The following is a 113,902-nucleotide window of genomic DNA, read 5'->3' on the forward strand; positions in this document are numbered from 1 at the left end:
CGAAACTTCTTCGGACTTCAATAACTAAGTATTCTTTATAGTAAAACCTCTTCATGCTTCAAACGATAATACAAAGGCAAAGCTGAGAAATCACTTGTTATTTCGTCTTACTTTCAAAATGTAATACACTCAATTTAAGTACAAATATTTATAGAAAGAATGAAATGAATTTTTATAATTGTTGTTCTCTTGTTTCTTTTTGAGTCTACTAGGTTCTTTATATTGGTGTTTAATAAATACGACTATTGCAAATCCTTAAGTTTTTCTTACAAGATTGTTTCATCTTTTTGTCTTCCTTCATTATAGAAAGATGTGTCCATTGGTACATTAAATGTGAACATAAAATACATTCTACCAAATTATCATTTCTTATTTGATCAAAGATATTACTTATTACCTTTAAGGTATAAAACGAGAGAAATTATTACATGTGTTAGTCGAAAAAGACTTTATCAGAGACTTTGCATATACTTCGAGATATTTGTTTGTCCTATCTCTAATGAAAAATAAATCTTTATTCTTTTTTGAAGTTCAAGCATAAAAAAAACTTTTATTTCTTCAGTTTGTACATATTAAGAAATAACATAAATAAAGATGATTTGGTTATTATACATCATAAATTATATATATATATATATATATATATATATATATATATATGTATATATATATATATATATTGCATTCATTCTAGACAAACGAAATGATTTGTATGAGAGATTAAATGTCATTATAACCAAACATCTATTTAAATTTGTCTTAATTTCAATGTGATATGGAAAACCGTTTTTTTGATAAAAATGTTCAAGTTTATTAGCATTAAAATTTATATTTTGAAAAATCCAAAATCATTTTTTTATCTAACACATCGGATATAAGATTTATATTAATTGGTTTGACCTATCCAAAACCACGTCTAATTAATCATTGACTACTTGCCAAGAATTCTATTAATAGACATATGGTAAACATTATTCCATATTGTTACCAAGTATTCTTTTTTTATAAGCGTCTTCCGGTTCAAACAAATGTTTTTTTTTTTCACTTTTGACAATTATAAAAGTATTATTTCTTAGTAAAAACTCTTTAGGCTTTCAACAATTTTACGTAAAAATGCTTAAGGGTAAACTCACAAGGTTATGTACTAATTAATAGATGGATGGTAAACAATATCAGAGTATTTACTAAGGCACAAAGAATATATAATAAAAACATTTCGAATGTATTTAATTTGACTAAGGTTTATTGTTTCTTCTAAAGTTCTTCTATGCATTTGATTTTCTAGTATTTATATAGACAGTTATGAAAATGTCTACTAAGGAGTAATTCTTGTTGAATTTGAATGGTTCACCAACTAGTATTGTATGAGGTGATAAAACATACTCTTATTTCCTTTTATTAGTATTTATTATTCCCACTTTATTTGCTTTATGCATGTCTTTTGATACAAAGTAAGTGATCTTTTAGTGTTTGTCTTGTTCGCAAATGGGCGAAACACTTAATTCTTCCTTGATAGCTTCTAAGCTTATCTTTATACGCTTGTATTTCTTAGTAGGTCAACCATCTTGTAAGACAAAGCGAAAGAGTCATTTGGACATACTCATCTTTGACACAGTCCTAGTACTGAAGGTTGCCGAAAATTTGTTTAAGCCAATCAGTAACAAGGATCAGTCTTTTCAAATAAAATGTTCTTTTATAATATATATATATATAAGGAGAGTTCAAACGACACGGTGTAACTTTTACTAAGTGTTACACCGCTCAATAACTTTAAATTAAATGTGAATTTTGTAAATCCAACCGTTAGATTGAAAGTTATTACTCTTAGATCATATATACAAAATTTTATATTAATCCAAGATGATTTGATACTTCATTCTTATAAAATAAAATTGACGTAATATATTTATTTCAAAATATACTAAAATATGAACACTTTGATTACTCTCAAGTTGTTGTTTAATTTTAACAAAATTTGATATTTACATATAAAGTGATATGAATTTTCAATCTAACGGTTAAATTTACAAAATTCTTATTTAATTTAAAGTTATTGAGCGGTGTAACACTTAGTAAAAGTTACACCGGTGTCGTTTGAACCCTCCTCTATATATATATATATATTTATTTATTTATTTATTCTATCATTGAAATCTAAATTAATTGATAATCCTAACCCATAAGATAAGAATAAAGATAAAATACAACATCTATCACCTATGCAAGACAAAAATAAAGTGATTTTACGTAAAGCTATACTTAATGCTTCTTAATTCACCACTTATTCTAATGTATAAAGTTAACGCATTAAGTTTTAATAATTTTGTTCCACAAGCCTGTCATCAAACAAGTTTCAGAAGCCAAAAATCATTCTAATTTTGGATCTCACCTTGTACAGCATATTAAAGATGAAGGATTGAACAAACATATGGTGAAGAGTTATTGTCTGGCACAAATAAACACGATAGTTATAATGGAAGATTTTCACAATCATCAATGTTCAGTGTAAGAATGTTACACAAACCTGTTGTCAAGGATCCACTACAAATTCCAAATAAAGTGAAGGTAAAGTAACTAAGTATGTTTTGCTCTTTATACTGCACTATTCTTAAAATGCCACTAACTCTAACCAAGGTTGGTTAGACCACCCTGCAGGAAGAGAACATATCATATATAATTATGCAAAACACTATGACTAAATTCCAAGAGAAAGGATATCATAACATTGCTATATCTTAACTATCATTCGTTTAAATTGTTTCGGTATCTCTTCTGATATTGTAACATTGCTAATTACTAAATAAATATGAAGAGTGAACTGCAATAAAAAGCAAGTCTCAATCCTACCCCACATCATTATTTTGTACAATTATGTGTTTGTTATTAATGCTGGTCGGCATTGTATAAAAGACCGACAATTTCGTCCTGTATGAGAACGATGAATATAGTTTATGACACAAATAAAGACCAGAGGCCTGCATCGATATCATTTTTCAGTATATATACCAACAAAACTACAGATTTGAGGCATGCAATTGTTAAGTGATGTGCCTTAATTAACTACTGCAGAAGGGATACAACATATCAAGGGAAAATCCACTTCGATAAGAGGATATCATTTCTATTATATTCTTTACCTTATCCTCTCAGTATCCTCTGCTTAACTGGCACTAACCTGGCTTTTATCTTTTTAACACACTCAACATTATCGCAATTGACCTTCATATATTTTTATAAGGTGCACTTTCACATATTTTTTAGTAACCACAAAGTATTTTCCACTTAAAAACAGTATTGACAAGTTATTGTTTTTTGTTTCCTTCTGAGATGTCCAATGGTAAGGTTTTGAATCGATTAATATATTGGGCATTTCAGCTTTTTGCATATACCATTGATTCTCAGTCAGAATCTGTAATAAAGCTACTTTGAGCATCGAAGTGGAAACGATAATGTTTCTCTCACACCTTTACGAGTGAGACCAGTGAAAGTAAAAGAGAGAGATACGGTAGGAGCAGGAGTGCAGGACCGGTCCTGGGGGTAGTCCGAGGTGTGCCTCTAAGGCCCATTACTCAGAGGGGTCCAACTTTTTTTAAAAATTATATAATTTTGAGATAAAATTTTTATATTGCTTTTAAAAATAAAATTATCTCTTATATTTTTTTATATCTAAATATAAATTTGTGATATGATTTTGAACTCTTGTTATTTTTGTTATTACTTTTATTATATTTATTAAAGGATAAAATATGTTTTTGATTTTTATAAAATTTTTCAAGTTTGATTTTAATTCTTCAAATTTTTTCCTATTTTGATCCTTTTAATTTAAAGATGAATCATTTTTTATCTTCAAACTTATTTATGTAACTCTTTATAATAAACAATAATATAAAAATAAATTAAAAAAACATATAATGTATCTTTTTTATATTTGTTAATGTTGTATTGTGCATTTCATACAATAAAACATGTCATTTTAAATTAAATTATGCATCTATTTTTATGATATACATGTTTATATATATAAGAGTTCAAACCAACAAATCAGAGTGATATTGAACTCGATCTCCTTAAATAAGGTATTGGATAACTAATTAAGTTTTGCAATATATATTAGTCATTAATAAATTCGATAAATATCATATCACTAACATAGTTATAAAAAATATATATAAAGATTCATATTTATTATTTTGTCAATAGCTCATAAAATGTTAGGACAAACTCTGAATAGAAGAGAATAAAAAAAAGAGAGAAAAGTAAGAAAAATGTAATAAATAATGTTCTCTTATAGAAAAAGATAAATATGTTAAAAAAAAACCCGAGGAAAAAATAGATATGCAAAAGTAAAAAGCCATGTATATCCAATGAAAATGAACATCACACCTTTGAATTAGTTCGAAAATTATTATTCACCTAACTTAGATCCTCCTTCGGACCACCCAAATGGATAGTTTATCTCCTATAATTAATATGTTCATGTAATCTAAATTTTTCCTGGTATTGGAATCTCCTAAATAATATTTAAACACGAATGTTATCCTGAAGGAATCTACATTTTGCACATTACTTTTTTCAATATACATATCTCACATATCTCATAAATGAAAATGAAAAAAAATAGATATGCAAAAGTAAAAAGCCATGTATATCCAATGAAAATGAACATCACACCTTTGAATTAGTTCGAAAATTATTGTTCACCTAACTTAGATCCTCCTTCGGACCACCCAATAGGATAGTTTATCTCCTATAATTAATATGTTCATGTAATCTAAATTTTTCCTGGTATTGGAATCTCCTAAATAATATTTAAACACAAATGTTATCCTGAAGGAATCTACATTTTGCACATTACTTTTTTCAATATACATATCTCACATATCTCATAAATGAATCAGAGTAATAGTTTATTCACCCAAAAAAAAATGAGTAATAGTTTTGGCACAATTAATTGGTAAAAACCCAATAGATATGGACCAACTTGTGGTAGTGTCAGTGGCTATTACCCATTTGCTCTATCCTTCCCCAGTCCCCCTCCCTCGATCTTCCCCACAAGTCCTTAAATGTTGCTGGCATGGGAACCTTGTATCAATGATGAAATCTCTAAGTAAGAATTTTCTCCCTCCCTAATGATCCACTTTATATGTATCAAATTAAACCGCATTGAATTCACACAATTAAAATTATATTTCTTAATTTTTTTTTATAACGTATCATAAATAAATTTTGATGGTTTGAGCTTTTTTACACATAAAAAGACTTTTGGTGTATAAAAAAAGCTTTGTGTATATTTATTTTTGTTACGTTCATACTTCCACAAAGGCATTATGGTACACCACGGTAGAAGTGGTTCTACACGGCAAGAACTATGCGTGTGTTTGCTTCAGCTTTGAGACGTAAAAATTCACGTGAAAAACAATAAATTGAAGCTTTCACATAAATTATAAATTTGTTTGTAAACGTGAAGAGAGAAAGAAAAATTAATCAAAACTAAACATGCACTAAAAGACTCAAATATATGCCTCCGTCTTCCTCGTTATCAAATCATATGGCAAAGAAGAGAATAAATCTATTTTTTATTTTGTCCAAGTTATCTTCAGGCTGAGAGCGAGAGAATAATTCATCAAAGTACGGAGGCTAATCTTTGTAAACAAATACTTTTTCATAAATATAAATTGAATCAAACCTTTAATTACATATTTGAAAAACATAGTTTATCTATCCTTAAATATATATATATATAATTAACTTTAACACTGCATGACATTTTGACTGTTACTATTAATAATTTTTACGTAATAACTTTTTTTAACTATTAGAATTACAATAATAACGTTAAGATTTGAATTTAGAATCATGAACATATTGTCCCAACTTTATCACTGTGAGATAGCAAATCAAAATAAAAAAGGAAATACGTTATCTGTTGGGATCAAAGGGATTTGTTACAACGGACAAGGTCTAACAAAATATTCCTTCGACCTTTAACAGGAATCACATGCCACACTTCGGGTACCACACGAAGTCTTTTTATCAACTTTCTTTGTGCTTTTATTTTCATAAGTCATAACAGTAACATGATCCTATGTGAAAGGATCGTTTTTTTATTTCCATTATAAATGGTTATTTCATACTAGCAAAACTTAAACACACACAATGGATCTATCTTTTCTCCCTTGTCCTCCAATAATTGTCTTTCACCATAATACACCAAAATTAGTCTTGAAATTATGCATGATGGTGTGCATCTGGGCCTCCTGGACTCACTCGACTGAGTCGGTAGTCCTGACTTGTTGCGTTGCTATTTCTGAACCCAATGCGGTAAGAGACCTTAACACTTTTGCCCAATATTTTACTATCTGTCTTGGCGAGGCTTCTTCCTTCTGATCCTGGATAAAGGTAGTGCTTGATAGTACTAAGGAAGAGGGAGCTAGGGGGGAAATGAGAAGAAAATGGATCATGATTCCTCAGGGGGCGAGTCTCAGACAAGGAGAATGAAAGCAACAGGAGTAAAGTGCAGAAATAGAAGCTCAGTCTCGCCATTTTCCTTTCTAGATTTTGAAAAATGCTAGAGAGATTCGTTATATCCTAGTGAAGAGGTAACATGTATATATAGGCATCAGGTGCTAGCAGTCTCATTATTTTATACTATAGTAATCCAAGTGGAAGTCCAAGGACATAAAAATTAAAAACATTTGTCTGAGTCTGACTTGGAATTTGTTTGTACGTATGTGAGCACTTCCTAGCCGTGAAAAGTTTTTATTGTCCCTATTGTACGTTAAATATAAATACTCTGTTTGGACAAATGTGCTAAAAAGATACATTTTGGATCTATAACATGTGGAGCCAAATTGTTATGTTCAATCCTCACCACATTATTCAACTCTACAGTGACAATCTGTTGCCTAATGAGTGTGTTGCTATGTCGTATACGAAAAAGAAAAGGGCTGCTCTTATCGAGTATTCCCATCTCACCGTGTTGCCTTTTGACTTTTGAAAGAGTCCTAACGTGAATGGCTAATGTGGCAAACTTATTTTGGAACTAATTAACATGCATGCTTGCTTAGCTGTTTAAATTGTCTCTTTGTGATGTTTATCATCTAGACTAGAGATAATAACATGCATGCTTGCCGATTTACTTATTTTGGTTTTCATTTTTAAACGTAATTTTTTCTTCTCTTTCCACATTCACATGTAAATTTACGTGGAAGCTCTTATTCATTATTTCCGGTTAAACGTGATTTTTCACGTCTCAACTCTAATGCAAACACACGCTTTGTTGAGTGAATGATGGGATTAACCCCATGCTAAAAGAATTCATGGGTTAATTTCTGATTGTGAATCATAGCTATGACCTACTGCTCGATAACTTAAAAGCGATTTAGGTTATTAGATCATGTCTGGTAGATTCTTTCTCCCTTTTCAGCAGTTGGACTGACCATGTCTAAGGAATAAAATCACAGATGATTCTGGATTATCAAGTATAGCCTATGAATAATATAACAGAATTTAGGTTACAATTCGTTTTTCTTTTAATTTGGCCACTCATGGTGCAGTAGAGTCCAAATTTTAGCTTTTGAACATACAAACAGTTGATGAACCTCATCGTTGGTTCTCAAGACCAAAAGTCTGACTAGAATTTTCAAAGATATGCAAAGGCTTTGGTTGAAAAAGCTAGTTTCTTTCTTTTTTTTTTTTTTTTGTTCCTGTGAGTAGTTAATAACTAATAAGTTAGTTGAGTTAATCAACGGATAGGCAGGATGACAATTAAGGGTCAAAATGGACTTGAGTGCTTCACAATATACTTTATACAAACTTAAAAATTTAGTAGACCAAACAAATGAGAAATTTTTAATAATTTCTTCTTTTAAGGAAAGCAAAGGTTAGTCAAGTTCAGACAACACTGAAGGAATACATGTACTCGGTCCTTAAATTCGGATGATTACTAATACCCTGACAAATTTTATTGTGCAAAATAAGCTATACAGCAAAGATCTTTATGTATACATACCTTCGAATGCCACAATTTGCAGCCGATCAAGTTTGAATCTCCTTAAACATCAACTGGGAAGCAAGTTTCTGAACCTTCCGAATGTTCACAAATGTCAAGGAAATAACCAGCATAAAGGTCTATAATTAAATGACTTCGAGGAAATGAACAAAAAAGGAATGGGAGGATATTTCTTCTTCATAAATGGGATGATTAAGCATCAGCAAGTTATTGTCGTTCACAATGGCTCGAATTAATAATTCTTTTGCTTCCTCGTGCTTCTTTTTCAGCATGTTACAAATCTGCTAGAAATCGTATTTAAAAAGAAATTCACCATTAAAAATGATATAAATATATTCAATTAAAAAATAATTGCAACTAGGAAGTGTATAAAATTACCATTTAATTTATAGAAAGGAAATAATTTGGTTTTCTTGAATAAAAAATTAAACACAAGAACAGTGAGTTTAGGAACAAGAAATGGCTCTATAAATGAAGATATAAATATCTTTCCTCGTATGCAGCTTGATCAGCCTCAGGCCCTCAGCCCTCAGGTCAACACAGTCATTTGTCCTAATAACATGTATGCTCACAAATTCTAAAATGCAAGATATTACGTGCTGTTTTACTTGGGGGAAACAAAAACTATTTTTCTATTTTTACACACAGATCTGAATTTTATGGCCCAAAAAATTTGGTATCCAGATTCCAAAATGGGGGCTTGTTTAGTGAGAGTGAGAGAAGTTAATCTTAGTCATACAATCATAGATGAATGGTTAAGATTGTTATAGATTATAATCAGTTTTAATCATAACAGTCTATTTTAATTATGCAGTTGGATTCATTCCTCCCACTCTCATTTCTCCGGTGATACGCTTCCTTCAAAATGTCTTGCATAGTGCTAAAATATAAAATAAAATCAACAGTGTCACAGTAACTAATGTGAGGATAGGGTTATTTTGATGGAACTATAATTGAAAGCAAGGGAGATGTTCATACATACACACATATATATATATATATATATTAGAGGGATCCGTTTATTTCAAAGGGAAGTCTACCTAGACTTACTCTGTTCAATAATTCATGCTCTATATCAAATTTCAACGATCTAACTGTTAAATTTAAAGTTCTTAATGCACAGATCAAATCTGAAAATTTTAAAAAAAAATTGAAAATCATTTGATACTTCATTTCATTAAATTCAAATTGATTAATTATTCGTCAATTTGAATTAATGAAACGAAGTATCAAATAATTTTTAATTATTTTTAAAAATTTGCAGATTTGATCGATTTATTAAGAACTTTAAATTCAACGGTTGAATCATTGTAATTTAATATAGAGTATAAGTTATTAAACGGAATAAGTTTAGGTAGACTTAATCATATATATATATATATATATACTGCTTGGACAAATGTCTGCATAGTGTAAATTTCTCCCACCCTTTAATTATTCTTTTTTGTTGTATTGTGCATTTTTCTTACCGAAATTGGGTTGCTTTTTTGTTTGTAAGCAACCATGCATAGCACTGGTGGAATGTTCTAGTGGTACTTTAAACACGGTGAATAGAAAGTGTCTACCAAGTAGCATAGTAGCATTTGACTTTTTTAGTTACCTAATAAAATCCTAATAAATCTGATAGCAGATGAGACATTTTAGGAATTTCAAATTGGATGTAACCCTATCTATATACATAAGCATTCTCTTTTATGAATTTTAATGACAATTTTCCTTCTTCAATTTTAATCTCTCAGTTTCACATTTCCTCTGTAAGTTCCAATATTTTTGTTTTATTTTACAAAAGATTTCCAACAGTAGCATACTGTTTCTTCAGTAGCCAGACTACACAACTTGAATTCTATGAAACTGTTTTCATATGTCTCAAGTCTCAAATCATACCAGATGGCAGAAGGCAACAATTACCGGAAAGCTATCTTCTGTTTTTCAATATGACGTCTATTGCTTAAATATATGTTAAGATAATTCTATAAGATATAGTTTAGATATACTAGTTTATCTTCTCCTATTTTCTAGTTTAGTTTCCTTAGTCAGTTTTATCTAAATCCCTAAATTTTAGGGATTGATTATGTTTTATGCCTATTTATTTTATTGTACCTATTCAGATTCAATAATAAGAAATTATTCATATTCAAGTTAGTACCAGAGCTCTCTGGTCCAGGAACCCTAATCCAGCCACCAACATCTAGGGTTTCTAGGGTTTTCAAGTTTTGTTCGCGGTTGTCGGAGTTGACACTGCCTGCACACTCAGAGGTCACCGATCGGCCTCTCCGTCGAGAGCCACCGTCATCCGTCGTCTCACGCGCTCTCACCGCGATTCTTGTTGAGGAAGCTTGCCGGTACGTGGGCTTCACGCGCCGCCCTCCCAGCCTCCGTTTGCGACGCGGTTCACTCCGTTGGACTCGCCGGCCCTCCCTCTTCTCGTTTAGACCCTTTTCAGGTTGTGGGTCACACTCTAGGTGGTCTGTTGGTGGTCGTTTGGTTGCGACCTCGGAGTTCCGTGGTCGTTTGGTTGTTGTCTCGGAGTTTCGTGGTCGTTTGGTTGCTGACTCAGAGTTCCGTGGTTGATTGGTTGCTACCTCGGTGTTCCATGGTTGATTGGTTGCTATTTCTGTGGCTTTTTGATTGAGGTTTTCTTTTGTTGTTTTTTCTCCTTTTTTTTCTCTTCATGGCTCAATCTCCAACTTCGGCTCTAGAGCTCAAGATTGAATCTGAGGGCAATCATCTAATCTCATTATCTACCGATGATTAAAAAGAGTATCTTCAACTGAAGGCAGCGCAACAAGCCTCTTCCTCTGTCACTGTTGCTCACACTGGTAATTCTACCGTCTGTCTCTCTCACTCTACGTCTATTGGACCTTGGGTTTTGAACTCTGGTGCTTCTGATCACCTAACTGGTAATGTCTCCCTTTTCCATAGCCTATCATCACCTAAAACTCCACATCATATCACTCTTGCAGATGGGTCAAAAGTCCAAGCCACTGGTATTGGCCAAATATCACCTACCCCTTCACTACCATTAAAATCTGTTTTACTAGTTCCTGGATGTCCTTTTAATTTGATTTCTATAAGTAAGTTGACTCGGTCACTAAATTGTGCCATAACCTTCACTTCCGATTCTTTCTTGATACAGGACCGGAGTACGGGACAGACGATTGGAGTCAGATATGAATCACATGGTCTCTACTACCTTCAGTCTTCTACCTCTACCATATGTGCATCTGTTGAGTCTCCTAGTTTAATTCATCGTCGCCTGGGTCATCCAAGCTTGAATAAATTAAAGAAAATGGTACCTCATCTCTCACGCTTAGAATCCTTAGAGTGTGAGTCATGTCAATTAGGGAAGCATGTTAGAACTTCTTTTCCTAAGAGTATTAATAGTCGAGCTGTGTCTCCCTTTGACGTCATTCATTCTGATGTTTGGGGCCTTAGTCGAGTTCCTTCTCTTTTAGGGTATAGGTATTACGTCACCTTTATTGATGAGTTTTCTAGATGTACTTGGATATTTTTGATGAAAAATCGTTCTGAGTTATTCAATATTTTTCAAAGTTTCTATTCGGAGATCAAAACTCAATTTGGCAAAGTAATTCGGATTTTACGAAGTGACAATGCTAATGAATATTTTTCAGATTGCTTCAAATCATTTATGACTTCCCATGGCATTCTACATCAATTTAGTTGCCCTCATACACCTCAACAAAATGGTGTAGCTGAGCGAAAACATAGACATATTTTGGACACTGCTCGTACTCTTTTATTGAATGCCAATGCACCCCCAAAGTTGTGGGGAGATGCTGTACTTACTGCAGGGTATTTAATAAATCGAATGCCATCCTCTGTCTTGAATGATCAAGTACCTCATTCCTTATTATACCCATTGGATCCCATTTACTCTGTTCATCCTCGTGTCTTTGGTTGTACTTGTTTTGTCCATGATCTTTTCTCAGAACGTGCTAAGTTGTCTGCTAGGGCTATCAAATGTGTGTTCTTAGGATACTCCCGTGTTCAAAAGGGGTACCGCTGTTACTCTCCAGCTATACATCGGTTTTACACTAGTGCAGATGTCACTTTCTTTGAAAATACACCATATTTCGTTGTTACAGATGTCTCTTCGATTGACTCAGATCTCCTTTCTCAGGTATTGTCTATTCCTCATTTTGATCCCGGTGTGCCTTCTACACCTACTACTTTAGAGGCACCAGAGATTCCTAGCACACTACCAGGGTTTGATTGTCCTCTACACCGATTTGGGATAACCTATGAGCGTCGGTCACATACTATTGTTCCTCCCAGTACTTCTACAATTGAGTCATGTGATTCTGCCCCTGCTCCAGTCTCCTTACCTACTCCGGCCCCACCTACTTCAGTTGACTTGCCCATTGCTCTTCGTAAAGGTAGTCGTTCTACTTGTAATCCTCATCCTATTTATAACTTTCTTTCATATCATCGTTTGTCTCCTACCTATTATGCTTTTGTCTCTGCTATTTCCTCTATTACCATTCCCAAGATAGTACAGGAGGCCTTAACCCATCCAGGATGGCAACAAGTAATGATTGATGAGATGGCAGCTTTAGACTCCAACCACACTTGGGTACTTGTCCCACTGTTAAGTGTGTAGTCTAAGTTCTAAAATTGTAGTAGCATAAAAGTCCCACATTGTTTAGTTTGTAATGCTTACTTCTTAAGTCCCACATTGCTTAGTTTGTAATGCTTGCCTCTTCCTTATGCTATATATATAGAGGCACCTTGTAAGGTTTAAGACACACCAAAAACAAATACTCTTAGTATTGTTTATTTCTCTCTTCTATCCTTTTATTCTCTCTTTTAATGCCAGTTGCCTAACAACTGGTATCAGAGCTCTAGGTTCGGGAGAGTATTCTTAGTATGCTCTGTGGTTGCAGTTTTATCTGATCTTCCACAACAGAAAAGAATAATCTTCAGTTTAGAGAGTGAGAGGAGAGTATTCTTAGTATGCTCTGTGGTTGCAGTTTTATCTGATCTTCCACAACAGAAAAGAATAATCTTCAGTTTAGAGAGTGAGAGCTTTTCTCAGAATTCCTCAGTTTAAGAGGAGAGAGTCTCAGTTTAGAGAGCAAGAGCTTTTCTCAGCAGTAGAGCAATGACATTAGAAGAAGGGAAGGTGAAGATAGAGAAGTTTGATGGTAAAGACTTCGGCTTCTGGAAGATGCAGATAGAGGATTATCTGTATCAGAAGAAGTTATATCAACCCTTAATAGGGGAGAAGCCAGACGATATGAAACAGGAAGAGTGGAACTTGCTAGATCGACAGGCTCTTGGCGTGATCAGACTGACATTGGCCAAGAATGTTGCATTCAACATCGTCAACGAGAAGACAACTGCGAGTCTGATGAAGACACTATCAGACATGTATGAGAAACCATCTGCAGCAAACAAAGTACACATAATGCGTCGATTGTTCAATCTCAAGATGGGAGAAGGTAACCCTGTGATTAATCATATTAATGATTTTAACACTATTCTTGCCATGTTAGAATCAGTACAAATCAAATTTGAAGATGAGGTGAAGGCATTGATATTATTATCATCATTACCGGAAAGTTGGGCTGCAACTGTTACTGCAGTCAGTAGTTCTGCAAGGGATAGCAAGTTAAAGCTCAACGACATTCGCGACCTGATCTTAAGCGAAGATGTTCGCAGGAGAGACTCCGAGGAGCCTTCCAGTTCTACTTCCAGTTCAGCATTAAATACTGAAAGTAGAGGAAGGACCACTCAAAAAGGTTACAACAGCCGAGGAAGATCAAAGTCAAGAGCTAAAGGTCAACCAAAATTCCGGAATGACATTGTTTGTTGGAATTGTGACAAGAGAGGTCACTTTACCAATCAATGCAAAGCTCCGAAGAAAAACAAGAATCACAAGAAACGTGACGATGATGAATCAGCAAATGCAGCAACTGACGAGATAGACGATGCATTAATCTGCAGCCTAGATAGTCCTATTGAGTCATGGATTATGGACTCAGGTGCGTCATTCCACACCACTCCTTCTAATGAATTGTTGACTAACTATGTTTCTGGAAGGTTTGGAAAGGTTTACCTTGCAGATGGCAAACCTCTGAATATTGTTGGAAAAGGAGATATTGCCATCAGGACCTCAAGTGGGAGCCATTGGACACTGAAAAATGTCAGACATATCCCTGCCTTAAAAAGAAATTTAATATCTGTAGGGCAGCTGGATGATGAAGGGCACGAAACCACTTTTGGAGATGGAGCATGGAAAGTCAAGAAAGGCAATCTCATTGTCGCTCGTGGAAGGAAGCGAGGGTCACTTTACATGGTTGCAGATGAGAACATGATAGCAGTTACTGAGGCTGCCAATAATTCATTCTTGTGGCACCAAAGACTTGGGCACATGAGTGAGAAAGGAATGAAGCTAATGGCGACAAAGGGTAAGCTATCAAAGTTAAAGCATGTAGATGTCGGCACTTGTGAACACTGTATCTTGGGAAAACAGAAAAAAATTAGTTTCTCAAGGCAAGGGAAGACACTGAAAACAGAAAAGCTTGAATTGGTGCATACAGATGTTTGGGGACCAGCTCCAGTGAAATCTCTTGGAGGCTCATGCTATTATGTCACCTTTATCGATGATGCTACGAGAAAGGTATGGGTTTATTTTCTCAAAAATAAATCTGATGTGTTTTCTGTGTTTAAAAGATGGAAAACAGAAGTTGAAAATCAGACAGGTTTAAAGTTGAAAAGTCTGAAATCTGACAATGGTGGAGAGTATAATAGCCATGAATTCAAGAACTTCTGTTCAGAACATGGGATCAGAATGATCAAGACAATACCAGGAACACCAGAGCAAAACGGTGTTGCAGAAAGAATGAATAGAACATTGAACGAGAGGGCTAGGTGCATGCGGATCCAATCGGGCTTGCCTAAGGTGTTTTGGGCAGATGCAATCAACACAGCGGCATATCTCATAAATAGAGGACCATCAGTTCCTTTGGGTTATCAATTGCCTGAAGAGGTATGGTCTGGGAAGGAGGTAAATCTTTCACATTTAAGAGTATTTGGCTGCGTGTCATATGTTTTGATAGACTCTGATAGTAGAGACAAATTGGATCCCAAGGCCAAAAAGTGTTATTTTATTGGTTATGGTTCTGACATGTATGGCTACAGATTTTGGGATGACCAAAACAAGAAAATCATCAGAAGCAGGAATGTCACTTTTAATGAGAATCTATTTTATAAGGATAGATTTTCTGCAGAATCTATTGATACAGACAAGTTGCCAGAGCCTTCTGAGAAAGTAGAACTTGAAGAAATTTCAGAAAGCGACATAACCAACAGAAGCCAGAGTACAGATATAGAGGTTGAATCAGAACCAGCATCTCCTCCTTTGAGAAGATCCTGCAGAGTTTCAGTTGCACCAGAAAGGTATTCTCCTTCATTGCACTATTTATTGTTGACTGACGCTGGTGAGCCAGAATACTTCGATGAGGCTGTACAGGGGAATGATTCCGTCAAGTGGGAGTTAGCAATGAAGGATGAGATGACATCTCTTCAGAAGAATGGTACATGGTCATTAACTGAATTGCCAGAAGGAAAGGTGGCTCTACAAAACAAGTGGGTTTACAGGCTGAAGGAAGAATCTGATGGCAGAAAAAGATACAAGGCGAGACTTGTGGTCAAAGGATTTCAGCAGAAACCAGGAATTGACTTCACAGAGATTTTCTCTCCAGTTGTAAAAATGACTACCATCAGAGTCATTCTGAGTATTGTTGCTGCAGAGAATCTTCATTTGGAGCAGTTAGATGTTAAAACTGCATTCTTGCATGGAGATTTAGATGAAGATATTTATATGACTCAGCCAGAAGGTTTTAAAGTTTCAGGCAAGGAAAATCTTGTATGCAAGCTTCATAAAAGCTTGTATGGCTTGAAACAAGCACCAAGGCAGTGGTACAAAAAATTTAATGAGTTTATGCAAAACTCAGGATTTAGCAGATGTGACATGGATCATTGCTGTTATGTTAAGAAATATGTTAACAGTTATATTATCCTTGCTCTATATGTTGATGACATGCTAATTGCAGGGCCAAATATGACAGAAATTAACAGGCTAAAGCAGCAATTGACAGACCACTTCGAGATGAAGGATCTTGGTCCAGCTAAACAAATTCTTGGCATGAGAATTTCTAGAAACAGACCAGAAGGAGTCTTGAAGTTGTCCCAAGAGAAATACATAGAGAAGCTTCTTGACAGATTTAATGTTGGAGATGCCAAAATCAGGAACACCCCTTTGGGAACTCACATGAAGCTCTCAAAGAAGCAATCTCCAGAGACAGTTGAAGAAAAGGACCACATGTCAAGAGTACCATATGCATCAGCAGTTGGGAGCTTAATGTATGCCATGGTGTGTACCAGACCTGACATAGCACATGCTGTTGGAGTTGTCAGTCGATTCCTATCGAATCCCGGGAAGAAGCATTGGGAAGGTGTAAAGTGGATATTAAGATATCTGAAGGGTACTTCAGGAATAAATTTGCTCTTCAAAAGAGGTAATTTCACTTTACAAGGGTTCTCTGATGCAGATTTGGGAGGAGATTTGGACACTAGAAAAAGCACCACTGGTTACATTTTCACCTTGGGGAGAACTGCAGTGAGTTGGAAGTCTAAGCTTCAGAATAGAGTTGCTCTCTCAACTACCGAAGCTGAGTACATAGCTATCTCAGAAGCAGCCAAGGAGATGATCTGGCTAAAGAACTTTCTCAGTGAATTAGGGAAAGAACAAAAGAACGCTCCATTGTTCAGTGACAGTCAGAGTGCTATATGTCTTGCGAAGAATCCTGTCTTCCATTCTAGATGCAAGCACATTCAATTAAGATATCATTTCATTAGAGAATTGATAAATGATGAAGAATTATCTCTGCTGAAGATTTCAGGATCAGAAAATCCAGCAGATATGCTAACTAAGACTGTTACAACTGACAAGCTGAGGCTCTGCATTACCTCAGCTGGTCTTCAAGAATAATTGAAGATAAAGAACGCTGCACTAGGCGAAGGAGCCGATGAACTCGATGCTTACAAGGAAACTAACTAGAACTCAGACTCCAAGTGGGAGAATTGTTAAGTGTGTAGTCTAAGTTCTAAAATTGTAGTAGCATAAAAGTCCCACATTGTTTAGTTTGTAATGCTTACTTCTTAAGTCCCACATTGCTTAGTTTGTAATGCTTGCCTCTTCCTTATGCTATATATATAGAGGCACCTTGTAAGGTTTAAGACACACCAAAAACAAATACTCTTAGTATTGTTTATTTCTCTCTTCTATCCTTTTATTCTCTCTTTTAATGCCAGTTGCCTAACACCCACCTCCACCTGGAAAATCTGTTGTTGGTTGTCGGTGGGTATTTAATGTGAAAGTGGGCCCTGATGGACAGGTGGATAGATTGAAAGCTCGTCTTGTGGCTAAGGGATACACGCAAGTATATGGTTTGAATTACAGCGACACCTTCTCTCCAATTGCGAAGATGGCCTCAGTTCGTCTCTTCTTAGCTATGGCTGCTATAAGGCATTGACCTTTGTTTCAATTAGACATCAAAAATACCATCTTACATGGTGATTTGGAGGAGGAGATTTATATGGATCAACCTCTTGGGTTTGTTGCTCAAGGGGGGTCTGGTCTTGTATGTAAATTACAAAAGTCCTTGTATGGCCTCAAACAATCACCTCGTGCTTGGTTTGGTCGGTTTAGCAAAGTTATACAGGAATTTGGAATGATCTGCTGCGAGACAGACCACTCTGTCTTCTTTAGACGCTCATCGACACATAGATTTATCTATCTTGTTGTTTATGTAGATGATATTGTGATTACAGGTGATGATCAGGAGGGCATCAAGGCTCTGAAGCAACACTTATTTAAACACTTTCAAACTAAGGATTTAGGTCCCCTACGTTATTTCCTTGGGATTGAGGTCGCTCAGTCAAAGTCCGGAATTGCTATTTCTTAGAGAAAATATGCCCTTGATATTCTAGAAGAGACCGGACTTACAGATTGTAAGCCAGTTGACACTCCCATGGATCCTAATGTAAAGCTTATGCCTAATCAGGGGGAGCCTTATCCTGACCCAGGGAGATATCGGAGATTAGTGGGAAAATTGAATTATCTCACCATGACCAGACCTGATATATCCTTTCCTGTCAGTGTTGTAAGTCAATTTCTTAACTCTCCCTGTGAGAGTCATTGGCTTGCAGTTGTTCGAATCCTTAGATACATCAAAAGATCACTAGGAAAAGGACTTGTTTACAATGATAAAGGACATACAGACATTGTTGGATATTCAGATGCAGATTGGGCAGGTGATGCAAGTGATAGGCGGTCAACATCAGGCTATTGTGTCTTCATGGGTGGTAATCTTGTCTCATGGAAGAGTAAAAAGCAAAGTGTTGTTGCACGATCAAGTACAGAAGCAGAATATCGTGTTATGGCTCACACCACATGTGAGCTCTTGTGGCTAAAATTCTTAATTCAAGAGTTGCAGTTTTGCAAGGTTGGTCATATGGAACTAGTTTGTGATAACCAGTCAGCTTTATACCTCTCCTCTAATCCAGTTTTTCATGAGAGAACAAAGCATATAGAGGTTGACTGCCATTTCATCAGAGAAAAGATCCTCTCCGGTATCATCAAGACCACCTCAGTTTGCTCCAAGGATCAACTTGCAGATATCTTTACTAAATCTTTACGAGGTCCTAGGATAACATATATATGTAACAAGCTAGATGCATATGATATATATGCTCCAGCTTGAGGGGGAGTGTTAAAATAATTCTATAAGATATAGTTTAAATATACTAGTTTATCTTCTTCTATTTTCTAGTTTAGTTTCCTTAGTCAGTTTTATCTAAATCCCTAAACTTTAGGGATTGATTATGTTTTATGCCTATTTATTTTATTGTACCTATTCAGATTCAATAATAAGAAATTATTCATATTCAAGTATATACTTAGATTTATCACCTCGTAATTTGAATAATTTAAACATCACACTTATAAACAATTCTATAGATGATAAAAATGTTCTGATCACTCACATCTTCAAGTTCTTTCATATATGCTTCAGCCTTTTCAACATTGCTGTTATCTTCCATGAGAACAGAATCAGATATTTCCAGCTCCATCACTTTGATCTCTGATGGACTTTTAAGTCCAGGGGTTGAATGATTGTGGAGTAAGTTGTTGGCCATACTCTCTACCTGACTTTCATGGAAGTAAATTTGCGTAATATATAAAGAGAAAAGAAAAAAAATCTAGTATGTCAATTATCACAGTTAAATATCCCCAAGTCTATCTCGCATTTATCAGTAGCAATAAATCATCAAAATATATGACAGCACGTCAGATAAGAAAATCCCCAAGCTTTGATTATGTACCTCTCCAAAAACTTCTTCTGAAGAATCTTTAGAATTTCTGCAGTTGTTAAGAACTGTTACTTGTCCACAAGAACCGATATAAGAAATTACAGAATCTATCAAATAAAAGATAAAGTAAAACGATCAATTTGTTTTGCAGGACCTGCTTTTACTAGGAGACTGAGATATGCGCTTTACGGACCTCAATGATGTAAAATCTGCTTCAGAACCCTGTGGAATTGAGTCTTATAGATGTTCAAATAATTTCTTTAAGATGATTCTTTTCAACACACGTACCATATCTTCATATTAGAGTAATATAGTTATGTTCTTCATATTCTTGTTTTTCCTTTCTTTTTCAATGAAGAAACAAAAAATCATTCCAGTTATGTGAATGGGTGTGGGACCAAGGGTCCAAGGGGAAGAAATATTCACCAAAAGTACATAGCAGGAGATAGTAATGAAGACATTTGTGCTATGACTTTAAGCAGGTTGTGGCTTGTGGGTGTCAAATCATTTGAGTGATGATTTTTTCCTTCAATCGTTCAAAAGGTAAAAGTCTTTAAAGTCAAAGATGTCAAACCTCAATAGTTTTTCTCTTCAAGAATGGGGTTGAAAGCTTCTGATTGTCACCACTGTCAATCAGATGACCATTCTTTGATAATGTAATACCCCGTATTTCCATACTTTGGCCGGAGCTCACTAAGGAGGATGTTTCTTTTTGGTGTAAAGAAGTTGTTAAAACCCTGTTAGCTCCAAAGTTCCTGAGATAACAAAATTCATTTAGACAGTCTTTGCATGAAATTAAAGAGATCAACAAACAGAAGAAGGAAGTACTTGACACAAGACCTTGAAGATTTTAAGCTTGAAAGAGGAGGAGTGATCTTGCAAGATTTAAAAGAAGAAAGTTTATTTCCTTCTAAGGAAGTGATCCTTGATTTCTGAGAGGACTCCTTGGCTGAAGCTTCAGGTTGAGAATTTACTGATACCTGGGTAGTAATTCTAGCTGTCTTCTCTGTTAAGTGGGAATGATTAACTTCAGAACTACAAAATCCACAAGGAATGGCAAATTATGCTCCAAATTATGATAATCCCAAAGGACTTCTCCAAAGCTTAAAATCTAACAGAAAAAATCTCTGTGCACCCAGGTATTAATTTCCAGAAAACAACTAAAACAATGTAAATATTAGAGTCCATATATATTGAATCAAATATTAGCAATATTAAATTTTTTTCAAAAAAAACCACAGTAAGTGATCTCCAAAAATTCTATTGTAAACTAAACATCTCAGCAATGAAGGAAAGAAAATAAGTTTGATGAACAATTAGACACTATCAAATTTAAATGAGAAAATTGGTCTACAATCATGGTGAGGACCAAAGCTCATATATAAAACATCTTTAGATTGTTTTATCACGGTGGTAAAGGACCATGAAAAGAAATAACAAAATTAAGAACCTCATAAGCAAGAGACTATAGGGAATGATATGCAAATAATTGTGATGTGTCTTCTTCAAATTTTTCTATCAACTAACTCTGCAATATTTATTGCTCCCATTCTTCAATTAAGTTCTTTCACTCAATCCAGGAAATCTAATATAGCTGAATTGTCATAACTGTTCAAGTGAGACTCTTATTTCTTTTGGTCGTAGCATAGGCAAATAACACCAATTAATTCATAGTACTGCAGGTTAGCAAAGATAACCACACAGTCTTGTAAACAAATATTATCTGGATTCCAGGTGTATTAATTCTAGTTCCACCATTTAACACTCAACAGAAGCTGCCTTACCTCAACATACTAACATCTTTAGTTGACATGCCACTTTCTAGAAATGTGGTCTTGCTTTTATTTACTACTTCACAAAATGATTGCTTATTTCCAGCCAACTTTCCTGAACATGGTGTAACATCAGAAACAATGCCCTCCCTGATCATGATCATAAGTAACAGTCACATTCATTACAAGGAAGTAACAATCTAACTTGTGGCAAAATATCATTTATGCAGCTTGTAGAAAAGAGTGGCTATAAAGTAAGAAACTTCCAATTTTACAGAAGTCCAGGAACATATATATTACCTGGTATTGCTACTACGCTTAATATCATCTTTACTACCAAGCAATGCAGCCGCATCCCTCATTAGTTTGCTGGAATCTGTGAGGGAATCACCTACCAATTTGCTTCCAAGTCTTATGTCATTTGACCTGAAGTTCAAGTTGAGTGATAAATGAAACATTCTAGCATTCAAAAGCCACTAACTATAATTGTTATCAGAAGCATAACACACCGTGCTTGAGGGATGGTTCCCAGGGGCATGTCAGCATTTTTTTTATTGCCAAATGAAATACATTTTGTCCCCACTGTTGATGAAGTTTGTTTTAAAGACCTTTTGTCCTCTAGCTTGCTGAGTGTATTTGACTGCATATCTTGGAGTTTTTTATCTTTCATCGGCATCATTTTTTCAATTAAAGGTTTACTGCATCAAATGAGTGAAAATTGTGAAAAACAGTATACATCTATAGAAAATAAATTCATGTCTTAGCTACCTTACAGAATAGATTTCTCAGAAACTCTAATAATAGAAATAAACTAACATTAACATTCAAAAAGACATGATAATAAAAGGATAATAATAATTTGACCTGCTTGCTGGAGCCAGACAACAGTCTGAAGTTATTTTTTTGTTTTCTCTGCTGTCATTGTCACATGAAATCTTCTTCTGGGCTTCAGCTTTATTAATATTTTCACAACTTGTATACCTCTTTTCTGGCTGAGAGTCGTTAGTAATTCCTTCTTGGGTATTGCTACCTAGATTAATTGCTTCTCCAACACTGTTTTCTGACATAGTGATATGATGTGGGGAGGAATGCTCTAATTGTAAGTCTAGACTATCAGAATTCACATTTGTTGCGTTATCATTAACCTCTTGTCTATCACCCGAAACATTAATTACTCTTACTCCAGAAGAAAACATTTTTGTACACTCAGATGTTGCCTTATCGTTAACCTTTTGTTTATCTCCTGGAACATTAATTACTCTTGATCCGGATGAAAAAACCTCTGTGTGCTGGTCTGAGATAGTGTGCTGTTCTGAATCACTCTGACCTACTGACTGGGAACATGCCATATTGATAACCTGCTCAGATTTTGATTCTGTTAACTTTATATTCTGAGGTAAGTCTTTTTCTTGATCAACTTCTTCTGTACTTTCACATCTATTCATATCTAAAGTTTGATTCTCAATTGGCATGTCAAGATTCCCAGAGGATGAAATTTTTGAAACAGAACCATCCTGTTTGGCAACCATAGTCTCAACCTTCAAAGTTTCCAGCCTCTCTGACGCCTGAGATTTCATGACCATGCTATCATTAGAAGCATGAACATCTTCATCATCATTGGTTTTAAGCATTTTAGCACCTTCTTCATCACTTCCTTCCGTAGTTACTCCCTTTTTCCTTGGGTTACTGTTGGAAGTAGTATCCACGTTCATGAAGCTTGAATCAAGATTGAAGCTATCCAACCTGTGCCAACAAAAGGCACAAAGATGTAAAAATAGATTTATACCTTCAAATCACTCACATTGATGCTGGAGAAACCAAAAATAACATATCTGTGCATTAAATGATTATTTCTTTGAATATTTTTACCCACTTACTCATTAAAATCAAAGCAGAAATTAAACCCATCTTGTTTCCCTGCTTTTGCACCAGAAACATCTCCTTTTTTATCCTTAGACTGGGAATTCTTCTTTGGTGGGCATGTAAAATCAAGATCTGACATGTCCATCTTAAAAGATGATATCTTGTCGAACTCGCCATCCAGATTAAAATTAATGTCCCTACCAAAGATTATTTGTTAACACATCAAATTAGGAATCGAACTACAAACTCAAGTCAAAACTGCATTACACAAGCACATATGTATATCCTGATAATCTGTTCCTTAAATAAAATGCTCTTTCATATAAAACATCATAATCACTATAGATATGAAGAAAGATCAAAATAATGAACACTTCATTAATTATATCACCCTTCTCCAGTATAAGTTCCCAATATTTGAACCTGTCAAACTACAAACACTTTAAAACACAGAAGGATTGAGAATGAAGCCAATAACAGCACCCTTGCCATTCATATTATTAAACTTTGCATAACCTAAACTCTTTAACTTTAGGAAGACTTACAGTTTTTCAAAGTCAAATGTCTTCTTCTTGTTTTTAGAAATAGTGTCAAAGCTAAAGTCCATTGCATCGTCATCTGCCATTGACATGGATTTCCAGGGGCTGAGAAATTCCTTTCCAATTTCATCATCTGTTTGAATTGAAAAATGAAAAGAAATTGGTAATACTTACGTAATATCATTATTGTCACTTTTACCCAAGCACAAGAGAAGAAAAATAGAAAAAAATAAAAGAAAATGAAATATTTGGTTCTCCAATGGAGTAGGTGAGAATGCAATCTCACAAGTTTACAAAATTTGCAAGACATCTAAGAATCTTGCATCAATATTTAAAATTAAGGAATGCATGAATTAAGAAATAATTAGTACTGATTAATTATGGCGTGAAGGTCATGTTTCACAGTTTCAGAAATTATTTGATTATGCTGAATTCTCTGTTACTTTTTTATCTTATAATTTTGTGTTGGCTTGATTTCCCAAGGAAGTTGAAGATCTATAGTGAGATTTTCTGTAAGAGTATGTCATTTGGAGAAACCAATGTCTCCATTTCAATCCGAAATGACATCAAATTCAGGGCAGAATAAGGACTTCACCTAAAAGACTATAAATGAACTGAAATAAATCGCTATGTTTCCCTAACTTTTGTGAACCTTCAACACACTAATGCTAAAATAGTGCTGACCAGTAAATTCAATAACTAAATGTACTGTTATATGCAATCAATTCCAAGATTGCCCATTCCTTCCTCACATACTGTTACTAGTCTCCATAAAAAGAACTAGAAAGAATCTACTTGTACTGCTCACTACAATATTGAAGTAAAACACAATGTAGAGAAAAACCTAGCGATGATTTTTTCTCCTTTGCAGGCGAGGATTCCTTGTGCTGTTCTGCCATTCCTTAAGGTTGGCAATGTTTCTGATTCACACCTCAGCTAGGACAAATTTGCCATATTCAAATTAAAAAGTAGGGAACAAAAACACAAACAATAGTAGTCATTATCTATAATAGATGCTTTAATTTAAGAGTGAAAAAGAGAAGAAGAAAAAAATGTCAGATCAGTAAGACAAGTTCCTTGGCCACTCTGGTGACAAAATACAATAATAAGAAAAAGAATGGTATCACTATCAAGCATTTGCCGAAATATGCCATGAAAATACAATTAACGAAAATAAAAAAAAAATAAAAAAAAAAATAGAAAATTACAATAACAGATATCCTAGTGAACATATTTCAAACTTAGGAATGAGCTAAAACAAAAGGATTTTCAAGGAACCTGCATTTGAACCAATTTTGAACGTTTTAGATCACTCTTTTGGCTAATCCTCCTAAATCAGACACCGTTCGCCAATAGATTATAGTTTGTAATTATTTCCTAAAAGATATATAGCAACTGCATTTTGATATATCTACGATTGTTCCAATAACCGGCATTAGAATAAACGGAGGTATATCTACGACGGTTGCAGTATAGTTCGATAAAAGTAAAATGAAACCGGTCACGAATCAAGTATACTCGAATATATGAGTGTTCCAATAACCGAAATTAAATTAGTTGAACTTCATAGATAACAAATTTAACAAAAGTTGATGGCAATTGCAGCTGAGACACGCACAAAATTTTGAGATTCGCCTTCAAAACAGGAAAGAAATGCGCGACTTACAGATCCGAGAGAGCTTGTGAACTCGGCGGAAACGGAAACGGAAGCGTAAGATGAAGAAGTTGAGAGATAGCAGGGATTTACAATTTCTGCAACCGAATGGGAGTGAGTGATAGGATTTTTGTTTTATTACGATGAGAAAAGAGAGAAAATGAACATGGAAGCTTATTCGAATCAGCTTTAAGCACTAACGGTATCTAACTCCGAATTTCAAAAAGGCGGGTAACAAAGGAAATCGCTGTTGTAATTTTTATATGAGATTTTTTTTTCTTTTTGAAGGATTTGTATATGAGATTCCACCAACAAAAAATAATTGTAAATGAGTTAAAAATAACTATTCGCACTTGAAATAAAAATAATTTAAAAAATTTATCAATACTTTTGTGCTATTAATAAAAATGATACACATTTTTTTGTGTATATTTTTTTTAAGGGAAAAGACTTAATTCATTGCATTCATAATAATTGAAATAATACAGAGAAGAATAAAATCATAAAAGTGGGGACTAGCAAAAGATCTTGACATCCTGACTAAGGAGTGGGCGACACAATTGGCTTGTCTCTTGATAAACTTAACCTTAATAGTGTGTTTGGATGATGAATTTTACAAATTCAAGGAATTTTAAATTCTTGGTATTTGAATTACTTTGATTTCAATTTCTCATTCTTAAAATATTTTGTTTGGATGAGTCAATTCAAATTTCTTAAATTTTAAATTGTTAGGTTGAATATGATAATTTTATTCCACCATAGTAAAATTGATTTTAAAAATATATTTATATGTTGAGATTTTTAAATTAAATTTTATAAAAATAAATATTAATCCATTTTTAAATATTTAATAATTTAAAAATTAATATTTGATAATATTTAATAATTTTAAAAATTAATATAAGATAATATTTAATGGGAGTGATAAGGTGGTTTGGTGGCGAAGGGGGTGGTCCTGGGCTGGAGGAATAAGGATGGTCGGAGGTTCGAACACCCCTGTGACCCAACTAACATAACTTACTAATTACTAACATTTGCCGATCCAAAAAAAAAAAATTAATAATTTTAAAAATATTTTTGAATATCTAATAATTAAAAGAATGAAGAGATAATATATAAGTAAAATAAGAAAAATAAATATGAGAAATTTCAAATTCTCTCATTTTTGGGAGAATTTGAAATTCTACTATTTTAAGAAATTTCAAAAATGCTTAAATTTCAAATTCTTTATAAATTCTTCATCCAAACAAAGCATTTCACCTAAAAGAATTTGAAATTCCTCAAATAAATGAAGTACCTTATATAAATTCCTCATCCAAACACACCATGAGATTGTTGCGTGAGGTGAGTAGAAATCTACATTGTGCCAGAATGATACCATACTCCAAATGGTGAATAGAGGGGTCATTGAGGTTGTCAACAACTTGCTTGTAATTTGTTTCAACGTAGGCCGATTCATATGAGAGAGTTAGCAACCATTGAAGTGCTTCCAGGAGAGCAACAACTTCCGCTTAGTGTGGTGGGGATAGTCCTGATTGCCAACCTGTCTTTGTTGCCATAAAAGACCCATTGGAGTCTCGTATACACAATCTAAAACCAAAGGTGCCCGAATCCGTGAAAATTGCAGCATCCAAATTGCATGTATAGGATCCTGTTGGAGGTTTCACCCAACTGAACGAGATAGGAGGTGCTGAAACGGAATTGCATTTCCTTTGTGCGTACTGCCATGCATGATAGTGCTAGGTAGCCATTTGAATAGAGACACCCGGGGGGGTTAACTCATCATGCCAAACTTTATCATTCATGTGTTTCCATATGCACCATAACATAAGGACAAAAGAGATGATGTCCTGTTCTAGTAAGCAGCCCAAGAGTTCAAAAGTGGTTAATATAACCCCCCCTTGCTCCACTATTTGGCAATTTTTTTGCCACAAACCTGAATATATCCAAACATCCATTGCAGCTTGGCATCCATAGAAGATATGCCATTCATTTTCCTTATTGGTTTCGCAGTGGGCACATAGTGACATGCATGGGACTCCTTTTCTTTGCAACTGCATCCGCGTAGGGAGACAACCTCTTAGAATTCTCCATAGGAAGATTTGTATCGTATGAGGTACTTGTAGATGCCACAGCTTTAACCAATCTCCTGTTGCTCTTAAAGCAGACATAGAGGAAGAATTATCCATAATGTAGTGGTAAGCAAATTTGACTGAATAGCTACCTTTACGATTTAGATGCCAGGTTAGAGAATCAGGACGTGTCACATGAAGAAGAGGCATGGGTATGATAGATTGATAGTCTTGCATATTGAAAAGAGCATGGAGTTTATGTGTGTCCCATTGCTTTAGGTCTTGATTTATAAGATCAGCTACTTTAATATGTTCATTTCCCAAGATGACTGGAGATGAGATATAAGGATTGGAGGAACAACGTAGTCATGGGTCTCTCCAAATGTTAATGGAAGAACCATTACCAATACACCACCGCGCTCCTTGTTTGACTAATGCCTGTGAATATTCATGGATGCTTCTCAAAATGAAACTTGGGTTGTGACCCAATTGGGCCACCAAGAAATCCTCACTTGGAAAATTTCTAGCTTTGAAAACACGAGAAACTAAAGCATTAGGGTTGGTTTGGAGGTTCCAACCCTACTTACCAAGCATGGCCAAATTGGAGCTATGGAGGTGTAAAAAGCCCATACCACCATGTTCTTTCTGCATAATGAGTTTATCCCAACTGAGCCAGCAAATTCCACGGCCAGAGTGGTGATTGGAGCCCCACCAAAAAGAGTTTAGCATTCTCTAAATCTCTTCCTCTAAGCTGGTTGGAATGAGGAAAGTACTCATACAATAACTAGGGATAGCTTGGGCTACAAACTTAATCAAGGTCTCCCTACCTGCTTTTGAGAGGTGCTTACTCGTCCAATGGTGCACTCTTTTCCATATATGATCTTTCAGATAAGAGAAAATAGTGCATTTGTTGCGACCCACTATGGAAGGTAGTCCCAACTCCCAAGTACTTCCCCGTGCCCAAACATTTATGCATGCCTTTATGGATGCCTAGGATGGAGTTGATGGTAGTATGCATTACAATTGGAGTATTCATGTGTGTGTATTCTAATAATTGTTTTATCCTTTAATTTTAAAATATTTTTTATCTTGTATTTTTTATTTATTTTTTTTTTAATTTTTTATAAATTTATTTTTCAAACTTTTTTCACATTGTAAATAATTACTCAAAATCAATAAATTTACAACAATTAGAGATCAATCGGTACAAAATCAATTAATCAGTGATTTAGATATTGGATATCTAATTGTATTTTTTTACAATAAAATAATAAAATACTAAATTAAATCTTCATACATCTACTTTAATTCTCAATTATTTGATCGACTTTAATAGTTTATACATGTTAAACTCAAAAAAACGAAGTTTATCCCTCATAATACTTTTTTGGTTACAAAAACTAAAAGAAAAGAGAAGAGACACATAGTAAAAGGAACATATTAAATCCAAATAGATAAATTCTGAAAAAAAAATTTATCTTTATTCAAATAGAGTCTAGATAAATTATATAAGAGTTTAATAGAGTCTTACACCTTTTTTTATATATTTTTTTCAATAAAAAAATTAAATAAATCATCTCCTATATATTAAATGAACTATTATAAAAGAATTTTTTTTATTTTTTTATGAACTATTCTTCGGGATTTATGGAGATTCTTTTAAATTCTTAATTTGATTTTCATTTATCATAATTATTTATAAATTAAATTTTAATATTTTAAAATAAATTATCAATAAATAAAAATAATTTTTTATAATATAAATATAATATAAATTTAAAATATAATTTTTTTATAAGTTATAATTATATATAATAAAAAAATTAATGAAAAGTTAAAATACTAGCTATAATTATAATTTTATAATTTAATCTTTTTTACAATATTTTATAATTTAAATTTAAATACAAATAAAAAGTGTTTTAGTAGTTGACAATACTTCGTCCCCTTGATTTCTGAGGAATATAGTTCGCCGTCGCCCGAAGCTGTTGCCCCTCGTAAAGTGTCTGTTGTCTGTCATCTCGCCTCGTTAGGTTAGTTCATCTCTGTCAATTTCGCTTTGTTTTTCTTCAATCACAATTATCCTCCGAAGGAATCTTTTCTGTTAGAGTCCGCCATCGAGAACTGTAGGTTTTTTTTTTCTTCAATTGAGTTCTTGGATCTTCTTCAAATACAATAGCCTTTACCAATTTTCGTTATCTATCGCCATTTCTGTTCCTGTACTCATGCGTTGAGATTTTATTTTATGTTTTACTATTATTGTGACCGTCTTTTCTTTCATTTTTTCCTTTTCCATTATGTCATCAATAGTGTTACTAATTTCCATTGCTTCCCAGTTCCCACTCGATAATTATTGATTTTATTTTAGTGACATGCCAATTTGATGCTTCTAAGAGGGATAGTTCTCGTGCAAAAATTATGTAAACATGATTAGCATATGCATATTGAAAAGGATCATCTTTTTCTTCTCGTAAATATGTTGATTGTGCTGCATTACGTTAATGGAAGCTCAAATTGTGTGTGTGTGTGTGTGTGTGTGTTAGTTCATCGAACTCACTGCATTGAGTGGATTTGGTCCAAATGGACGGGCAACATCAGAAGCAAAAAAACAAGTACAGTATAATTGTTCCTACATATAATGAGCGTCTCAACATTGGTCTCATTGTTTACCTCATCTTCAAGCACCTTGGGTAATTTCTCCATCTTATCATTATATCTACTCCCTTGTAATTGTTTTTTTTTTCTTCTTCTGTATCTGAATGGATATAATTTATAAGCTGAGATCTTAATTGCTTATTTAATGATTTTGGGCCATATATGTAAGCCTGTGCTTATGTGTATAATGTAACAGATAGTTACCTACTTGTAATTATGGCTTCTATTTCAATTTTTCAAGTTTCAACCAAAAGTACCAAAAGAATTTTAGTAGAAAAATGCCGTTTTATTCTGGCAAAAATTTTACATAGCTCTCTCATATTCTATCTCTATATGGAATCACTCATCTCTATGAATATTTCTTTTTGTTGCTCAATTTAGGGATGTTGATTTTGAAATTATTGTTGTTGACGATGGGAGTCCCGATGGTACTCAGGATGTTGTAAAACAGCTGCAGCAAGTTTATGGAGAAGATCGAATTGTAAGCAGTGACATTTACAAATTGAATTTTCATTTAGACACAACTAGTCATCCTTGATCCATTCTATTTTTTTTTGGGGTCTATCTCACCCCCTTCATATCATTTATAGAATAACCATGCTTATTCCTGTGGTTGCAGCTGTTAAGAGCACGACCTAGGAAGCTGGGTTTAGGTATGTTCCTGATACTTGTACTAAATGATTTTGATAAATTAGCCTTTGATACAATTAATCTGCAGGAACTGCTTATATTCATGGCATGAAGCATGCATCTGGAAATTTTGTTGTCATCATGGATGCTGATCTATCACACCATGTAAGTTATACCGTCACATGTAGAGGATAGTTTAATTTATGAGGAATGATTAAGAGCCTGTTTGTTTTACAATAAAATTGTGATTCACTGTTTATCACACTTTCCAATGCAAAATTACACAGCCAGAGGCAATTTTTTTCAGAGGAAAATTTTCGGGCCTATTTGTTTTACACCAGGAATTAACTCCTCACTCTGAACATGATTTTCATGTAAAATTAGTGGCTGAGATCGACTTCGATACATATCCCAATTATGTTCAACTGTTCAAAGCCTAGTATACCAAACATTAAAACAAACAAACAGGCATTCCATCTGCCACAGAATTCTGTTTCCATCCATATACAAACAGGATGTAAATTTGAATGGGATTAAAACAACTAAGAAGAGTTGGATGAACTTCTTTTCAGTTTTTCAGCTTAAAAAGTTTATTATCTGCAGAATGATATTTTCTTTCTTAATTGTTTTTGACTAATCTATTTAGTTTTTCTGCAGCCTAAATATTTGCCAAGCTTCATTAGGTAAGAAAAGTTTTGAATAATTTCTTTCTTGATTTATTGTTACCTGCATGCCAGGATTTAACCATTCCATTTTGCGTTTCAGAAAGCAGTTGGAAACTGGTGCTGACATAGTTACAGGGACTCGTTATGTTAAAGGTGGTGGTGTGCATGGATGGAATCTTATGCGCAAACTTACTAGCAGGGGAGCAAATGTTCTTGCACAAACACTTTTATGGCCTGGTGTCTCAGATTTGACAGGATCTTTTAGGTATCAAACTTGATAATTGGTGTTGGTAATTTCATGAGTGTTGGTTGCTCTTCCCCATTCCCTGGTTTGAGAGTGATTTATTGTGGTTCTATGTAGACTTTATAGAAAATCAGTCCTTGAAGATATCATTAGTTGCTGTGTTAGTAAGGGATATGTCTTTCAAATGGAGATGATAGTACGGGCATCCAGAAAAGGATACCATATTGAAGAGGTACTGTGGCTTAATTCATAATGCTTATAATTAATATTAACCTGATTATGTTGACTTTATAGATCTTGAGTTAGATATGTAATAGCATTGATCATTTCACTATGTGCTTTACATTTGTACATGTTTTGACTCTTGATATAACTAGCATAATTACTTTTCATATTCAACTTCTTATTCTTAAAACATGTCAATTGAACAATGAAACATGTCTTTTTTTAACTGTACGAGTTATAATTGGTTACAGCTTACAGATGTTTGTTTGTGAATCCTATAGCTAAATGTTTTCAAATGCATTTACACCCTAGTCATGTGGCTTTTGTTGGCCTTGTAAGTGAATTCAATAATGGATGATGATATATACATGGGCTTTGTATATGAATTTAAGCTGTTTTAGTGCTTTGTTATATGACTATTTTGTCAAAATCAAAATACCTAATTATGTAGGCTGTGGTCTTCCGTAGATCTATGAATAATTCAATAGATTGAGCTTATTGTGTGACATATAAACTAATTATAAAAGATGCGTTTGATACTAGCATTGCAAATTTGAGTGTCAAGCATACTCGTACAGTCCTTTGCTTTGTATACTGCTTGAAATGGTAACTGGCTAAACAGTGGAATTGTGATTGCCCCTATTTCTTTCTATTGTTGAATCTTATTTTTCTTGAATTGTAATATTTGCTTGTCATTGGCCACATGCATGACTGCTAGTTGATTACAGGAAATTTCTATGCATTTAAGATAAAAATACCATGTACTGAACTTTAATATTTGAATCTATATACTCATTTTTTCCATGAGGGAAATTCGAATGCTCGTTAGTTACGTTATGTGTTTTTATAATGTGCTTCAGCAATTTAGCCTTTTCCCCTCTCCTATTTGTTTGCTATACCTTCATCACCTTCCCAAATACTTGAGGAGTAGATGGCTTAGAATTCTTAATATAATTATGTTGTTCAACGCTTTTCATTCTGCTCGTTATCCACTTCATAGCTGACTTAAAGTTCAAATGTGTACAGGTTCCAATCACATTTGTCGATAGAGTATTTGGAAGTTCAAAGCTTGGTGGATCAGAGATTGTTGAATACCTGAAAGGCCTAGCATATCTTTTGGTGACTACATAAAAAAGATAAAACATAACAACACAGATATATGTCTTACATTTTGGGGAAAAGAAACTAGAGATAAATTTTGTTGTTCAATTACCTATTTATTTAGGACACTATAACTTGCATTTTGAATTTAACAGGAAGCATCGGTATGGTTCTGTGTTTATAACTGTAAACCGAGAAAATTAATTGTTTTGATTTTGCTGAACTTTTGAGTTATGTTGAGGTCTTCTTTCTAGTTTTGTGTTTTGTCCCTTCTAGTCGCCAAGACGCCAACCAATACTTTGACCCTTCTTAGATGGAAATACAACTATCCTATATTGGATCTATCTCTCTCTCTCTCACACTCAGAGGCAATGGTTTGGTACCTTTTGCTGCAATCCGCTCTAAATGCCTACTCTCCATGAATATTACTGGTGCAAATAATGATTTATTTATTAATTAGTTATTCAATATATTCTGTTATAAACTACTGGAAATACTTAATGGTGGCATGTTCCAGTAAAGGTAAGAGTAAACTTGATAGTAGATTAACTTTACCTATAAGAACTTCTTAGAAGACCATGATTCATAAAATTCCAATTTAACTTGCATTAATCTACTCAATTATTTAATTTTGTAATTAATTTATTAAATTATTTATAATAAAATTAAGGTATTAATGTGGTTTAGCTTAGTTGGTTGCAAGGTTGTCAAATTCTCAAATTAACTATTAAACTTTTTCGAGTTTACCATTTTAAGTAGAGAAAATGAGTTAATTTTATAGTAAACTCATTTTTGAATACTTGTTTAAATTTGTGTAAACTCTTATAAATTCTCAAGTCAAAAAGCGAGTTTAACGAGTTTGAAAACAAATGTAATTTTTCTCTTATTAATGTCATAATGTTAGTATTTTATTATGACTCAAATGATTTGGAGGAATCAAATTCTTTTTGAAATAATATAAATCTAGAAATTATGTTTTTATGAAATTATATGTAATTTGATCATTCATTTAACTTAATTCTATTCAATACTAATGTACTATAACAATTTATTATTGTAATTTAATACTTTTGTCTTTTTTATGGAATTGAAATGTTAAATTATTGTTATATTAAGTGTATTTCCTTATGCATGTATGTTATTAATATTATTTTTATAATAAGTAATTTTTAACGAATTTACAGTTAAATTTATGAGTGAAATTCACATAAGTTTTACAAGTTTATATAATATATCAAGTTTGACAATCTTTATTGTTTGAGTAGAGTGTGTGGACTATAAAAAAGTAATCATATAATTAGTTAATAAGTTTATGTTTATAAGAATCTAATAGGACTCTTTATAAAGTAATTGTCAAATATAATTTTTTGAATAATTAGTATACAAGTTTGGCCTTAATTGTCTTAAAAGATGATTATTTACATAAGGTTGAAGATAAACAAAGAATAAAAGTAAGATAGACAAATGTAGTTTTATTCATTCTTTCGAAATGCATGATTCGTTAAATCCTAATTTAATTGTTGTCAATCAACTTATTCTTTAATTTAAATATTAATTTATTAAAATATTTGAATAAAGGTTTCTAAACCCAATTCCTAAACAAATGAAAAGACTGTTTTTCTAAACCCAACTTGTATTTTTTTTTAATTTGAATCTGTGATTTCTAATTTAGCAAGTGGCAGTATTTCCATCATGTCAAGATTTGCTATCGATTAAAATATTGAAGTTAGTCATGCGAAGCAACCTTTCCATTACATCAATTTAATTTTTACTAATACGAATTTTTATGTATATAGTTTTTATCACATGAAATATCATCTATTTTTGTTGAGGAAATCGTCGATTGAATTTCAAAATCAAGATTTTGTTACGTTTGACAAATTTTGAAGACTGAGATGATGAATTCTATTATAGAACACCTTTACAGTGGATAAAGGTGGTGTACAGGGCACCATTTTTATTAAACGTTACATCTATCTTATTTTTATAATAATATGATGCATTCTTAAATCACTACAGTTGACTTAGGAATAGATGGCAGGAGTAGTATACATGGAGTCTTATATTCAAATTCTAAAATTATTATTATTATCATTATTTTGATGAACAAAAATATAATTAATTTAGTTAATAATAATAATAAACTGATCTTATTTAACCATATTTTTTTTCTTCTAAAATTAATCTTGTATTTTTTTTTCTAAAACTAATCTTATACTAATCGTATTCCTAATTAATACTCTCATGTGTATGTCTTGTATTATTTATTTCTCTTAATTAATATTTATCTTTTTTTAAACAATTAAAATACATATTTTTAAAAATTTTATTATTAATATATTTTATCAAATTAAAATAACATATTTTAATAAAAAAATATTTTAATTTAAAATAATTAATATAAAATAATAAAAATTAAGTTTTATATAAAACAACAAACAATTGTTATAAGTCAATTCTTATAAATATACAAGGATATTATTATATTTTCTTTCTTTCTTTGTTCCGATAGATTTGTACTCACGTATTTTTTAAGTATCAAACTTGCAAATCAAAATAGACCTAAAGAAGCGTATAAGAAGAAGAGGGAAGAGAGACAACAAAAGAGAAGAAAAAAAGAATAACAATAATTCGTCATCATACTTATTGTCGTACACATTAACATAACTCAAAAAGAACAATAAAAAAGACACTATAGAAACAATCACTAATTATTCACTATCATCTCTTGTAATACTAATTTGTGTGATGGAATCATTGTAAATAATCATGATAGATTCGATAAAAATTTATTGAACTTTATAACTATTTCTTCAAGTATTTCAATTCATTGAGTTGACATTAAAAAAATATTCTATTTATAAAAAAGTAAATTAAAATAATTATCTTATATAAAAGCTTTTTAACCGGAGTTTTTATGAACTTTTCTTTAATAAATATTATTTTTTAATCTTTTATTTTTTCAATTTAATTTTAAAAAAAAATCAATCATTAAAAGTTACTTTATATATCCATAGTAGAAAAAGAGAGATTATATACAATTTATATAAATTTAAATATAATTTATATATTCAAATATAATATTTATATATAATTTATTACAAAAAAAATTAATTATATAATAAACATATTTATACATTCTAAATACTAAAGCGCTAATTATTAAGAATTTCTCTTTATATATTGATACAAATAATATAATTTATTTATTATAAATCTAAAATAATAACTTATTCTAGACACATCCACATCATCCATGTTAAAATATTAGTTTTAATAAAATCAAAAAATAAATAGAAATATCTTTTGACAAATAAAAAAAACAAAAGTAACATATTTAATAATTTAAAATTAGTTTTATTCGAATAGAGAAATGTTATGATTTTTAACGAGCAAACGGTTCCACACCATCTTTCCGAAACACGACAAAAGCAAGATATGAGCAGAGGAGAGAGGAGAAAGAGATTCTGACGACCGAAATAGTGACTGAGATCCTTCTTCTTGTTGTGGAAGAAGACGCACACGAATGAAAATAATGGCCTCCACGTTGGGAACTTCCTCATTTGCTCTTCTCCCTTCACGACATCACTCTTCCCTTCCCACTAACTCTCTCTCTCAAACCGCAGGTACATCGCAACCTTTGATTTGGGGTATAATGGTTCTGAAATGAATGATTCCTTGTGTTGTGTGTTGTGTCTTTGCAGTGCAGCTATTTGGGCCCAAGTTTTGCGGAGGAATTGGATTTCACGCCGTCAAGGGAAGTTCTCTCTTCCCTGTTGCCAGTGTTGCCACCCATGTTAATTCTGCACAACAGGTATCTATGGATGTTCATATTCCGTTCTAAAGTCAGAATTTTTCCCACCTTTTTGGCCTTTGCCAACATTTTGCAAAGCATGGATTTTTATTTTTATTTTTAACCATGATATTGATAAGAAATATCAACCTATAAAAACAGTGACTATCGAGATCATGGGCATACACATGTCCCAAAATAGTATATTTCACACTCAGTCAGGATTTAAACCCTGAAAATGATTGTTAAGCAACATAAACTGTTACTACTTACACTAACTAATGTTGGTTGCAAAGCATAAATTGAGGACATGATTTTTGGACCATATATAGAGATGTTTTGTTTCTTAGTTTCTATTGGATTTGCACGTACAGGGTGTGATTGGATGGGGATGAAATGTCAAGGAAAGGTTAGGGCTTATATTGTGTTCAAATACCTTGAAAAACCCTCGTAGGTTTAGGTTTTACTCGCCAATTTTGTTCTCGTCATTCTTAACCTTAGTAATACCGAACAAAATGAATTTAGTTAAGATGCAGTGTTAATATAAAAGTTTTTTTATACTCATTCAATCGGGGATTTTTATGTATGGCAAGATTGTCGACTTTTGTAATATTTTAAAATTCATATCTAATTAATTGACGATGTAAACATCTTTAACACTAACATTGTATCAAAATTGAACTCATGACAAGAGGTTGGGTCCGACAGAAGAAGCTAGTTTTGACAATGTAGCGAACCAAAGTTTGAATCTTTGTTAAGAGTGGTATGGACATTTAATGTTTGATGTGCCTCAAATATAATTGCTTTTGAAGGAGGATAGAGAAAATAAAAAATTGATTTCATAAAATTTTGACCTCTTAACCTCTTTTTTGTTTCCTATTTTGATGACATCATTGACATCTCCACTCTGTAAACTTAATACAGGCTCAGAAGATTGCTTTTAACGAGAGCCAGAGGCCGGTGTATCCATTTTCTGCTATTGTTGGACAGGATGAGATGAAGCTTTGCCTTCTCCTAAATGTGATTGATCCTAAGATTGGAGGTGTGATGATCATGGGGGATAGGGGAACAGGGAAATCTACAACTGTTAGGTCATTGGTTGATTTGCTTCCCGAAATCAAGGTTGTTGCTGGTGACCCATATAACTCAGATCCAGAAGATCCAGAATTCATGGGTGTTGAAGTGAGAGAGCGCGTGTTGAAAGGAGAGCAGCTTCAGGTTGTCTTCACCAAAATTAACATGGTGGATTTGCCATTGGGAGCTACAGAAGATAGAGTGTGTGGGACAATTGACATTGAAAAGGCCCTCACTGAGGGTGTAAAGGCATTTGAGCCAGGTCTACTGGCTAAAGCTAATAGGGGAATTCTATATGTTGATGAGGTTAATCTTTTGGATGATCACTTAGTTGATGTCTTATTGGATTCTGCTGCATCAGGTTGGAACACGGTTGAGAGAGAGGGTATTTCAATATCACATCCTGCTAGATTTATCCTAATTGGATCAGGCAACCCTGAAGAAGGGGAACTCAGGCCACAGCTGCTGGATAGGTTTGGAATGCATGCTCAAGTAGGCACTGTGAGGGATGCTGAGCTAAGAGTGAGGATTGTGGAGGAGAGAGCTCGTTTTGATAAGGACCCGAAGAAATTCCGATATTCTTACAAGGCAGAACAGGAAAAGCTTCAGCAACAGATTGCCTCAGCGAGGAGTTTTCTTCCTTCTGTTCAAATTGATCATGACCTCAAGGTAAAAATCTCCAAAGTTTGCGCAGAGTTGAATGTGGATGGATTAAGAGGAGACATAGTAACAAACAGAGCTGCAAAAGGTCTTGCTGCCCTCAAGGGAAGAGACAAAGTAAGTGCAGATGATATTGCCACTGTCATCCCTAACTGCTTGAGGCACCGTCTTCGAAAGGATCCCTTGGAGTCCATAGACTCGGGTTTACTTGTCATTGAGAAATTTTATGAAGTTTTCACCTGAACATGGTCTATACTGTTTTTTCTAGTATTCATTCAACATTTTACCACTGCATCTTTTACATTTTTGCCTTTTTCTGTGGAGATTTTATTGTCCTTGAAATTTTAACATGAGGAAGATTCAGAAATCCCGTGTACAAATGAAATTCCAGGCCTTTTGTGTAATAAGTTTCAGGATGACAGGATCTATGGCTTTTTCTGAATCTGTAATCTAGTAGAGTAAGAGAGGTGCTTCCCATGAATTTCTAAATCAACTTGGTGATTAGCTAGGGAAATCATGTCAGCTTGAGAGCCCTCGGAGAGATATGGACATTCAAAAATAAAATTTTGTTCCTTTATTAGCTCTGAAAAAAAAAGTATTTCTTTGCTAAAATATTACCAGTTTTGAATGGAATGATTTGCCCATTCATATAAATTATCTGACAAGATAATTTTTGCATCTTAATTCTGCCAACTGTGCCGTATAAGATTACCGGAATTGTAGACACAATTCTTTTCTACTAAAATCACAATGAACTTGTATTTGATCCTGCGTCTTCCCAGGCACATTTCAACAAAATTTACGTCCAATTTCACAAATAATGCAGAAACAACTAATAGTTGTTTCAAAGGTGACCCGCGTCTAGGGTTACCGACGTCCATCTAAACATGGAATAGATGAAAAGACTGAAAATTATTTATGTTAGAGCCCTGCAACACGAAATAATTTTGAGGACAATCAAACTGACCCAACGAGCTGAGATAAAACAAGCTACTAGTCAGCAAATGCTTCTAAGACTAGTTGACACTGATTCAGTGTTTACAACTCTCAACTTTATGATGGCATTCAGTAAGCAGGAATGTGAATTCCAAGTGATGGACCGGATAGTACCCTTTTCCTTTCTATAAGTAAATATAAACCATTCGTTAGGAACCCAAATTTTAAAAATTAGAATAAAAAAAAAAAAGAAGATTGTATTTGTTGACTGCAAAGGAACAAAGAATAGGAGGGGTAACTCCCCTCCAAGAGTTTTCTCTTCACAAAGAGAAAATGCTCGATCTACAAATGAACGGATATATATATGAATTCCCTCCCCTTCAGTCTTCTTATTCTTATTTATTTATTTATGTCTCTGACTCACTAATATTCTAACTATCTTCCCCTTCCCAAAGTCCCAAGACAATTGCTATGGATTCTATAATTCTAGACGTAGTGAATATTTTGCACGATGAAGAACAAATATCAAGGATAAAATACAATAAATAATGAGCTCAACGCATTACAGTATCTTTGGATACTTCTTGTGGAATCTTGAATTCAGGATTCTGCTCAACGAAAGCTGGTGGCCTTTTGTACACAACAGACGCAGCCCTAATTAAGATGCTAGCAGTTAAACCCCATATGAGGTATTTTTTATTCCCGATGCCATAGTCAAAGAAATGCACCAAAAACTTCTCTCCCATCCACTCCCTCTCCTCCTCTCTTCGATTTTCATCCTGGTTAAAGTATTGATATCAGACAAGAGATATTAAGAATGAAGAACACACAAAAATCAAAATAAAAGTAAGCATGGACCTTGAGAAACATTTCCAAAGGTGCATCAAATACTGCTTCCACTTCACCTGGTTCTAGAACAGGTTTGAATGCTTTCTTGTCATGAAGTATGCCAATGACTGGAACTACTCTTAGGAAGTGCTGCAAATCAAACAGTGATAGATTTCAAGTACTGGAGTGAAATTTCCCATTCAACCCTTTATTATATGAAGCTGATGTGAAATAGACTAACAAAAAGGTGTCCAAATTATATAACATCTGGGAGTCTAAACATCAACATCAGCATAATGAGATGGCAGACTTGGCTAGAGTTTATTTTTTCATTTCTAGAAATGTTTACAGTTTTCAATCTGTGGTGATTATCCATCAAATAAATTTCCAATCATTTCCTCTATTGACCAATCATATACCAATTATTGCTAATAACTTAATAAGATCTTATTTCCATGCAATGTTTGCCAAGGAAAATATTATTACATTATTCAAACTTTTCAACATTTAGTAATGCTGTTATTATCATGTTTACAGTGGCACTCTAATAGGTAACATATACACTTATATTCCTGCTTACCCTGAACATAAATAATCTGTACTGTTAGTTTATGTGTATAAAATCCTTTTTCTTATCAAACTATCATCAAAGATAATAAAGAATAAGAAGTTTGGAACTAAGATAATAAAGAGCCCTAAGCCATTTTGTTTTAGCATTTGCTTAGATGCTGTGGACTCATTGGAAATTTTTCCCAGTTCAATGATCTGCAATGATAAATGACTTTCTCATAATTAGTGGCACTCTTCATTTTAGTGATTCTCTTCAATGGGGAACAAAGGACAAAACGAATCATTCAATGCAACATTTCTTAGTTCTTACATTCATAAATATATACAGTGAAGAAAGCTAATCAGTTTGCCCTTATTAGATGCAAATCCCTAAACACAACTCTGGGTTATAGCCCTTAAATTGTTAACAGATGATTTTTATATGATGAGTTGGGTCAAACCCATTCCCCACCACATTATGTTATACAGATATGTATAGTTAATGGAACAATTAGCACCCAGGATAACAACCACAAATTATTAACAGTATCCTTAGTACCTCAACTGCGTTTCATTTTTGTGGATAGTGAATTTCAGTTTATTCAAAATGTAGAAGAAATACACCGGTAGTTCCTCTGTACCTATATATAAGTAAAAATAACTAATTTCTCACAGATTAAGAAAGTTCATTAAATGTATATAATTTTCACAATTTCACATAAAATACATATTATATTTTCTAAAATATCTTTAACCACATTTATCATAGATAGTGTTCTCATTTATTATCATAGAAGTATTTTTGAATTGAGAACATTAAATAAGGTTGACATAATTGAAATTTGCTTATATTTCAGTCCAAAAAATTTAAACATTTTTTGCTTATATATAGGCCCTGAGAGTATATGGTAATACTAAAATTCATTTAATCCTCCATGTCTGATCTTCTCACAGCGTACATCATCTAATGGCCACTTCCTTATTCCTCCATTATATTACAGGAAGAATGCTTCAAAAATAAATTATACAATTTGAGTTTCACAGGCCACCCAAAATCAACATCTTCCAGCACAGAAGCACTTCATGAAGCAACCATCATGGAAATAATCTTTTGCAAATTGAACATCAAAATTCCTAATCACAAATAACTGCTGCACACTCAATTTTGCTTTCACCCCCACAAGCAGGTCAGTTCAGATATCCATCTAAAAGTTAGTGAAAGGTATCAAATAGAACACGTACCTTAGACAAGAATGGCTCAAGAACAGTAACAACATTGACAAGTTCCGGGTCCAACCCAATTTCCTCCTGTGCCTCTCTTTTTGCAGTGTCCCCATCATCCTTATCCCCCTCCTCCGCTTTCCCACCAGGCAATGCCACCTCACCTGCAAAAACACACACAATTCTCTCTTAACCCCCACACCGAAATTTCAATTTTTTTTTTTTTTTTAAAAAAAAGCAACTTTTTTCAACATCATGAAAAGTAAAAAGACAGAAACTCAGTCGATAACACAAATTACAAAATTTGCAACATTTGAAGCCAGTTAGAGAGTGGACTGACCCGGGTGAGTAGAGAGCTTGGAGGAGCGCTTAGTGAGAATGACCCTTAGATCCCCATCATCCCCTTCGAAGAGGCAGATCAAAACACCAGCTCTGTTAGGTCTGAATTTTTCAGAGCTTTGGCCAATTGGGGTGGCTGATTCTGGAAAACCCACCTGGGAAACAACCTTGCCATCACTTTCCTCAATGCTCTGCTCCACAGTATCTTCAGGGAAAGACGGTGCCTTGTACTGGCGAAGGTGCTGCACCAACGCCAAGAGCCTCTGAGATCCTCCGATGCTAGAAGAATTGGAATCCATGAATTGGGATATAGATGATTTGGGCATTAAGGATCTTATAGTTGACACTGTTCTCAGAATTGGAACCATGTGCGTGTGTCAGTAAAAAAACCACCACCAACCCAACCTGCGGTAATTCTACCGTCTCTTAAACTATATATGTATTATTCTTCTTTTTAACAAATTAGTTAATTTGTTAAGTTACACAGGAATTTTTTATTATATATAATACTGCAATAAATTAAGGTTTAAATATTTACTAGTCAAATAATTTTATGAAATCTATCTATGTTATTTTATATATTTAAAAATAAAAAAAATTGTTTTAGTTTCTTTAATTTCATAAATAATATGTGTAAGAATTAAAAATTGTTTTAATTATGTAAATTAAAAAGTAAAATTATGAAACTACATGAATAAATAATATTTAAACCATAAATCAATTACAGTAAAAAAAAACCATAAATTAATAACATGTTTGTTGTACATATCGACGTCATCTTATTTATTGTAGTATTTACGAAGCACAACAACCGTTTAAGTGGTTGTTAAGTTTATTTTTGAGGGAGGAAATTATTTTTTTAATTAAAATCGACATTGACTTGAAAATGTCGTTTGCGGGTAGTATTAAAGATATTAGTTTAAATGAATTGTACGTTAACTTTTTTTTAATATATATATAGAGAGACAGAGAGAAGGATTATAATAATATTAGTGTAACTTTATTAAATATTATACTATTCAATAATTTTATATTAAATGTGAATTTTGTAAATCTAATCGTTAGATTGAAAGTTCATATCTCTTAAATCATATATACGAAATTTTATATTAATCCAAGATGATTTGATACTTCATTCTTATAAAACAAAATTGACGTAATATATACATTTCAAAATATACTAAAATATTGAACGGTGTAATACTTAGTAAAAATTATATCGTTATTATTATAACTCTCCTTATATATATATATATATATATATATATATATATATATATACATATATATATTATATATATATATATGAGGAGGGATCCGTTTACTTCAAGAGTAAGTCTACCTAGACTTACTCCGTTCAATAACTCATATTTTACATCAAATTTCAATGATCCAATTGTTCAATTTAAAGTTCTTAATGCATAGATTAAATCTGCAAAATTTTAGAAAATTTGAAAATTATTTGATACTTTGTTTCATTAATTCAAATTGACAGATAATCATAAAATCATTTTATACATTGATTTTATGATTATCCGTCAATTTGAATTAATTAAACGAAGTATCAAATGATTTTCAAATTTTCTAAAACTTTGCAGATTTGATCTATGTATTAAGAATGTGAGACCCTTTTTCTCTTTTCCTTTTTCTCTCCCCGACACTCCCCTCTCACCCATTCTCTTCCCACTCTTTCTTTCTTACTCACTTGGCTGATTCTTCTCTTCCCTGGACTGAAGGTGGTGATTCAAGTTAGGTAGAGCTAGCTGATCTGTGTGGAGATTTCTTCCCTCAAGTTTCTTCTTCATCTTCTATTCTCGTTCTTTTCCCGAAGCTCGGAATCTTCTACCAAGGTAAGGGAAGCTAGTTTCTTCGCTGTTTTTGGATGTCATTTAGTTCAAGTAACTCAATAGTTGTTGAAGAAATTGATTATTGGCTGTGATTGAAGGAAGTTTTCGTTTTCGGGTTTCCGGGGTTTGGGTGAAAATCTTGGGGATTTCACTTGTTGACGGTTGCATGTTGGAAATGAAGTGTTTTTCTTAATACTTGATGAAAATGCTGGGTTTTGGAAGGTTTGCATGTTGGTTTCCTGGTGTTTTTCGCAGGTTTTGATGAAATTTTCGAAGTAGGTGAGGGTTCCTGTTTGAATTTGCGCCAGGCTCAGTTCTTCGCGTCAGGCGCGATTTGAAAATGGGGAATCACTGGGTGAATCCCGCCGGGCTTGGGGAGAATCGAGCCGGGCGCAATAGACCTCTGTAGGTCTCTGGTTGAGAATTGCGCCGGGCTCTATTTTATTGAGCCGGGCGTGCGTTTTATTTTCAGAATTTGACTTTATAGTCTGCATAAAAGTTGTAGCCTTGGATGTTAGCTTTCCAATGGCGCTGGAATCACTCAAAAAGGAGTTTTAGAACTCTAGATATGGCTGTTTTAGTGAAGAGGGGTCGAGCTGCTAACTTTGTTTATAGCTGTTGCGGTTTTTATCATTTTTAACATGGTAGATGAAGGAATTAGGACTTGGTGTCTTCATGAGAGTTGTAGGAAATCTTCTTATCTTTCATATGAGATAAGGATGAGTATGGTAGGAGTAGTATAACTCCTGATGCGTTGTTTTATGTGAAGGTTGCCTTTTCACATTTAGTGATTGGGTTAAGTTGAAAGTTGTTTTAGGTGCTTAGGTTGATTGGTGTTGTTTGTGTGGGTAATTTGACAAGATAGATGAGTTGTAAACAAGGTGGATGAGCCGTACTATGTGTAGAATATGTTGTATGTTGTATATGCTGCTAATGATGTAATGCCACGCTGTAATAGATATATATATTGTCGTGCTGAGCTGGGCTGTCATGAATGATTTTCATGTTGAATTAAAATATTGTTGTATTATAGATTGTTGAGCTGAGTTGTGAGTAGTAAGCTGCGTTGTATACTACCTAGCTGTGCTGGATGGTGATATTGATGTGCTACGCTGAGCGCGACCCTTGTCGCGCTGGGTGTGAGACTCCTTGGGAGTCTCTGCCTTGTGGGCGCTGGGCGCAATTGGTATTGCGCCAGGCGCGAGTGAGCCTTGGGCTCTCTGGCTGGGTCCCGCCGGGCTCGGGCATGCTTGCGCCGGGCGCGGTGGCCCCTGGTGCCCTTTGGTTGAACTGCGCTGGGCGCAACCGTGAGTGCGTCGGGCGCATAGATGATAATTCATTATATGCTGAGTTGAATTGAAATGGACGAATATGATGTGATGATTAGTAGATGATCCTGCTGCATATGTTGAGTGTAACGACCCGGCTGGTCACTACACTTACAATCACAGCACACCGGAAACCCTAGACAGAATAGAACGAGTATATAAATATAGGATCTAGAATATAAATATATACAATGTTCCGATCCGACTAGCATTAGAGTGCACAAACGAAATACAACCAAAGTAGCCAGATAGTGGCCCAACAAACAAACATCCGCCAAACAAGACTCCTCCCTCTGCCAGCTGTAGACTTGCCACTATCACCAGTCTAACCCTGCTCTGCTCCCATACATAGTATGATCATCGCAGTCCAAATCACATGGAAACAACAAAGGATAAGCTAGTGAAAAGAAATAACATACATATATATATATATATATATATATATATATATATATATATATATATATATATATATAAATATATGAATAGTAAATAGCTACCCCTATCAGCACATCAAATCAACACGTCAATTAGTTTAACAAAATCAGTTTAAAATACCACAACATTCAGCCATAACAGCACACATCTCACATCATCAGCATACAACTCATCGATTTTACAGCATAATCAGCAATAAGCACACAATGCGTCGTCTCACATATAAGTTAGTATTGGTCGCTTGTAATCGGTATAGGTCGACCTGGCCCCTATACCGTGGTCGCTTTGTACACGTGTGCCTCGACCTTGCCCACACACGGGACCACTAAGACTTAGAGGAGAACAACAAGTTACCACTCCAAGGGTCAGCTTCCCAGGGAGGGTTTTCAACAAATTGGACTCCAAGAGCACCACAGCCACTCAATCCACACAATGGGATGAGGAAATTTCGAAAACAACTCCTCTAGTCTTAGCGATCAACAACTCAGCCTTGCGGCCTACAACACCTCAGCCTTTCGGCCTACAACACCTCAGCCTTTCGGCCTACAACACCTCAAGGCTACAACTTTGATGAAGACTTTAAGACCAAATTCGGTCATCAAGACCCACCGCTGCAGCGCTCAATCCAGCGCTTTAGCTGCAACTCTCTGCCAGTTCAATTTGCCTTCCACAGCCATGGCTGCAGATCCACGGCCATAGCTGCAAGTTTCTGCCACTTCAATTTTTCTCCACAGCTATGGTTGCAAAACCACAGCCATGGCTACAAGTCTCTGCCATCACGTTTTTCCTTCCCACGGCTATGGCTGTGAATCCACGGCTATAGCTGTGGGTTCCTGCAAGTACATTTTTCTTCCACGGCTATAGCTGTGGGTTTCTGAACTTCCAAAAATCTCCATGGATTTCACCTTCGTTTTCACTCAAAACATCTCATGAGTTTCTAAACTCATTTCCAACCAATCCAAGCGAAAACTAGCTTCCCTTACCTTAGTGAGACGATTCCGAGTTCTGGGAAGAGAAAGGAGAAGAATAAGCTTGAATGAAGAAGGAGGAGAAAAGAGAACTCCAATTCTCAGCTATCAACCCATATTCACTCCGCACCACCACCTGGCGTCGGCCAACAAGAAAGATCCAAAGCAAAAAGGAGTGAATAAAGAGAGATGAGAGTGAGACTTGAGAGAGTAAGAGTGGGGGAGAAATAACGGAAAGGGAAAAAGAAGGGGCCTCACAATCTCCCCAACAACAAAAGTTTTCGTCCCCGAAAACAGACTTACTTGGGAATAGAAATAGATACCGCTCCCTGCACTGCTGCTCCACTTCCCATGTAGCCTCACCAGTAGCTGCATCCCACAATACTTTCACCAGAGCAATGGACTTGCCCCTCAACTCCTTCAGCTTATGATCAACCACAGCTATTGGCAACTTCTCATACGTCAGATTCTCCTTCACCCATACATCATCCAACTTCACCACATGACCAGGGTCATGAACATACTTCCTCAGCTGAGACACATGAAATACATTGTGTAGGTTTGAGAGGGACGGTGGCAAAGCCAACCAATAAGCAACCGGACCCACACTCTGTATGATCTGATAGGGACCAACATACCTCGGTGTCAACTTCCTTGCTTTCAGTGCTCTACCCACACTAGAGGTTGGGGTCACCTTCAGAAACACATGTTCCCCTTCAGCAAACTCCAAAGGCTTTCCCCTTTTGTCAGCATATGACTTCTGCCTACTCTGAGCAGTCTTCATCCTCTCTTGAATCAGCTTCACCTCCTCAGTAGTCTGTAGGATTTGCTCTGGTCCCACAACCACTGACTCACCATCTTGATACCAACATAGAGGAGTCCTACATCTCCTGCCATATAAGGCTTCAAACAGCCCCAACCCAGTACTAGCATGAAAGCTATTATTATACATGAACTCAACCAGCGGTAGGACCTCCTCCCAGCTTCCCAAGCGATCTAACATACAAGCCCTCAACAAATTCTCCAACACATCTTTCTTCAGCTCAGCATCATGAGGTAGGCAAATTCTGTCCTTGAATCTCAAGATTCTATCTTCACCTAGCTCAAACCCAACAGCCTTCTCAGTTTCCAGCAAACCAAGAAGCTTCACCAGCTCGACATCTTGCAACTGCTTCTGTCCAACATGCCTCAAGAACTCACTAGTTATGGTAATCATCCCACAACTAATGTGATCCTGAGCTAACTCCACACAGAGGTTCAGATCTCTGAACTCCTCAACCAGCTCCAGCTCTTTCACCATCATACCAGACATGTGGATGGATTTCCTACTCAGCGCATCCGTCACAACATTGACTTTTCCAAGATGATACATCAACTGGAAGTCATAATCCTTCAGAAACTCCATCCACCGCCTCTGCCTCATGTTCAGCTCCTTCTGATCAAACAAGTACTTCAGGCTCTTGTGATCACTGAAGACGCTGAACCGAGCACCATAAAGATAATGTTCCCATATCTTCAAGGCAAACACCACAGCTGCTAACTCAAAGTCATGAGTGGGATATATCCCCTCATGATTCTTCAGTTGCCTTGAAACATATGCCACCACTTTCCTATTTTGCATCAACACACACCCTAGACCCTGGTGAGAAGCATCACAGTACACATCTAGGGGCTCACCAGAATCCGGCAACACCAGCACAGGAGAAGTAGTCAACCTCCTCTTCAGCTCATCAAAACTCCGCTCACAAGCATCTGTCCAAGTGAACGGCTTCTCCTTCCTCGTCAACTAGGTTAAAGGCGCCACTATCTTGGAAAATCCCTCAATGAATCTTCGATAGTAACCCGCTAAACCCACAAAACTCCGAATATTAGTGACAGTTCTTGGACGCTCCCATCACAACACTGACTCTACCTTAGCCGGATCAACAGCAATCCCCTCAGCTGAGATCACATGTCCCAAGAACTTCACTTCATCCAACCAAAACTCACATTTTGAAAGATTAGCGTACAGCTGCTTCGCCTTCAAAATCTCCAGCACCAACCTCAAGTGCTCTCCATGCTCCTCCGGGGTCCTTGAATAAATCAAGATATCATCAATGAATACCACCACGAATTTATCCAAGAACGGCCGGAAGATCCTGTTCATGTAATCCATGAACACTGCAGGGGCGTTAGTCACACCAAACGCATCACAACATACTCGTAGTAACCATACCTAGTCCTGAAAGCAGTCTTCGGTATGTCACCCTCCTTCACCTTGATTTGGTGATAGTCTGACCTCAAGTCAAATTTGGAAAATACAGATGCTCCCCTCAGTTGATCCATTAAGTCATCTATCCGGGAGAAGTGAATATTTGTTCTTAATGGTCAACTTATTCAACTGCCGGTAATCAACACACAGTCGTCAACACACAGTCGACTATCTCCATCTTTCTTCTTCACCAACAACACCGGAGCACCCCCCAGCGATACACTCGGTCGCACCAACTACTTTTCCAACAAGTCCTCCAACTGACCTTTCAGCTCAACCAGCTTAGCAGGGGCATCCTATAGGGAGCCACCGACACTGGTCCCGTACATGGAACCAAGTCAATGCTAAACTCCATCTCCCTAACAGGAGGCAACTCAGACACCTCATCAGGGAACACCTCAACAAAATCCCTCACCACATCAATCTCAGCAATGACCTTCTCGGTCTCCACACTCATAGCAGCAAGCAAAAGACAACACTCTGCCTCATCCCTCAACAATGATTCAGCTTGACCAGCTGAATCAACAACTCCTCCTCTAGCAGTAAGCATATGGTGAGTACCTCTCCACCAATGCTCAGCCTCCCCAACCAGCATGTAGACAACATATGCCAGCCTCCTCTCCTGAGAACATCCCAACACAGTGAAGATCTTCTCCAGCTCACAGGTCCAGTGGTCAGCTACCTCTGGGTCTGCATCTCCATTGAACTGAGGAGGACAACACTTCCGGAACTCAACTAGATCCCGGCTCTCCTGCGACCCCACGGGCCTTGCTGCACCAGCTGCAGCTCTATCAGCGTCCATCCGAGCAAAATAGGCATTTCGCTGCTACATAGCCATAGCCATCATCTCTATGGCACGGCTATCAGCTCATTGGTTATAGTCATTGTCTACAGAAGTAACAACATCTTCAGTATACAATAACTAAACCAAACAACCATCAACAGCACAACAAAACACCACAGCAATCAACACAACAAGACAGCACAACACAGAGTTCAGCACAACAAAAGCCTAAAGGAACCACCCCCAAAGAGTGTCCACTAGACTCGAACTGCTCTGATACCACTAAAGTGTAACGACCCGGCTGGTCACTACACTTACAATCACAGCACACCGGAAACCCTAGACAGAATAGAACGAGTATATAAATATAGGATCTAGAATATAAATATATACAATGTTCCGATCCGACTAGCGTTAGAGTGCACAAACGAAATACAACCAAAGTAGCCAGATAGTGGCCCAACAAACAAACATCCACCAAACAAGACTCCTCCCTCTGCCAGCTGTAGACTTGCCACTATCACCAGTCTAACCCTGCTCTGCTCCCATACATAGTATGATCATCGCAGTCCAAATCACATGGAAACAACAAAGGATAAGCTAGTGAAAAGAAATAACATACATATATATATATATATATATATATATATATATATGAATAGTAAATAGCTACCCCTATCAGCACATCAAATCAACACGTCAATCAGTTTAACAAAATCAGTTTAAAATACCACAACATTCAGCCATAACAGCACACATCTCACATCATCAGCATACAACTCATCGATTTTACAGCATAATCAGCAATAAGCACACAATGCGTCGTCTCACATATAAGTTAGTATTGGTCGCTTGTAATCGGTATAGGTCGACCTGGCCCCTATACCGTGGTCGCTTTGTACACGTGTGCCTCGACCTTGCCCACACACGGGACCACTAAGACTTAGAGGAGAACAACAAGTTACCACTCCAAGGGTCAGCTTCCCAGGGAGGGTTTTCAACAAATTGGGCTCCAAGAGCACCACAGCCACTCAATCCACACAATGGGATGAGGAAATTTCGAAAACAACTCCTCTAGTCTTAGCGATCAACAACTCAGCCTTGCGGCCTACAACACCTCAGCCTTTCGGCCTACAACACCTCAGCCTTTCAGCCTACAACATCCAAAATCAACACACAGTACAACACAACATATCAACTTACAACAATATACAACTGATACAGCTCAACATAATCAACTTACAACAATACACAACTGATACAGCTCAACATCAACAAGCAGCGTTAACCACAAGTCATCACATTATATTCATCAACTCAGCTCAACAGCATTCATCATTAACAACTTATACAACATACAACATATTCAACACATAATACGGCTCATCCACCTTATTTACAACTCATCTATCTTGTCAAATTACCCATCCAAACAACACCAATCAACCTAAGCACCTAAAACAACTTTCAACTTAATCAAATCACTAAATGTGAAATGGAAACCTTCACAGAAAATAGCGTATCAGGAGTTATACTACTCCTACCATACTCATCCTTATCTCATATGAAAGATAAGAAGATTTCCTACAACTCTCAAGAAGACACCAAGTCCAAATTCCTTCATCTACCTTGTTAAAAATTCTAAAAACCGCAACAGCTATAAGCAATGCTGGCAGCTTGACCCCTCTTCACTATAACAACCATATCTGGAGTTCTAGAACTCATTTTTGGGTGATTCTAACGCCATTGGAAAGCTAAGATCCAAGGATACAACTTTGATGAAGACTTTAAGACCAAATTCGGTCATCAAGACCCACCGTTGCAGCGCTCAATCCAGCGCTTTAGCTGCAACTCTTTGCCAGTTCAGTTTGCCTTCCACAGCCATGGCTGCAGATCCACGGCCATAGCTGCAAGTTTCTGCCACTTCAATTTTTCTCCACAGTTATGGCTGCAAAACCACAGCCATGGCTGCAAGTCTCTACCATCACGTTTTTCCTTCCCACGGCTATGACTGCGAATCCACGACTATAGCTGTGGGTTCCTGCAAGTACATTTTTCTTCCACGGCTATAGCTGTGGGTTTCTGAACTTCCAAAAATCTCCATGGATTTCACCTTCGTTTTCACTCAAAACATCTCATGAGTTTCTAAACTCATTTCCAACCAATCCAAGCGAAAACTAGCTTCCCTTACCTTAGTGAGACGATTCCGAGTTCCGGGAAGAGAAAGGAGAAGAATAAGCTTGAATGAAGAAGGAGGAGAAAAGAGAACTCCAATTCTCAGCTATCAACCCATATTCACTCCGCACCACCACCTGGCGTCGGCCAACAAGAAAGATCCAAAGCAAAAAGGAGTGAGTGAATAAAGAGAGATGAGAGTGAGACTTGAGAGAGTAAGAGTGGGGGGAGAAATAACGGAAAGGGAAAAAGAAGGGGCCTCACATTGTGTTGTATCAGTTGTATATTGTTGTAAGTTGATATGTTGAGTTGTATCAGTTGTATATTGTTGTAAGTTGATATGTTGAGTTGTACCGTTGTGTTGTACTGTGTGTTGATATTGGATGATGTAGGCCGAAAGGCTGAGGTGTTGTAGGCTGAAAGGCTGAGGTGTTGTAGGCTGAAAGGCTGAGGTGTTGTAGGCCGAAAGGCTGAGATGATGTAGGACGAAAGGCTGAGTTATTGTAGGAGATCTCCGAGTTGATATGCGTGACGACGCATTGTGTGCTTATTGCTGATTATGCTGTAAAATCGATGAGTTGTATGCTGATGATGTGAGATGTGTGCTGTTATGGCTGAATGTTGTGGTATTTTAAACTGATTTTGTTAAACTGATTGACGTGTTGATTTGATGTGCTGATAGGGGTAGCTATTTACTATTCATATATTTATATATATGTATGTTATTTCTTTTCATTAGCTTACCCTTTGTTGTTTCCATGTGGTTTGGACTGCGATGATCATACTATGTATGGGAGCAGAGCAGGGTTAGACTGGTGATAGTGGCAAGTCTACAGCTGGCAAAGGGAGGAGTCTTGTTTGGCGGATGTTTGTTTGTCGGGCCACTATCTGGCTACTTTGGTTGTATTTCGTTTGTGCACTCTAACGCTAGTCGGATCGGAACATTGTATATATTTATATTCTAGATCCTATATTTATATACTCGTTCTATTCTGTCTAGGGTTTTCGGTGTGTTGTGATTGTAAGTGTAGTGACCAGCCGGGTCGTTACAAAGAACTTTAAATTGAACAGTTGAATCGTTGAAATTTGATGTAGAACACGAGTTATTGAACGAAATAAGTCTAAGTAGACTTACTCCTAAAATAAAAAATTAATCTTTTATATATATATATATATGAGGAGGGTTATAATCACACACATACATACATGCATATAAATTATTTCAATTTAAAGCCACTATTGATCAAAATCAAATTAACAAATTCAAATGTTCATAATTAAGTTTATAAAATTCACCCAAATACACAATATCGTCATTTTAAATAAGAAAGAAACCAAAGACATTTTTTTACTAGTTTATCCCTAAGTCATAAATCCTAATACCATATATATATATATATATATATATATATATATATATATATATATATATATATATATATATATATATATATATATATATATCACCTTTTTGTCAGTTTTATGTCAAAACTAGACATGGATCCACATATTGTGCGATTTATTGAAATTCATAATTTTTATCTTATATTTTAATATATTTATATCAAAATTTAGTAATATTATAATTATTTTTTTTTATATTTCAATTCTTTAGTCTATTCATTAATTAATTAATTTAAGTTACTTTTAAATAAAATAATATTAATTGATATTAAACTATTTTTATTAATTGGTGGATTTTTGTTGATTCTAAAAATATTTGTTGGATTTTTTTCTTTAACAACCTTATTTTTCTTTATCATAACCACAAATTGGAGAATACGTGCTAAAATATAAATTATTAACATTTGAGTCTTAATTTTGATTACAGGTTGTCATATTAAAAAAATTCTATAATCAACCTTTTAACAAAATTTTAAATTAGTCAAACTAATCTCAAAGTTTTGTAAAGAAAGATTAATAAATACGTCATTAATTTTATTAAAAGTAGTTATAATGAAAAATATTATTTAAATATTTGATTTTTTATTAGTATCATTTGTTAGAACTATTATAATTAAAATTTGCATTTTAATTAAAAGTTGTGTATATAAATTTACAAATTTACTTTTCCCATCACTCATATACATACATATACATATATATATATATATATATATATATATATATATATATATATATATATAATTTATTTTTTCCAATTAATTAAGGTAACTTAGATCATCAATTAAATTATGTCACTATTTCATATAAAGCACATATAAAATTATCGTCCTATTTCAATCAAATTTTTATAAAATATAATTATGATATTATAGTTTATAACAATTCATATTAAGAAATTAATAATTTGATTTTATATTTAGTTGATACTTACATATCTTAAACAACATATTAATTCATAATTAAGAGACATAATTTGATTAAAATGACAGTTGTAGAAAATAATAAATGATATGTAATTATTATTTATTAATTTATTATGAAATATAAAGGTGTATATATAAATAATTTAATTATCTTTTTCTTCCTTTTCCATGACCTTTGCCTAAAATGTGAGAGAGTGCATTTCCATTTACATCGGTCAAGCCAGCATCCAGGTCAAAAACACTTGCTCGGAGCTTTATTGTCTTGAGCATGACATTCAAGTTACAATTAAATAATATATAATTTAATTATAACTTATAATAATAGTATATCATAATATCTATTTAAGAAATGACTTTTTTTGCCTAAATTAAAAATCCCTCTACTAGCAAATGCTATTAGAATGACCCTTTTTCTCTATTTTAAAAAAAAGTACAACTAATTAGTATAAAAAAGATATTAAATAATTATTTTAGGTTAGATAGTATAGATTTTATATAAAAAAAAATTATAGAATTTTATCATAATTAATTAGCATTAATTATGAATTTAATAACAATTAAAACATATAACCATCAATTTTGTAATTAATTTCAATAAAGTGTGATTTTATATTTAAAGATGAAAAGAAAAATAGTTGGAATTCATAGAGAATGTAAAATGAAAAATTAAGGTAATAAAAAAAGTTATAATTTAGACATGCATTTATTATTTTTAATTCTAAATAAAAACTATCAAAAGTGAGTGTCAGGAATTATGAATCTAAACTTAGTGATCTACCATGAAGATTTGAACCACAAAATAATGTTGAATTAGAAATTTTGTGACTAAATAAAAAATCCAACACATAATAAATGAAACTAAAACAAAAATATCACATGTTTAAATTAATCCTACTCAAGAAGACTACAATTACAATTTCAATGTCATTCCATATTGGAGAGTCATCATCCAGTGTTGTTAACATTAGAATAGATATAAGAATTTAATATACTAAAGTAATAGTGAGAAATAATTCAAAAGACATAATATCTAAATTTATATGAGTATTTCGACAAAGAGATTCAGTTTACCAAATTGAGTAAAAAAATTGATTAAATTTCAGTTTGTTATATTAGTAAATTTTCTATCTTAACTAAAAGAGTATGTATTACAAGAAATCACACCTACCTCTTTCGGTGATAATCTAAAACGAAGGTGCGACTATATATTACATGTACGTGACAAAGAAGTGGTCATCACGATTTTATGAGAAAAAAAATCGTTGAATTGGGTGCAAACATTGGGCATATATGGAGGTGCGACCAATAGTTTTCGCTTCAACAGAAAATAATGACTATGAAACAGCAAAAGGGATGAGCCATCATAAATGGAGAAGAACAATGGCTATGAAGCTCCTTAATCCAAATATTTAGGATTTGTAGATATGGAAATATAAGATTTGTAATTATGGAGATATATATTAAAATAAGAAAGATATTATAGAATGACATGTAAATAAAAGAGATAATACAAAATGACATATAAACATTTTTTTTGACATGATAGCCTTTTAGAGATCTTTTAAGCTAATGTATCAACTTAATACAAAATAACTTGACTTTTATATTATAAATAAATAGGTAGATAGATAGATATAATACAAATATGTACAAAGCTTGTAAGTCAACTCCTCCAATAATAGGAACAGTGTTTAACTGATTCTAATGCTAATAGAATCACTAGAATCGTAGATATTTATCAATCAACGACACGCGCAAATTACCTTAATCAATCCTCAAATCACAGGGACTGGGAGAACATGTTTAACATAGTGCAACATATAACTTGAATAAGCGACCCCAATATGATGAACAAGAAGATCACAGCTTCAAAAACCTTTCTATTACAACAAACGAATTGCGAAAAAGAACAATTGATCTAACTATAATTCGTCTCCTCACTGCACTAAATATACAAGATTGAAGATAACAAAAATCAATCAACAAATCACACATATAAAGGTTTGTTGGTCCATTTTCTATTACTAAGGTCATTGAATTTCACTCACGTTCATATGCACAAATTGGAAAGAATCCAATGAATAATAAGATGAAAAAAAAAATTCCATTTATCTTTAGACACACTGTAACCACTTGAAAAACAATTTGACTCTGCTGATGTTATACGATGTAGGCTTGATAAATTATGCATGCTTTTGTGCTTTGCATCAGCCTGAGCACTCAAAGCTTTCCTTCATGCACTTCTGTTTTCTCTGTGGTTGGGTAAGACAACCTTCTTCTAGCTTTAGTAGTCCCTTTTGCATTACCTAAGGGTTTAGTCCCTTTAGCTTTAGCAGAAGGAGGTTTGATTGAAACTGCTTGTTTTTTTGATGACTTCTTATCCTTCTCAACTTTACTTGGCTTCCTGTTTTCATCTATCCTAGGGCTAGTGGTTACACTGGTGACACGGCTTTCCCAAGGGCGTGCAGCAATCCAACGGTCCTTCCAGCTCCAACTCCAACTAGCTTTGCCAAGTTCATAATTTCCTAGACCTTGGCTAGAGTTGGCCCTCCACTATTGTTCATAAGATATGCACGTGAATTTTAGTAGAACTAAGGGAAACAAGGTAATGTGAGTACTCATTGCTAAGATTAACCTACCTGATGAGAGAAGGCATATGCCATGGTTCTTTCCCTCTTGACTGCTGCTTCTTCTCTCAGATGTAACCTTGCAAGGATTTCCTCCATGGTTTCAGAACCACCACACCATTCCACCTGTTATTTGTTCAAACTGTTGGTCAGAAAAAGGGTGATGGAAGAAGGTCAAACAGACTCATGTATCTGGTGAAATAATTCCATCACTGTTATATGAAAAGGAAAAACAAATATCTGGAATCTGATTTCAATTAAGTACACATGTTTATGACATTTTGCTAAGCATTTTTTAATTTAGTACTATAGAAAATAGAAGTATCTAGAAGGCTAGATATGCATCACATAATTTCTAATACAAAATGATAGCAGCATCTTTACAAACAAAACCAACGTCCTAGTTAACTAAAACATAACAATTTGGTCTACATGAAATAATCAACTTCATGTTTTTTTTAATAATCATAATATTGGTAAGAAATATTCACCATTAAAAGTAGGGATTTAATCTCCATCGGAGACTATGAACACATACAAAGTAAGTATTCCCTTCTTAATATAATTTATTCCATATACAAGATAAGGATCCAAAATTTGGACAATTTGGTCAAGGAACACAAACTACTATCACTTGTACCAATCAATATTGGTATACACAACTTCATGCTTGGTAAGAGGAAATGAGGGAAAGGTGAAAACATTAGCATGGGCATCTTTGATATTTCCAAACATTTATACCAACGAGAGATATTTTGAACATGCCTCCAATGTCTAACCCCTAACTATAGGATTAGGGATGGCAACGGGGCGGGTCGGGTACGGGTTTTATGATACCCATCCCTGTCCCCGCAAGTCAAACCCATCCTTGTTCCAGTACCCGTATTCGTCGGGTATATAATTTTCATCTTCATTCTTGTCCCTGTCGAGTATCGGGTATATCTGTACCCGTCAAAAATTATTATTATTTTTTTGTAAAAAAAATACAATATTTTTAAATTATTTTCTTTTATATTATAATTATAATTAGGTTGTTTCTCTATCTCATATTATAATAAATAATCACACATAATAAAATATTAAAATTCTTTAACATAATTAAATCGGAAGTGAGCATTAAATTGAGAATGGGAACGGGGACGGGTACGGGGCAGGTAAATATATACCCGTACCCGTACCCGATTTAATATATCAGGTTTGTCAAACTAGATATTTCCTGTCAAAGTCGGGACGAGTTCGAGTATTACCCACGGATACAAGTATATTTTCCATCCCTATATAGGATAATGGACCTCAGAGTCAAGCTGATTCATGCAGAGATTCCCCACCCATGGTGCGGTTTCAGTAACTTAATGCATTTATAAGTCGCATAGAAAGGCATAAATAGATCTTCAAGATAATTACAAATAAATACATACTCAAAACAGGTAAACATATGAAACCACAAATATACCTTTGGATATTAATTAATATATAAACATAGTAATAGAAAGAGTGATCAACAAACTGACATCAGTTTGAAAAGAAAAATTGTAGAATACCATCAGTGGAAACTGGAAACCTTTTAGCATTACAAGCTAGCACACCATGAAGCAGGGAAGGTTACCTCCAGGTCATGAATCTTGGCCTCAAGTTTTAGTTGAGAATGTAGTTTCTTCCTCCTGATCCTGTCTTCTGTCACCATACATATGCGGCGAGCTCTAATCTCAGCTTGTATCTTGCTCCATGAATGAAGATAAGTTATAGTTGTAATGGCTTGTTTTTGAACAGAGCAACCTTGAGTCTGGATCTTCAGTTTTGTGAATCCTTTCAAGCGACGTAAATATTTTCTAGCCTAGTGGATTCAAAAGTGAGCACCATAAAACAAAGTCAGCAGAAGAGACTAACAGAAGGGTTGTATTATGATAAACAAGTAACACATGCATACATGTTTCAGCTTAAATAATATCATAAATGGTATGCATGTAAGACAATAGCATGTAGACATCCATAGTTGAATATAAAAAGAAACACACTTGTTACGGATGTGCTAGAATCATTAAAGTTGGGTTGGACTTGGTTTGTCTCTTCTCTGTGAAACTTAAATTCAAATTGACATACCTTATAAGCCCGGAATGCTGTTTGGATCCTTGTTGCAGCAATAGTTTCAACTGATACCCCATCAGACACTTGATTTTCACTTTTACTGCCATTTGCTAAACCATTTGACCTTTTTCCTCTATAATTCTTAGTCTGCAACACAATTAATTTTGATGAAGCTAAATATCCCAAATCCCAATCTCAAAATGTGAGCATATTTTTGGGGACAGAAATTTTCAGGTTACAACAGCCATCATACAAAACAAATTCCAATGTATTCTAACAAATGGCATCGCTGCAGCCTAAATAAAAAAATAAACAGCTAAACTAAGAGGTCATTATAAACAATAACATACGCTGCTTCTCATAAACATGATGTCAGACTCAAGATAAAACGTCAATTTGTAAAAGTCTTGTTTGAAAAGTGAAAACTAATTACATTAGCCCAATAGCATCAGATGATTCAAGTTAGTTGACCTCTATTAGTGAGGCTTGGTTCATGTTGTAATAACTTTTAGGCATATTGCAGTCCAGAACTTTGAATAATTTATGTAGAACAAATCTAAACTTTGCTTTTCAATTATGTCAACAAAGTATTGTGTTTTGACAAATGTCAGTCATTTCACTTCTGGATAAGGACTGACTCGTGTCTAAAGATAACTTACAGTTCAATCCATTATAGGAAAATGAGCACTCACTCTCCAAATCACAAAACCTTAACTACTAAAATAAGGCATGTGATACAGTATGATCTAGATAATCAAAGCATTCAAAAGATTTATTTGATTTTTCTGGAAAACAATGGCAATAAAGAGGTTTACAATAACTTGTTTCATACTCATCCAACTTAATCCATGCAAAAATCGATCAAAGAAATTAAAATTAACAGAAAGTCCAGTGTATTTGTACCTTTACTTTCTTCGATCTGCCTTCTTTTGATTTTCTTAAGCTAATTATCGTCTTAAACCAATCACCTGAACCCATTCTTGATGTCAAGTAGCTTCTTTCAAATTAACATAACCCTGGGATTGTTTTAATGAATATAAAAACATTAAAATAGCACTCTACAAATAAAGATTTTGCGTGTTATTCATAAACAGAAAAAGAAAACAGTGTTGGAGTTCTTGGGATCCTGTCCCCACAGTTTGTCGTTTCCCTTGTTGAAATAATTAACTGAAAAGTTTAGACCTGTTTCTTCAAACATTTGTAATCAAGCCTAATATATAAGTGTACAATTATTCATCCATGAAACATTATGTACTATTATCATATTGATTGGAATAGGATATCATAAGAATAACAGAATATTGGGATATAGGAAGTGAATATTAGGATTTTAAGCTGTATGGAGCAAGCCAAATGTTGAGAATTTATTGTAACTTTTAGAAATTTAGTATTTTAAGGTTGTAGGGTATTTTTAATATTAGGATTATTACATGTAGCAAATAAAGCAAGCTGGGTTTGCCTAGTCAAGGATATCTATTTACTAAGTTTAATTAGACGAATTGATGCTTGAATTTATTTTAAAATCTCTGTTTCTTCCCCCTTATTCTAGTTTTCCTCCATTTCTTTTTTCTCCCACTTCCTGTCTCACTTTCCCTCAGTCTCTTCTTCCCTTCCCTTATCACTAAACTATATCACATAACCACTCGTATAACGATTATATAACCAGAACTTCAGTCCTACAACCTGAACATAAACCAAATTTACAACCACAGGTCTTGCTAGTCATTGTACAACTAGATGCTATCGGCAATAACATGAAGGTCAGAGAGCATACATCTATCAGACTGCATCATAGTTTGCAGCCAGAAAAAATTAAGAAGCAATTATTTGTACATTTCAACAAAACTACAGCTATTATTATAGTCTATTATGTTCTAGTCAATATATAAAAACCGTTTGTTCCCAACAGTAATCACCCAGCCAACTGAAATTCACAATAAAACAACCCAATGATTAGCCTTCCACATCAGACTCATACTATGATCCACCAAAAAGATGGATCAACAACTAAACTGCTTTAAAAAAATGAATAAATCAATAACAAAAATAGATTACATGCTTGATTCCCTAGCAAGCTAACCAAAACATGCCAAAATCCATTCAGGTCTGGCAACATGCCACCCAGAATAACATTTATGAACCCAGAAAAGGGACCAAACAGTGCAAAAACAAGCAACATGCAACTAGGGGAGGATGACATACCAGAGAAGAAGGTGAGAAGTGTCCAAGGTAACCCTTTTTTACTCACTTGGGCAACAAGACTTCTGGATGAAAAAGGAAGTGGGGGACAATAATATCAGCATAGAAGTAAAGAGGAAGGAAAAATCAATACAAAGAGAGAAAAGAGTAAAAGGTAGTAGGTGTAAAACATGGCCCAATTCCACCTTTGATTTACAAGGAGAAAGAAAAAGAAGAAGAAGAAAAAAAAAAAAACTCTCTTTTTCTCTGTCTCACTCAATCAAAGGCTCAACCGACGCAAATAAACACCGCAAGGCCCACACCGAAAAAGAAACAAAAAATGAACATTGGCGTGCAGTTTAGTCTGACAGAGAGTGTAACGTAATATTACATGACACGGTTGCATTCAACAACGGAGGCTACAGCGACAGTAGAACAAATCCTGACAACAGAATCTTGATGCTGACTCTGTTGCTTTTTTGGCACTTTTTTTATTCGTAAAAGGTAAACATTTTCATCTTTTGGAATGAAGATGAACACAGTGAGGTTCACACCCTTGACTTTGTCATGGAAATCTATCTATCTATCTATGCAATACAAGTCATAAGGTTTAAGTAAAATTAAATTAGAATTAAAAACCATTTATTTATTTATTAACAGTAATATACATTATGAACCAGCTTTGGTCCCGGCGAGGCTCGAACTCGCGACCTTCGGCTCATAAGACCAACGCTCTAACCAACTGAGCTACGGGACCTTGACATTTTGTTAATATTTGATTTTTTCTTTCTCAAGTATGCACTTAAAAAATAAATAGCAATTGTTTCATTAAAAAAAAAGGCAAAAATTTACTTATGTTAAAAAAAAAAAGTTAGACAAACACATAAAAAAAATAAAAAGTACTTATTTTATCAAAATAAAAGTACTTTTATTAAATAAAAAATAAAATAAAATAAGCAAACCCACTTTTATATTATGTTGTCAAGTTTATGTACTATATTTGCTTACGAAATTTCAATTAGTCTAGGTATATTTGGAAACAACTCATGAAAATACATAAAAGTGTGGGACCTTATATAATGAATGATCCTCCTGGCCGCATTTGACTTTCACTTAACAATAATTTATTTTCTTTATATTTAATGAAAAAATATATATTTTATATTAATTTTTATTATTAATGTCATTGCGTCTCGTTTTATCTAGATATAGCATGAATCTAATTTATTTTTTAGAATTAAATTGAAAATAAAATACAAAATCTACAAGCAAATTAGGAATTAAGTTTTTGTTAAGAAATAGTAAAGGGATAAACCACAAAAAAAAAGTCTATTAACACACTATCAACGAACTATGTTTGTAGAATTGTTTAACGTTGTAACAGTGTGTTATGAGTTGTATGTTTTATTTAAATTACATGTCATTTGATTTATATTGATGTGATGTTTTTGGTATTTTTAGAGTCATAAAGATTTAGTATTTTTTAAGTATTTAGATGTTTGAAGTTGTTTTGTGTTGAGATTAAAGTTGACTAAAAATAGGAGAAGGTATATAAAATTTTTTGATAACTTCAATTTCATAAGTTCATTTCTTAGAGTTTTAGAAAGAAGTTTCTAGAGATATGAGCTTTGGACCCAAAAGAGTTTTCTTTTCTTTCAACTTCTTTGGAGTGATCAAATATTTCTCTTAAGTTACTTGTGTAGTATCTAACTCGTGATTCGAAGTTGAGGAACTAAGAAACAGATATTGAAGTTGTTGTATGATGAGTTTTCATGAAGTTTCATTCTTCGTCGTTCTTCCTTTTTCTTTCTCATTTTTAGAAGATTCAAGGTAAGATAAACTTGTAGTTTAACCTTTTGCATTGAATATATTGATTTTGCTATGTTGATCATGCCTTGGATGGTATTGATGTTGAATTGGAATGATAAGAACTTTGTTGCTCTATGTTTTTGGTTTTCTTGGTGTTTTGAACTTGAATCGTATTGTTGTTATATATTGCATTTCTTGTGAAATCTAAGTTGTATTGATTGCATAAATGTTGATTGGAAATTTGCATGTTGAATTTGAGATGAAATTGATGAATTTTTAGATGAGAAGTTAAGTTGTTTTTCAGTGAAAATCCTACTCTCTCCCAGTGAGAGCTTACGATGTCCAATGCACGCTCATGATCTGATGAGCACCTATCCAAAATCATGATCTCCCTCAATGACAAAAGTGTCACTCAACAAGAGAATAATTCTATGGCTAGGCCATCCAACGATACATATTGCGCTCGAAAAAGGACCCGTAGGGAGTTTTGCTCGATAGTGAGATATGATCATCTAACGAGAAGACCCACATAGGGTGTTAATTACTTAGCGAGCTATTGACTACTCAACTACAAGTTCCAAAGAAGTTTGACCGTCTAGTGAACCGAAAGCTTGCCCAATGAGAAAAGTCATGAAGTGCTTTCTTCGTTGAGCGAGAGTAGTGTCGCTCAACGAGGAGCTTTAGAGAGCTTAGCTCGCCCAACTAGGACTCTGTTTTCTTGAATTTCTTATGATTTATGCTTTAATCCTATGAAAAAGTTGAAATTTTATTTATTATGAAAATATGTTGTATTATGTTTCTATGGTTAATTAATCATGTTGTAGAATGTTGAAAATGAAATATGTTAAGTTGATTAAGTTGAATTATATGATGTTCCTAATGTTATAAGTTGTGTGATAAATTGAGTTGAATTGTGAAAATGCATGATGCATGTTGAGTCGTGTTGTGAACTTAGAATTAGAAGAGAAAGTGTTGTTTTTAAAGTTGAAATATTCCATTATGTGAATGTGTTGTGATATTTTGAAAGTCCACTGTTGAAAATCTTTCTTGAGTAAATTGTCTATTGAAGTGGAGTTTTGAATCTCATATAAGTCCTTAGTTAATACAGTATGGGGTTAGTTCAAATCATACTATTTATGTTGTGACCTTTGAGTAAGGTATGAAGTCAAAAGGTAAAACCCTTAACTGATTATTGAAAAAAAACGTGGTATCAAGAGGATAGTTAGTAGCAGGCTACACCTACATGTGACTTGGTTAATGCATGTCAATGTCGAGGTGAGATCATACCCAAGCTATACTATACTTGACGATGATACCAGACCTTCCTAATTTAAGTGACAATATCTAAGTAAGCATTTTTGCATTAATATTGAATTGGTAGCCAAAACTATATTGTATGAAATAGATATTATGGATCTTTCTTTATTTTGTCAAATATCTTGTTTTTTATACTTTAAAATAAATATTTTGTAATAAGTATTTGTAAAAGAAGTAATTCTTAAAAAAATAAATAGCAATTGTTTCATAAAAAAAAAGCAAAAACTTATGTTAAAAAAAAGTTAGACAAACACATAAAAAAATTAAAAAAGTACTTATTTTATCAAAATAAAAGTACTTTTATTAAATAAAAAAATTAAACAAGCAAACCCATATTATATTAAATTGTCAAGTTTATGTACTATATTTGCTCACGAAACTTCAATTAGCCTAGGTATATTTTGAAACAACTAATGAAAATACATAAAAATGTGGGCCGTTATATAATGAATGATCCTCGTGTGGCCATTTGACTTTCACTTAACAATAATTTATTTTCTTTATATTAAATGAAAAAATATATATATTATATTAATTTTTATTATTAATGTCATTGCATTTCGTTTTATCCAGAGATGACATGAATCTAACTTATTTATTTAGAATTAAATTGAAAATAAAATATAAAATCTACAAACAAATTAAAGCTAAGTTTTATTCCTCATTATAGATATCTTGAAAAAAGATTTATCTTTTTCTCTTGAATATATGAATTTTGTCATCTACTTGCGAGTGAAATGATCTAACAATGCGATACCATCTTTGTCTAAAACAATGACTTATTTTGTACATTCCTCAGATGGTAGCATTATTAGTATTTCAGAACTTTTTTATTAAACCAAATGTCTTCTTATGTATAGGTACTACCTACAGTATAATAATTTATTTTTAAATTTTAATATAAAACTTGTGTAATACAAAAATTAAGTGATATGAAATCTATCTATATATATATATATATATATATATATATATAATGGGGTTATAATTACACCGGTGTAACTTTTACTAAGTGTTACACTATTTAATAACTTTATATTAAATATGAATTTTGTAAATCCAATCGTTAGATTGAAAGTTCTTTACTCTTACATCATATATACATAATTTTATATTAATTCAAGATGATTTAATACTTCATTCTTATAAAACAAAATTGACGTAATATATTCATTTAAAAATATACTAAAATATGAATTACCTTGAAGTTGTTATTCAATTTTAACAAAATTTGATATACACATATAAAGTAATATGAACTTTCAATCTAACAGTTAGATTTACAAAATTCACATTTAATATAAAGTTATTGAGTGATGTAATACTCAGTAAAAGTTATATCGGTGTAATTATAACCCCTATATATATATAAATAACTCATACCAAAGATTTATATTCAGTTATCACCATATATATATATATATATATATATCCCACAATGATTATTCAATTATTGTTAGGTGAATAGTATTATTGGATCTATTGCATTTTTTTTTTTTTGCAATCATTATTAAAATTTCAACCTTGTTGGACAATTTAAGAAAAAGCAAAAAGTCCAATTATAAGTTGTGAGGCCGGACAAAACTTGACTAACGGTATTTTAGCAAGTTGTACCTTCAATTAGTTCAAAATGATCTTTAAGTGTTACACATTGCAATCAATGAAGAACAAAGAACTTAGAATGCATTTGTAAAAATATTTTTGACAAAGACCGCAAAATAAGCTTGAGTACATTAATATTTATTGAAGAAATATAGTAACATATATGTTAAATAAAAATAACATTAAAGTACATTTTTCTATTGTCAGATGATTGAGGTTACTAAACCCTAAACTATAAGAAAAAACCATGCATCACATTACCAAGCCTAAGTCTAAGTGAAGAGGTAGTTACTTCTCAATCTACAAATAAGCTAATGCGATAGTCGAATATACGGTTCTTTTTGAAATGTCTGTGGCATGAAAGAGGAAATTACATTCTACTAAAGTTTCTGAACAATCGAAAAGAGTCTTCTATTATGATTCCAATAGAGAAGAATTACAAAGTCATTCTTACTCATTACCAAGCCACGAATAATCAATTAGTGTATCTATCTGATCTGTTATTTCTTTTTTATAATATTATATTTATAAAAAATATTAAATTTATTATGTTAACAGAACTTATCTATTAATTTTGTTAAACATATGAGAAGATACAAGTTATTTATTTTAAAAATATATTGTAAAGTTTTAAAAGGGATAATGACCAAAAAATTATAATGATTAAAAAGATATTTATAATTATATTATTTATTTTCAACCTGTTTAATAAATACATAATATTTAAATTCATATATATATAACATAATTATTACAATATATTAGATATATAAATAGATTTTCAAATAAAATTAAATATTAATAGATTTATTGCCCGTGCATTACACGGGCCTATCCACTAATTAATATCAATTTAGATAAAAATAATAATATTAAATATTTTTTGAAAATTAAAGTATAAAATTCGACCATTTAAAATAGTGTAACCAAATTGCATTTTAAAAATAAATAAAAGATAAAGAAATATAATTTATCCAAAAAAAAATTATATGCAATACTTAAACTTCGAAGTTGTTAGCTTTATTTTTGGTTGTTGTGGCTTAAGATTTCATCTTTTCTTAAAAGAAATAAAATAAAGTTTTCATCTTTATGTCTAATAAAGTAATTTACTTCAATATTAAAGGAGCTAAACCTTTTATTTTTTTTTTCTTTTCTTTTGACTCAAGCTAAACCTTTCTTTTAAATCAACCCTAAGCGTGTGGTTCAGCGGTAGGGGTTGATCCACGCTTAAGCAAGGTTAGGGGTTCGAATCCTGCCTTGTGTATGCAGCCGCATTAAATCTTGGGGCCAGCTATCCCACCCTTTGAGGTACCTCCAACATAGCGAGGAGATTAGTCACTGCTGTCGGCCCTGGATACTCCAGGGACGAACAAAAAAAAAAAAAACCTTTCTTTTAAATCTAAAGAAAGAAAGAAAAGCACCACGTGTTTCATTTTTTTTTTTTTTAAATATCTACGCTACTGAAGTGTTCATCGATTTTTTTTTTAATTCTTAGTTATTTTAAATCTAAACATCTCATTTATTTATGTATTGATAATAGGCATAAGAAATTAAACCAATATATTATTATATTTCTTTTAATATAACAAAATACTAAAACGGCTCTATGCCTGTGTATGGGCCACGCATCAATATTCAAGAGAAGCAATTAAATAGGTCGCATGCAATTTCCACTCGTAATTTAAAAAATAAGAACTACAAACTTTACAAAGAATTTCTTATGATAATAGTTGTTGCGTTAAATTATATTATTTTTTTAGACTTAAATATTTTTTAATATATGTGTGAAATTTGATTTTAGTTTTTATATAAAAAAAAACTGATTTTAATCCTCTAAAATTAAAAATTATTGTTAATTATGGTTTTAATTTTTATATATTATTTGTATTTCTTTAAAATTTTGGTTTTATTTTTATATATTATTTTTATCTTTTTAAAATTTGAAGTCATTATTTTTTATTCTTAATAAAACATTAACATTGAAGATATATAAATTTTTTTTATATGTGTCAAATATTGATATGATATCATGTATAATTATAGATGTTTCTTAGAATAATTATTTAATTTTATCTTAACCATATTAGTTAACAAAAATCACATAATAGTAATTAATAATATTTTTAAATTTAAAGATTAAAACCAAAATTTATTTATTTTAATATATTAAAAACATATTTAAGTTTTTCTTTACAATATTCTTTTCACATTCATGCGACACTTCAATCTTCTTCTTTTTTTTTTCAACAAAACCACAAAATTTAAGATGTCCTTTGATTTATATATATTCAATTTTTTTAGTATTTTATTGGTTATGTGCTTATAGAGGAAAACCATTAGATATATCTTATTAAATGTTTGAATTATTTAAAAAGTAAATATTAAATGATTAACTTTTAACTTTTCGATATAATAAATATTTCACTTTTTTAATAAAAAAAAATTTTAGTACTCTTTTTTTATTATGTGCTATAGACTAATAGACTTAATATAGACAACCCCAAAAGTCAAACACTTCTTGTTTCAATTTTATTTTAATACTATTGACTTATGATATGTTTAATAAATTTCTCCGTTTTAGTTAAAAGTCAAACACTTCTTATTTCAATTTTAATACTATTGACTTATGATATGTTTAATAAATTTCTCCGTTTTAGTTGAGAAAAATAAGAAGAAAAATTAAGATTATTTTTTATAAGTTAAATTTAACTTATGTATAAGTTACATAAGTTAAAATTAAGATTTTAAAAAAATTAACAGGAGATAGTTTTACGAAATAATTTATACATAGGTCTATTTTAGTTTTTAAAGATCTTTTTTTTTTCTATTTTATTCTTCTAAAAGTGTTTGTAAATATATATATAAGGATGAATCCTTTTATTTCAGAAGTAAGTTTACCTAGATTTATTTTGTTCAATAACTCATGCTTTATATCAAATTTCAACGATCTAACTGTTCAATTTAAAGTTCTTTATGCATAGATTAAATTTGTAAATTTTTGAAAAATTTGAAAATCATTTGATACTTCATTTCATTAATTCAAATTGACGGATAGTCATAAAATCATTTTATACATTGATTCGAATTAATGAAACAAAATATCAAATGATTTTCAAATTTTTTAAAAATTTACAAATTTAATCTATGCATGAAAAACTTTAAATTGAACGATTAGATCGTTGAAATTTGATGTAAAACATAAATTATTAAATAGAGTAAGTCTAAATAAACTTATTCCTAGAATAAAAGGATTCCTCTCTCTCTGTTTCTCTATATATATATATATATATATATATATATATATATATATAACCTTACATTGAATAAAGTTTATCAGCAAAGTAACACTTAATAAACTAGTCCATTAATAACAAATTCTTGATATTTGTATACTTTTAATCACTTAGTAAACCGTGTGTTCTGTGTTAGACGCGTTGCAGCCTTTGAGGCCAAGAAATTATTGTTCTTGAATTCAACAAGTCATAGTAAATATCGTTAGAATGAGTCAAATGGAATATCGGAAGCACAAACCTCACTAGATATTTGCTTAGTCCATCTCAAATAGTGATTTTTTTAATTTATTATTATTATAAGTGAATCTCTTTTATATAAATTACTTATTTTTACTCTTTTTAAGTTAAATATCTTTCTAAATATTTTTTCTCCAATTCAGTTATAATTTTACATATAATCAATAATTTAATTATTAGCTTAATTTTTTTTATTAAGTTATAAATTATGAGATATTTTTATTCAATTATTTTGCGAGACATATTTTAATAATACAAAATAAAAAAGTATTTAACTAAATTAAATTTTTTCAAATGATGAAATCGATTAAAATTATGTAATTATGCCAATATAAAAAATTACATAATTAAAAATAATAAGTAATTTTGCAAATTATCATGTGTAAAACGTTTTCAAATATGTTCTACAAGATCAACTTGAAGTTGATGATGATGTTTTCTTATAAGTGCTATGATTTCATTAAGTTTATGGCCTAGTTTGAAGCACTTATATCAATTTTTCTTGCTTTAGACTTTGTTTTTAACTCAAAACATATCTAAATTGTTAGGTGATCACATTTTGTTTTTGAATCATGTTTTTAGGTAACTTACAAGTATTTGGTTGTTGTTTTGTAGTTTAGGAGAAAGCTAGGAAAGAAGGAAGGAAGTCAAGCACAAAGTGGTGAATTTGAAGTTGAAGGAATTTTTGGTTAAGTCCCCAGGCTAAGCCCCAGATCCACACTTAGCCTCAGCATGCCAGAGAATCCCTGGAACAGAATTTTGATCCCCACACTGAGCGTGGAACTGAGGCTGAGCGTGGGAGTCCTAGAACCTCATTTCACTCCAGACCTATCCTCAAGCTTAGCGTGGATTGTGCTGACATGTCATTATTCACATAAGACAAAAGCTTTTATGACCTAAAAGTGGGATTTTAGAGGAGAGAAGCAAGGAGGATCATTCTTGGAGTGTGTGTGGCGGCTGGAGAGCTTTGGAACCTTCAAGATCAAGCTTCTTCCTTTCTTCATCATTTGTAGAGTTTTACATGTCTATGTGTAGCTAAACTCACCCTTGTTGGGGTTTGATGTAACTAAACCCATTTTCATGTGTAAACTCTAAGCTATCAATCCAAGTTGTTATTCATTTTTATTGTTCTGTTTCTATACATAATGCTTGTTATGGCTTGATCATCCTTAACTTGAACTTGAGGTTTTTAAGAGATTGAGAAATGATTTTAAACCTTTGACTTGAAATAGAGCAGCTAATGGTGCTTATTGCTAGAGATAGAGTAAATGTCATTGGTCTTTCTTAAGCTCTGGATTTTAAAGTTGGTTTCTTAGTTAAACTATGCAAGAGATTGATAGTTTAAGTTAGAAACTTAGATGCCAACTTGTAAGAGATTAGGGTTGATTACTTTTGAGAGTGATTGATAAATTATGAATAATAACTATTGTGAGCTTAGTGATAAACATGAGAGGAAGGTTTAGTGAAGTCAAACCCCAACAATTTATTAATATTGCATTAGAATCAAGTTTTGCACTCTAAGTGTTTACCAAAATACCAAAAAGAATTGTTATTGCTTGTTTACATTATTTACTGCAGCAAATCAAACTCTTATTGCTTTTCGGTAGCTTAGTTAGTATAACAAGTGAAATTGCAAAGTGTTGCGCAAGTCCCTTGGGAGACGATACTCATACTTTCATTGAACTACTTATACAATTTGGTACACTTGCCAAACAAGATAACATTGTCTATTACGAAAAAGTGTTCTTCTTTATAAATATGGTGCAAAGTTTAGATGAAAATCATTATATATGTCAGTTGAGACATTATCATTGTTAGAATATTCATAAGAATAATCAAAATGATCACAACATTGTATATGTGTTCTTCATTTTTTATAATCATGTTGTGTAATATGATGCATATGTAACGTAGTAGGTTATTTCGGAAGGCCCAAAATCCCAATATGGGTGATTTAGTAGCCTAGAATGGGTCGTTCCCAATCTGGAACGGGCTGTTCCAAACTACTAAATTGACCTGAAAATTGTAGTTGAGAACGGGCCGTTCTGTAGGGAGAACGGGCCGTTCCAAACCCCAAAACGGGCTGTTCTAGAGGGAGTACGGGCCGTTCTGGATGGAAAACGAGCCATTCTGGATGAGTCCCAGAACGGGCTGTTCTACATGTGATTTTTGTACGTGTTGAAGGGGTGCAGAACGGGCCGTTCCAGATTTGGAACAGGCCATTTTGGCCACTCCGGAACTTCTATAAATAGGGGTTGGGTGGTTGAGGAGAAAATGAGGTTTTTAGAGAGAAGTTTTAGAGAGAAGGACTCTAGGTCTGTGAGCTCTTTTCTCTCCCAAATTTCTCTGTATGATTCCTTTTCTCCTCTAGATCACTAATACCTTCTGTCTTTTTTTGAAATTCAAATTAGGAAGCTTGCTTTGGGAGGATTGAAGTTCCGGGTTGAGCTTCGGAAGGGAATTCTACTTTTTCTCAGTTATTGGCTATTTTGAGTCAATCTTTAGGTGAGGGAAGCTAGAATGTTTGTTGTTTAGGTTGCATGTGAGTTTAGAAACTCAATTGATGCATGAATGTTGAGAATCCATAGATGGATTGAAGAAAATCTCATTTTTTTTGGGTTTTGAGAAAAAGAAGGATTTTGATGATTTTGATGCATAGGTTGGATGCATGTGAGGTTTAAGTTTATTTTGAGTTGTATGGAGCCTATGCATTGTGTTTTGTGTTTGCATGTGGCTGGATTTATTGGTTTGGATGAGAGTTTTGAAACTCTTTGACTGGGTTTAGGCTAGGCGCAGGTTGAGTGTGCCAGGTGTGGAAGAGCTTAGGGCTCTCGGGTTGGATGTTAGGCCAGGTGTGTTTTGGTTGCGTCAGGCGTGGAGACTCTTAGGAGTCTATTTCTCAAGGACACCGAGCGTGAGTTGAACGCGCCGGGTGTGGATGAGTTTTAGGACTCTCAGGTTGGGATTAGGCAGGGCGAGCTCAGGCTGCGCTAGGCGTGAATATGTTTATGAATGAAATGATGCTACTACATGTTAATTTGAAGTTTTGGATCATGTATGTATGATGTATGGTGAGGTGTGATTCATATGTATGCATAGTGATGATATATATATGAATGTTTAAATATGATATGGCATGAGTATATGTTCATATATGTATGATTATTGATCATAATGGTGGGTAGACCATGTATGATGTATGATGCATTATTGCATGTGATGTCTTATGACATGTGTATGATTGTTGATTATGATGGTGGGCAGACCATGTATGATGTATGATACATAATTGCATGTGATGCCTTATGGCGTGAGTCTAGCCTAGGACTTGAGGAGAGGAAAAATATTTTCGAACTAGAAGAGCTCACATAGAGTCTCTTGAGAGTGGTGCTTGGATAGGCCACTGATATATGAGAGTGGTGCTCAGATAGGCCACTGGATTTGGGAGTGGTGCTCAGGTAGGTCACTGGGTTGGGTGAGTCTCCTCTAAGTCCTTAGCTAGTGTTGGAGCGGGGTATGAGGTCGAGGGTTATTCCCTTAACCAAGTACTCGGGAAGGTGCGTGGATCCTTGCGGATAGTCGGTGGGCGAACTCCACAATTGACTTGGTTATGCATGCCAAGGTCGTGGTAAGCCCGTACCTAGCTGTGACAGTGGATTTGGACTTCCAATTGTGTAAGTGACATCATCCGAGTAAACCCGAGTGAGGATTATATCTTGTTTAGCTGTGACCGAGCGGGCGCATTGGGCGTGAAAACGGTTGGGGTGGTTTCGGTAGGATGGGATGTCACTTATACAGCTCTGTTGTTAGGGAGATCTCCTAGGTGTATGCGTGACGACGCATTAGATGATTGATATGCATTGATATCTTTCATGAGATGCATTTATTGCATGATTATTAATATGATGAAGTATGGTGTTTAACTTCATGATTGGTGGATTGTATTTTATGCATGAGTAGTATTTGATAGAGTGTATGGTGTGACTCTATGAACAAGATTGATAGTTGAATGATGTGTAGTATAGATTTTATTCAGTACTTGTATGATTGGTTTTGAACTCTAGCTTACCCTTCTGTTTCCATGTGGTGGGACTGCGATGATCATACTTGGTATGGGAGCTGGTCAGGGCTAGCTTGAAGTTGAGGTGACCGCTGCGAAATGGGGAGTTTGATCCTCGTGTTAGAGTTACCATTTTGGGTAATGGTTTTGTCTGTGCTTGACCGGTACTAGGAAATATTATTTTTGGGATGACTGTACATATATGACATTCTATTTTATATTTAAGAAACTTAGTTATTTGTATTTTTATCTATACCTGTATGTATGAGTTGTCCAACTTAATATTTCTCTTAGTTCACTAGTAATAGTGCGATTCTATTAAGTGTAAAAATCATGACGGGTCGTTACAGCATACATATAATTTGTCTAATTGTATCCATGTACATAACACACATGGCCATATGCAATTGTGAATAGAGAACGAACTCCAAATGCTCATATAAAATTCAATTTTTTTATAACATTTTATCATATAATGCTAAGAAATATATTATAAGTTTAATTTTTAATTAAAAAAAATTCGAAAGCACCTGTGCTTCTATAAGTGACAAATGTTTAAAAAAAATTGCGCAAAATAGAAGATACTAACTGGACAAGATCTTTGGAGGAACTTTGCGATGTTGTGGTTTGTGGATACCTTTAGTACCTTTTTTTTTAATAATAAAATAAGTTTTTTTTTGTGTCTAACTTGTTTTATTATTATTTTTTATTTTATGAAGTAATTTTTATCTACTTGTTAAAAAATGTGGTTAGACATCAATTTTTCTAACAAAGATCGATAAAGTTGATGAATCCTTCATATTAATAATATGATTATAAAAAATTATTATTTTTTAATTTCAAACAAATTATCCTTTGTGTCATTTCATTTTCTTTTTAAGAATTTTAATAAAAAAAACATAATTCAAATCTAAAATCTTTTACATACTATTTCAGTCTCAGCATTACTACAATGATAATGATATGTAGTGTATATTTGGAATCAAATATAAATCGTGAATTATCACTCTTTCTCGTCATTCAATAAAAACAACAAATAGTAACTTTTCATTAATTTGATTTGATTTTTGCTTGAATGTGAATCTTAAACGTGGACTCTTGAAATTGTTGAATATAATCCATCCATTATTTACGCCATTGAACATAAGACACTATAAAAGAATGAAAGGATGTTTAAGAATTCAAATGACGTGAACCATGCATTCTTTCTTTTTCATCTTTCACTATGTCTATTCTTTGTCTTTTTCTTTTTTTTCTAGTGTACACATATTCTTCTTTATGGAGTCGCAATCGTGATAATTAGCAGATAAATTACCTTCTTTTTCAAGACACTTGTGTTGATCTAATACCTTATCACCATCCCTCTGTTCATTTAAGCATTATATATTGTAAATTCTTTGGATGGCTCCTCACTATTGATAAAAATCATCACATTAATATTGTTCATACACATTAGATTGAATTCCTTATATCAATATATATATATATATATATATATATATAAATTTTCATTCCCTCTTTCTTTTAATTTTGAATCGTATTATTTTATTTTAGTTTTTTTTTTCAATTCAATGCTATATAAACTTAGACAAATTCAGAAACACACATGCTTTGGCATGGACGTATGTACATATAATAGAAAAGTCAAATAATCATAATTTTTCATAAAAATAATCAGAATTTAAATAGTTTTAAAAGTAATCAAAAATTATATTTAATAGACTTAAGGTCTTGCTGAACTTATAAGTAAAAATACTAATGACCTAAAAAAAAAATATTAAACTCAAATATATCAACTCCCTATTTATTAAACACTAATAACTTTCTTATGTAAAAATATGTTTAGAATTTTTTTTTCTACAAGAAGATTTTTAGAGATTTTTATAATTACATATATAATTTAATTTTTATTTATCGTAATAATTTATAAATTAAATTTTAATATTTTTAAAATAAATTATCAATAAATAAAATAATATTATGTTACAATATAAACTATTTATCATAAATATCATTTATATATTCATACATTTTATTTATTTATATATATATATATATAATTTAGTATAAATTTTAGTTATATATAATAAATATTTAATATGTGTATTGTACATATTAAAATATTAGTTTAGTAAAAGTAAAGAAAATAAAATACAAAACTTTTTTTTAATTGAGAATGTGATATCTTTTATCTATTGAGAAAAGTTTTTTAAAAATGTAGTTCTATTTTTATTTATTTTTGTCATGTGTATGATAATAAATGTATAATGAGGAGAGGGTATCACAACCAAAGTTCTTTTTATGTCAATGATAACCCATACTTCCATGTCCATGTGAGAACCAAGCACTTAAAGATAGATTTTCACCATATTGCCCAAAGAAAAACTTGGTTGGTCATGAAACTCTTCCTTCTGTCTTAAGGGGGCATCATAGTGCATATATATTTATCGGAACAAAATTTATATATAATTTTTTTTATGTGTGGTTAATGTTATTATTCAATTAAAATTAAAAAATTTACCTTCAGACGAATCAATAATTTAGATCCATATTTCATATTATTTCATAACATAAATAAATTCTAATATTTAAGAGATAAATTTTTAATTTGATTGAAGAATATAAATCACACCTAAAATCTAAAATCTGTATTTAACTTTTATCATATTTATGTGTCATCAAATATTGTTCAAATCTTTCATTGCCAACTAATAGCTTTTATTTATTAGCCTCAACTTGCAGGGGTTTCATGCATGTTAACTTTTATTATAATAACTTTTCTCTTTAAATAAATGTTCATTGTCCAATTGTGAAATAATAATCAATTCCATCTTTTCAATTCGATTTCTCCTCTTCTCTTCCATGGTATGAAAATCACAAAAATAAAAATAAAAATTATGCTGCATCTTCATGTTTTAAAAACAAAGGATTAGTTACCTAGTTAATGAGAACTAACATGAAAATGATAAAAACAAATTTTGGGATGAGTGATTTAAGGTAATATGTACAAAGTTTTGTATTCGAATTTTATTGTAGACATCGTAGATATATAAAATAAAAATGATAATCATCACTTTAATGTAATAAGTTTTCTTTTTAAACAAACCCCATGAAACAATGATTTACAACTCAACAGTTACAATTTTACATGAATTCAAATAATTTATATTAACAAAATTCAACTCAATTTTTATAATTTCTTTGCCAATTATATATATGAAATTTCTCATCGCAATATGACCAGCAAAATAACATTACTCCAAGAAAAAAAAAATCAAATCTAGATCACTTAAACCAATAACTTATTGATTTTCAAAATTTATTTTAAGTTTCATTTATTGTTAGATCATCTTATATATATTACACGTATTCGTGCAAAATTATGTCATAATAAAAAGAATTTTACATATATCTTTTCTATTTAAAAAGAAATGGTTTCAAAATTTACTTTTAAATTTCACTTATTGTTAGGCCTTCTCGTAAATATTACATGTATTGAAGCCAAATTACGCCATAGGAAGAATGCTCATACACGTTTATCATCAAATGCATGATGGTGAATAGAAAAAAAATTTGAGCCAAAATGAATTCACCTTCAATACAAGTCCTAATTATATAAGGCACTATCGAGATTAAATATATAAATATGATACTTACCATTTGTAATATTTTATTTCTCTTTGGTAATCTATGAGGCTGGTATTATGATTGATTAATAAAACTATTATTGATACTATTTCATCTAGTTCCTAACACATCAACTGTACAACCTATAGAATATATGAGTGTGTTTGGTTCCACGTTGTTAATTTGATTTTTTTTTTTACACATAATTAGTTATTAATGGTTATAACTTTTATGTTTTGGAGCTAAATTGACGTAATTTTTTTACTTTCCCTATCATGCACTATTTGTGCCTAGATCGTATGAGTCACGTTCAGGGTTTAAAATAAAATTTTCAACTTTTTCTTCGTTTCACATTTTCTTTTATTAGATTGTTTCACATTCTATCGAATTTAAGTAAAGTATACTATATAATATAATTTTTTAATATTATCATCTAATTATATATTATGTGACATAAATTTATTAATTAACTTTCGTAATGAGTAGCCTAAAAATCATTAAAATGATTTTTTATTGACTAATAGTATAAAATGTTTTATTTCTAAAAAAAGGTGTATATATGATTTTAGTCTCTACAAACGTGGTCGCTTCACTGTGTGAAATTACTATCACTACTAGTAGTGAAAACAAAATTACTAGAACATAAAGGATTAATGGAAGAAACATACTATACATATATATAACATGAGTATATAAATAAAACTATCAAAACTAATATAAATAGGAGATATATGTATATATATATATATATATATATATATATATATATATGTGTGTGTGTGTGTGTGTGTGTGTGTGTGTGTGTGTGTGTGTGCTCGCGCGCGCGTATAGTCATCCCAAAATAATCATACGTCCTAGTGCTAGTCAAGCATACCTATACAAGGCACATTAGTAGTACCGTCATCAAAAGATCTCAATACCTACTCACATCAGCTCCTCAAGTCTAGTCTTGATCTACTCTCATACAATGTATCGTTGTAACGTAGTGAGTAGATTTCAAAGTTTAGTTGACTTTAGGGAGAAGAGTATATAAGAGTTTTTCTGAGAAAGGAACTTCATAAGTTCATTCTCAAAGAAACTTAGAGAAAAGTTTTAGAGAGAACGACTCTGGGTCTATGAGCTCCTTTCTCTCCCAAATTTCTCTGTATGATTCTTCTTCTCCTCTAAATCACTAATGTCTTCTGTCTTCTCTTGAATTTCAGACTAGAAAGCTTGTTTTTGAAGGATTGAAGTCCAGGAGTCGAGCTTTGGAGGATACTTCTTCTTCTTCTCAGTTCTTAGTTATTCTAAGCCAATTTTCAGGTGAGGGAAGCTAGAATGTATGTTGTTTGGTTTCATGTGAGTTTAGGAACTCAATTGATGCATGAAATTGGAGAATCCATGGCTGGATTGGAGGAAATTCTCATTTTTCAAGGTCTGGGAAAAATGGGATTTTTGGTGATTTTGATGCATTGGGTGGGTGCATGTTGAATATAAGGTTATTTTTGAGTTATATGGAGTCTATGGATTGTGTTTCTTGGTTTGCATGTGGCTGAATTTGCTATTTTTCAATTTTTGGCCGAAATTTTCAAAGTTTTGGGACTGCTGTATAAATTTGCACCGGGCGCATATTATTGGCGTCGGGCTTGTATTCATCAAAAGCAGTTTCTGGATGAATTCACGTCGGGCAAGAGCTGGCTGCGCTGGGCATGAGTGTGCTTTCAGAATTTGACTTTATGGTCTTCATGAAAGTAGTAATCTTGGATTTTAGCTTTCCAATGGTGTTGGAATCACCTAAAAAGGAGGTCTAGAACTCTATATATGACTATTTTAATGAACAGGGGCCAAGTTGTCAACATTAGTTATAGTTGTTGCGGTTTTTGTAAGTTTTGAAAAAGTAGATGATGGAATTAGGACTCGATGTCTTAATAAGAGTTGTAGGAAATCCCCTTATCTCTCTTTTCAGATAGGTTTGGGATTTATTTGGATGAGTATAACTCTTTGGATGTTATTTTCTTAGACAATTGTTGAAGGGAGATACATGTTGTTTTGATGTGTTAAGTTGTTATCATGTTAATTAAAAAGTTGTTTGATACTATAATGTATAGTTAGTTCATATATGTATGATATATGATGTATGGTGGTGAATGATTCATGTGTATGCTTGGTAATGATATGTATGAATGTTTGAATATGATATGACATGTGTATATGTTCATATGATGATGATGTTGATCATGATGGTGGATAGACCATGTATGATGTATGATGCATTATTGCATGTGATGCCTTATGGCATGTGTCTAGCCTAGGACTTGAGGAGAGGGAAAATGCTTTCAAACTGGAAGAGCTCACATAGAGTCTCTTGAGAGTGGTGCTTAGATAGGCCACTGATTATGAGAGTGGTGCTCAGGTAGGCCACTGATTTGGGTGAGTCTCCTCTAAGTCCTTAGCTAGTGTTGGAGCAGAGTATGAGGTCGAGGGTTATTCCCTTAACCAAGTACTTGGGAAAGTGCGTGGTTCCTTGCGGGTAGTTAGTGGGAAAACTCCACAAGTGACTTGGTAATGCATGTCAAGGTCGTGGTAAGCTTGTACCCAGTTGTGTTATACCTGACGGTGGAACCAGACTTCCAATTGTGTAAGTGACATCATCCGAGTAAACCCGAGTGAGGATTTATATCCTGTTTAGCTGTGACCAAGCGGACGCATTGGGCGTGAAAACGATTGGGGTGATTTCAGTAGGATTGGGATGTCAATTATACTGCTCTACTGTTAAGGAGATCTCCTAGGTGTATGCGTGACGACACATTAGATGATTGATATGCATTGATATCTTTCATGAGTTGCATGTATTGCATGACTGCTATGATGATGAAGTGTATGGTGTTTGACTTCATGTTTGATGAATTGATGATTGATTGAGATGGAAGTTCCTTTGGGACTTGATTTGGATGCATATGTAGTATAGATTTTATTCTGCACTTGTATGATTGCTCTTTGAACTCTAGCTTATCCTTTTGTTTCCATGTGGATGGACTACGATGATCATACCTTGTATGGGAGCAGGTCAGGGTTAGCTTGGAGTTGAGGTGACCATGCGAGAGGAGGAGTTTTGTCCTAGTGTCAGAGTTACCTTCTTGGGTAACTATTGTGTGTGCTTGACCAGCATTAGGAGGTTATGATTTCGGGATGACTGTACATATATGGTGCTATATTTTGTACATAGAAACATTGTTATTATATTTATATTTACATACCTATATGTATGAGTCATTCAGTTCTATATTCTCTTAGTTCACTAGTAGTAGTGCGATTCTACTAAGTATAGCGACCATAGCGGGTCGTTACAATCGTAGTCCAAACCACCATGAAAACAGAAAGGGTAAGTTAGAGTTCAAAAACATGTACATATAGAAAATAAATCTATACTATACAACAACACACCATATATCATACATGAAAGTTAATCACATCCAAGCAAGCACGTACCTCCCCCACTCATGTCCAAAAAGACATCAAAGTGCACATGAACACACCTCAACATACATCATATACAAACACATCAACCAATGTGTTGTCACCCTATCGAATCAATCCAATCGTTTTCATGCCTGAAGCGTCGACTCGACCACAGCAAAATGGGATACCAATCCCTCCTTTGGTTTCTCGGATCTCATCACTTACACTAGGAAAGTTCGATTTCACCTTCAAGAGTAGTACAGTTGGGTATAGGCTTACCATGACCTTTGCATGCATTATCAAGTCACATATAAAATTCGTCCATTGATTATCCTCAAGAAACCACGCAACATTTCTAGGTACTTGGTTAAGGGTTGTAGTCCTCAACCTCTTACCTTACTCAACTACTAACTAAGAACTTAGAAGAGACTCAACACACCTCAAAACCCACTTCAAGAGACTAACCTACTCAAAAAGGGTTTTCTAAATAATGGCCTACCTGAGCACCACTCCAAGATACTCTATATGGGATCTTCAGTTTTTAATAATTTTCTCTCCTTAAGTTCTAAGTTAGCCATCATGTTTTAATGTCACATAGCATTCTCAATATCAACATCTCACCATGCATCTACTATATACATCACACCCATTAATGCATATAAAGATCAATAACCTCAATCATGTATAGCATACCAATGCTTAACAACTCATACAATCATAGCATATCAATGCTTCACAATTCATGCAACAATATATCAATCATACCAAGAACATAACTAATCAACACAAGCCACATACACCTTTTTGGAAGACAACCTAGTCAATTGCACCAACACCAAAGCGCTCAGCGCTTCCCAAAGCACTTAGTGTTTTCAAAAGCACTCAGCCATTTCCAAACGGCTTGGCCCTTTGCCTCCAAAGATCTCCCTTGTCACGCGTTCAAAAGTGCTTAGCAGTTTCCAAACAAATTAGCCCTTTGCCTTTAGAGATGCCTCTTATCACGCGACCCCCAAAGCGCTCAATCTTTCCAAATAGCTCAACCTTTTAGTGATAGAGGGCATCCTTATTCTTCACCATTTTTTGACCTCTACAATTAAAACTCAGAAAAAAAAAAAAAAAAAAAAAAAACTCAACATGCAATGGAAGAAATAATACCCATGTACCAAAAATAACTCAATTCAAGTCACAGAAACAACATGCAACCATGAATTTTTCCCAAGATCATTAATTTACCTCACATGTATCAAGAACCTTAAAACTCAGGACACACATGCAAGCAACTCCAATCCATCCTCCAAAACTACACTTTTCAGAAATCCTAGTGACTTTAAGTCCTAAATTTGTTCAACACCCAACCAAATTCAACAAAATTCAAAGTTTCCAGCTTCCCTTACCTTAGAACAAAGTGAAATCGAAGAATTTCGAGGTAGAAGAAGAACGACCAACTTTGCGAATTCAACGACTTGATTTGAGGTTTCCACTCCCTGAATCACAGCAACACTACTTAGAAGAGAATTAGGAAAAAGAAGAGAAGAAGATTGAGAGTAACAGAGCTCACGGACCAAAGACCTTTTCTCTAGAATCCTCTCTTTAGTCAAACCTCACAAAATAAATATATTTTAATTTTAGTTTATGTAAAAAAAATGATTGTTTTTCATCCCCTCAAATATAGAACTATAATTTTTTGTTCTCATTATTATATAGTTATTTTTAACTATATATTTGTCTATCAAAAGGTAAAATGATTATTTTTTATGCTATTCACAATTATTAGTAGTATCATATTAGTGTGTGATATCTCTAATTTTTATATATATTTTAAAAATAAATTATATTTATCTACAATAAAATCAGCATTAAAGATGAAAGTAATGATTTTAGATTTTAAAAATAAAAATAAAAATTATTTCAAAATCAAAATTTACTTATTTTATAAAAACAAAAAATATTTTACAAATGATAAAAGATAATATTTATAAAATTTAGAAAAATAAAAAATAAAAAATTTACAAAAGCCAAAATTAAAACTCGATTGTTTTTTATTGAGTAAAAATATATAAAATGTTTTAATGACAGTGACAATTAAATTATATTCTATTATCCGAAAGTATCAAACCATCGAAACAACTCGTGTTGCTTTCTGTTGTTTTAAGTCAGCTTCATAACCGCGTAAGTTGTGGATATAAGGAACGCGTTTCATAGAGAATCTAAAAAAGAAAATATATTGAAAAGTTACTTTTCTATATTAGTGTTTGTACCCATTTAAACATTTTTAATTTCCTATCATTTAACCTCTGCTTTGTTTGGAAGAGATGAAGAATTTGAAAAAAAAAAAGTAATAAATAATTTATTTGAAAATAGATAAAATAAAATAAAATAAAATAAAATAAAATAAAATAAAATAAAATATGAAGTTATTTAATAAAATGGAATGTCTTTTTGTTTACGCATGAAATGATGCGAAATGAGTGAGAAATAAAGATAAAATAGAAATAGAATAGTAAAAAAATAAAATTGATAGTTTAGTTAGAGAGAAACTAAACAGTAGTGAACTCTACCAACTTTTTTATTTCTACAAAAAAACATGCCAATATGCCATGGAGAATGTACGATTTTATTATTATTATTTATTATTTATTATTATTATTATTATTTTTATTAACATAGAATAACAATCACTAACTATTAGAATCGAGATTAAAAAATTGTGTCCAATTAAACACATGTGAAACATATATAACTTACACAAAGTTAATTTTATTATAGATTATTTTATTATAATTCTATTTTATTTCATTTTATTTTCTATTTCTCTCTTCTCTATTTTTCCTAAATTAAACAACTAAATCTTTATTTTATTTTTTTAGTTATTTCTCTATACTTTATTTCTTATCTATTTCTTTCCTTATTATTAAACACACTCAAGTGAGAAATAGAGAGAAATTAAAAATTTTAAATTATATTTTATAAAATTATATATTTATGTAAAAATAATTTATTTAAACAATTATCTTTTTACCTTTTCCTTACTTTATCATGTATATGTAATTATTTTTTTACATATTTTTAAAATTTGTAATTATTATATATGTTTAATATAATGAATTAAATATAAATATATTTAATTTAAATATATAATGTTATTTTCATAATATATTATTCAATTTTTATATTATATTTTCAATAAAAAATAATTAAATTTAATATATTATCAAATTTTTAATAAAAATATAATATAATCCAATAAAAAATCTATATATTAATATATATATATATATATAACATAGGCTTAAGCAAATTTTTAGTCCTCAAATTTAAAATAACTTTTTTTATTTTCTCAAATTTAAAATGTTCTTTTTAGTCTTTTAATTTTGAAAATTTTATTTTAATTTTTATATTTAAATTTCTTTAGTAGATCTACAAAATAAAATTGTGTTAGTATCTTATTAATGAAAATATCATATTAAATTCAGTCAATATAACATAATTGTGTCAATTTGTCACTGTTAGATATGTTATGGTGTGTTTATTCACACAAAAAATGATATGTTATTAATAACCTAGAGGACTAAAATAATTTTTTTATAAATTATAAGAACTAAAAAAAGTAAAATTTAAATTTGATGGATTAAAATCAAATTTACCTTAAATTTAATAAACTAAAAAATATTAATTTACTTTAAATTTAAGAAACTAAAAAATATTTTAAAAAACAAACACACGCATGCACGTTCACATGGATGCACATATGCACACGCACATATGCACGCACGTATACTTGCACGCACACGCATACACATACGAAAGCACGAACGCATGCACATAAAACACATTCGTGTAGACGCACGCACATACATACACATGCACACATACACACGCACGTATGCACGCGCATACACATACAAAGGCACGAATGCATGTATAAAACACACACGCACGTTGATGCACACACATGGATGTATGCACACAACAAACACACGGACGCATAGATGGGCACGCACAACACATACATGCACATGGACACACACATATACACAGATACACGGATATGCACACACACATGAACATGCATACACACAGAAGAATTTACCACTCAAGGAAGTCTTTGGTTCTATTGGGATGCAAGCAAAGTCCCACATCGTTCAAACAAGAGGATGGACATGAGTTTATATACACACAATTGTCTCCATTAGTTGAGAGGCCTTTTGGGTGGTGTCTAAAAGCAAAATCGTGAGGGCTTGGGCCTAAAGCGGACAATATCTCACAAATGTGGAAACATGTGTATATGTGTGAAAACTCCCCTCGGTGCTCAACAAGTGGTATCAGAGCTGGTGGTCTGAGGTGACCGGCTCGACAAGTATGATGGCTGGCAAGTCATGATGGAGCGACGGTGCAAACACTCTAAGCGTGAGTGAGCTCTGTAGGGCCACCATCGGATATCTCACCAATGTGGAGACATGTGTATATGTGTGAAAAATGATATAAAAATCTTCTTGAGGCAACCTCAACTGCTTGGTTTTCGAGCGGCGGTGCAAACACTCTAAGCGTGAGTGAGCTCTGTAGGGCCACCATCGGATATCTCACCAATGTGGAGACATGTGTATATGTGTGAAAAATGATATAAAAATCTTCTTGAGGCAACCTCAACTGCTTGGTTTTCAACTCCTCACGGAATGAATTTAGATCTCATTAGATATATTCAATGATTATTAATGTTGCTGGAGAGAGAATATTGCAGGAGAGGATCCAAATTCGGAATGAATAGGTCTATAATAAGGCCCCAATTTATTTCTTTTATATATATTAACCGAAAATATTTAATGAAAAATCTAAAAATTTGAAAATGAAAAAAAAAATTATAATCACAAACTTGTTAAAAAAAAAAAAGTTTTGCTGCCATATAATAAACAGCACCTAGAATCAATACAAAAAAATTGAGTATGTGTTACCTCCACAAAATCCCACCTATACAAAGTTTTTTCTAGCCTTGTATCATGAACACACCACTATAACCAAGTATAAGAATATAAGATAATAACAGACCCGTAAAAATTGTTACTCAAAGAAAAGCATGCCACAAAACAAAGCACATCAAACCCATGATTAAAACAAATCATGAACTTATTCTAAAGCATGATAATGGGTCATCCCAATATGATAGAGGATATGAAATATTCTCTTTGCTATTGATCGAACTCCATGATAAGATCTTCACTATCTCCAACATCTTAGACAGATCTTGTTTCTTCATAGAAGATATTCAACATGAAAAAACATACATATTAAGTTTTAGGTTAAATTATACTTTTAAGTTTTTTTTTAATCTTATTTTGATTCCTTATTTATTAAATTATTTATTTTGATACTTTATATTTTATATTTAGTATTTTTAATTTAATGATATTTTTAATATTCGACACAATTTTAAATCAATTTTTGCCTGATTCAAGACATAAACTTTATAACATTAAATTAACCTATTTGAAAACTTGAAATGTAATTGATATTAGAGTCCAAAAGAACTACAAATATAGTGAAAATTGTGTAGAAATATATTCCATGAACAATTAGAATATAGTATAAAATTATATATATATTTTTTTAATTTTCAATTTTTACTATATATATATATATAATTTTTGGTTTAAACTTTAATTACATTCAATAATTTTTATATAAGTAAATCTAATACGATAAGAATTTTTATATAAGGAAATATAATACGATAAGTTTTAAATTTTGAATTAGTAAAAAAAATCAAAAGGAATAAATTAATCTAAAATTAAGTGATAAAGAATCAAAATAAATATTTTAGAAAATAAATGACTAAAATAAATTTATAAAAAATATGATAAAATTAGTCAAAGATTTAAATATGACATTATGCAGCAACAAAATCTAACACACATTGATAGATAAGTGATACATATTGCCAAGAATTCGACATGGTGTGGTATAATAGTGTGGTATATATAATTGATAGTTAATTATTACCTTAAGTATGTAGTAAAAAAAATCAATTTTCAGTAATTTAAGACTTAAATGTCAACAAAACTATGGAATTATGATTAAATTTAGAGTCTGTTTATTTAAGAAAATATTTTTTTTACATTTCAAATTTATTTTAATCGTGATATCATCTTATTTTTACTATTAAATATTTATATAAAATAGTGAAATAGTTAAAAATATTAATACAAATAATTAAAAGTATATAATAATATAAAAAGGTAATAATTTTGTAACTAAAATTAAAAATAATAAAAACAGAACATATTTTTTCCAAAATAGAAAATAGTTGGTACACTAACATCGTAAGATTATTGACTTTTATAAAAACTATTTAAAAGTGATATTTACATCAATTCTTATGTATTAAATACAAATCCATATTTTGTACAAAAGTATTACAAAAGTATTTTTAGAGACTTTTCTTTTATTTTTAGAGACTTTTCTTTTATGATAGAATTTTAGAAATTTTTTAATTTTTTTTATCTAATTTAATTTTTATTTATCTGATTATTTGTAAATTAAATTTTAATATTTTAAAAATAAATTACCAATAAATAAAAATAATATTTTTATGATATAAATTATTTATCATAAATATAAAATATAATTTATATGTTTAAAAGTATCTATGTATACAAATTTTAAATATAAATTTTCAAATATAATATTTGTCCATATATATAACTTATTATAAATTTTAGTTATATATAATAAATATTTTATGAATACATTATACAACTTAAAATATTAATTAATTTTAATTGATTGAAATGTAATAAAACATAAGAATTAAGTTTCTTTTAACGTAATTTTGAACAGGTCTATCTTTAATCTTGAAGTGGTAAATGAATAGTATCTAGAGACAATAGAGTTCTCTAGATCCATGACCCCTTATTCAATTTGATATTCAAAGTTTCTAATATACGAAGGCTCAGAGTAATTTTGCAAAAGCATGCTGGTCGCGGCTTCATTTTTCTGTATCATTCAAATTGACTTTAACAATCAATCTTCTTATTATTGGATTCCTTCGTATCTTCTACTCACAAATATTTGTTTATTCAGAATATGCGTACGGTTTTGGTAGGTTTAAAATGAATTTTAACATAAAATTGTTAACATTATTTTATTAGAAATATATGCATTTATAAAGAATCAAGTTTTTTTTTTTTTTTTTTAATTTATGTTGATTAGTGCAATATATTTATATGTATAACTTAATTATAAATACATATCTTACCTTCTCATTATTAAAGTGTATGATAGGAGCTTGAGAATATTATATCAATTTTCATATCTCACCTTATAATTACTGAATTAAAAAACTTGTTAAAAGTATTTGATGGTTTCCATTAAAAATATTTAATAATAAAAAGATATATATTTCGATTAAGACTAATAAATAGTATTAAAAAGTCAGTTTAGGGTACAAAATAATTACCAATTAAGAGAAAATGACAACATGAAAAAATTGGGATGCCTTATTCATTTGGAATCTAATCGAGGCAAGGAATGGCCGCGTATGTATCCATCTTGGCAGACCCAATGTGGAGTCAAAACTGCATAATTGACCTGATCAAAACTCAAGTTCAAGCCCCACCAGAATCCTTGGGGTCCAGAACTATATATTTTTTCCCCATTGCATATTTTTTACATAAGCTTACTTATATATATTGCATTGCATGAAACTATGCCATAGGAACCTTGTCCATGCACAAATTTCACAACAACTGCTTATACTTATACTATATAAGCCTTATAGGTCATGCATGAGCAAAAGAAAATAGAAGCAAAATGAGTTTCCCATCCACTATTTCTCTAGCACTTCCAAGATTTTGGCTCACCTATTTATTCATTTCATTTGTTCTCATTAATTGCTATCAAGTTGAGGCTACAAATGTAGACAACAAAGTTATATCTATAGGTGCAATCATTGATGTTAACTCTCGCATTGGGAAAGAACAGCGTGTAGCCATGGACCTTGCAGCTCAAAGTTACAATAACTCTTCCAAGACCTACGAGCTAGCTCTTCATTTTCAGGAACCCACCAAAAACCCCTTCAAACCTACTTCTATCGGTTAGTAATAACAATCATTTGCTAAGAATAAGGTTTTTTTTTTTTTTTAAGAGTACTAACAACACAATTTTTTAACTTTTTATTATTTGATATAACAAATTGAGAACTAGAAACCATGTTTGTAACTCATTAAGAAATGGGATTCACAAGATTGTGATTTATAATAATTTTCAACGAGTGTGTTTGAGAATATGTTAATTTTTCTATACTTTTTGGTTTAACCTTGTTAAATATGTGAATTATTGAATGTGAACCTATTTCTTACAGCTAGAAAGATGATTAAAACGCAGAAGACGCAAGTGATTATAGGGATGCACACATGGGCAGAAGCAGCTTCAGTGGCTGAATTAGGACGCAAAACTCGAGTTCCTGTCATATCCTTCGCAGAACCTGCCATTACCCCACCATTGATGCCAATTCACTGGCCTTTTTTGGCAAGAATGGCCTACAATGGTACTGCATATGCACAATGTGTTGCAGATATGGTGCATGCTTATAGTTGGCAGAGAGTAGTAGTCATCTATGAAGGTGATGCCAATGGTGGAGATTATGGGATGCTAGCACTGCTTTCCGAGACCCTCCAGGATGTTGGTTCAATGATTGAGTACCGCTTAGCTCTTCCATCACCTTCTAATCTGCGTAATCCTGGAGAGTTCATTCGTGAAGAGCTGTTTAAGTTAGTTGAAAATACACAATCCAGGGTTTTCATTGTTCTGCAATCATCATTAGAAATGGTGATCCATTTGTTCAGAGAAGCTTCACAAATGGGACTTGTGGATGCCGAATCAGCTTGGATAATCCCAGAGAGTATAACAAATTTACTGGACTCTGTGAACAAGTATGATATTTCCTACATGGAAGGTGCTTTAGGAATCAAGACCTACTACTCAGAAAGTAGCAGTGAGTATCAAGATTTTGAGGTTAAGTTCCGGAAATCTTTTCTGGCCAAGTATCCTGAGGAGGATAATCGCAACCCGGGATTTTATGCTCTCCAAGCATATGATAGCATTAAAATTGTTGCACAAGCAATAGATAGAATGGCCAGTGGCAATGGTAGTAGCAAAAACACTTTGCTAAGAGAAGTACTGTCAAGCAATTTCCTTGGCTTAAGTGGAGAAATTCAATTTGAAGCAGGACATCTCTTGAAGAATCCTACCTTAAGGATTGTGAATGTAGATAGGAAGAGTTACAGAGAATTAGACTTTTGGACTCTAGAACATGGGTTCAACAACAGCTTACCTACAAAACAAGGTTCAACTAGTGTTTCTAGGAACACGGAAAGATTAAGTGGATTAGTATTATGGCCAGGGAAAGTAATAGGATTTCCAAAGGGCTGGAATCTGCCTACTAAAAAAAATCCAATGAGAATAGCGGTTCCTCGAAGAACCTCCTTTTCCAAGTTTGTCAAGGTTGATCATGACGAGCTTACAAATTCATATAAATATAGTGGATTCTGCATTGAAATTTTTGAGAAGGTGTTAGGCCTTTTGGATTATGATTTACCATATGACTTTTATCCCATCAATGGAACCTATCCCGAACTGGTTCAACTTGTCTATAACAAGGTAAAGCCTTATTACTCAATCTACCGTGTCCCTTATTTCTTGTATATATTGTTAAATATGCTTTTAGTTTCCTCACATCACACTCCACAAATAGAAATGGTCAATATTCAGTGTTCTCCAACGTTTTATATCCTACCTTCATGAACTTTCAAAATGTTCCTGTTTGTGTAAATTTAATTCTGTATTTTCTTTGTGGGGACTAACAGCCTCTGAGAGAGTCTCTTCCTATTGTTAGGAAGGAAAATGTTGATTGATGACTATTGGAAATATTAAAAAAAAAAAAAAAAAAAAATTAAATTATATGTTATGCTATTTTTTAGGAAAATAAAAGTCATGTTGACTAGTAGGATTTATTTGCTATTTTCTAGGCACTAAGAGCACTAGTTTGTTAGTGGTTATAGTGGCCTACATTTACGTACATTTCCGTTCACTTATGTGCTTTATAAAAGCAATTGCACTCTTCAATAAAATACATGCAGTTTCATATTCCTCTGTTCCACACTCAATTTTCTCCGTTCCACTCTCTCAACCTTTCCTTCAATAAAATAACCAACAAATTGGTATCTAGAGCTACATCTTACGGGACCTGAAATGGATGCCGAAACAAGTTTTTCTCAAGTTGCTCCTCCTATCTTTGATGGAGATAACTATGACCTCTGGGCCATAAAAATGCAGAACTTCCTAGAGGCTTTGGATCTTTGGGAAGCAGTGGAGGAGGATTACGAAATTGCTCCGCTGCCCGACAACCCCACTATAACCCAGATGAAAACCCACAAGGAAAAAAAAACCAGGAAAGCAAAGGCAAAGGCATGTTTATTTTCTGGTGTTTCAAAAATAATTTTCACCAGGATCATGTCTCACAACACAGCAAAAGCAATTTGGGATTACTTGAAGGAAGAATATGCAGGAGATGAGAGGATTAGAAGCATGCAAGTATTGAATTTAATGAGAGAATTTGAGCTGCAGCGAATGAAAGAATCAGACACCATAAAAGAGTACTCAAATACGTTGCTTGGCATTGCCAACAAAGTACGATTGCTGGGCACAGCTTTTTCTGATTCAAGAATTGTTGAAAAAATTCTTGTATCAGTACCAGAGAGATATGAAGCTTCTATAGCTACCTTGGAGAACACAAAGGATCTATCTAAGATCACTTTGGCAGAGGTGATGCATGCCTTACAGGCCCAAGAGCAAAGAAGACTTATGAGGCAAGAAGGATCTGTGGAGGGTGCTTTTCAAGTCAAATTCCAGAGCAATGGCAACAAACAGAAGAAGAAGCAGAACAATGATACCAGACCTGGAAGATTAAACAAGATCAACAACACGAGTAGTAATACTCAGGTTTTTCCACCTTGTCCTCATTGTAAGAAAACCAATCATCCACAAAAAAGGTGTTGGTGGAGACCAGATGTAAAGTGTCATAAGTGTGGGCAGCTGGGACACATGGAAAAGATTTGCAAATCTCATCAACAACAAGGAGAAGTTAAGGTTGCTGAGGATCAATCACAAGAGGAACAATTGTTTGCTGTTACATGCTTTGCTGCCAATAGCTCCACCGAAAGTTGGCTCATAGACAGTGGTTGCACAAATCATATGAGTTATGATCGAGAGCTCTTTAAAGAACTTGACAAAACTGCACTTTCTAAAGTCAGAGTGGGTAATGGAGCATATATTGCAGTAAAAGGCAAAGGAACAGTGGCAATTGAAGGTCAAACAGGTTTGAAACTAATTTCAGATGTCTTATATGTTCCAGAAATTAACCAAAACCTGTTGAGTGTTCCTCAATTGCTTGAAAAAGGTTATAAGGTGTTGTTTGAAGATAAAAACTGCATAATCAAAGATTCAGCAGGCAAGGAAGTATTTAAAGTCATAATGAAAGGAAAAAGCTTTGCTTTGGACTTCATGAGTGAAGAACATGCTGCAGTGCACAAAGAGGTCAGCAATACAATACTTTGGCATAAAAGATTGGGCCATTTTCACCACAGTGCTCTAATATTCATGAAGAAGAATAACATGGTCAGAGGCTTATCTGATATTGAAGAAGAATCTCCTACATGCATTGCCTGTCAGTATGGAAAGCAAACAAGACTCCCATTTCCACAAAACAAGACTTGGAGGGCTATACAAAATCTACAATTGATACATACAGATGTTGGAGGTCCTATGAGCACACCATCATTGAATGGCAGTAGGTATTATATTATTTTCATTGATGACATGACAAGAATGTGTTGGATATATTTTATGAAGTTTAAATATGAAGTTGCTGACATTTTTTGGAAGTTTAAAACTTTGGTGGAAAATCAAAGCAAGTGCAAAATGCAGATGATCAGATCCGACAATGGAACTGAATATACTTCCAAAAAATTTAACAAGTTTTGTGAAGATACAGGTGTAGAACACCAGCTTACAGCCCCTTATTCACCTCAGCAAAATGGCACCGCAGAAAGGAAAAATCGGACTATTATGGAGATGGCTAGGTGCTTACTTCATGACAAAGATTTGCCTAAAAAATTCTGGGCAGAGGCTGTAAATACTGCAGTGTTTTTACTCAATAGACTGCCAACAAAAGCTTTACAACAGAAAACACCTTTTGAAGCATGGTACGGTTACAAACCTGAGCTCTTTAATTTAAAGATATTTGGTTGCTTGTGTTTCTCTTATATTCCTCATATTAAGAGAGACAAATTGGACAAGAAAGCAGAACCTGGAATTTTTGTAGGCTATAGCTTGATTTCAAAGGCCTACAGGATCTATCTTCCACACAAAAACAAAGTCATTGTTAGCAGGGATGTGAAATTCTTGGAGTTTGACTGTTGGAGCTGGAAAGACAACAAATTCCTTGAACAAATTGATTGTTTGGACTGGAAAGGCAACAATGAGCTTGGATTGCAGGAGGAGAATGAAGATGTGGATGATGAACCTGTCAGAGGAACAAGATTGCTTTCTGACATCTATCAAAGGTGTAATGTTGCTGTCATGGAACCTGGTGGATATGAAGAGGCTGCAACTGACAAAAAGTGGATAAATGCTATGGAAGAGGAGCTCAAAATGATTGAAAAAAATCAGACATGGCAGTTGGTGGATAGACCTAGTCATAAGAAGGCCATTGGAGTAAAGTGGGTTTATAGAACCAAGTTCAATCCTGATGGTTCTGTGAACAAGTACAAGGCAAGACTTGTTGTCAAGGGATATGCTCAGATGTTTGGGGTGGATTTCTCTGAAACATTTGCCCCAGTTGCCAGGCTAGACACAATAAGGTTGCTGCTAGCACTAGCTGCACAAAAGGGCTGGCTTATACATCAATTGGATGTAAAATCAGCATTTTTGAATGGATATTTGGAGGAAGAAATTTTTGTGGAACAGCCAGAAGGTTTTGCTCTTCAAGGACAAGAAGACAAGGTTTATCTACTGAAAAAGGCATTATATGGTCTGAAACAAGCACCAAGGTCTTGGTATAGCAGAATTGATGCACATTTAATGAGCTTAGGCTTTGTGAAAAGTCTGAGTGAGTACACCTTATATATTAAAAAGGTGAATGAAGATATACTTATGATATCTCTGTATGTTGATGACTTATTTGTTACAGGAAATTGTAAGGAGATGATTGACAAGTTTAAAGAAGAAATGGAAAATGTCTTCGAAATGACAGACCTTGGAAAGATGACATTTTTTCTTGGTATGCAAGTGCAACAAAAGAAAAATGAAATATTTGTGTGCCAAGAAAAGTATGCAAAGGAAGTGCTTATGAAGTTCAACATGGGAGAGTGTAAGTCAGCTGCAACTCCAATGAACCAAAAAGAAAAGTTCTGCAGAGAAGATGGTGCTGAAAAGGTTGATGAAAAGCTGTTTAGATCCTTAATTGGATGCTTAATGTATTTAACTGCCACCAGACCAGATATCATGCATTCAGTGAGTTTGTTATCAAGGTACATGCATTGTGCTAGTGAAATTCATTTTCAAGCAGCAAAAAGAATTCTTAGATATGTTAAAGGCACAATTGATTATGGTGTATGGTTCAAGAAAGTTGAAAGCTTAAGTTTTCATGGTTATTCAGATAGTGATTGGGCAGGATGTGTTGATGATATGAGAAGCACTTCTGGTTATTGTTTCTCACTTGGTTCTGGTTCATGGTGTTCCAAAAAGCAAGAAATTATAGCCCAATCAACAGCAGAAGCAGAGTATGTTGCTGCTGCAGCTGCTGTAAATCAAACTGTCTGGATAAGGAAGATCATGGCTGATTTACACATAGAACAAGAAGACAGCACAAAGATTTTTGTGGATAATCAAGCTGCAATTTCAATTGCCAATAATCCAGTTTTTCATGGCAAAACAAAGCATTTCAAGATAAAACTTTTCTTTTTAAGAGAAGTTCAAAGAGAAGGACAAGTGAAACTAGTTTACTGCAAATCAGAAGATCAAGTGGCTGATATCCTAACCAAGGCACTTCCAAAATCTAGATTTGAGTTCTTGAGACAAAAGCTTGGAGTTTGCAGTTCCAAAGTCAAGGAGGAGTGTTGATTGATGACTATTGGAAATATTAAAAAAAAAAAAAAAAAAATTAAATTATATGTTATGCTATTTTTTAGGAAAATAAAAGTCATGTTGACTAGTAGGATTTATTTGCTATTTTCTAGGCACTAAGAGCACTAGTTTGTTAGTGGTTATAGTGGCCTACATTTACGTACATTTCCGTTCACTTATGTGCTTTATAAAAGCAATTGCACTCTTCAATAAAATACATGCAGTTTCATATTCCTCTGTTCCACACTCAATTTTCTCCGTTCCACTCTCTCAACCTTTCCTTCAATAAAATAACCAACAGAAAATCCAAATGAACAAGTTCCTCTACAATCAGCCAAAAATAATACTGAAGAAAACCTTCACTTTTCCTAAATGTAAAGTTGATTCTTGTTAATTCTGAAGTAACCTAACACTTTTATGGTTGTCATGTGGTTTCATGATGATGAAATGGAAGACTTATGATGCTGTTGTTGGAGACGTCACCATACTAGCAGAAAGATTGCAATATGTAGATTTTACTGTGCCATATGCAGAATCAGGATTGTCAATGATAGTTACAGAAAAGTCCAAAGAATCAACATGGATGTTTATGAAGCCTTTCACCTGGCAAATGTGGGTGGCAACTGGTGCCATGTTGATTTACACAATGTTAGTAGTGTGGTACCTGGAGCGGGAACCCAATCCAGAGTTTCATGGCAATTGGAGAAGTCAGATCAGCACTGCTCTTATGTTTACGTTCTCCTCTCTATTCTTTGCTCATAGTGAGTATCAGCCTCATACTTCATTTAACAACAATGATCAACTTTTATTATGGAAAAAAAAAAGTGTTAGAGCAAAGAAATCCTGATTTGTATTAAACTGAAATTGATGCAATGGTTTCATGTTGTAGGGGAGAAAATCTACAGCGACTTATCTCGTGTGGTGATGGTATCATGGCTATTTCTAGTGTTGATTCTTAACTCAAGCTACACTGCCAGTCTTTCTTCCATGCTCACAGTTCAACGACTGCGACCAAATGTAACAGACATGGAGTACCTGAAGAAGCACAACATGAAAATTGGTTGTGATGGAGATTCATTTGTTAGGACATACTTAGAGAAAGTCAAAGAATTCAAGCCAGAAAACATCATAAACATTAGTGGTGAAGATCATTATGCATGTGCATTCAAAAACAACTCAATAGCAGCGGCTTTTCTCGAACTCCCTTATGAAAAAGTTTATATCAGTGAACACTGCACAGGGTACTCTGCCTCTGTACCTACCGTCAAATTTGGAGGACTTGGATTTGTAAGTAACAGTTGAATTCTTCTAAAAACTAGGGTCATGTGTTAACTAGTTACTATAAGGCAATCCGTTTTCGCTAATTTGCTATCAATCTCTTGATGCAGATGTTCCAGAAAGGCTCTCCAGTGGCTAGAGATGTTTCTAAAGCTATACTGCAGCTCTTAGAGCTGGGAGAATTGAAGAAGTTAGAAGACAAATGGTTGAACCATCCAGGTGCGTGCTCCAACAAATCCACCTCCGAAAGTACAGAAAGTTTGAGGCTTGGAAGCTTCTGGGTTCTGTACGTGATTTCTGGTGCCACTTCTACTATTTGTTTCCTACTTTATACTATCCAGCTGAAATATAGTCAAACATCCCAAGATGAGGTACAAGAACAACGTAATGACAACTCAGGTGCTCAAAGCCCATGGAAAAAGGTAGTGATAATTGTTAAGCAGATTTACAGCAGAAAGTATGCACCACAGACAACCATACAAAATCAGGCAATGGCTCCATAATTGCCACATATCATAACGGTGTCTCCACCAGCAACGGTTAGCTGTTGATCATCTAGCACAACCAATAACCATATTTTTCATCCAACATCTAGGGAAGTAACATAGGAAGGAAGCACATATTAACCTGCTTCCGTACCTTGATAACTTTATCAAGGATTCTAATAATAACAAAACCGTTACTGAACTTCAGAATAACAGTTATATGAACCTTGTAAATTGCTTATTGTAATGGGTAGGGAGTGAATGCATTAAGATTGATATCATCAAAGAACTTAACCATTTGATTTCATATTATTTGAAAAAGGTAACGTCTCCACTAGGGGATACTATCTTCGTATAAATGCACTCGTCATTAAATTACATGCATACATACCAACAAACTTAAGTTCCATCAGCAAGTCCTCATCTGCTGGTTGCAACCAATGCATTGCAAATGATCAATAACTCAGCATTCTACATAAACAAGTTCTATAGGAAGTACAACGAAAAATAAAATTTCATAGTTCTCAGTAACCAAAAACATCCTCTAACAAAGAATTTTAGTACATTATCGGTTTGTATTCTCTTGAAATATGTTTTTTACATCACATCTGCAACAAAATAAATGAGTAGATCAATTTCAATTATTTATGTTGTCCCAACTCCTAATCCAAATAAAACTTTGTACCAAAAATTGTCAATTAGGCTAAAGGTCATTAAAAGAGACAATGAAACAAGTAACTCTCAAGAGGAAAAAAGAACAAGTGTGATTGGATTGAAAAAGCTTCATAAAAGGTCCTTTAATGATGAAAATTGTTCTTGCAACTTTTTCAGAAACGACTTTTTCTACATCTGGAAAATGCACCAAGATGGTCTTTTAGGTTTTAGTTTAGCTATCAAGAAAAAGTTATCTAATTATTACAAATATTTTAAACACTTCTATTAGAAAGTACTTTCATTTCATTAAAAAAATCCGAAACAAACAAGCTCTAAAATGATCTTTAAGAGCAAAGGAAAAGATAATATACCCAGCAGCTGCAGTTTTTGTGTAACTCTGATACATAAGGCTTAATGTCATAATCCTAGGAACCTAGGCTAAGATCCTAGTCCAAAACCACATTAAACTACAATTAGGACAACAACTATACTCAAAAGAAAACCATTCCAAGACTGCAAGACACACACATATATATTCATAGGAACAACTCAAGAATATTATCGACTACAGACGGTGTTGAAAACGTGATCTTGAGCTCGAATGGAGATTGATTTTCCAGAAAACTTGAAGCAAGTTGAAGTATAAAAAGGCTAAGCTTGAGTGTTTTTTATGAAAGGCAAGTGTGGAGCTTGCTGGAGGTTATAATGAGATTGAACAATAATTTCACAAAAGCATATTCCAAATTTTATGATAATTAGAATAATATAAGTTTGTTATTTGAGTTCACCACTTGACTATAAACCGGCTCTAAAGTGTTTCAACTTTCAAGACTCTTAGCTTCTTGTTTATCCTTGCATAATATTATATTATTACTTGAATTAACAACTTAATTTAAAAGCATTTAATCAATTAAAATAAAATATTCTTTTTAAATAGGCTTTATTTTAATTAAATTCCTTCTATAATACTCTTGATTAAGATCTCTATAACTTAATTATTTAAAATAGTTAATTATAACGATTAATAACTTTAAACAACTCATTTTTATTTTAATAAAATTCCAAAACTAAAATTAGTTTGTATTTAGCCTTAGATGTAAAGTATTATAGATAACATGAGAAAAATAATAATTGTAAGCTTACATTTAGTTTAATTAGTTATAAAAAAACTAATATGAATATTAAATATTAAATAATTAAATATTAAAACATTGATAATTTCATACATATTATCATATTATATTTTCTTACTAACAGAAAATAGTTACTTTAACATATAAAAAGGTATTTTCTAACCTTTTCAAATACTTATTTTTATTCTTGTATAATAAAATATTTTTTTTATCAATTCTAGAAAATATGGATTTACACACACCAATATATATAGAGAGAAGAGGGATTCACTTACTCCACTCAATAATACATATTTTACATCAAATTTTAATTATTTAACCATTGCTTTAAAAGTTTTTAATGTATAGATTAAGTTTATAAAATTTTAAAAATCATATGATATTTGGTTATATAAATTCAAATCAACATATAGTTATTCATTAATCTGAATTAATGAAAGGAATGATCAAATAATTTTAATTTTTTTTAGAATTTGTATACTTGATTTATACATTAAGAGGTTTATTTAACAATTAGATGTTTAAAATTTAATATAAAACATGAGTTATATAGTGGAGTAAGTTTACCAAAACTTATTCTTGAAATAGATCTCTCTTCATGTATGTGTATGTATGTGTCTGTGTGTGAGAGACAGAGAGAGAAAGAGAGAGAGGGAATGATCCATCTATTCCAAGAATAAGTTTACCTACACTTATTTCACTCAATAAATCATGTTTTATATCAAATTTTAACAATTAATTTTTAAATTAAAATTTTTAATATATATATTAAATCTGTAAAGTTTTAAAAAAATTAAAAATTATTTAATAATTCATTTCATTGATTCAAATTGATAAGTAATCATAAAAATATTTTAAACTTTGGGTTGAATTAATGAAACAAAATATCAAATAATTTTTAAACTTCTTAAAACTTTGTAAACTTATCTATGTATTAAGAATTTTTTAATTTAACGAATTAAATCATTGAATTTTGATATAGAACACGAGTTATTGAATGGAATAAGTTGACTTAGTCCACTCAACAATTCATGTTCTATATCGAATTTTAACAATCCAATCGTTAAATTAAAAAATTTGCAAAGTTAATTTATGTATTAAATACTTTCAATTTAATAGTTAAATCATTAAAATTTGACATAGAACATGAATTATTAAATAAAATTAGACATATTCTTGAAATAAATTAATCCTTTACGTACATATGTATATATAATTTAGTTTAAATCATGCAAGAATACTTTTCGAAATACTTGCAGGCATACAATCTCAAATATTTAAAAGTATTCCTAATCTAAGGGACATAGTATTTGACTGAAGGATGATTTCGTAGGGTCATAGGCATACAATCTCAAATATTTAAAAGTATTCCTAATCTAAGGGACATAGTACTTGACTGAAGGATGATTTCGTAGGGTCAAAACTAAAACTTAGGATGTTACATCTACTGTTGATCTTCTACTAACCAACAATCTTTTTAATCTATCTCTAAATCTTGGAAGGTAATTTAAAGAAGCACAGATACAGTGTTTCAATATGAAACCCCCCCTGTAGCTTGTAACCTTTTCAAGGATTTTGATCATAACAAAACAGCTACTGGACTTCAGAATAAGAGTTATGTGATCGTTGTAAATTGCTTATTGTAATAGATAGGGAGTGTATAGATTGACATCAACAAAGAACTAAGCATTTGATTTCATATTGTTTGAAACAGGTATTGTCTCCAGTAAGGGAGACACAAACTTCATATAAATGCACTCAAATTACATGCATACATACCAACGAAAGTAAGTTCCGTCAGTAAGTCCTCATTTGCTGCTTGCAACAAATGGATTGCAAATGAACAATAACTCAGCATTCTACATAAACAAGTTCTGTAGGAAGTACAACTAAAATAAAATTCAGCTAAAATAAAATTTCATCGTCCTCTATAACCAAAACTTCCTCTAACAAAGAATTTTAGTACAGGAACTATTTGTATTCAGTTACATTCTCTTGAAATTTGATGCGGAATCTTTTCCACATCACATCTGCAACAAAGTTATCGATGATACCCTCTTCCTCTTGAACTTCCACGACCAGCCCAGCCCTGGCCTCTGCCTCTGCCCCTACCCCTGCCCCTTGTACCCCCTCTTCCTCCAAGAGATAATCCTTCCAATGCTCTATTGACAAGTTGATTTTGAAAACTACCAGCACCTCGACCTTTCTTTGATGCAATATTGTTGGCCCCATTGGAAGCACTAGCAGGCCGTTTTGCTCTACAGAAGTTTAAACAAAATAGTAAGTTGATCAATTTCAATTATTTCAGTTGTCCCAAGTCCCAACTCCTGATCCAAATCAAATTTTGTACGAAAAACTGTCATTTTAGGCTAAAGATCATTAAAAGAGACAACGAAACAACTCTCGAGGGAAAAAAACGAGTTTTTTGATTGAAAAAGCTTCATAAAAGGTCCTTTTATGATGTAAATTTCTCTTGCAACTTTTTCAGATACGACTTTTTCTTGCATCTGGAATATGCACTAAGATGGTCTTTTAGGTTTTAGTTTTTCTTTCAAAAAAAAACAGTTGTCTTAACTATTACAAATTTTTTTAACACTTCTATTAGAAAGTACTTTCATTTCATTAAAAAAAAAAAAAAAAAAAAAAAAAAAAAAAAAAACCCAAACAAACAAGCTCTAAAATGATCTTTAAGAGCAAAGGAAAAGATAATATACCCAGCAGCTGGTGCAGTTTTTGTAACCTCTTTCCAAGAAAGATTGATTCTCTTATCTCCAATAAAAGAAGGCACCTTGGCGTGCAATGGCTGGCCACACAAACCAAATAATTAATAATTAAGAGAAAAATGGGGAGAAGACGATCAATTAAAAATCATGCAAGTAAAAGTCAATAACTCGTTTACTAAAAAGGTGGCATCCCTCTTACCTTTGTCATTGACAAAATGTTATTACAGGTCCGTAACCCAGTTGTAGCATTTTGCTTTTTAGTTTTCTACAAAATAATGTAAATATGTAAGCATGATATGTCATAATAAGCGAAAGACAAGAAAAAGAACCACCAAACAACAAGTACTCACAATCTTTTCCTTTTCTTCATCAGTTTTAGCACCTGCCATAGATTTGTTGTTTTCGTCCATTCCTTGAGTTAATTTCTTGATTGTGGCCCGGGTGAACTCCTCAACATTATTCAATCTGATAAAAGAAATTAAACAAAAATGTGAACAAAAAAAAAGACTTTAACCCTAGAGAGAGATAAATATAAAAGGGGAGAATGATAAAACAATGAAAAGTTTACTAGAAAATGGAATAGTTGCAACCAGTCAAATCAAGTACTTTCATCCTTTCCAAACTATTGTAAACTTACAACATGAAGAACAAGTATACTATATGTGACTACAAACTAAATTATATTATATTAAAAATACAAACCCAAGAATATGTGAATAATATACTAAATAAAATTGATCAAAAGAAAGATGATACCTCTCAGTAAAGTCATTATAATGCTCTGAAAAGTCCTCTCCAACTCTATCAGATGGCTGGCCAGTAACAATTTTGTATCCACATAAACTATTTGTTGCATTAGGAACCTACATCACCAAATTCAATTATGCACCGCACATAAGTGACTCACAACAGTATAATACTACCTCTGGTCCTGATTATAAGCAACAACCATTAGTTTTTAAAGTTACTTTAAGTTAAATTTCTTTTATACCCTCTTTATTGTTAACTCTATTTCCTATGCATTTACTTATAACTGACATTAAATATAACAACTACTTAAGGTAAAGGGGATATTTGGAATAAAACTTGAATATATGATAGAATAAATTAAAAGTAACCATATTAATTACTTTGCTTAGTCTTGATGATTTGTCTCATGTTGCTTATAATTAGGACCGTAGATAGTATTAACTTAGACAAGGTAAGGTAACCACCTTATGCGCCAAGTGATGAAAGGTATACAGCAAGCACTCTACATATGTAAAGTTCATCTCTTCTCCAGTCTTCTTCCAAGTCATGTATTTCTGAAAAAAGCACAGCATAATTAACATCAGACTTCTGTTAGTCAACAATGTGCTTGGGAATAACAGCATAATCAAAATAAACACAAAATTTTGATGTTGGCATAGCAGAAAACATACTGCTAGTGCTATATCCAGTTATCCACCACACTGAATGTGCCGATTCAACAAAAGGTTTACCTTCAGCAACTGAACAATAGAAGGAAGCATTTGGCGTGAATCTTGTGGACTTGTGTATGGTGAAAATTCTGCAAGGCTTCTGAGTAAATCTACTTTTCGTTCTCCAGGAAGCTGACAAGGAATAAAATAATTCAAATAAATAAGTTTCACACCTACCAAAACAAACTCAATTAAACCACAAGATTCCATTAAGCAAAAAACATTCACCAGCTAATACAAGATCTACAAAGTTAATCAATAAAGTCACCTGATATAAGATTCCTTTTTTTTTACATTTTATCTGAATAAATCAAACAGCTTAAAATTATATGGGTGACCAGCTATTTACTGAAGTTGGAATAAGATAATACACTAATTTCAAAGGAAATGTTTTATGAAGGGTGCCTGACAAATATAAAGGGCGAAAAAGTTGTCTAAATTAATATCTGGCAATTAAACAACCACTACCCATAGAATTGCTTCAAATAGTGGTACATATCACATCTATTTATCACACTATTTATTACAAATAAAATGTTTAGAATTAGATCAAAAGACTTGTGCAGGTATAAAGTGGCCCATTTCAAACTAAAGGTTGGCAGGTAAACGTATCTACATAGCATTTTAAACCATTAGACTATATGTGACTTCAATATTATTTTTAAGATACTAAAAAGAAGTATGCAGGATACTATGCGATGAAACAAAGTAAACCCACCCTCCTTATCAAAAATAAATAAAAACCTCTAGAAGGCTATAAATTGTATTCGATTATAGATTAACTTAAATTTGAAGTTTCCAGAATCCAAATAGTAAGACACTTAATACATTTGCAATTAATCATAAAGTACAGATGATCTATGGCTAAAACCAAAGCATATATTCCAGGTTCACAAAAATAGGAAAAATATTAAATGGGTTGAACAGAGAAAAAAAAAAAAAAAACATGTTTATTTTTTCAAACCAAATGATTTGAAGTAATACCTGGTCAAAAACAGGTATTATATATTTGTTTATGTAGTTGAGAAATTTGTTGCTAGATGCACCCCTCTGCAAGAAAAAAAAATCAGTTGAAGAAAAAACTAACACACAAAACTATATGAGAAAAGGTAAACAGTACACAGAGTCCTTACCACAACAAATGGAAGTGCCATATGAAGGCATGATATCAACCTATCAATATGGTCAGCATCTGAAACCTACAAATTTCCATTTAAAAAACCATTACATGAGACCCGAAAATGAAGTATATATTATGTGCTTTAATTTCTGCCAGCAGTAAAGTCTAAAATCAAGAGACTATTTTACTATTACAAACAGATTTTATTCCCATATAAAATGAATGCATTTGTGTTCAACACTTCAACTGGACAAAAGAAGAAAAGATAGTAATAATCACATTGAACTGTGCATCTAAATCAGCTTGCCCTTCAATGATTCCAATAAGCTCTTTCATCCGCTCAGCTGGAGCCTTTTCTCCAAATAGACTCAAACTCTTCAGGAAATCCATAAACATTCGAAATTCTATCCCCGTTACATCTTCTAGACTCTGCAATTAAATTACCACACCATATATCAATGCTGCTTACATTGAAAAGCTTAGACATAATTGATTAACACATGAATTCATATAAATAGTGAGTCAAGGCAATTATGTATACCTTTTTTATGAGATCAGTTATGTGTCTTTCCATTTCCTCCTGGGGCTTCAACAATTCAGCTTTAATAGGGAAAACCTATAATGAAGATATTTAATCTTCAGCATTCACTTCCATTTTAAAGATGCAACAAAATAAAGGGCTCATTAATCAAACATTTGTCTGCTTACCTTATCTCTAACAAAGTTTATAACTTTCTCACGAATAGTATCATCCGTGCTTGGCTCTTCAACACTGCCAATGTGCTTAAACAAAGCCGTCAAAGAAGCTGCACAGACAACTAACTATAAGGACACAACCAAAATGCAGCCTTGATAATAAAATACAAATGTTAAGGATCTGAAAATCATATTGTGTGATAACTGTCAAAAGATTATGCATTAACTGGCAAAAAGTTTGTGTCACCACAACTTTCAAAGCAAATAGCCAAACTCTGCCATCAATTTGGCATGCAAAAGTTATATTGGACTTCCACAATTTAAGTTCTATTACCACCAAGGTGCAGGTGATCTTTATTGAAAGCAATAAAAAAAACACCACACATAATTTAAAATATAGCAAATTATTCAGAATACGTTAACATCAATATAGGATCTCAATCACAGTGAAGCCAATGTTTTCAAAGAAACGGTACTTCTCAATGCATATCGTATGCCCACTGAATAGTTACTAGATAAGACTAGAGTTAGAATGATTTGTATGGATGACAATGAGAATGTGAGAAATTCCATTTACGAGGCTCTGAACGGGTTTCAAAACACACCCTTAACCACCACAATATTCTGACGAGATATTCCCACTCAACGTAAAGATATATCAAAGTACCTTTCACATCCTGCCTCAGCAGAGACATAAGAGCCTTATGTACAGCATCCCGCTCCACAAACTCCTCTACAAGAATTAAAGGAAAAAAGAAAATATCAGAATCATAACCATGGCCAAGTTCCCAACAACGAAAAAACTCGAAAGACCCCAACTTACCAGACCCAAGAATTTGCACAAGAATATCAACCATTTTCCCAATATTGTCAGGTGCATCCTTACAGAAAAGAGGCAGTCCTCTAATTGCTTGAACCCGAACCTTGACACAAAAACAGCGGAAAAACCTCAGCAAATAGAGAATTGAGTGCAGCAATCACAAATTACACAAGGAGTGAAGCAAAACACATACTCCGAGCTCTTCAGCCTCAACCAAATCAAGATGCACATCGAGGGCAGCGCCAGAGAGGGCAGGAAAGAACTTGTAGAACTTGGGAATGAACTGTGCAGCGAGCTGCTTGGCCTTCACACTGGTCTTGGCGGTTTCAATGATTCCCTTGTAATCGCTGACATTCTGGCAAAACCACAATAATCAAAAACCCTAATTGGAAGGCAGAGCATAGGAATGAAAAACCCTAAAGCGAGAATTTCGAACCTTGGACTTGTCCTTGGCACTGTTGAGCTGCTCACCGTATTCATACAGTTTCTCGATGTAGGCGGACTCAAGGGAATGGTCGGCCATTGTAAAGCCCTGCAATTGCGATGGCGTTCGTGATTGGAACTCGAATTGGAATTGAAAAAGTGAAAGGAAAAGAGGGTTTTGTGGAGGGAATAACGAACCTGAAAAAATGAAGAGAGTATTGAGTGAGTGGAACAAGGTGGTGGAGGTGTTCACTGTTCTGGATGGGACGAGTTACCCTTCCCTTCTTAACGCACAACACAACACAGACACAATGCAGTTTACACTCTACACTCAACACTCAACACTACCCTCTCCTTTCCTCTTATTTCTCTCAATTTTTTCATTTTTCATATAATACAAACCTAATAAAACTACCATCTTTTAAATACAACTTCTCTATAAAATAAACAACAGTTTTTTATAATAATTTTTTTTAATAAATAATAGTTTATTATATATATTGTTTTGATATTTAAATACTATTTATTAAATAGTAGATTGTTTGTTTTGGAAAAATATTGTTAGGACTCAAGTTCATGTGGAGAATATTTAAATGTGGAATTGCACGACCATACAATGGTCAACCATTTTGAAGAGGTTGCATACATTTTGATAAGATAAAATAAAACACTAAATAAGTCAAAGGAAAAAAAATTTAATAATTTTTATAGATATTATATGATGTTGTTGGCTGGAAGTTCCAACATAATAAAGACATTTTCTTACTTTTGTTAAATAAATTGAACATTCAATGAATTAAATAATAAAAAAGAGGAAGTAAGAAAAAAATAAATATATGTTAAAATTATTATAATAGATAATTAAAAAATTACCATAAAATGTTGTATTTTAATGTAATTTCAAGTAAATTAGTTATACAGTAAATTTTAAGAGTAAATTTTTCTACTAACTCTCATAAATAAATAAAAACATTCTTATATATGAGTTAAGTCTAAATTTTTGTGTTTACTTTCTTGAAAAAAATATTCATCCTTATTTGTAATTTTTACTCACACATTAATTATTAAGGAAACACTTATTATGATCTCTAAATTTGTAACATGCTATCATATTGGTTCTTAATACTACAAAATTGTAAAAAAAAATAAATCTTTTGAATGTGACTTTTTATTATAATATTACAAAATAAAAATAAATTTATCAAAATATCATCTTTTGAAATATATTTATCAAAGTGTTATGTTTATTATTAATGTTGGAAAATTGGTTTCCCACCAACCAATTTCTTGCATAAATTTTTCATTTTTTTTTAACTTCTGCATTGAGAAATATTGGTTATTTAGTAACCGATTTTTTAACTATAAATTTTTTTTATAATTTTATTTTTTTGTAATATTATTATTTTATATTTAAATATATTTTTAGTTTGTACCAAAAAAATTATATATATTTTTAGTTCCTCAAATTTTTTTTAAAAAATAGTCTCTCAAATTTAAAGAATTTTTTTTAGTCCCTCAAATTTAAAATTGGTCTTTATAGTCCTATAATCTATAAAAAAATCTTATTTTAGTCTTTATACTCAATCTGCATAATTTTCATTTTCAAATATATTATTGGTAACTTAAGAGATCAAACCAAGATTTTTTAAATTTACAATGACTAAAAATAACAATTTTAAATTTAAGAAACTAAAAATAAATTTACCCTAAATTTAAGGGACTAGAAATCTATTTAAGTTTTATTTATAAATTAGTTAAAATTACTTAATATATAAATAAAATATTTATTTTATATTTTAACAATATATTTGTCTCTATTATAAATGTGGTATTTTTTTGAATAATAATTATAAATTTTGTAATATGTATGTTTTATAATTTATTAGAAGAAAATAAAAAGTCATAAATCATAAATATTATTTATATATTATAGTGAGTAAAATTAAGATTTCAAACAACATATGAAATTTTAAAATTGATTTTAAATCAAAATAACATGAAAAATAAAATGAAAGGTATATAACGATGAAATTTTTTTATAGATATTATATAATGTTGTTGGCTGGAAGTTCCAACATAATAAAGACATTTTCTCTTGTTATGACCTAGATTCCTACACATGGAACATTTTTTTCGGTCGATTAAGTTCTCTCTATCCATTTATGTGCATATATAGAAGGATTTTGGATGACTTTTTTTTTTTTAATTTCTTTTCATGTTCAGATTGGGGTAGATTTTTAATTCATTACATTATGGTTGATATTGTTCATTGTGCAACTCTCTAACAATCCTTTGTGCACATTGAAGATGTGTATTTCAATGTGTAAACAAAATGTATGTAAGATATGTAATCATGATAAACAAGTTTACAACCAGCAATGACATGTGAGCAAGGTACATGCATTTTTGGAATTTGTAATAATCGCATTACATTCATTCAATCTAACTATAAATTGTCTAATTGGTCGTCTCTCTCTCAAGTTAAGTGTCTCTTGCACATACTAGGTAATACATATCACATTAGTTGAATTCAAACACATGTTGCACTAGTAAACATAGACACCATTAGTTGTTACTTATAAATTTGATTTCAAAGTATATGTGAAAATTATATCTATTTTTTTATTGACTTATGTGTGATATGTGTTATAAATTTGATTTCAAAGTATGCATGAAAGTTATTTATCTATATTTTTCTGGCAATGTGATTGATCTTTTAAAATCATTCTTTTGATACTATATGTGTACTTTTCAATTTTTATTGTATAATAAAATTATGCATCTTTAAATTATTTATAATCTTTTTTACAAAAATTTTAAGTTATAAAATAAAAGATTATGAATTTATTTATATATTAACTAATTTTTAAGCTAATTAGTTAAATATATTTATATATTATTAAAAAAAATTGTAAAAAAAATTGCAATTGAGAAATTAATTATTGGTTAATCAATTTCTTAATAAAAAAATAATTAAAATCTTAGGTGAGAAATTAGTTGACGGGACCAATTTCTCAACATAAGTAGTAAATGTAACACTTTAATAAATATATTTCAAAGTATAATATTTTGGTAAATTTAATAATTTATTATAAAAATATAATAAAAAGTCTTAGAATGTCAAATAAATCATTAAATTTAGCTATTTACTATCATTTTGAATCTTTTGTATTGGTAGAGCTTCTCGATGTATGCAGCCTCTTGAGAAGGGTCAGTGATTGCAAGGTCCTGCAATTGTGATTGCAACTTCAATTAGAAGTGCAGAATGAAACAAATAGTTACGATACATACAAAAAGAGGAAAAGGAAAAAAGAAAAAAGGGTTTTGCATATTGAAAGGGGGTTAAGAGGGTGTTGAGTCGAATGAGTTGGGAATGACTGAGACCAAAATCCCTTATCTGTAACTCCTAACGGGAATCATGTTCTTTTTTAAATAAAAAATCGTAATTGCAGTTTTTTTTTTATACCGTATTTTTAAAGTTACATCGTTGATTAAATTGAGTAAGACACTTGTTCTACAATTAAACATAATCGAATCCATACTAATAAAATAATTATTATTATTTTAAATAATATAAAGTAATATTAAAAATTGTTGGTCAATATATTTGAAACGTAACGTCAGTTTTAAAAGTTATTGTGGATTTTATTTTATTTTATTACGGGTTGTTATGATTATTAATTAATGTCTAGTATTGAAAAATTCTAGAATTTAGGAATTTTTTTTAATGAATTTTTCGATAATTGAAGATTTTTTTGAATAGATACCTAATTTAATCTTGAGAGGAGACAATACATAAAGTTTCTATTTAAGTTCAATTCTTCAAAAAACTTAAAGATATACTAGAGTGAGAAATTTCGAAACTCTAATCCTTTTCTTCTACTTTCTAGACCTCGCAAGTGCATAAGGATTGTCATTGGTCGTTGATTTGAAACACATGGTTGAAAATTAGAGTTTCAAGAAGTCATACGGAGTGGGGTCGTCTTTCTTCTTCCTTTTCTTCCTCTTTTGCTTGGAGTTGAGGTAAGAAAAGCTAGAACTAGAATATTGATTGAATTGGTTGTTGTATGTTGTTGAATTACATCAAAATTGTTACGTGTTGTTGAATTGAAGAATTTGATTCTTGCATGTGGGATATTTTGGATCTCTTAAACATGTGGGAAGATTTAGATGATTATTGGTTAAATCTTAGTTGCATGTTGTTTTTGTTAGAAATGTGTTGGGAATGTTGAGTATATACAAAATCTTGTGTTACATGTTGTGGATTTTCCTGAATTTCAAGTGTGATGAGCCAATTTGAGTATTTCCATTGTGTAGAACTTGTCGATGTGCCAAGCGTGCCTTCATGGCGTTGAAAACAATTTGTTCAAGGGCACTTTGTCTTGTTCCCACCAAGCATAAGATTGATGGCGTCAGGCGTGAAGAAAGAGAATTGTCTCGAGTTGAACTAACGTCAAGCATGGGTTGAATGACATCGGGTGTGAGGTGAGAGAATTGATTATGCATGGATTAACATTGACTGTGAGGAGAGAGAATCATTCCAAGTTAGATTGATGCTGAGCATGAGACTTTGCCACGCCAAATGTGAGGGTCCAAGGGGACTCTACCTAATCCATGTTGAGCGTGGGTTGTGTGACATCAAGCATGGATAAGGCAGAGAGCTCCTTATCTCAATGGCGTCAGACGTAGGGTGGATAACGTCAAACACAAGTTTTCTTGTTTTAACTTATTTATGATGAAACTAGTGAATGTGTTGTATGATGTTTAAGTTGTACTATAAGTGGTATCTTGATGTGTGATCTTGAATCTCTATAATTGATCTAGGATAGTGTATCTTTGATTTTGTTGAACTAAGTTGCATGTTGTTTAGTTGAATGATTGAAAGTTGAGTTGAGTTATATGATGTTGTTGAGTAGTTGTGTTGGGAATGTTTTAACATTAAAGTTGTACTATGTTGAGTTGTATAATGTTGTTGAGTAGTTGTGTTGAGAATGTTTTGACATTAAAGCTTCTCTAGGAGACTCTACAATATTCTCATTATATATGAGTCTTAGTTAGGCATGTCAACGGGACACGACAGGTATGGATAGTTCCCTCCACTACCCGTCCCGTCGGATAAATATCTATCTCCCATTCATTCTCCTATTTGTACGAGTATCCATTAAGTATCCATTAAGTGAGTACTTGCATATTTTTTAATATCTATAAATATCCATGGATATTTATTAAAAAGAATTCAAAATATTTTAATAATAATTTTTATTTATTGTAATTATTTCTTTAAAAATAAAAAGTCAAAACTTAAGTTATTCAAATATTATTTATAATTTTATTAATCAAGATTCTTTAATTTAAAAATAAAATTTAATTGTTAAAGTATTTTATTCTCATATATTTAAAAAAAAAATTAATATATAATTATGTAATTAAATATTAGAGGGTAATCGTAGGTACAGATACTATGATACTCATACTCACCTTGTTAACATACGGGTATAGAAAATATCTGTATTTGTTTCCTACAAATATCCATTTATAATATCCATTTTCTATCTATAGCGAATTTTATTGATAGATATATGTGGGTACAAATTTTTTTTGACATCCTTAGTTTTGGTGTTAAATGTAAAATATCTATAAAAAGGATATATATTTATGGTTGATTGAAAAAGAAAAAAATTGGAATGTAGGCTTTTTAGCATTATTGAAGCTTAAAAGGCCAACAAACGTTCAATTTTTCCTTTGCAAGTTGGAAAAATAGCTATTTTAGTCAAGCAAGTTTTAATTAGGTGAGAATTTAATGTGCTCATTTTCTTCCTTATAACAAATTACAATAAAAATAATATTGCATTGCCTTTTTATTGTTCTTATGTGTGGGAGCTTTGGAAGGTGTGTGAGGACTAGGTTCAATTTGACTAAATAACATTTGTTTCAACTTGTAGTTAGACTCAAGTTTAACATGAACTTTTTTTCAAGATCGTATTTGATTCGATTTAAACTTGCTAACAATTCAGTTTAACTTGTTAGCTTGAATCACATGAATCCATTTTTAACACCTAGACATTTAACTTATGAAGCCTCGCTAAGTGATGTTCATCTCACTAAGCAAGAATGTTTTGCAAGTACAACATGTAGCGCACACCTATGCCTCAAGACCAACATGCAAACCATAAAAAACTCAAACAACTTCATAATACTAGAAATAAATCAACAATAGACGCATCAACATAATGTCAATACATCAAAATCTACAAAGTAGGGTCCAAAAGACCAAAAAAACTCCAACTTTCTAAAACCTTTAAACTCTCAACTTTGAACCACCAATTGAGCAAACAACTCAACATACAACATGCAAGTAACATGAAAGAATCAAACAACAAACTTCTCTCACCTTAATTAACTTCCCAAAAGCTAAAATCAAGGAAAGAAAGGAAGAACAACAAAACTCTTCAACGTTGATTTCTCTCGTTAAATCTAAGATCTATAGCCACTAAATTAACTTCTAAGACTCAATCTTGGCATTAGGGAAGGATATGTATACTTTTGGAAGGATAAGAAGAAGAAATAATCTTACTAGTCCTAAAGTCACTTTCTCTAACTTCTCTCTAAAGATCCTTAAAAAATAAACTTTTGAAAGTAAGGAAGATGTTTCTTTTTTAAAACTAAATCTGCATATTATTTTTTTCTTAATTTTAAAAGTAAACATAAAAATATTTTAAAATTAAGTTAAAAATCAGTTATGAACACATTTTATTTTAAAAGTTATATTTATAAACCAAAAACCGGAACGATCCTCGGCTTTTCCTTAACTATGGATTTCCCGATTTAGACATCAAGAGTGTTCACAAAATTCATTTTGTTTCATTACACTTAACTCATAGATCTTTTTTTGGTTCGTCCTTGGAGTATTCACCGCCGATAGCAGTAACTAATCTTCTCGCTACGTTGAAGGCACCTCAAAGGGTGGGATAGCTGGCCCCAAGATTTAACGCGACTGCATACACAAGGCAGGATTCGAACCCCTGATCTTGCTTAAGCATGAATCAACCCTTACCGTTGAACCATATGCTTGGAGTTCTTAACTCGCAGATCTATTACCATGGTTTCACTATCAACTTGAGACATTAAAAAAAAAAAAATTTCCTACCAAAATCAAAGTCTCTCCCCCTCCTAAAAATTTCACAAAAAAGATTAACAAAACTTTATGTCACTCACACCGTAAGTATCCACTAAAATTTCCAATGCTAAAGGAAAGGGGAAAAAACTATTAATCAAATTGTCAAAATATAATTATATTAAATGATAATTGAATCCTTGTAATAGAATAAAAGAACACCTAAAATAAAATAAAAAATCAAATAAAACTTAAAATGAAAGAATTTTAAGTAATATAAAAAATAAATTTTGCATATGATAAAAGTAAATTTAATTAATGCAATTAAATTTTCATATATATATATATATATATATATTATATACAAAAAAAAATTGTCTATATATATATATATATTGAAAATTTGAAATCTATTATCTCAACACTACCTAAAAATTTCTTTATCTTTCACCGTTTATTGCTATTTAATTTTCTTATTTCATGGAATTTTCTCTCAAAATAAAATACTATTTGAATCCGTAAAAATATATGTTGTTAAAACTTTGATCCCTAAAATAAAAAATTCTAAATAAGTCATTAAAATTTTCCAATTTTTATTTAAGCCCTTAAACTCAACTATTTAATATTTTAATTTCTAAATATATATTAATATGATTATTTAAGCCTCTCTCACACACACACATACACACACAAATTTTATTTTATGTTTTTATATATCGAATGATCAACGACATATATTTTTTGGGATGGTATTTTGCCCTTGCTTTTGGTACTTAAATGACGTTTTCCAATCTAATCATTAAGGCTTGGTTAATTGAATAACCTTATTTGGGTACCCTCAGTGATTCTTTAATTGCCCACGCGAGATCACAAACATGGCATTCACATTTCAACAGGCAACAAGTAGTCACTATAGCATTGAAACAATAAAGATTTGTTTAGAAAAACAAGACAGTTGACTCTAAAAGTAAAGGGTTAGGCCCACTCAAAAGCTGTATATATCACGCTCACTTCATTCATTGAATGCTCACAATTCTTGCTATGACAAAGTAATACCTTGCAATGCTAGCTTTACTCATATCTCATTAAAACATAACAATGATTTCATTATCAATGATTCAACATGAAGACTTTGTTAATAGATAATACTGCATGTAAATATTTTTAAATACTCCGAGTTTTAAAACCTGTTAACT

The 113,902-nt window shown here is 32.5% G+C and overlaps 7 protein-coding genes, 1 long non-coding RNA gene and 1 other non-coding gene across 19 annotated transcripts; 4 read left to right on the forward strand and 5 right to left on the reverse strand.

The window, feature by feature from the left end:
• Positions 1–2,021: 2,021 nt before the first annotated feature.
• LOC109818595 (uncharacterized protein At4g18490) lies at positions 2,022–25,486 on the reverse strand. Of its 8 annotated transcripts, none has more exons than XM_083071152.1 (16): positions 25,252–25,486; positions 24,430–24,521; positions 23,592–23,718; positions 23,061–23,243; positions 22,048–22,926; positions 21,693–21,881; positions 21,484–21,609; positions 21,196–21,333; positions 20,252–20,446; positions 19,986–20,166; positions 19,566–19,633; positions 19,424–19,460; positions 19,085–19,246; positions 8,180–8,295; positions 8,012–8,092; positions 2,022–2,649 (listed from the first exon to the last, which is right to left on the reverse strand). In XM_083071152.1, exons 2-15 carry the CDS (start codon positions 24,482–24,484, stop codon positions 8,038–8,040), a joined length of 2,511 nt encoding a protein of 836 aa, XP_082927278.1. In that variant the 5' UTR covers positions 24,485–24,521; positions 25,252–25,486; the 3' UTR covers positions 2,022–2,649; positions 8,012–8,037. The 8 variants fall into 8 exon arrangements, 6 of the variants coding, with proteins under 6 accessions (XP_082927278.1, XP_082927279.1, XP_082927277.1 ...); XM_083071153.1 differs by lacking the exon at positions 2,022–2,649 and adding an exon at positions 5,900–6,389; XM_083071151.1 differs by lacking the exon at positions 2,022–2,649 and adding an exon at positions 5,900–6,588.
• Positions 25,487–29,210: 3,724 nt separating this feature from the next.
• DPMS1 (Nucleotide-diphospho-sugar transferases superfamily protein) lies at positions 29,211–33,065 on the forward strand. Its single transcript, XM_020384103.3, has 9 exons — positions 29,211–29,344; positions 29,855–30,001; positions 30,348–30,447; positions 30,586–30,619; positions 30,685–30,761; positions 31,254–31,279; positions 31,362–31,526; positions 31,623–31,737; positions 32,757–33,065. Exons 2-9 carry the CDS (start codon positions 29,892–29,894, stop codon positions 32,859–32,861), a joined length of 732 nt encoding a protein of 243 aa, XP_020239692.1. The 5' UTR covers positions 29,211–29,344; positions 29,855–29,891; the 3' UTR covers positions 32,862–33,065.
• A 3,150-nt stretch (positions 33,066–36,215) lies between these two features.
• Positions 36,216–38,800, forward strand: CHLI1 (P-loop containing nucleoside triphosphate hydrolases superfamily protein). The gene is made up of 3 exons (XM_020384100.3): positions 36,216–36,457; positions 36,536–36,645; positions 37,549–38,800. The coding sequence occupies exons 1-3, from the start codon at positions 36,358–36,360 to the stop codon at positions 38,599–38,601; spliced, it is 1,263 nt and encodes a 420-aa protein (XP_020239689.1). The 5' UTR covers positions 36,216–36,357; the 3' UTR covers positions 38,602–38,800.
• Positions 38,801–39,531: 731 nt separating this feature from the next.
• Positions 39,532–42,640, reverse strand: LOC109818584 (nudix hydrolase 15, mitochondrial). Its single transcript, XM_020384101.3, has 4 exons — positions 42,233–42,640; positions 41,914–42,056; positions 40,153–40,272; positions 39,532–40,073 (listed from the first exon to the last, which is right to left on the reverse strand). Exons 1-4 carry the CDS (start codon positions 42,597–42,599, stop codon positions 39,849–39,851), a joined length of 855 nt encoding a protein of 284 aa, XP_020239690.1. The 5' UTR covers positions 42,600–42,640; the 3' UTR covers positions 39,532–39,848.
• Positions 42,505–53,354, forward strand: LOC145955858 (uncharacterized). Its single transcript, XR_014432594.1, has 3 exons — positions 42,505–42,641; positions 43,968–44,081; positions 52,823–53,354. It is a non-coding gene; the product is annotated as an uncharacterized LOC145955858 (long non-coding RNA).
• A 2,843-nt stretch (positions 53,355–56,197) lies between these two features.
• IQD9 (IQ-domain 9) lies at positions 56,198–61,652 on the reverse strand. 4 transcript variants are annotated; one of them, XM_020384114.2, is made up of 7 exons: positions 61,634–61,652; positions 61,267–61,328; positions 59,968–60,080; positions 59,080–59,211; positions 58,586–58,813; positions 56,992–57,105; positions 56,198–56,905 (listed from the first exon to the last, which is right to left on the reverse strand). In XM_020384114.2, the coding sequence occupies exons 3-7, from the start codon at positions 60,040–60,042 to the stop codon at positions 56,573–56,575; spliced, it is 882 nt and encodes a 293-aa protein (XP_020239703.1). In that variant the 5' UTR covers positions 60,043–60,080; positions 61,267–61,328; positions 61,634–61,652; the 3' UTR covers positions 56,198–56,572. The 4 variants fall into 4 exon arrangements, with proteins under 4 accessions (XP_020239703.1, XP_020239702.1, XP_020239701.1 ...); XM_020384113.3 differs by lacking the exon at positions 61,634–61,652 and adding an exon at positions 61,449–61,547; XM_020384112.3 differs by lacking the exon at positions 61,634–61,652 and having other exon boundaries at positions 61,267–61,560.
• A 273-nt stretch (positions 61,653–61,925) lies between these two features.
• Positions 61,926–61,999, reverse strand: TRNAI-UAU (transfer RNA isoleucine (anticodon UAU)). The gene has a single exon. It is a non-coding gene; the product is annotated as a tRNA-Ile (tRNA).
• Positions 62,000–88,310: 26,311 nt separating this feature from the next.
• Positions 88,311–96,855, forward strand: LOC109795316 (glutamate receptor 2.7). Its single transcript, XM_083071156.1, has 5 exons — positions 88,311–88,711; positions 88,979–90,276; positions 95,255–95,561; positions 95,690–96,087; positions 96,189–96,855. The coding sequence occupies exons 1-5, from the start codon at positions 88,429–88,431 to the stop codon at positions 96,579–96,581; spliced, it is 2,679 nt and encodes an 892-aa protein (XP_082927282.1). The 5' UTR covers positions 88,311–88,428; the 3' UTR covers positions 96,582–96,855.
• Positions 96,856–100,015: 3,160 nt separating this feature from the next.
• LOC109816333 (Apoptosis inhibitory protein 5 (API5)) lies at positions 100,016–105,955 on the reverse strand. Its single transcript, XM_020381307.3, has 17 exons — positions 105,791–105,955; positions 105,606–105,701; positions 105,363–105,524; positions 105,173–105,272; positions 105,017–105,082; positions 104,362–104,459; positions 104,195–104,269; positions 103,933–104,082; positions 103,667–103,732; positions 103,518–103,583; positions 102,555–102,665; positions 102,288–102,377; positions 101,830–101,936; positions 101,424–101,538; positions 101,273–101,338; positions 101,065–101,153; positions 100,016–100,608 (listed from the first exon to the last, which is right to left on the reverse strand). The coding sequence occupies exons 2-17, from the start codon at positions 105,690–105,692 to the stop codon at positions 100,392–100,394; spliced, it is 1,665 nt and encodes a 554-aa protein (XP_020236896.2). The 5' UTR covers positions 105,693–105,701; positions 105,791–105,955; the 3' UTR covers positions 100,016–100,391.
• Between the last annotated feature and the right edge of the window lie 7,947 nt (positions 105,956–113,902).

Source organism: Cajanus cajan, chromosome 3 (genome assembly GCF_000230855.2).
Source record: "Cajanus cajan strain Asha chromosome 3, NIPB_CcT2T_4, whole genome shotgun sequence".
NCBI classification, from domain to species: Eukaryota; Viridiplantae; Streptophyta; class Magnoliopsida; order Fabales; family Fabaceae; genus Cajanus; species Cajanus cajan.

Excerpts from the sequence above, each read along its gene's own strand:
- LOC109818595 (XM_083071152.1), bottom strand. The coding sequence starts at position 24,484 with ATGGCAGAACAGCACAAGGAATCCTCGCCTGCAAAGGAGAAAAAATCA. Across the intron at positions 19,461-19,565 it reads CAGTCTCCTAGTAAAAGCAG|AAATTCTAAAGATTCTTCAG; the intron begins GTCCTGCAAAAC and ends TAACAACTGCAG. Across the intron at positions 8,093-8,179 it reads CCCATTTATGAAGAAGAAAT|TCGGAAGGTTCAGAAACTTG; the intron begins ATCCTCCCATTC and ends ATTTGTGAACAT.
- DPMS1 (XM_020384103.3), top strand. The coding sequence starts at position 29,892 with ATGGACGGGCAACATCAGAAGCAAAAAAACAAGTACAGTATAATTGTT. Across the intron at positions 30,448-30,585 it reads TTTATGGAGAAGATCGAATT|CTGTTAAGAGCACGACCTAG; the intron begins GTAAGCAGTGAC and ends CTGTGGTTGCAG. Across the intron at positions 30,762-31,253 it reads ATGCTGATCTATCACACCAT|CCTAAATATTTGCCAAGCTT; the intron begins GTAAGTTATACC and ends GTTTTTCTGCAG.
- CHLI1 (XM_020384100.3), top strand. The coding sequence starts at position 36,358 with ATGAAAATAATGGCCTCCACGTTGGGAACTTCCTCATTTGCTCTTCTC. Across the intron at positions 36,458-36,535 it reads CTCTCTCTCTCAAACCGCAG|TGCAGCTATTTGGGCCCAAG; the intron begins GTACATCGCAAC and ends GTGTCTTTGCAG. Across the intron at positions 36,646-37,548 it reads ATGTTAATTCTGCACAACAG|GCTCAGAAGATTGCTTTTAA; the intron begins GTATCTATGGAT and ends AACTTAATACAG.
- LOC109818584 (XM_020384101.3), bottom strand. The coding sequence starts at position 42,599 with ATGGTTCCAATTCTGAGAACAGTGTCAACTATAAGATCCTTAATGCCC. Across the intron at positions 42,057-42,232 it reads CAAGCTCTCTACTCACCCGG|GTGAGGTGGCATTGCCTGGT; the intron begins GTCAGTCCACTC and ends GTGTTTTTGCAG. Across the intron at positions 40,273-41,913 it reads TTGAGCCATTCTTGTCTAAG|CACTTCCTAAGAGTAGTTCC; the intron begins GTACGTGTTCTA and ends TTTGATTTGCAG.
- IQD9 (XM_020384114.2), bottom strand. The coding sequence starts at position 60,042 with ATGGGTTCAGGTGATTGGTTTAAGACGATAATTAGCTTAAGAAAATCA. Across the intron at positions 59,212-59,967 it reads GCAGATCGAAGAAAGTAAAG|ACTAAGAATTATAGAGGAAA; the intron begins GTACAAATACAC and ends ATTGTGTTGCAG. Across the intron at positions 56,906-56,991 it reads CATATGCCTTCTCTCATCAG|TGGAGGGCCAACTCTAGCCA; the intron begins GTAGGTTAATCT and ends TATGAACAATAG.
- LOC109795316 (XM_083071156.1), top strand. The coding sequence starts at position 88,429 with ATGAGTTTCCCATCCACTATTTCTCTAGCACTTCCAAGATTTTGGCTC. Across the intron at positions 90,277-95,254 it reads TTCAACTTGTCTATAACAAG|ACTTATGATGCTGTTGTTGG; the intron begins GTAAAGCCTTAT and ends ATGAAATGGAAG. Across the intron at positions 95,562-95,689 it reads CTCTCTATTCTTTGCTCATA|GGGAGAAAATCTACAGCGAC; the intron begins GTGAGTATCAGC and ends TTCATGTTGTAG.
- LOC109816333 (XM_020381307.3), bottom strand. The coding sequence starts at position 105,692 with ATGGCCGACCATTCCCTTGAGTCCGCCTACATCGAGAAACTGTATGAA. Across the intron at positions 105,083-105,172 it reads TGTGCAAATTCTTGGGTCTG|AGGAGTTTGTGGAGCGGGAT; the intron begins GTAAGTTGGGGT and ends TAATTCTTGTAG. Across the intron at positions 102,378-102,554 it reads CTATTGTTCAGTTGCTGAAG|AAATACATGACTTGGAAGAA; the intron begins GTAAACCTTTTG and ends TGCTTTTTTCAG.